Source organism: Lycium barbarum, chromosome 11 (genome assembly GCF_019175385.1).
Source record: "Lycium barbarum isolate Lr01 chromosome 11, ASM1917538v2, whole genome shotgun sequence".
In the NCBI taxonomy this organism is placed as follows: Eukaryota; Viridiplantae; Streptophyta; class Magnoliopsida; order Solanales; family Solanaceae; genus Lycium; species Lycium barbarum.
This window is the reverse complement of record NC_083347.1, coordinates 80,471,539-80,615,717: the sequence shown is the minus strand read 5'-3', so window position 1 is coordinate 80,615,717 and position 144,179 is coordinate 80,471,539. Positions and strand designations below refer to the sequence as shown.

General features: G+C 39.0%; 5 protein-coding genes and 1 long non-coding RNA gene across 7 annotated transcripts; 2 read left to right on the top strand and 4 right to left on the bottom strand.

Moving 5' to 3' along the window:
- Positions 1 to 16,116: 16,116 nt before the first annotated feature.
- On the top strand, positions 16,117 to 22,539 carry LOC132619191 (cyclin-dependent kinase C-2 C-like). The gene is made up of 9 exons (XM_060334149.1): positions 16,117 to 16,809; positions 18,163 to 18,447; positions 18,528 to 18,845; positions 19,231 to 19,458; positions 19,708 to 19,805; positions 20,080 to 20,188; positions 20,281 to 20,778; positions 21,618 to 21,735; positions 21,842 to 22,539. Exons 1-9 carry the CDS (start codon positions 16,396 to 16,398, stop codon positions 21,847 to 21,849), a joined length of 2,076 nt encoding a protein of 691 aa, XP_060190132.1. The 5' UTR covers positions 16,117 to 16,395; the 3' UTR covers positions 21,850 to 22,539.
- Positions 22,540 to 36,276: 13,737 nt separating this feature from the next.
- On the top strand, positions 36,277 to 39,256 carry LOC132618268 (uncharacterized). Its single transcript, XR_009574035.1, has 3 exons — positions 36,277 to 36,878; positions 37,723 to 37,788; positions 38,726 to 39,256. It is a non-coding gene; the product is annotated as an uncharacterized LOC132618268 (long non-coding RNA).
- A 1,359-nt stretch (positions 39,257 to 40,615) lies between these two features.
- LOC132617826 (uncharacterized) lies at positions 40,616 to 49,333 on the bottom strand. Its single transcript, XM_060332901.1, has 11 exons — positions 49,151 to 49,333; positions 46,245 to 46,382; positions 45,994 to 46,062; positions 45,557 to 45,885; positions 44,447 to 44,530; positions 43,805 to 44,281; positions 42,866 to 43,004; positions 42,468 to 42,759; positions 41,663 to 41,857; positions 41,253 to 41,375; positions 40,616 to 41,038 (listed from the first exon to the last, which is right to left on the bottom strand). The coding sequence occupies exons 4-11, from the start codon at positions 45,792 to 45,794 to the stop codon at positions 40,916 to 40,918; spliced, it is 1,671 nt and encodes a 556-aa protein (XP_060188884.1). The 5' UTR covers positions 45,795 to 45,885; positions 45,994 to 46,062; positions 46,245 to 46,382; positions 49,151 to 49,333; the 3' UTR covers positions 40,616 to 40,915.
- Positions 49,334 to 77,373: 28,040 nt separating this feature from the next.
- On the bottom strand, positions 77,374 to 128,160 carry LOC132618863 (transmembrane emp24 domain-containing protein p24delta7-like). Of its 2 annotated transcripts, XM_060333863.1 has the most exons (4): positions 127,788 to 128,160; positions 126,565 to 126,774; positions 79,813 to 79,885; positions 77,374 to 77,560 (listed from the first exon to the last, which is right to left on the bottom strand). In XM_060333863.1, exons 1-4 carry the CDS (start codon positions 128,025 to 128,027, stop codon positions 77,412 to 77,414), a joined length of 672 nt encoding a protein of 223 aa, XP_060189846.1. In that variant the 5' UTR covers positions 128,028 to 128,160; the 3' UTR covers positions 77,374 to 77,411. The 2 variants fall into 2 exon arrangements, with proteins under 2 accessions (XP_060189846.1, XP_060189847.1); XM_060333864.1 differs by lacking the exons at positions 77,374 to 77,560; positions 79,813 to 79,885 and adding an exon at positions 116,946 to 117,280.
- On the bottom strand, positions 95,997 to 101,811 carry LOC132617229 (uncharacterized). Its single transcript, XM_060332188.1, has 2 exons — positions 101,174 to 101,811; positions 95,997 to 98,880 (listed from the first exon to the last, which is right to left on the bottom strand). The coding sequence occupies exon 2, from the start codon at positions 98,428 to 98,430 to the stop codon at positions 96,325 to 96,327; it is 2,106 nt and encodes a 701-aa protein (XP_060188171.1). The 5' UTR covers positions 98,431 to 98,880; positions 101,174 to 101,811; the 3' UTR covers positions 95,997 to 96,324.
- A 5,214-nt stretch (positions 128,161 to 133,374) lies between the features above and the next one.
- Positions 133,375 to 139,076, bottom strand: LOC132620399 (cystathionine gamma-synthase 1, chloroplastic-like). The gene is made up of 11 exons (XM_060335058.1): positions 138,540 to 139,076; positions 137,870 to 137,973; positions 137,565 to 137,638; positions 137,302 to 137,470; positions 136,801 to 136,860; positions 136,505 to 136,708; positions 136,324 to 136,410; positions 135,779 to 135,886; positions 134,644 to 134,739; positions 134,425 to 134,543; positions 133,375 to 133,677 (listed from the first exon to the last, which is right to left on the bottom strand). Exons 1-11 carry the CDS (start codon positions 138,964 to 138,966, stop codon positions 133,554 to 133,556), a joined length of 1,572 nt encoding a protein of 523 aa, XP_060191041.1. The 5' UTR covers positions 138,967 to 139,076; the 3' UTR covers positions 133,375 to 133,553.
- Between the last annotated feature and the right edge of the window lie 5,103 nt (positions 139,077 to 144,179).

Genomic DNA, 144,179 nt, shown 5'->3' with positions numbered 1-144,179 from the left:
ATCGCAGCATTCTCATTTCCGCCACTTCATCTTCTGAACATGAGATTTCTTGACTGGCCAACACCCCATACAACATAGTTGGTCTAATGTCACGACCAATCGGAGGGCCATGATGGACACCCGGTGCTAACCCACCCGAGCACCTCTTATCGTACTCATATTCACATCTAAGTGAGCTACATGGCTTACTCATAATTTAAATACATCAATAGTGCTAATCTCGTTGGGCAACAACGCGTTTATATCATCATCAATAACAATGCCCATATCCATATACACAAGCCGACGGGGCTATCAAAATGATATACAAAATATGAGCCGACAAGGCTATAAGACATCTAACCATACACAACTATCTACAAGCCTCTAAGAAGAGTATGTCACATTATATAGGCGGGAAAGGGCCCCTCCATGCCCATATATATGTACACAAAAGAACAATACCAAAAAGTTGTAGCTCCAAATGAAATGGAGCTCCTATATGTAGTCCCTGAAAAGAAATCTATGGATCGAGCCTGTCTCCCTGTCCACCTGCGGGCATGACGCAGCGTCCACAAATAAAAGGATGTCAGTACGAATAATGTACTGAGTATGTAAAGCATAATCAACATCATAGCAGAAGCATAAGAGACAGCATAAGAAATAGCATAAGATATAGCATAAGATGGGAGAATCAGGAGGTGATAGAATCATTTGTACCTCTAGTGGCCTTCATCATATCTACTTACTTGTCTTTCATCGGGACCTTCCATTTTTAATGCTTACTCATGCAGATATACATACATACACATATTCGTATTCGTTTTTATACCCTTATTCGTATGTATATTGTCACGACCCGACTAAGGGGCCATGACGGGTACCCGGAGCTGACTACCGAGTACCACTCGTTATGCTAATGATCATACTCATCCTGAACCCATATAAACTCCAAGGAAATATATAGATATACATAGGCCCTCTCGGCTGCAAAAAAGATATACAAGAATGTATAGTGAAGTCATCATGGAGCATCTACTACCCACATATACGCATCTACGAGCCTCTACTAGAATACTGTGACATAATGACGGGATAGGACCCCGTCATGCCCGTATATATATATATATATATATATATATATATATACAAAAATAATGTATCAAAATGGCACCTCCGGAATAATGGAGTGCTCCTGTCACGACCCGACTCGGGGCCGCGACGAGCACCCGGTGCTAACCCACCCGAACACCCTCTTAGCTTACTCTTATACTTACATCTAGGTGAGCCACATAATTATACATGCATTTCCATTCATTCGTCAACTAGTCCCATTAGGACAACAACCCATTTATATCACCGTAGGCATTTATGCCACATCAATGTACATGGGCCCACGTGGCCGACAAAATGATATACAAAACATAGGCCAACAAGGCCAAACACATCTACCCACCCACACACATATCTACGAGCCTCTAAGAGTATAACATATCACATTAGCGGGACAGGACCCCGCTATGCCCATAATTATATACACAAAAGAATGAGTACCCAAAAGATATGGCTCCGAAGGAAATGGAGCTCTCTATGTAATCTCCAAATAGGCAGCTATGGATCAAGTCTGTCTCCCTATGCACCTGCGGGCATGACGCAGCGTCCACAAACAAAAGGACGTCAGTACGAAGAATGTACTGATTATGTAAAGCGTGATTAACATCAATATAGAAGCATCATAGACAATATATGAAGTGGCACAGGAGGGAAGACAATAATATCATCATCATGGCACTTACCTGCCTTTCATAGGAACTTTCCATTTCTCATGCGTATTTCGTAATAGTACTCGTACCCTACTTGGGCTCATATTCGCATACATGTCCTTATTCGTATTCGTATACATAGTATTTTCACATTCATATTCATATTATATACATAGCCATACACTTACATACATACATAGCGTGCCCGACCATAAGGTTCGGTGATTCATACGTACTTAGCCAACCAAGGCTCAATGTTATTTCTACCTGGCCCTACCAAGGCTTCAGGGTTATCCGTACCATCTGCAGAGGTGTGCGCGCGTTACGTAATCGTATACATACTTTATACATAATCATATACATATATCCTACCCAGCGTTATAAGCTCAGGGTATCATTATAGCCCTTCATAGGCACATATACGTATAATAGCCCGTAGGCACCTTTGGCATCCTTATTATTATTATCGTCATCACTATCTTCGTCATTATTGCTACATCCATATCTTAGGCTTACTCGTCATATGAGGGGCGTAGTACAATCGTAGTACATGTTAAGGATCGTGAGCTTATGAGCTCGGAGTGTCAATCACTTGAATACAACATACTCATATAGAGGAATTAGAAATTTGGCCAAGAACCATGCCTTATGAAAGAAAGGTTAGCCTTACATACCTTTTCGTCGGACTGTTCTACACTTGCACGTTCCCTTCCAATGCTAGCGTCTATACCTTCATTAGTATCATAACAATGGCCATTAGTCATTCACATCATCCACATTATCTAGATTTCTCAATTTGCTTCTAATTCTCCCATATTTATGGTCATGACCTCCAACTTCGTCCATTCGTCTAAAGTGTCGAGTTCATGATCTTAGTACCATTTATAAGACATTCATATCGTAACACAACAACATTCATAATTCAATTCAAACTACTCCTCAAAATGTCACTATTCACCATTCATGACCTAGTTGACCACATTTTCTACAATCCATGTATTTTAATTCTCCAATACCTTAAACATCATGTAAAAATCATGAATCTTACCTTAGAAGTTGTAGGAACAAGCTTTGATTGATAATACTCCTCTTTGAGCAAAACCATAGTTTTTCTCCATTTGGATTTCTTGACTTGGATGACCCTTGATGATTCCCTTATCCTTGATTCACTTGTCTTAATGTTATTGATGGCTTATAATCCTTGAAAACTCATATAATAAATGTAGAGAGAAGTTTTAGAGAGAAGTGGTGTAATGTTGTAATGAAATAAAACAAGTGTTGGTCCCTTTATTTAATGACTTGTGAAATCTGTGCTGAGATGAACAGTGGTCGTCCATCGTGGTTTATGGCCCGTATTCCACTATACGGCTCGTCCTCCATGGGCGTATTTAACCATTTCCAGAACCAGAAGCTGGACTGCCTTCATGGTGGTTTACGACCATGGTTTACGGGCCGTAAATCACTTTACGGTCCGTCCACCAGGTCGTATTTAACCATTTCCTCGGCTGGCAGAAAGTTGAAGCCTTGCATGGCAGTTTACGACTGCCAGTTTACGGACCGTATTGCACTTTACGGTCCGTATTTTGCAATTTACGACCACTGGGCAGTTGCAATTCTGCAACTTCCCATATTTCTTAGACTTCTCATTTGAATCACCCACGTCCATGCACAAGCATTGCTCACCTTGTATCTCATCTTTAACTTAGTCAACTTCCTCGTCTCACATCGGATACTTTCGAAATCTCTCCTAAGGTCATCAAACGTCGTTTCTTGATCATGAACATCATGCACTCATATTCATCACTAGTTCATTCTCTTGCGTTCCAATGAAAAATTTTCCGAGGTGTAACAGCTCCCGTAAATCTGCTAATAAACTCCTACGAATCTGGGCCACCTCCCTATCTACCTGTGGACATGAACACAACATCTAAAAAGAAAAGGGCATCAGTACGAACATTGTTTAGAGTATGTAAGGCATGAACAACGATAACATATCGACGAAACGAGGGAACATCAAGTAAGGAACAACCTGTAACTGAATGTCACTTAGACTGAATAATACATGCTAACTTACATCATAAACATCATCATATCATGTATGTATATATATATATATATATACCATATAGGTACGGTGTGATCATTATTAACCCGCTTCCAGGCCTCCCGTGTCCGGGGTAAACATCTCATGCCGCCCACTAGTGGTGTCTGCCCATGCCCTCTAGACATGGTGTATATGCCGCCTGCCTTAGCGGTGTCTGCCCGGCCATATATACGCGGTGTAATCTCATCATCATATAAATATCATAAAGCAAGCATAAGAAATCAAAGACAAGCTATAACTCTATCGGGGTAACGTAAGGTCGAGAACCCCCGATTTCTGTTATGGAGTAGTCATAATCATCCTGCCTCACTTTGAAGGAATTAGCATCATAAGGTGAGTATAACAACAATGAATATCATCAAGGAATCATTAACTTCATAAGAATATCATATCATTATCGTATTCATAACATGTCTCTTATCTTTATCACATGAGAAGCTCTTTATAACATAGACTTGTAGTTTCCGGAATGTAAGAAAGTCATGGGAAGACAAAGGGAGTCATGCATAGGGATCATGCCTTAGAAAAGAAGGGACTAGCCTCACATACCTTGATGACGCTCTAACTTATCAATTTAAGCGCTTTCCTCCAATGTTCGCAATTCTACCTTCAAGAGAATTCGTACTAGAATTAGATAGTCGAAAACATGCTTAAGCTTAAGCTAAAGCTAACGAAAATTGGGCAGCATTTCCTTTGTTTCTATAACTTTCTCCATATAATATAATAACTTCCAAGCGTCAACAACACACCCACAATATCATGATCAACAATCCTTATCAAACTATACCTTATTCAATTCTCCCAATTCCATTTCCAATCACCCATAACCAAAATTATCACACAACATCGTATTCGTTCTCATATTGTACTTCCTTAAAGTCATTTGTATCGTTTACAACAATATTTTACTCATAGTACATCAAGAGTCATGATTCATGTCAACTACTATTCAAGAATACCATTATTTTCACATTTGAGCTCCATATTTTATTTTTTTCCATAACCCAAGTCTTTCAACCCCTCAATATTCTAAATAACATGAAATGATCATAAAACTTACCTTTGATTATGTAGAAACGAGTTTTAGATGGAAATGGTTCACTTGAAGAAAACCCTAGCTTCCATTCCAAAGAGATTCCTTTCTTCCATCAACTTTAGCTAGCATTCTTGCACTTGATTCTACTACTTTTTGGTGTTTGATCTTTGATTTCACCTTAGATTTGTCTTGGTATACTTGGAGGAAGGTTCTAGGACTTTTGAGAGTGTGGAAGAAATGAGAAATGAGAAATAAGAAGAAGGGTCATGCATTTATGGAAAAAGAAAATCTGACCCTACCCGAAATCTACGGCCTATTATACGGACTGTATAAATTATATGGTCCGTATATTTCTTCCAGAATCTCATCCTCCTCTGGGAGGATTCTACGGACTGATATACGGGCCGTATAAAGTACCGTACAATCCACAATTTCTCGAAACTTGTCCTCATTGTTTCGTTTTGTCTCCGATCCTTATGGAACCTTATTGGCAGTTGTTTAACACTTCATTAACAATCTAAGGGGAGTTATAGCTCTTCTTTAAGACAACCTTAAGTCAACATTAACTCGGTACTTTTCAAATCCTTTCCGAAACACAACGTATACTTTGCCTTTCTTAACGAACCTTCTTCTCTTGCTTCAAACATCTTTGGAATCTTAATTAGAACCATTAAGTAACCTTGCTTACTCGTAGAAACATCATACACATCTTACCCCGCGTTAGTCTATTCATTGTGCAACGACATGAAATTTTTCGAGTTGTAACATTCTTCCCCCCTTTAAAAACATTCGTCCTCGAATGTTAAGTTCTCGGAAATTCTACAAAAATTTTGCCAGAGTTTCCCCTGTAATACGGCGCTACCATTCTGTCACAACAACCCACAATAATAATGCCTCACAGGGCTACAACACAATAGCAAGAAATTATGGCCACACACGACAAAAGGCATAGAAAGAAAGCATGCATACCTCATAATGTTGATGTCTCATCTTGGATCTCTTCCGGGGGTGAAAACAATTGCGGATATTTGGACTTCATGTTTTCTTCCGCTTCCCAAGTCATTTCCTCTCGGTTATTGTTTCTCCACAAGACCTTGACTAAAGCTACTTCTTTGTTTCTAAGTCTCCGTACTTGCCTATCTAGTATGGCAATGGGCACTTCCTCATAAGCTAACTTTTCCGTCACTTGAACATCATCTACCGGCACGATTTTAATGGGATCTCCAACACATTTTTAGAGCATTGATACGTGAAATACTGGGTGGACTGATTCATGTTCTGGAGGTAAGTCCAGCTCATAAGCTACTTGGCCTATCTTGCGGACAATCTTATAAGGTCCAATGTATCGAGGACTTAATTTTCCTTTCTTGCTAAATCTCATCACACCTTTCATCGGTGATACCTTCAAGAATACCCAATCATCAACTTGGAATTCTAGGTCCCACCGACGGTTGTCCGCAAAAGATTTCTGGTGACTTTGGGCTGTTAGCAATCGATCTCGGATAACCTTGATCTTTTCCACCGCTTGTTGAATCAACTCAGGGCCTATTAGTTGTACCTCTCCTACTTCAAACCACCCAATTGGGGATCTACACTTCCTTCCATTTAGAACTTCATACGGGGCCATCTGAATACTAGAATGATAATTGTTGTTGTATGCGAACTCAATAAGAGGTAAGTGGTCATCCCAACTACCACCAAAATCTAGCACACATGCCCATAACATATCTTCCAGGGTCTGAATAGTGCATTCGGCTTGCCCATCAGTTTGTGGATGAAACGCTATGCTAAGTCTTACCTGAGTACCTAAACCTTCTTGGAAAGATTTCCAGAATTTAGCTGTAAATTGTGCTCCTCTATCAGTAATAATGGACACCGCGACACCATGAAGCCACACAATCTCTTTAAGATACAACCTTGCATAATCTTCCGCCGAATATGTGGTTCTAACTGGAAGAAAATGAGTTGATTTCGTGAGTCTATCCATGATCACCCATATGGAGTCATATCTGCTTCGGGAACAAGGCAACCCTACAATAAAATCCATGTTGATCACTTCCCATTTTCAGGTTAGGACTTTCATGGCTTGTAACAATACTCCTGGTTTTTGATGTTCCATTTTCACTTGTTGGAAATTTGAACATTGAGCTACAAATTCTGCTATGTCTTTCTTCATTTCATCCCACCGATACATTAACTTGAGATCGTGATACATCTTGTTCTCTCCTGGGTGAATAGAATACCGAGAATAATGAGCTCCTTCTAGAATTCGACGACGTAGTCCTGCAACATTTGGAACACATAGCCTGTCTCGGTACCTAAGAAATCCATCTGCAGAAATCTCAAATGGCGACTTCTCTTTCTTAGGAAACATATCTATATAGTGACTCAACTGAGGGTCTTCATATTAGCGCTCTCTCACCTCCATATCTAAGGACGAAATAGTTGGGTTGTGACTACCAATTATTGCATCACCTGAATCAATTAGACGAACCCTAAGGCTGGCTAGCTGGTGGAGCTCACGGATTAACTCTTTCTTCTCCGAAGGGACCTCACATAGACTACCCATCGATTTGCTGCTAAGCGCATCAGCTACTACATTCGCCTTTCCGGGGTGGTATAGAATGCTCACATCATAATCCTTCAGTAGTTCCAACCACTGTCTCTGCCGAAGATTCAACTCCTTCTGTTTTAAAATATATTGGAGACTCGTGTGATCTGTATAAATATCAACATGAACGCCATACAAATATTGTCTTCACATCTTTAGTGCATGAATAACCGCGGCCAATTCAAGGTCATGGGTCGGATAGTTCTTTTCATGTTTCCGCAACTGCCTTGAAGCATAGGCAATGACTTTACCGTGTTGCATCAATACACAGCCTAATCCGACACCAGAGGCATCACAATACACAACATAACCATCTGGCCCTTCTGGGAGTGTCAGGACTGGGGCTAAGGTTAATCTATCCTTCAATTCCTAGAAACTGTGTTCACGAGCATCAGTCCACTGGAATTTTGCTGATTTCTGAGTTAACTTCATTAATGGCACTAAAATAGAAGAGAATCCTTCCACAAATCTTCTATAGTAACCTGCCAATACCAGAAAGCTACGGACTTTTGTAGGCATTGTAGGCCTTCGCCAAGTCTTCACAGCCTCGATTTTCTGAGTATCAACTCGAATGCCATCAGCTGAAATGATATGGCCCAGAAAAGTCACAAAATTTAGCCAAAACTCGCATTTCAAAAATTTTGCATACAACTCGCGAACCCGAAGAATTCCAGGGACAATGCGCAAATGGTCTGCATGCTCTGCTTCTGTCCGAGAATATACTAAGATTTCCTCGATGAATACGATCACAAATAAATCCAGAAAAAGGCCTGAATACATTATTCATCAAATTCATAAACACTGTCGAAGCATTGGTCAACCTAAATGACATCACCCGAAATTCATAGTGGCCATATCTCGTTCGGAAAGTTATTTTGGGAATATCTTCTTCTCTAACTCTCACTTGATGATACCTCGATCTCAGATCAATTTTGGAAAACCATTTAGCACGCTGTAATAGGTCAAACTAACCATCAATTCTAGGAAGCGGATATTTATCCTTTACCGTCACTTTGTTTAGCTGTCTATAGTCAATGTACATCCGTAGGGAACCATCTCTCTTTCTCACAAATAAGACGGGTGCTCCCCACAGTGATGAAATGGGTGTAATGAATCCCTTCTCGAGCAAATCTTTCAGTTGTGCCTTTAGTTCATTCAACTCTGCAGGAGCCATTCGGTAAGGAGGAATAGATATAGGCTTGGTGTCCGGCAACACATTGATAGCGAAGTCAATCTCTCTTTCCGGAGGAAGGCCTGGATGTTCATCTAGAAATACATCCGGAAATTCATTTACTACCGAGACAGATTGAAACGTCGGTGGCTTTGCTTCGGTGTCATGAACTCGGACTAGGTGATAAATATAGCCTTTAGCTATCATTTTCCTTGCCTTAAGCTAGGAAATAAACCTACCTCTTGGAGACGTTGTATTACCTTACCATTCAAGCATTGGTTCTCCCTGGAATCGGAATCGAACTATCTTCGTTCTACAATCCACATTAGCATAACAAGAGGCTAACCAATCCATACCCATAATAACATCAAAATCTAGCATTTCCAGCTCAATTAAATCGGCTTTAGTCTGACGATCACATACCACCATTACACAATTCTTGTATACTTGTCTAGCTATTACGGGATCACCAACCGGAGTGGATACCTCAAAAGGTTTAATTGGCTCGGGTTTCACCCCAATACGACCAGCAATATAGGGAGTAATATAGGACAACATAGAACCCGGATCAATCAATGCATAGACATCATGAGAAAATACAGATAGTATACCTATAACCACATCCGGGGAGGACTCCAGATCCTGTCGTCCAGCCAAAGAATAAATATGGGGCTGGGTGCCACCTGAACTGGATGGTCCCCCCTGCCCCTACCACGGCCTGCTGAAATCTAGGGAGTTTGCCCTATCGGATGCACAGACGAAGAAGAACCAGCTGTTGATCCTGTGGGCTGAGCCCCAACTCTACCACCCATCGACGGGCAATCTCGCATCATATGCCCAACCTGACCACAGGCATAGCAAGCATCTGAACCTCAGCGACACTGACCAGAGTGTAATCTACCGCACTGGCTACATGGCGGCACTGGTGGTCTCCACTACTAGAATCACCTCCAAACTGAGAACCCAAGACTCTCAAACTTTGACCTTGTCCAGAATAAATAGGGCGGTCAAATCTCCTGCCCGCAAATCCAGGAGGTGCACTCATCGCGGACTGACCCGAATATCTAGAATACTGTTGCCGCTGACCCCCTCTATACTCACCACTAGCAGATCTGGCCCTCTTACTCTGCCTGCTATCAATATCGCGCTCACTTCTTTGCAGATGTTATTGCTCTTCTAAGTTCTGAGCATGAGCCTGAATACGGGAAATATCCATCCCCTCTTGCAATGAAGCTGTCAAGCAATCTTTGAACAAATGTGGCCCCAAGCCACTCAAAAACCTATGCACTCTATCTCCCATGCCAGCCACCATAGTTGGAGCATACCTATCCAATGAATTAAAGTGAAGGCTATACTCCCGGGCACTCATATTCCCTTGCTTTAGATTTAGAAACCTGTCAGCTCGGGCCCTTCGAACCTCAGGTGGCAAATAGTGGCGGATGAAAGCATCTACGAATTCTTGCCAAAATGGGGGAGGTGCATTTTCCTTTCTTGAAGATATCCAGTTATTATACCATAGAACCGCCACATTTGGAGTCTATAAGATGCCAACTCCACAGATTCAGTATCAGTGGCATGGATAATTCTCAACGTTCTCAGCATCTCATCAATAAAACCTTGTGGGTCTTCATCCGGCTTTGACCCGAAAAATTTTGGAGGATTTAAACTCATGCAATCACGGGCTCTATCACTAGTCGCCCTATCACACGAACCCGTACTCTGTCGCTGAGCCTGAGCGGCAACTAGCTGTGTCAATAGCTGAATAGCTTCGGTCATTTGTTTGCCCGAAGCACCCGGTGGAGGAACTGGAGGCATAGGATCTGGAGCTGAAGCCCCCTCTTGTCCTTCTAGAATAGGTGGAGTGTGAGAGGTATTGGATGGAGCCTCATTATAAGATTCACCTTCTTCTATATTGGTTGGTGGCTCCCTTTCCATCCGCCTTTCTATTGTAGTCTTGCCCTTCTGGGCGGCTGTAACTTTTCTCTTTACCGGCATTGCTGAAATCATAACGCACAATTAGGGAGGAGAAAATCTTATAACATGGCTCTATTGCACGATCTATTAAGAAGAAGAATGGTCATTTTACCTAAATGCCCTGCAGCCTTTTGTTTATAAGTGTGGCGCGCTTCACACCAATAAACAAGACTCTACTAGACACAGCTCGTAGACACACCCTAGGACGGAACTGCTTTGATACAACTTTTGTCACGACCCGACTAAGGGGCCATAACGGGTACCCGGAGCTGACTACCGAGCACCACTCATTATTCCAATGATCATACTCATCTTGAACCTAATATATAGATATACATAGGCCCTCTCGGCTGCAAAAATGATATACAAGAATGTACAGTGAAGTCATCATGGAGCATCTACTACCCACATATACGCATCTACATCATCATATCACGTATGCATATATATACATATGCATATATATATATATATATATATATATATATATATATATATATATATATATATATATATATATATATATATATATATATATACATATGCATATGTATATATATAAAAATCACCCCACAAGGAGCTTTTAGATCTGAAAATCCACCATTGTTTAAACTGCATGGCCTTGCAAATATCAGTGATCAGCCTCATTCCTATTCCACCTTCTTCATAAGGATAACTAAGAGATTTCCAAGATGCCCAGTGATATTTTTTTCTCTCATTTTTCCATCCCCAGAAAAAATCAGCAGTTAAGTTTTGAATCTGCTTCATGATGGTTTTGGGAGGGGAGATTGCTGTAAGGAGGTGAATAGGAAGATATTGCAGAAAAGAAGGGACTAGCCTCACATACCTTGATGTCGCTCTAACTTATCAATTTAAGCGCTTTCCTCCAATGTTCGCAATTCTACCTTCAAGAGAATTCGTACTAGAATTAGATAGTCGAAAACATACTTAAGCTTAAGCTAAAGCTAACGAAAATTGGGCAGCATTTCCTTTGTTTCTATAACTTTCTCCATATAATATAATAACTTCCAAGCGTCAACAACACACCCACAATATCATGATCAACAATCCTTATCAAACTATACCTTATTCAATTCTCCCAATTCCATTTCAAATCACCCATAACCAAAATTATCACACAACATCGTATTCGTTCTCATATTGTACTTCCTTAACGTCATTTGTATCATTTACAACAAGATTTTAATCATAGTACATCAAGAGTCATGATTCATGTCAACTACTATTCAAGAATACCATTATTTTCACATTTGAGCTTCATATTTTATTTTCTTCCATAATCCAAGTCTTTCAACCCCTCAATATTCTAAATAACATGAAATGATCATAAAACTTACCTTTGATTATGTAGAAACGAGTTTTAGATGGAAATGGTTCACTTGAAGAAAACCCTAGCTTCCATTCCAAAGAGATTCCTTTCTTCCATCAACTTTAGCTAGCATTCTTGCACTTGATTCTACTACTTTTTGGTGTTTGATCTTTGATTTCACCTTATATTTGTCTTGGTATACTTGGAGGAAGGTTCTAGGACTTTTGAGAGTGTGGAAGAAGTGAGAAATGAGAAATAAGAAGAAGGGTCGTGCATATATGGAAAAAGAAAATCTGACCCTACCCGAAATCTACAGCCTATTATACGGTCTTTATAATTGGACCGTATATTTCTTCCAGAATCTCATCCTCCTCTGGGAGGATTCTACGGACTGATATACGGGCCGTATAAATTATACGGGTCATATAAAGTACCATACAATCCACAATTTCCCAAAACTTGTCCTCGTCGTTTCATTTTGTCTCCGATCCTTATGGAACCTTATTGGCAGTTATTAAACACTTCATTAACAATATAAGAGGCGTTATAGCTCTTCTTTAAGACATCCTTAAGTCAACATTAACTCAGTACTTTGCAAATTATTTCCGAAACACAACGTATACTTTGCCTTTCTTAACGAACCTTCTTCTCTTGCTCGTAGAAACATCATACACATCTTACCCCGCGTTAGTCTATTCACTGTGCAACGACATGAAATTTTCCAAGGTGTAACATATATCATACCCGACCATGAAGGTTCGGTAGTTCACATACCTGGCCATGACAAGGCTCGGTGATTATACATACCTGGCCCTACCAAGGCCCAGTGTTATCAGTACCCAACTGCAGTGGTGCGCGCGCGATAGATATCATACCCGACCATATAAGCTCGGTGTCACATAATAGTCATACATACTTAGACACATATACATCAAAATCCATAAGTATCATCAACATCATTGCTATCATCGTTTTCGTTACATCTATCCTTAGAGGATTGACTATCATATAAAGGAGGTTCTAGTATCGTGAAAGTATCGAGAAATCATAAGCTTTGGTAATCTTAGAGATGGAGTCATTTGGAAGACATTATGGAACTCATGAAAGGATATATAGCAAAAGAATCATGCCTTAATGAAAGAAGGGTTAGCCTTACATATCTCTTTGTCTTCTTAACTAAATAATGTTCACCATCGAAGCTTGAGCAATCAACATTTAGAAGGATTCATACCATGGTTAAGCTTTAATGACACTCTTAAATTCAAACTAGAATAATTCATGATCTAATGGAAATTTGGCAGCATTTCCCCTATTTCGTCAACTTCCACCATATTACAAAACAACTCCCAAACATCCACAATAACGTCCACAATATCATCATCAAGTAATGACATTCCATTAAGTCTTCACAATTCATCCTTATGTTCAACTTATACCAACAACCTCACACCCATTTTAGCACATTTTCATACAATGCTTCCTTATCACTATTACTACCTTCCATAACAACATTATACCCATATCATACTAAGAATCATGACTAAAGTTAGCTTACTACTCAAAAACATCATAAAAGTTACATTGAGCCCTCATTTTCCCCTTTCTTCTTCTACCTAAGTTCTTCAACAACCAAGCATCCATGATAACATGAAATAAGCATGAAAACTAACCTTTTATCTCATGGGAATGAGCTTTGGAGCAACTATCAACTTAGGCGAAAACCCTAGCTTCAATACCCAAGAATCTCTTGTAGTCTACTAACCCTAGGAAGCCTTCTAACACATGAACACTTTGATTCTTTCCTCTTGATCTTTGTTTTCTCTTGGATTGGGGTGGAATATGCTTGGAGAAGGGTTTTGAGCTCTCAAGACTTGTGGAAGATGAAAAATGAAATAAATGAACAAAGGTCTTCTATTTATACAAAAAGTAAAAATTCAGCCCGATGGACTTATACGGTCCGTATAAGTGGACCGTATAACACCACTATGGAAAAGTCCCTTTCTATAAAGGTCGAGTTATACGGACCCTCCCCCCCCCCCCCCCCCTTATACGGACCGTATAAGTGGTCGTATAACTCTCAGTTGTACGAAACTTTCTCTCGATGATTCGTTCGACTTCTAATCCTCGTGGAACCTTCTTGGTACTTACATAATACTTCATTAACCATATAATAGGCCCTATAGCAGCTCCTCAAGATATTCTAAATAAACATTAGCTCAATTATAGCGAAAACCTTTCTGAACACGACATATATTTCACTTCCTTCGACAAACTAAATTTCACATATTCGTACGATTTCAAAATCTTATGGTATGCACCTAAAGTTATCTAATACTTCCCTTAATCTCGTAAGAACTTCATGTTCATCTTAAACTCGCATTGGTCTATTTCCAAGGCAACAAACCCAAAATTTCCGAGGTGTAACATCTAACCACCACTTTGTAGAACTTGCCTTTAAGTTTTGGTGGCACCTTCTTGCCACACAACACTCTAGAGGCAAGCCTCCATTTCATCCACCCTGCACCAATACGGTGTGTGACGTCATCATCAATCTCCCCATTTCCTTATATAATAGACCCAAGATACTTGAAACTATCTTTCTTCTGTATGACCTGGGTGCCAAGCTTCACTTCCACGTCAGCCTCATGCACTATATCACTGAACTTGCACTCCAAGTACTCTATCTTGGTCCTACTCAACTTGAACCCTTTAGACTCCAGAGTTTGTCTCCAAACCTCCAGCTTAGCGCTAACTCCGTTGTGAGACTCGTCAATCAAGACTATGTCATCCGGAAATAACATACACCATGGCACCTCACCTTGAAGTTGCCGCGTCAATCCATCCATCACCAAGGAAAATAAAAATGGGCTAAGAGCTAATCCCTGGTGCAACCCCATCACCACTGGAAAGTGCTCTGAGTCTCCTCCTATAGTCCTTACCTTGGTCTTGGCCCCATCATACATGTCTTTGATCGTCCTAATGTATGCCACAGGTACACCTCTAGCCTCCAAGCATCTCCATAGAACCTCTCTCGGCACTTTGTCGTATGCCTTTTCTAGGTCGATGAATACTATGTGCAAGTCCCTCTTCCTCTCCCTATACTGCTCCACCAGTCTCCGTACAAGATGAATAGCTTCTGTAGTTGAGCGCCCCGGCATGAATCTGAACTGGTTCTCTGAGATAGACACGCCTCTCCTCACCCTCATCTCCACCACCCTTTCCCACACTTTCATAGTGTGGCTTAGCAACTTGATCCCTCTGTAGTTGTTGCAACTTTGAATGTCGCCCTTGTTCTTGTACAATGGAATCATTGTAATGCATCGCCATTCTTCGGGCATCTTAGCCGTCTTAAAGATGACATTAAATAACCGAGTCAACCACTCCAAACCTGCCCTGCTTGTCGTCTTCCAAAACTCCCCAGGAATCTCATCAGGTCCGGTCGCTCTTCCCCTACTCATCCTACGAACAGCACCCTTAACTTCCTCAACCTTTATACTCCTACAATATCCAAAATCACGACACCTCTCGGAGTACTCCAAATCTCCCAACACAATATCTATGTGAGAGAGAAAATCTTACTTATTTGTTAGTGTTTGGGAAATAAACAAAAAAAAAATATTCTAAAAACATTTATATGTGATATAGGGTGGGATGGTCAAGGGACGAGGTTGGGGGCATCGGGTGAGTAGAGACGAGATAATGAATTTGGAATGTCACTTATGAACTTGTTTTCCTTACTTTCACTAGGAAGTCATTATCCTCAATTTTAAGAAATTTGTTTTCCTAAAGAAAATATCTTCCAAAATATTTTGACCAATCAAACATAAAAAAATTAAAAAATATTTTTATTCATACCAAACGCACACAGAGTTTTCTGTTGGTTATTTTTGAGAATCTTGCGGAGTCCAAAAGCTAGTTGTACATATTTGCTTACTGGTTAAATAATTTTTTTTTTCTTTTCATTTTGACCAAAAAAAGTTTAAAATAAAGACAGGAAAAGAAAACGGATGACAAGGAATAACAAACTTTAACGGTTACAAGTCACCTATGGCGGCAATGACTTTCCCTCTCTCCACATAAAAAATCAAAAGTTCAGGCTATAAACTATGCTCTGTAAACAATAAAATATGACAAATTTTGGACCCACAAATACAACTGAAAATACCCTCTTCTTTCTTGTTCCTCTGCTTTCGGACTGCTCGACACGAACCCTTATTAATCTCAAAGAAAAGAGTTTGACCCTCCTAAACATGTTGCATAAAAATAGCTCAATTTTTGAGCTAACAAATTTTTTTCTTTCATTTTTTTGGAACAATGTTTTTACAACCAAGATTCAATAATGAGCTAATGTAGGGACTTCAATTTTGATCCTCATTTTTCTCTCTTCCCATCAGAGTTTTTATTCCATTGATGGGTTTGGGGGGGACATGGGTTGTGTCAGCTCCAAGCAGGCCCGGGCCCATTCCCCGCCACCACGACGAAACAATTCCTCTGTTGTAACAACAACAACAACAAATGCTGTTATTAATGGCGAAAGTACGGACCATCCCAATGTGCACCACAAAATCAAGAATGGATCATTTGCGCCTTTGGAGAAGATTAAAGAGGAGCCTGAGAAGGAGAAGAATGCGGAATCTTTAATTCGACGAAGCAACTCGAATTCGAGGGGTTCAAAGAAAGGGAGTTCTGAGAAGAAGGCTAATTTTAGTATCAAATTTGGAAGGCTAACAGAAGGAGAACATTTGGCTGCAGGTTGGCCTGTTTGGCTAACCGCGGTCACGTCTGAAGCTATTGAGGGATGGATGCCCCTTAGATCAGACGCGTTCCAGAGATTAGAAAAGGTAATCTTTGTCCCCTCAATCAGAGATGGATCCAGAATTTAAGTTGGCGATTGGACGTTAAAAAAATGTGAAATTTAAAAAAAAAAAATGTAGTATTTGGAAAAAGTTGATAAATGGTATCTAGAAATTGAAGTTGTGTTTGGACGTGAATACAATTTGGAAAAATGTTGAATTTTTGTGATTTATTTAGAGTGAAAAATGTGAAAACAGGTATTTGGAGTTTTTCAAATGCCAGAAAGTTGTAATAACTCTATGTCCATACATGATTCTAGAATACAATTCCGAAAAATTTGAAAATAAACCATTGCCAAATGGGCCCTAAATTTGATATGCTCAAACTTTAGGTTCTTACTGCTGAACCCATTGTACTTTGAAATAATGGGCTCGGAATTTATATTTGTTCAAAAATTTAGTAATTATATATCTATGCTCCGTAATCAAAAAATACTGAGTTAGTTGAACCCATTGATTATATACTCCATCTGCCTTTTCGGCCTCAATTAGATGGAATAATATTTTATTGGTTCGATTAGAAACGCAATTGGAATGAAATGTTTCAAATGGAAGATATGATGTTTCAAATAGTTGTTGATATTTGTTATTGTAATGAAAACATAATATCTTGTGACAGAGAAAACCATGAATCTTGCATTATCTAAGGTACAAGATTTTAGATCATCAAAATGTATACCATGTTTTGGCGATTACATATTTAATGTTATTACATACTGACACGATGAGCTATATAGGATTGACTTTATAATTATTATAATCTCAGGCTAACATGTTTTTGGTTGGTTTTACTGATTTATGCTTCATATTCTTATGGCTGCTTCTTTTATTATTTTGTGAATGTCCTGAATTCTCAAGGCTCTATTGGCCATCTCTTTTTGAAAGAAGAAGCACCATGAGCCTTTGAAATTTAAGTTAATTTGCAAATACCAGCTCCCGAAGGATACTTAGCGTTGGATGCAGTGACAATAATTTTGGATGATTTTTCATCGTTCCATTTATATTGATATGTTCATATATCCAACCTAGAGATGTTAATGTTTGCCATAGAGATGTTAATGTTTGCCCCTCACTAATTTAATGTGTTAACTTTTACTTATTCCTCCTAAAAGACAATAAAACTTAGAACAAGAGTTATTGTATCTAAAGCAAAACACAGTGCGAGATAAGAGCTCAATAAATTGTCAGATCGGTACAAGATTTAGGTGATTATGGTCTATCTTGAAAATTTTGACAGATAAATACAACGGATCACTGACATTAGGAAAGGTTATTTCAGTTGAATATCACCATCTTATGAATGCAAAAGACTTTTCTTCTTACAAATACTTTTGTCTGTAGATTGGACAAGGGACATACAGCAGTGTTTATCGTGCACGTGATGTTGAAACTGGTAAAATGGTTGCCCTGAAGAAGGTGAAATTTGACAATTTCCAGCCAGACAGCGTCAGATTTATGGCTCGAGAAGTAACAATTCTCCGCAAACTTGACCATCCAAATATCATGAAGCTAATCGGAATAGTCACTTCTCGGTTATCGTGTTGCATATACCTAGTTTTTGAATACATGGAACATGACCTCTCTGGACTCTTGTCATGTCCTGACATCAAGTTCACTGATTCACAGGTTTGTTAAGATCATTGTTTGAATCTTTTTACTACAAAAAGGAAAAGAACATCTCATATTTTTTTCTCTTATGGAAGTAGATTAAATGCTATATGCGGCAGCTGCTGAGTGGACTAGAGCATTGTCATTCCCGAGGTATAATGCACCGGGATATTAAAGCATCCAATGTTTTGGTAAACAATGAAGGAGTTCTAAAGATAGCAGATTTTGGTCTTGCAAATTTCCTTAGTGCTAGGCACAAGCAACCACTAACAAGCCGTGTGGTGACTTTATGGTATCGACCTCCTGAACTTCTCTTGGGATCAACAAGCTATGGGCTAACGGTGGATTTGTGGAGTGCTGGTTGTGTTTTTGCAGAACTTTTTTTTGGGAAACCTCTCCTGAAAGGGAGGACTGAGGTCAGTGGTTTTTAGAAGTTCGTTTTGGATTTGATAACATTTCGTTCGTAATTCTCATAATAACTTGCACATATGGGACAAGATAAATCTAGGGCTTTTTTCATTTTCAGCCTGTCGGCCAAAATTAATTAAGGGAGCGAGCCGAAATATACGAAACCTATACACTGATTATGTATATTTTATGTATATTCATACTCAACATACAAAACCTATTTGTTTACTGGTTATTTTGTAAATTACATCACCGAAAAGGCATTGGACTGTAGCTATCTCATAAATCTACACTACTAGAAGATTTATGAATAAAGTCTTGAATATAACGGCTTTGATTAGATGATACTGATTTTAGTCAATTGTGAAAAATTATGTCTTTTCTACTCTGCAGGTTGAACAATTGCATAAAATCTTCAAACTCTGTGGTTCACCATCTGATGATTTCTGGAAAAAGTCTAAACTTCCACTAGCAACTATTTTTAAACCCCAACATCCTTATGAGAGTGCACTTCGAGATAGATGTAAAGAATTACCAAAAACTGCTGTCAACCTTATAGAAACACTCCTTTCAATTGATCCTCTTAAACGTGGAACTGCTTCATCTGCTCTTGATTCTGAGGTAAGGCTATGTGCTGAAAACAGTGCATGTATCTTTTTTTCATTTCAAATTTCCATTTTTACTATTATCTTCTTTATTCTTTTCTGTTTGTTTTATTTCCTTGGTTCTACTGATGACTGATCCTTAAGCTATCTCTCGGTTCTTTGTTCTCTGTTTTAAAATTCAACTCTCAAGTTGGACAACAATTAAGACAAATTCTTTCAAAATGCTAATATTCTGGTTCAACATTTGTCATGTACGTTTTTTCAGTATTTCAATACAAAGCCTTACGCTTGTGACCCGTCAAGCTTGCCTAAATACCCACCAAACAAGGAAATTGATGCAAAGTTCCGAGAAGAAGCACGGAGGTGAATTCCTTTCTTCTTTGCCCTCCATTGAAAGGATGTTCTGCATGTAATGGTGGTTAAAAAAAGTAAAAGCCGGCAAACATAATCTATATCTGTAGGCACAAAAAGAAAGATGATTTGTCGCTGTTCCTTCACTAGTCTGAGTACTAGTTCAACATTATAGCTCAAACATATCTAGTTCATGCTATGCATTTCATCCATCTCCAACTGCTTAGTTTTAAGCAACTATACTACTATGATTTTGCACTTATCTTCCCCTCACTTACATTGTCAGAAAGAGGGCCAGTTCCACAGTGAGAGCATCTGGAGCTTCAAGAAATTCAAGAAAGGTGCAAAAACCTCATCAAGAATCGAGCAACTTCGGAATAGTGGTCTCAACAGAGGTCTTTGTTCAGTCTCTCATTCACATACAGATACACATACTTACATTACTTATTGATGGTATATTGACAATCTTCCTTTTTGTTTAATGAAGGAAGCTGAAGCCAATACTCATAATGGTCGTAGAAACAATGTTGGTAGTGGCCATATATCTAAAGGAAAAGGAGCTACCGTGGCACGCATATCGATGAAATCATCTAATTATGATACAGTGTCGGAGGCTTCTCAGACGACCGAAGAATCTCAAGGGGAAAGCATCCGATCTGTCCCTGCGCAAATGACAGCTTCAAGTGGCAATGCATGGGCCAAAAAGAGAAGGCAAGATTCTGCAGGAACAAGACCACCCCATCGGCAGGCTAAATCAAGAAGTCAAAAGTTGATTGCATTTGACCCTTCCAGTATACTGCAAGCTACCGATAACGTGGATTTAAACATGCCAGATAATAATGACTTTTCGAGCAGGATCAACACTGAAGCCAGAGGCCGCAACAATGATGCAAAGCATTGTATTGGCAGGCAACACACTCATCATCATGAGCAACGAGATTCTTTTGGCTCACCTGATATACACCAATCTCAGGAGTTGTCAGAGGTTAGTAACCTTGATCCACTAAACCCATTTGAAATTGATGGTGTAAAACTGTAACTTTTGTTTTCTGCTGTAATGCTACCATAGGAGCGTTTTGTTTAATTAATTCTTTTTTGGTTTTTGGAGAAATGGCCGGGATTTTATAAAAATTTGACCTCATAAGCTGTTCTATGCGTAATTGAAATATTCGCATCGTCTGAACGTTTAACCATCTCATCTAACAGCTTAAACTATCAGAGAGTAAATTTGTATTTACTTAATTATGTCTTCAACACATCCTGTCACGTGCGGGCTTGATTCTTTTCATTGGCCGAGATCATGGAATATTTTTAATAATAGGTGGCAGTAAGACTCGAACTCAGGATCTCTATTGCTCTGATACCAACAACATACTCAGTGTAATCCCATAAGTGGGGTCTGGGAAGGGTAGAGTGTACACAGACCTTACCCTGCCTTGGGAGGTGGAGAGGTTGTTTGCGATAGAACCTCGGCTCAGAATAAAGCAATAACAAAGCAGGTCAAATAGGAAAAAGGAAACGGTAACTACAACAAAATAATATGCTAAGCGAAGAACAAGAGACGGTAAATAATAACAGAAATCGAAGGACACTACAATAAAAATAGACCTTTAGCCTAACTAAAAACCAAAATCTAGCTCTAGAATTACTACGGTTATCTTTAGATACCATCAGTCCAACTATAACTGAAATAACTTAAATATCATGTCATACAATCTAAAGTTTTATTTCTTATCTGAAGCCATGTCACATGTGCAACTTAGTAATTGCAAAGGCCCAACGAGTGATATGACAGAATATCTAAGTATCTTTCTAAATGAACAGGACTACAATGGCCGACAAAGAAGGGTTGCGTTCTCAGGACCATTGATACATCAGAGGAGTGATGCAAAGCAGGATAACCAAACGTACCAAGATGGTCGCAGATCTCGGTTTTATAAAGGTAAAGACATTCAATATGTGGTGATTTCTATTTCTCACTGCAGAAATCCATAAACAACCATTGCTTTTTTATAGAAGCCTCAACCAAATTTGGTTTGTTTCTTTAGATTTATAATGAAAATGAGCTGGAAGTGCATCCTGCATCCCTCAGCCAGTGAAGTGACTCTCGAAAAACGATATCTTCTTGAGGATTTTTGTTGGTCGAGAAAAAATCAAAGTCGGTTAAGAAATGTGTCATTTTCAATTCATTTTTGCCCTGGCTACTCCACTTACGAAGGTCTTGGACTCTGTGAACTCTGATCCTTGCAAATCATTTGAGAATTAGTGAAAAAATCGTGCAGATGAAGATACTTACTGCTGCACGACATAGTTTTTTTTTACCGAAATATGATGGAATCGCCAGAATATTTGATGCTGAAATTCCAAAAGTGGTTGGCGGAATTGGAATTTGATAACATGCTGCAGAATTGGAATTTTATAACATGCTGCAGAATTGCAACATGTATCCCAAGTACCATTAGAAACATGACTTTTTTTTTTCTTCCATTTATTGATTAGTGTCTAGGCTTCCCTCAATTGTAAATGGAAAATATGTATACACACATATATACCTTTAGTTGACATGTTTATACTACAAATTTGACCATCCTTCGTGTCTTTGATCATTTATGTCTATATATGTATTCGGCTTCAATTGAAGATTGTTGAAAGAGGATAGGACAGAGATATAACATCTGCCGTCACAAACCAAATGGGCTACTTTGATCTACAAAGGTTACAACTTGGTAAAAGAATTTGCCATCACTTGCACCTGTATGCCACAGATGTTGAGTAGTTTCACTTGAAGTTGTTATATTCATTTACGTACTGACAAGTACATCACATGTTTAAACGTAACATGTAATTTATTGTTTAACGAGTTTAAGTTCTGTACACTTATGGTGTAAAAGTTATTTAAACAATTAGGTAATTTAAATGGTAATTGCAAGTAACTAATCATAACAAGTAAGTAGTAACTTAATGAAGATAAGTTGCTTCCTATAGCAAGTTAAATTACACCGACAGTGCAAAAATTATAGTACACTGTTAATGGATATTAATTAAATCCTTATGCACAACCAAGAGAGTAGAACTTTGGATGATGTTTCTCCCACATTCAAAAGTGCAGTGAAAACACGTCAGAGATGCTTTAAGGCTGTAGTGGAAGTAATGAAAACTTAACAGGTTCGACAAGCTTGGGTTTGCTAAGTTATGAGTTCGATTCGGGGTGTCAAATGGGCGGGTTGGCTGAAATTGGCCTAATCAGAATGGGCTGAGGTGATAAATGGGTTGAGCTAATATTGACTCAAAGTTACTTGGGCTGAAATGGGTTAGGCTGAAATGGGCTAAAAATGGGTTGGGTCATGACCCGCCCAACTTGACACAATTTTTTTGAAGGGTCTATTTTCTAGAAAAATATTTTCACGGATTTTTTGAAAATATTTTTGAAGAAAACATTTTCCGTGGTAAATATTTTCGAGCAAAACATTTTTTGCGAAAAATATTTCCCTTCATATCAAACACACTACAAACTTATAAGATACATGCTACAAGAAAAGTGTATACATAAAAAAAATAGAGTAAACTCAAGCAATAAACTCAAATTTAAGTAAATCTTAAAAACGGGCTAGTATTGAGCTAAGTTGGAGATCACTTTAAAATGTGTTATATTGGGTTGGGCTAAAATCAGCCCAATGTGAAATTATCTTGAGCCCAACCCATAAAATTTTGGGCGAGTTGGGCGGGCAATCATCTTTTGAGCCAAATTTGACACCCCTAATTCAAATCATCACTTTGAAGATTAAAAATTGATTTCTTGCCTTTTTTTTTCTTTTTCTTTTTTACATAACCCCTTGAGGTGGGTCCCTTTGCTGACCTTGCGTGAATGCGAGACGCTTCGAGCACCAGACTAGCTTTTTATTTATTTATAAATTATACATTGTGAAGAAACATTTGGTTGTTCTTCATGTTTCACTTATTATTTATAAAGTCATTTAGTATAAGCTATAAGTAATCTCATGTTTATATGATGCTTGGATAATGATTATTACTTATCTTTTGAAGCAATTGTTGTTGATAATAGCTACGAGGATGACTACAACTATTGCAATAGTAATTCACTTTGCTCTACTCGCCCTCATGACGTAGTAGTCAAATTCTTCTTGCTCTCATGGATGAACCTAATCTTTTTGTCAAAAATAGTTGTTTTGTTCTTTGATACCTATTGCATTTACCATCAGTGTTTCAATGTATTAGGTATGGCTTCCTCCTATAAGTAACCACTAGCACTCCACATGTACGCACTGGCGTACGCAGGGGCGGAGCCACATTGGCTCCAGGGGGTTCCGAACCCCCTCGACGAAAAATTACAGTGTATTTTCAAAGTTAAAATTATTTTGTTATGTATATATAGTAGATGTTGAACCCCCTGACTTCTTCGTGTATTTACCTTTTAGAATTTTTGAACCCCTGGATGAAAATCCTGGCTCCGCCACTGGGCGTACGATGGATTTTGTGCAAATGGTGTTGGTTTATTATCACAATCTGCTAATATATGTGCATTTGGGTCCAAAATTGTGGAGGTGTTCAGGCTTTACTTCCTTACATGCGTCAAAGGAGAAAGTCTTTGCAACTGAAGTGAGCCTAGTGACGTGCTAGTGCTGCTAATTGAGTGTCGACACCTTGTTGTACTGTCAGTAAGAAGGTAGCTGACACCTTTTGAAGCTTCTTTCCGTTCCAAATTGAGTTTTCCTTTTCATTAATTTCAAGCAGTGTCATGCACCTTGTATTTTTCCAAGAATACTATTCACACACAGGGGCGGATCCACCCTTTAGGGTGGGGGTGGCATGACACCCTCTCCATTAATAAATTTTTTATATACTTATGTTGTAATTTGCTTAAATTAGGTTAAATATTTGATCCCGTCACCCCCAATCATAAATTAGACAAAGGTGTCACGGCTGGTAGACACAAGTTTGAAACTATCTTGAACATTTTTCGGCTCCCATTTTTCGTTGCGCATTTTACTTCCTTTGTACCAAATTCCCTTTTCGGCCTTCCCAATCTTCTATTTATCTTTTTATTATTTATATTGCCTTTCCTTTTTTCTATTATTTTATCTGTGATCTCTAGCGAGAACACACAAATAGAAACTTCAAAATCTCTTAAATTAAGCATTTCTCTTAATCTCAAATCTGTGAATATTTAAATCGAAAAACTGGATCTCAATGAAAATTTTTGATTGAGATCAAAATTCAATTTCTTTTGTTTATTACTCCCTCCGTCCATGTTTACTTGTCTATATTTGACTTGGGACACTCTTAATAACCAATAAATAAAATGAGAAATGAATTGGAATAGCTTAATAATAAGCTAAAATAGGTATGAAATGGTAAATTATGCCTTGGTTTTTCAAACTATATAACTTACAAGTAAAAGTGGACATATATTTTTAATATAATGGACAAATACAAATGGACGGAGGGAGTGTATTATAAAAATTTATGCTATTCTATAATCGTTAAATTCGATTTAAATCACTTTAGTACTTAAATTGTGATGGAAATTTCGTAAGCACTGCTTAGAAAAAACATCAAATTTATGATTTATTTTTTAGAACTCGTAGTTTATCTAATTCTACATTTACTTATGGGATGTATTTATGTAACACCTCGTAGATTCGGGCGAAAGTTTGACTCATAAGATGATAATATAATGGAACCAATATGAGGGTTATAGGAAGTGTTTTGAAAACCAATTAAGTCATAACAAATGTCTTTGGGCAAAGAAAAGTTGGAAGCCACTCTACGGGGCATGTTTGCAAGTGAGTTTATAGAAGGTCTTACTTCCAACGTCCATAACCCCTCTATTAATTTGGAATTTGGGGAAACTTCCTTGATGAAAGTTGTAGCCCTTTGAAATAGCTTTCCAACCATAGTCGTGGGCCCTCACAGCATATCGAGATCAAAAGTTATGGCCATTATACGACAGACTATCCAAGCATAAAATTTCTACGGACCATTTGACGGTCCGTAGGAAATTTTGACGGCCATAAAACAATTTGACGGTCCGTCAAATTGACTCAGGCCAGCGTAAAATGGTCACAGAAACCCATATTTTGCTGGGCAGTTTTACGGGCCATTTTGACGGTCCGTCAAACAGTTTGACGGTCCGTAAAAACTGGCGTAGAATTGCCCGACGGGTCAGATTTTAAGATGTTAATAAGAGACCCAAGCTCATTTTTTTTCATTTCCATTTCTCCTCCACGACTCAAGAGTTCTCTAGAGCCTTCCAAACACTTCATATGCAAGAATCCAAGTGAAACTAAAGATCCACTTCATCAATCCATAAAACTAAGTGTGAGAAACACATCAAATCCATTCAAGTCAAGAAATTCCATGGAAGGTGGAACTAGGGTTTTGTTCAAGTGAAGCATTTCAACTCAAGGCTTATTCCTACAATAACTAAGGTAAGTTTTATAATGTTTCATGATGATTAAATTGTTGATAAGTTCTTGGGAGAATAGTAAATGGGTTTGATAAAGAGAATTATATGAACTATGCTAGGGTTTTTGGATTGTTGACTTGGGATTGTTGTATTCATATGGGTGATGAAGAATGATGTTAATTACATCTAATTAAGATTGTAGAATCACCTAGAAGTAATAGAATGGGAATTGGGTGAAGAAATCACCATTAATGAAGACTGTGGAGCTTCATGCCCACTAAGTGTTTGATAAAATTCTTAGATGACCAAAGCATGAATATTATTGCTAATATAGAATCCCTTTGACTTGTATTGATATGGATCAAAGTTGAAAGGGTTGACGAACATTGTATTACGCTCAAAGGCTGGAATTAAGGTATGTGAGGCTAACTATCTACGTTAGGGAATATTCATGATTCTCCCTACGCCTCATTCTTCATACTTGTCAGCAATTTGACTCAGAATATATGTTATAACCCATATTTCCATACATTGAGACGTTTTAAAATAAACGCGACAAGTTAAGACAAGATTATTTTAAGGTGCGAGGTAGAGACTTTTAATTCCCGATTTTGTTTCAATGCACAAGTTGCTTATAAATTTTATTGGTATAAAAATATTATTGGATATTAGGGGTAAATTAACCATGATTAGATTATTAAGTGGGATTAAAAAAAAAATTTGATCACTTCATTAATTAAGCCTAAAGGGCCATGTGGGCCCCACCCGAATTTATAAAAAAAAAAAAAAGTACCAAAAATCTGAAAAGTAACAAAACATAGTGCAATGTGAGTCACAAAAGAAGGGTGTACGTGTAACACCCTTGGAAAGAATATACAGGGAATAGGGCATAGTGCAAATGACATCTTTTAAGTCATTTATAAAAAAAAAAAAAATCAGCTACCAAGAACTAGTAAACACATCCATGGCTGTGCACGGCCAGGTTGATGATTAAAAAAAAAATCAGTTTGTTGCTAATAAATATTCTAAGGAGAAGACAAGGAGAATGAGGTGGAGAAGCAAGAATAAGCATAGGAATTTAAGACACAAATTGAAGCCAAGTATTCAAGTTAAGAATTGGTTATTTCTTTTACATTTAGAATGAGTTGGATGCATTGTGAATAGGTATAAAATGGTGCATGTTGGTATTGAATGTTGTTGTTGAAATTTAAAGTTAGCCGTGTGAAGGGCTTATGTGAAGTAATGTTTGAATTTCTTGTACATGTATTAAGGATGGTTTGAATGTTGTAGTGTGTTTGAAAGGAATGAAAATTTTGGAATTTTGTATATTTGGTATTGAAGCCGTGTAGGGGCTGATTTAGGAAAATTAGTGGACTGCTTTAATTGATGCTTTAGTTGTTGATTGTTATGGACATTGTGGTGTATTGTTTGCATTGTAAACATGTGGGTTTGATGTGTAAAGGAAATGCTATGTGTGATGAAGGAAAGCAGTCCAATTCGTGGACTGTTTTGGATTTGAATGTGTAAATAAGTTTCATATGTTGATGTTGGAACTGTGGGCTGTTTTGGAAAAAAAAATATTGTGGATTGTTGGAAATATTATGTGAATTGTTTAGAATGTTCGAATGTTGTTGGTATGGGTTTGGGTTAATAATCGAATGTACGAACGATATTGTGGTTTGAAAGTAAGCCATTGAGTTGAATAATTGGAAATTTGTCGAATGGTGTAAAAGAGAGCTACTAATGTTGTTTTGCCTTTAGGATTGATTATTAATGATACTAGGTTGGTTATTGTGGTTGTTGTTGTTGATTTTTGAGCGAGTTAAATTCTCGGGATGACCTATTTACAGGGGAAATGTTGCCGAATTTTTTGTAGAATTGAGAGTTAGTTTGGAATGAATAATTACTTAAGTGCCTATGGCTAACATTGGATATTCATGGGCATATTTGTAGACCTTGGGGAGCCCGAGTCGTAGATTTGGATTAGCGTTAGATTGGCTAGCTTGGAGTGCGTACAAGGTATGTAAAGCAACCTCCTTTCTTTTTGGCATGTCTTAGTTTTACAAAGGCTAGATTAGAGCCTTAAGGAAATTCCAAATCCGAAATCCGAGCATGTTATGATCCTTATATATTCCTTGGCACTCTTATGTATGATTTGATGAAATATGAACCATTATGCCTTTGAAATAATTGAATTCCAAACTTTGCATAAAAAGGTGTTTTAAAGAATTTCGAACTATAAACGTCATATCTTTCACGGCAAGGCTCGGATTACTTCCATATTTTTGTAGGAGCTTATATGGAATATGATGAGTATATTTTTCATAGGCGGGCCCGACTCGGGTCAATACCCGTCCGTGGGTCCCGCGACTTTCCTTTATGTAATTCGGACGACTTTTGAAAGAATTTGGTATGATTATCATTTCGAATTTCAAGTATGGTCATTTACTTATATTTGAGTCTATGATAATGATTTTATGCATATGGTTACTCATGACTCTGCTCGTGCATTCTGTTATATCTTTCGCCGGTTCTGTTATCGTGCGCACTTTGATATACTCCGGAGTTATGCTGTGTTTATGGTTCACCGAGCTACTCGCAAAAGAGGGTCGGGTTCCACATATATTTGGTGTTATGCTGTGTATGGCGTTATGTTGTGATATGTGACGGGGATACGGAGATTTGAAACATTCTGGTGTTATGCTGTGTTATGGCGCCATCGACGGGCGGGCGACCATATTCTTCTGTACCCTACGCATGACTTACATATTTTTTTTTAAAGTAAACAAATTTTGATATGTTGGATTTATACTTATGTTCTGTACTTCTACTTCGTTATGCCTCAGATTTGTTTTCTGTATTTTCTGCTTTGCATACTCAGTACATATTTCGTACTGACCCCCTTTCTTCGGGGGGCTGCGTTTCATGCCCGCAGGTACAGACGCACAGTTTGGTGATCCACCTGTTTAGGACACCCCTTCTGCTATTTGGAGTGCTCCTCTCATTCCGGAGCTTATACTTTTGGTATATATTTGTTAGTACATTTGTATATATTCGTTCATGGGTACGGCAGGGCCCTGTCCCGTCATGTGATTCTGTCGGTCTGTTTAGAGGTCTGTGGACATGTTTGTGGGTTAGGGTCTTTCTGTATGGATGTATGTACATGTCGTTTGGGCGATCCCATATGCCGAGGCGGCCGGTCCGCATATGTTGTTTGGGCGATCCTATACGCCGAGGCGGCCGGTCCGCATATGTTTATATATTGCTTAGTTAGCCCTGTGTGGCTTTTGTTGGTATTTTCTGCGTGCAGGTTATATTGGATAGTCTGTAAAACAAAGGAAACTCTGCCGAAATTTTTTTGGAAATTACCTAAATTTGAAATAAAGCCTTGTCGGCTTCCGCCATATACTAGAATGAGTTGATAGAATTTGAGATAATATTTGATAGATGTGTTTGGGTGCCCAGATCGGGCACTAGTCACGGCCTACGGTGTTGGGTCGTGACAGAAGTGGTATCAGAGCGCGGTTGTCCTCGGAGTGTCCACAGATCGTGTCTAGTAGAGTCTTGTTTATCGGTGTGTTGTGCACCACATCTATAAACAGGAGGCTACAGGACATTTAGGATGTTGTCTTTTCTTCTGATCTTAGATCGTGCGATAGAACTGTGCTATTAGGATGATTCTGTTTTGATCTGTTGTTGTTTTTCTTTCAGTGATGCCTCCGAAAAAGGCGACGGCCGCCCAGAAGAAAAAGGGCGTAGTAGGAGAGACCAGCCGGGCTCAGAAGGGTACTCGGACCCTTGCTCAGATGATGCGTGATATTACGTCCCGGCCAGCCGACTCTGCTACGTCTTCATCGTCAGAGGAGTCTGGAGCAGCTTCACCATTAGCTCTAGGGGCTTCAGCTCCCGCGCCTCCAGCTCCTCAGCCAGGGGCGGAGGACAGGACACTGAGAGAGGCTGTGCAGTTATTGACCACTCTGGTAGCGGGACAGGCTCGCAGACGCGGGCGGAGAGATGATGATGATGACGATAGGCGTGACAGCCTGAGGGTTCGAGAGTTTCTATTATGTGGCCCTCCCGAGTTTTACGGGTCTAAGCCCGACGAGGACCCCCATGACTTTATTCGGGGGATGCGGCGCTCACTAGATTTGGTCAGGGCTTCAGAGACTGAGTCTGTTGAGTTGGCTTCGCATAGACTACGGGATGTCGCTGCTCACTGGTATGAGTCCTGGGAGCTATCTAGGGGTGAGGGTGCTTCCCCAGCTACTTGGGACGAGTTCGTGGCTGCTTTTACCCGCCACTTTTTGCCCCTAGAGTTATGGCGGGCGCGGGTTGACCGATTTTTACATCTGCAGCAGAGGGGTCGGAGTGTTCGTGAGTATAATATGGAGTTTGATTCTCTGGCCCGGTACGCACCTACCATAGTAGCAGATATGGCCGATCGGATGCACAGATACGTGATGGGGTTAGACCGCTACTTGATTGATGGCTGTATGGCGGTGGCATTGCAGACAGACATGGATATTGCCCGGCTACAGGCTTATGCTCTGGGTATGGAGGACCGACATAGAGATGATTATTCCAGCAGAGATCGGGACAGGAGGCCGCCCAAAAGGGCCAGGTCCGCTGGGTATTCTGGGGAGCCTCAAGGCGGGCAGCCTCAACAGTATGTTAGACAGTCTTCTCAGCCAGCGCAGAGTGCGCCCCCGCAGTCTACCGGAGAGGGATTTGATAGTGCCAGATACTCAGGAGTAGGCCAGAGCTTCAGGGCTCCAGGTTCACAGGTGAGCCGAGGTTCCAGCCAGGCGAGGCCACCTATGCCTCGGTGTTCGTATTGTGGGAGATCTCACCCAGGGGAGTGCTACCGAGCTACGGGAGCCTGTTTTTCTTGCGACCGTCAGGGCCATATGATGCGTGATTGTCCGATGGCAAGTGGTTCTGGTAGTACAGTTCAGCCGATGGGATCAGCCGCGGGTTCATCTTCTACTCCCTCAGTTGTGCGCCCTGCAGGGCGGGGTATGCCGGCACCGGCGGGTCGTGGTCAAGGCCGTGGAGGTGTTTCAGGTTCTAGCGGTCCTTCGAACCGCATATATGCGTTGGCCAGCCGACAAGACCAGGAGGCGCCACCAGGTGTGGTTACAGGTGATTTGAATTTCTAAATTCGTTACATTGATTGGTGAGAAATTGATATATGCTACTCAAAAGGAACTCCCCCGAAATGTTTGTGAGACCCTATAAGGCTAATTTAACATTCGAGGACGAATGTTCTAAAGGGGGGGAGAATGTTATAACCCATATTTCCATACATTGAGACGTTTTAAAATAAACGCGACAAGTTAAGACAAGATTATTTTAAGGCGCGAGGTAGAGACTTTTAATTCCCGATTTTGTTTCAATGCACAAGTTGCTTATAAATTTTATTGGTATAAAAATATTATTAGAGATTAGGGGTAAATTAACCATGATTAGATTATTAAGTGGGATTAAAAAAAAAATTGATCACTTCATTAATTAAGCCTAAAGGGCCATGTGGGCCCCACCCGAATTTATAAAAAAAAAAAAGTACCAAAAATCTGAAAAGTAACAAAACATAGTGCAATGTGAGTCACAAAAGAAGGGTGTACGTGTAACGCCCTTGGAAATAATATATAGGGAATAGGGCATAGTGCAAATGACATCTTTTAAGTCATTTATAAAAAATAAAAAATCAGCTACCAAGAAATAGTAAACACATCCATGGCTGTGCACGGCCAGGTTGATGATTAAAAAAAAAAAATCAGTTTGTTGCTAATAAAAATTCTAAGGAGAAGACAAGGAGAATGAGGTGGAGAAGCAAGAATAAGCATAGGAATTTAAGACACAAATTGAAGCCAAGTATTCAAGGTAAGAATTGGTTATTTCTTTTACATTTAGAATGAGTTGGATGCATTGTGAATAGGTATAAAATGGTGCATGTTGGTATTGAATGTTGTTGTTGAAATTTAAAGTTAGCCGTGTGAAGGGCTTATGTGAAGTAATGTTTGAATTTCTTGTACATGTATTAAGGATGGTTTGAATGTTGTAGTGTGTTTGAAAGGAATGAAAATTTTGGAATTTTGTATATTTGGTATTGAAGCCGTGTAGGGGCTGATTTAGGAAAATTAGATGACTGATTTAATTGATGCTTTAGTTGTTGATTGTTATGGACATTGTGGTGTATTGTTTGCATTGTAAACATGTGGGTTTGATGTGTAAAGGAAATGCTATGTGTGATGAAGGAAAGCAGTCCAATTCGTGGACTGTTTTGGATTTGAATGTGTAAATAAGTTTCATATGTTGATGTTGGAACTGTGGGCTGTTTTGGAAAAAAACATATTGTGGATTGTTGGAAATATTATGTGAATTGTTTAGAATGTTCGAATGTTGTTGGTATGGGTTTGGGTTAATAATCGAATGTACGAACGATATTGTGGTTTGAAAGTAAGCCATTGAGTTGAATAATTGGAAATTTGTCGAATGGTGTAAAAGAGAGCTACTAATGTTGTTTTGCCTTTAGGATTGATTATTAATGATACTAGGTTGGTTATTGTGGTTGTTGTTGTTGATTTTTGAGCGAGTTAAATTCTCGGGATGACCTATTTACAAGGGAAATGTTGCCGAATTTTTTGTAGAATTGAGAGTTAGTTTGGAATGAATAATTACTTAAGTGCCTATGGCTAACATTGGATATTCATGGGCATATTTGTAGACCTTGGGGAGCCCGAGTCGTAGATTTGGATTAGCGTTAGATTGGCTAGCTTGGAGTGCGTACAAGGTATGTAAAGCAACCTCCTTTCTTTTTGGCATGTCTTAGTTTTACAAAGGCTAGATTAGAGCCTTAAGGAAATTCCAAATCCGAAATCCGAGCATGTTATGATCCTTATATATTCCTTGGCACTCTTATGTATGATTTGATGAAATATGAACCATTATGCCTTTGAAATAATTGAATTCCAAACTTTGCATAAAAAGGTGTTTTAAAGAATTTCGAACTATAAACGTCATATCTTTCACGGCAAGGCTCGGATTACTTCCATATTTTTGTAGGAGCTTATATGGAATATGATGAGTATATTTTTCATAGGCGGGCCCGACTCGGGTCAATACCCGTCCGTGGGTCCCGCGACTTTCCTTTATGTAATTCGGACGACTTTTGAAAGAATTTGGTATGATTATCATTTCGAATTTCAAGTATGGTCATTTACTTATATTTGAGTCTATGATAATGATTTTATGCATATGGTTACTCATGACTCTGCTCGTGCATTCTGTTATATCTTTCGCCGGTTCTGTTATCGTGCGCACTTTGATATACTCCGGAGTTATGCTGTGTTTATGGTTCACCGAGCTACTCGCAAAAGAAGGTCGGGTTCCACATATATTTGGTGTTATGCTGTGTATGGCGTTATGTTGTGATATGTGACGGGGATACGGAGATTTGAAACATTCTGGTGTTATGCTGTGTTATGGCGCCATCGACGGGCGGGCGACCATATTCTTCTGTACCCTACGCATGACTTACATATTTTTTTTTAAAGTAAACAAATTTTGATATGTTGGATTTATACTTATGTTCTGCACTTCTACTTCGTTATGCCTCAGATTTGTTTTCTGTATTTTCTGCTTTGCATACTCAGTACATATTTCGTACTGACCCCCTTTCTTCGGGGGGCTGCGTTTCATGCCCGCAGGTACAGACGCACAGTTTGGTGATCCACCTGTTTAGGACACCCCTTCTGCTATTTGGAGTGCTCCTCTCATTCCGGAGCTTATACTTTTGGTATATATTTGTTAGTACATTTGTATATATTCGTTCATGGGTACGGCAGGGCCCTGTCCCGTCATGTGATTCTGTCGGTCTGTTTAGAGGTCTGTGGACATGTTTGTGGGTTAGGGTCTTTCTGTATGGATGTATGTACATGTCGTTTGGGCGATCCCATATGCCGAGGCGGCCGGTCCGCATATGTTGTTTGGGCGATCCTATACGCCGAGGCGGCCGGTCCGCATATGTTTATATATTGCTTAGTTAGCCCTGTGTGGCTTTTGTTGGTATTTTCTGCGTGCAGGTTATATTGGATAGTCTGTAAAACAAAGGAAACTCTGCCGAAATTTTTTTGGAAATTACCTAAATTTGAAATAAAGCCTTGTCGGCTTCCGCCATATACTAGAATGAGTTGATAGAATTTGAGATAATATTTGATAGATGTGTTTGGGTGCCCAGATCGGGCACTAGTCACGGCCTACGGTGTTGGGTCGTGACAGAAGTGGTATCAGAGCGCGGTTGTCCTCGGAGTGTCCACAGATCGTGTCTAGTAGAGTCTTGTTTATCGGTGTGTTGTGCACCACATCTATAAACAGGAGGCTACAGGACATTTAGGATGTTGTCTTTTCTTCTGATCTTAGATCGTGCGATAGAACTGTGCTATTAGGATGATTCTGTTTTGATCTGTTGTTGTTTTTCTTTCAGTGATGCCTCCGAAAAAGGCGACGGCCGCCCAGAAGAAAAAGGGCGTAGTAGGAGAGACCAGCCGGGCTCAGAAGGGTACTCGGACCCTTGCTCAGATGATGCGTGATATTACGTCCCGGCCAGCCGACTCTGCTACGTCTTCATCGTCAGAGGAGTCTGGAGCAGCTTCACCATTAGCTCTAGGGGCTTCAGCTCCCGCGCCTCCAGCTCCTCAGCCAGGGGCGGAGGACAGGACACTGAGAGAGGCTGTGCAGTTATTGACCACTCTGGTAGCGGGACAGGCTCGCAGACGCGGGCGGAGAGATGATGATGATGACGATAGGCGTGACAGCCTGAGGGTTCGAGAGTTTCTATTATGTGGCCCTCCCGAGTTTTACGGGTCTAAGCCCGACGAGGACCCCCATGACTTTATTCGGGGGATGCGGCGCTCACTAGATTTGGTCAGGGCTTCAGAGACTGAGTCTGTTGAGTTGGCTTCGCATAGACTACGGGATGTCGCTGCTCACTGGTATGAGTCCTGGGAGCTATCTAGGGGTGAGGGTGCTTCCCCAGCTACTTGGGACGAGTTCGTGGCTGCTTTTACCCGCCACTTTTTGCCCCTAGAGTTATGGCGGGCGCGGGTTGACCGATTTTTACATCTGCAGCAGAGGGGTCGGAGTGTTCGTGAGTATAATATGGAGTTTGATTCTCTGGCCCGGTACGCACCTACCATAGTAGCAGATATGGCCGATCGGATGCACAGATACGTGATGGGGTTAGACCGCTACTTGATTGATGGCTGTATGGCGGTGGCATTGCAGACAGACATGGATATTGCCCGGCTACAGGCTTATGCTCTGGGTATGGAGGACCGACATAGAGATGATTATTCCAGCAGAGATCGGGACAGGAGGCCGCCCAAAAGGGCCAGGTCCGCTGGGTATTCTGGGGAGCCTCAAGGCGGGCAGCCTCAACAGTATGTTAGACAGTCTTCTCAGCCAGCGCAGAGTGCGCCCCCGCAGTCTACCGGAGAGGGATTTGATAGTGCCAGATACTCAGGAGTAGGCCAGAGCTTCAGGGCTCCAGGTTCACAGGTGAGCCGAGGTTCCAGCCAGGCGAGGCCACCTATGCCTCGGTGTTCGTATTGTGGGAGATCTCACCCAGGGGAGTGCTACCGAGCTACGGGAGCCTGTTTTTCTTGCGACCGTCAGGGCCATATGATGCGTGATTGTCCGATGGCAAGTGGTTCTGGTAGTACAGTTCAGCCGATGGGATCAGCCGCGGGTTCATCTTCTACTCCCTCAGTTGTGCGCCCTGCAGGGCGGGGTATGCCGGCACCGGCGGGTCGTGGTCGAGGCCGTGGAGGTGTTTCAGGTTCTAGCGGTCCTTCGAACCGCATATATGCGTTGGCCAGCCGACAAGACCAGGAGGCGCCACCAGGTGTGGTTACAGGTGATTTGAATTTCTAAATTCGTTACATTGATTGGTGAGAAATTGATATATGCTACTCAAAAGGAACTCCCCCGAAATGTTTGTGAGACCCTATAAGGCTAATTTAACATTCGAGGACGAATGTTCTAAAGGGGGGGGAGAATGTTATAACCCATATTTCCATACATTGAGACGTTTTAAAATAAACGCGACAAATTAAGACAAGATTATTTTAAGGCGCGAGGTAGAGACTTTTAATTCCCGATTTTGTTTCAATGCACAAGTTGCTTATAAATTTTATTGGTATAAAAATATTATTAGAGATTAGGGGTAAATTAACCATGATTAGATTATTAAGTGGGATTAAAAAAAAAAATTGATCACTTCATTAATTAAGCCTAAAGGGCCATGTGGGCCCCACCCGAATTTATAAAAAAAAAAAAGTACCAAAAATCTGAAAAGTAACAAAACATAGTGCAATGTGAGTCACAAAAGAAGGGTGTACGTGTAACGCCCTTGGAAAGAATATATAGGGAATAGGGCATAGTGCAAATGACATCTTTTAAGTCATTTATAAAAAATAAAAAATCAGCTACCAAGAAATAGTAAACACATCCATGGCTGTGCACGGCCAGGTTGATGATTAAAAAAAAAAATCAGTTTGTTGCTAATAAAAATTCTAAGGAGAAGACAAGGAGAATGAGGTGGAGAAGCAAGAATAAGCATAGGAATTTAAGACACAAATTGAAGCCAAGTATTCAAGGTAAGAATTGGTTATTTCTTTTACATTTAGAATGAGTTGGATGCATTGTGAATAGGTATAAAATGGTGCATGTTGGTATTGAATGTTGTTGTTGAAATTTAAAGTTAGCCGTGTGAAGGGCTTATGTGAAGTAATGTTTGAATTTCTTGTACATGTATTAAGGATGGTTTGAATGTTGTAGTGTGTTTGAAAGGAATGAAAATTTTGGAATTTTGTATATTTGGTATTGAAGCCGTGTAGGGGCTGATTTAGGAAAATTAGATGACTGATTTAATTGATGCTTTAGTTGTTGATTGTTATGGACATTGTGGTGTATTGTTTGCATTGTAAACATGTGGGTTTGATGTGTAAAGGAAATGCTATGTGTGATGAAGGAAAGCAGTCCAATTCGTGGACTGTTTTGGATTTGAATGTGTAAATAAGTTTCATATGTTGATGTTGGAACTGTGGGCTGTTTTGGAAAAAAAAATATTGTGGATTGTTGGAAATATTATGTGAATTGTTTAGAATGTTCGAATGTTGTTGGTATGGGTTTGGGTTAATAATCGAATGTACGAACGATATTGTGGTTTGAAAGTAAGCCATTGAGTTGAATAATTGGAAATTTGTCGAATGGTGTAAAAGAGAGCTACTAATGTTGTTTTGCCTTTAGGATTGATTATTAATGATACTAGGTTGGTTATTGTGGTTGTTGTTGTTGATTTTTTAGCGAGTTAAATTCTCGGGATGACCTATTTACAAGGGAAATGTTGCCGAATTTTTTGTAGAATTGAGAGTTAGTTTGGAATGAATAATTACTTAAGTGCCTATGGCTAACATTGGATATTCATGGGCATATTTGTAGACCTTGGGGAGCCCGAGTCGTAGATTTGGATTAGCGTTAGATTGGCTAGCTTGGAGTGCGTACAAGGTATGTAAAGCAACCTCCTTTCTTTTTGGCATGTCTTAGTTTTACAAAGGCTAGATTAGAGCCTTAAGGAAATTCCAAATCCGAAATCCGAGCATGTTATGATCCTTATATATTCCTTGGCACTCTTATGTATGATTTGATGAAATATGAACCATTATGCCTTTGAAATAATTGAATTCCAAACTTTGCATAAAAAGGTGTTTTAAAGAATTTCGAACTATAAACGTCATATCTTTCACGGCAAGGCTCGGATTACTTCCATATTTTTGTAGGAGCTTATATGGAATATGATGAGTATATTTTTCATAGGCGGGCCCGACTCGGGTCAATACCCGTCCGTGGGTCCCGCGACTTTCCTTTATGTAATTCGGACGACTTTTGAAAGAATTTGGTATGATTATCATTTCGAATTTCAAGTATGGTCATTTACTTATATTTGAGTCTATGATAATGATTTTATGCATATGGTTACTCATGACTCTGCTTGTGCGTTCTATTATATCTTTCGCCGGTTCTGTTATATCTTTCGTCGGTTCTGTTATTGTGCGCACTTTGATATGCTCCGGAGTTATGCTGTGTTTATGGTTCACCGAGCTACTCGCAAAAGAGGGTCGGGTTCCACATATATTTGGTGTTATACTGTGTATGGCGTTATGTTGTGGTATGTGACGGGGATACGGAGATTTGAAACATTTTGGTGTTATGCTGTGTTATGGCGCCATCGACGGGCGGGCGACCATATTATTCTGTACCCTACGCATGACTTACATATTTTTTTTTAAAGTAAACAAATTTTGATATGTTGGATTTATACTTATGTTCTGTACTTCTACTTCGTTATGCCTCAGATTTTTTTTCTGTATTTTCTGCTTTGCATACTCAGTACATATTTCGTACTAACCCCCTTTCTTCGGGGGGCTGCGTTTCATGCCCGCAGGTACAGACGCACAGTTTGGTGATCCACCTGTTTAGGACACCCCTTCTGCTATTTGGAGTGCTCCTCTCATTCCGGAGCTTATACTTTTGGTATATATTTGTTAGTACATTTGTATATATTCGTTCATGGGTACGGCAGGGCCCTGTCCCGTCATGTGATTCTGTCGGTCTGTTTAGAGGTCTGTGGACATGTTTGTGGGTTAGGGTCTTTCTGTATGGATGTATGTACATGTCGTTTGGGCGATCCCATATGCCGAGGCGGCCGGTCCGCATATGTTGTTTGGGCGATCCTATACGCCGAGGCGGCCGGTCCGCATATGTTTATATATTGCTTGGTTAGCCCTGTGTGGCTTTTGTTGGTATTTTCTGCGTGCAGGGTATATTGGATAGTCCGTAAAACAAAGGAAACTCTGCCGAAAATTTTCTGGAAATTACCTAAATTTGAAATAAAGCCTTGTCGGCTTCCGCCATATACTAGAATGAGTTGATAGAATTTGAGATAATATTTGATAGATGTGTTTGGGTGCCCAGATCGGGCACTAGTCACGGCCTACGGTGTTGGGTCGTGACAATATAGTTTAGCCCTAGTTTCATGATATGATATAGAACTGTTATCTTCTAGGGTTGCAGTTACAGAATTCGTTCATGGTTGTCACTTTGAACATCATGAACTCAGAATGTAATCTTTATAGACTTATGCATTGTTATCACATGAGTCTTAGTCAGTGTATAACCCGTTAATTGCATGAGTCCCATAATCAGAAACAGTTATCATGCTATCAGCTATAGCCAGTCTCAGTCTTGTAAATTGTTAATGTTGAACACCTGTATCTGTATTTTTGGGCCCTAGGCCACTGTTTATGCATACGTATTGCTTGGGCCTGAGACCACAGTTTTTGTGCACATTATTTGGGCCCTAGGCCACAGTTATATTTACAGTTTTACAGGTGATTCTTCATCCAGAACAGGGAGTACTTCAGCTTCTTGCTTTCCTATTTAGTTCAGTTTCAGTTTCAGTTCCAGTATTTTATTGCTTCAGTTGCTTTACATACCAGTACAATTCAAATGTATTGATGTCCCTTTTTATTGCTTGGGGGCCTGCATCTCGCGATGCAGGTAACGACATACAGGTTGACGATCCCGCTACTTAGGAGTGTTCGTATCAGATACTGTGGTGAGCCCCAGTTTCCTTCGGGGCGATATCAGTCATGCAGTCCTCACAGCTTTCTAGACAATTACCTTCTTGTATTCATTAGAGGCTTCATAGACACAGTTCAGACAGTCAGATATTTGTTATGTTGGCCTTGTAGATAGTTATACTCAGTCGTTCAGTTGTTTTGGTTTAGCCATGTTGGCTACTTTCAGATATGTTCAGATTGTCTAAGTATTTCCGCATTATGATACTTCAGTCAGACGTTTAGTTAATCAGCATGTGATAGTTTTATTTTATACATTAGTTATGTTTTGGTATCACATGTTGATTCAGCCAGCCAGTTGGTTCACTCGGTCACATGCAGTCAGGCACCGGGTGCCGTGTTACGGCCAGGCCCAGGTTCGGGGCGTGACAATTTACCTATTGAAGAGTTTTTCTATTATTTTTTTCTTATTTTGATTGGTGTAATTCCCTTATTGAAGATGTTATTTTACTTATGCAAATTCATTTTATAATATACATAAGAGATGCAAGTCCCTTGGTGAAAATGTGATTTTACTTCTGTTGTTAATGAGTGTGATTCCTTGTTTAAGATGCTAATTATGTTCATTTCTTGATTTTTGAGATGTAATTTTCATATTTGCAAATAAAAATAGCCTATTAAGTTGACCCGAATAAACTAAAAAGAGATGGACCCGATCCAAATACACGTTTCTAACAAGATGAACATTGAAGAAAATTGTGGCACCCGCCACCTTTAAATCCTAGATCCGCCTCTGTTCACACATGTTAACAAAAATGAAAAATACAAAATGACAGGCTCTCAAAAATAACCCTTATGTATTTATCTCATCAGCAAAAAAATTTGGATGTTACCAAATAGTTGTATTAACATGATAGTAGTCTGTCATCTATCAAAAACATATATTTGTCGGCTCTTATAAAATATGTCATTTATAGAAAACTGGAATTGCTTAATTACAAGGGGGACTATTTGAAGACTCCACTCCAAATGCTGGTGTCAGTTGTAATATCATATCAATCTGAAAATGAATCTTCAACACACATAAGTGTTGGTATTTTGCCATTATCGACAAAGTTAATCTTGTTCAATCTCATGCATCCAAGCACTTTCTCCGGTAGCTCCTCTGGCTTCTGCGCCTGCAGGATTTATCGAAGAATTTAAGTTTCATGCACTGACTGTATAAAATAATGTTTATACATTATTAAATGGTAACATGATAGATATTAAGTAAAATACACTATTGATGCAATCAATAAATATACCATTTGTCAAGCCAAAGGGTAAGCCAATTTCCTCAATCCTAATAAGTTCAATTCTTTCTGAAATATAGCAAGTAAAATAAAGAGAAACCTGAATTGTTATTCCAAGATCCAATATCCCAAATCCTAAACGCTCCCTAAAAGAGTCAAGTCCCTTTCTTGCAATGTAGCTGAAGCGATGAATGTCAAGATCCACCTCGAAGTAATTTGGCCCCTGCAATGAACAGAAAAGGAAGATAGACTTGATGTTCATGTCCAATAACATCGAAATAATGCAAAACTTGAGATAAGTTATATGCACCGATAATGTAGACTCTTTAGACGATCAATTTTGTTTAACCTAACATACCAGGGCAGTTATTATTTTTATCAGGTTAGCGATCAATGCTTATCATAGAGATTTCCTTGTAATTAGCTTCTATGTAACCTGATTGTGTAAATATCTTTCACAACATTAGTGCATAGAACCTTAACTTCAAATCAAAAGGATAGAGTATCCACCTGATAAAAGCTGTGTTGAGGGCGCGAAAGCACAGGCTTCTCGTTGTATGCATTCAAAAGCTTACTTTCAGTAGCAGTTGAAACAAGCTCATCCGGATTAACCACTCCAACCATAATCTTCAACCTCTCTCTAAAAGGAACAGATGATTCTCTTGCAAATCCTTTAACCTTTTCCATATCATCCTCAACTAATCTCTGTCATACAAATCAACAACATATAGATATGAAAATTTAATATGGAAGCAAGTCGTATTGAGAGTTCTCCAATCCCCTATTACCACTTTAGTGGACAGAGGTGGATGAAGCATATAATTTCTAGGTTCTACTGAACCAGCATTTTTGACACGTAATATAGATTTATATGAACACAATCACTAAAATTCCGACAAATGTTAAATGTTTAGCCCATAAGTTCAAAGTGTAATGGGTTAAGTAGTAAGAACCTAAAGGTTAAAGCAATTAAATTTAAATTCTCGATTCACCTCTTGCCATGGATAGATCTATATCATGTAATACGAACAACTTAAAGAGATTTAATAAAACGTAACACAAGCTAGTTTTTTATTCTTGTTAGTCTAACCAAGAATTAGACATTTTAACCAGACATTTTGGCCATTTCTTCCCAATAAATCAACATAGAGAAATATCACATTTCTAGAAAACTAAAGAACCCAGGCAAGCAAAAGACGTACCTACTACTACCTACTTGCAAGTGGAAATTCAGAAACCAAAATTTTGTTAATACAAATCACAAAGAAAATGGAGACGGCGTGTTTTGTGAACTATAAAATTGACATGAAAGTACCTTGATGCTGTCCTGAAACTGGGGAGAAATGTCTCTGTCAAAAGTTTCAGATATTTTGAAATATAATACAAGGCTCAAGCCTTCCCCGTCAGCATCACCAACGAACATCGAAGCGGGATAAGTGGGCAACTGAATATTGACAATAAGTAATGGAGGAAATTTTCCATCTCCTTTTACAGAGGGAAGCACAAGGTGTTGTGCAATGTGATTGATCTTTTTAGAACACACAAATAGATCAACCCCAATAGGAATATAAGGAGACACATTTGGAGCAGGGCATTTTCTCTTGTCCCTGCAAGATTAAATGACATAATCAAGCAAATGTATAGATACTAAATAATCATTTACAACCTATGTCACACTTGTTAATCGGAAAAGAATTCCGCTTAAGAGTGTACCTGAAATAACTATCACTACGTAGCTTAAAGTTTGAGGGATCAATCTTTGACCAACTTCCTGCAGTTAGCTTTTCTTCTGTACAACAAGGAATTTGCAGCCCGGCCCTGGGACGGTAAAGATATTTTTTTGTTGACGCACCTACAATCAGAGATGGATTCAGAATTTAACTTAATTGGTTAACGCTTCTAAGCTCGTTGAAAAATATGGTTCAAAACTTAATATTTTTACTAAGTTTAAGAGTTCTTCACACACATGCACATGCCAAAAATGATGGGTTCAAATGAACCACTCCTAACACTATAGGTCCGCCATTGCCTACAAGATGACCCCTATGGTTAATATATCATTCTAATACATTCCCAACAATAGGTTTGTTCACCTGTATTTCTATATTCTAGAACATGTGTAAAGATATGACACTTGGGCGTAACTCAACCGCAAAAGCTACTTCATGAGGGAGGATTCCCAAGTCCATATAAGCAGACCACCAGTCCACTCCCCAACCAGTGTCAGACTCTAACCCACTCTAATACCCTCCTTCACGCCATGCCCAACTAGAGCATGGAGAATACAACATGGAGCCCATATTGGGAAGGACATGACTCTGATACCATGTAATCGAGTGGAAGAACTGATATCTATATTCCTAAACATACAAGGTATTTATACAATTAAAAGGATTAAATCAAAATAAATAAAAGGAAATATTCTAGATTCGCTCCTATGATTTGGTACCATATTCTGTAACAACAGAAATATTAATTACAAAGTTATCATCATAACATGATCACAATAAGAATTAGATTACCAGTTAGATTCATAAATAATAAGGAGAATGCAGGGAACTTCATGGAAGGAATCCATAAAATGATCTTTGCGCAGTAGCTTGATTTAAGATGAAAGAACAATATCGAAATGGAAAGTGGCGAGGTACTTACAATATTTATCATCTTCTTTGCCATCGACAGATGTTCTCTTTAGAGAAAGCCTTATAGTTGATTGCTTTACTTGAGAAACTTGACCTGAATTTGATGCACTAATGATCTGTTCGTTGAAACTCAAGGAAGTGACCAACTTCGGTAAGACAGTCTTGAGCACATTCTCTTGAGTTTTCTCCAGCATACCGAGTTTATCCTCTTTAACGCCATTAAAACTTCCATATGCGCGGTCCAAATATTTCTTTCTTTGGGCGCCAAGGACTTCGTGCTTCCCGAGGGACGGAACTTCATAGCCCTGACCACCTATAAGTGCAAGTCCTTTTGGACTATGAACTCCATCTTTGAGCAAAAACTTATCTGATCTACTGCCATCTATCTTGAGATATCTTTCGTGGTACTCCTTGTACTTAAGGTTGTTATCCATAAAACACGATGAAGTTTCATATTGAAGCACTTGTCCAGTTTTTGGGAATAGATCTACAAAAGTCAAGAACATAAATAAGTAATGTCTAAATCAAAGCAATTGCTTATTTGTTACGAAGTAAGAGTTAACATTGCTTACAGAAAGGCTAATAGGAGTAAAGTATTGTGTTGGTCTGAAAAAATAGGAAAATTTAGAACAGAAAAATAGATGTTCATTACCTCCATGGACGCTACTGAAGTCATCATCTGAGTCGGAGTCAACATTGCTGCATGTGTCAAACCATGCTTCTTCTTGGCTAAGAACTGCAAGCATGTAAATTTTTTAATTACTTTGTAACTTTTAAAGCTAAATTTCTTTCAACATTCATTCCTTTTCCTTCTTCTTCTTCTTCTTTTTTTTTTTTTTTTTTTTTTGTTGGGGGGGGGGGGGGGGGGGGGGAACAAAATAGGCAAAAATAAGAGTAAAAGATGACAGTAGAACATACTCTTTTGGCATTCTTCTCTTCAACAAAATAGAATCTCAAGTATACTCCATATAGGTTTCTTTTTAGATTCAGATGGACAATATTATTTTTGTGGAGTATACCATAAAGGAGCAGGGTCGACCACCAGTACAAAGTAATCAATTCATGGATGATGCTACACAACACATAATATGTCAGGACATACTCTAGGCAGGAGTCAAGCCCAAATGTATCAAAATGGATAGTAAGGATTCATATAACCGACCGCAACTAGCTGGAATTGAAAGCATCATTATTGTTGTTCCCGCTGTTCGAGTATACTCAGGTTTAGTCTATCGCATTTACCTTTACATTCTTGATAACTTTTAGTCAGGTAGATTTCCATCAACCGTGGGCATTATTAATGTTAAAGTGCGTGGCCATTTCATCTAAAATCTTAAGTTTTTAGGGAGAGCACACTTTTATTTAGTTCTTTTTGATAATGAGTGGCGGTGAGATTTGATCTCATGACCTTTGTCTGCTCTGATACCATGTTGAAGTGTGTGACCATCTCATCCAAAATCTTAATTTGTTAAAGAGAACACACTTTTATTTACTTAATTATATTCTCATCATGTTCCCTCATGTGCGGGACTGATTCTTTTTTCATTGGCCAAGCACATGAGAATTCATTTTTGATAAAGGGTGGCGGTGAGATTCGATCCCATGACCTCTGGCTGCTCTAATACTATGTTAAAGAGTGTGATCATCTCATCTAAAAGATTATATGCGCACTTTTATTTACTTAGAGCTTATATGCGCACTTTTATTTACTTAGTTATATTCTCAACAAATACAACAGGCAAGGTTCAAACTAATCACGTACCAGTAGCATCTGTTTGAGTATGATGCCACTGCAACTGAGTAAGATGGTATTTGGAACTGGAGACCTCAGATCTTCTAACAAACTCACTAACAGCAATATGTGGTCCTACGTCACTGTTTCTTCTCCTGGTTCCTTCTGCAAGAGAGATCAAATTCTTTCCACGGAATTTTCTATGGCGACGACGGTGTCTCTTCTTTACTTTGATTGTATGGCCTGGAGTTGATACACAAGCGCCCATTTTTCTGACTCAGCTCACGAATTTCGCTGCTAATTTGTACTGTCCCATGCCAGATGCCAATTACAAGTGGAACAGAAGAAACAAAGACAACCTGGTAATTGAGCACAAGAAAATATAAATGTCTGATTGTTGTAGCTCCAACAGGAGAGGATCAATGTAACAAAGGTTTTTTAAACACGCATTTATACAAATTGTGTACCTATAATCACAAAGGAGTAGCGGATACAATGATACACTGGACTTGCTGGTATAAATCTTGAATCCTCCACTGTCCAATAAAATTTAGAAAGTTAACATGTGAAAACAGGAACTCATAATCAATCCTAGGTATACGTATAACAGTCTTTAAAAAAGAAAGCATGATCACATAATTACACAAATTAAATGGAGTGATAGTGACTTGAAGTTGGTTAAAACTGTTAACATTCTGAACTAAATAGAAACCCTTACCTTAAAGGAGTACTAATATCTTGCATTAACTGTACAGTCTACACAGGGCCAGTTTCAGAAGAGCGAAAATAGAAAAAGAAGGATAGTTCTTTAATTTTACATAAAGCTCCAAAAGTGTACTGCACACGTCAGCAGGACCTGCAAAGTAGCATTAAAGTAAATCAACTTGAATTAGTCTTGATTTAGTAGTTCCCAAATTTTCAACAGCATATTGAAACTCATAAAGATAGGGCAGAAACAGATATTTTCAGCTTTAATAGCGGAGAAACTCATACGATACATGTAGGATCAAACCAGTGTTGCTCAAACTCTTAAAAATACCGATGTGTGCGTGTTGGATCCTTCAAAAATAGTGCGTTTTTGGAGGACGTGACACGGGTGCGATAACATTTTTGGACAGTCTGTGCAACATTATATATATATATATATAAGCTTGCCACCACAAATATCAATCTATGAGCATATATATGACTATGAATATGAAACAGAGGAGGAAATTAAAGATAGTCACACTCACTGGAATCCGTAGATAGTCAAACAAATTCTTCTTTTGTTTTCCGTCCCTTTTGAGGTAGGGGTGTATGATATAGTAAAATATGACCAGTTGAATACATGCTAACTATTGGTAGAAAGTTGAAAATATTATGCAAAAGATTTTAGAGGATTGCAGATCTTTTATAGTGTAATGATCACACTTGGCGAAAGACGACTAAGCATAAGAGCTCTAGCAGCTAACCCTCAGGGGTTGGCCTGGTGGCAATTGGCTTGAGCCTTGGGGTGCTCCATTTCAAGGTCTCAAGTTCGAAACCCACTGGGTGCAAACAATTTCTGAGGGTCATCGGACTGGGTAAAACCCTGAATTACCCGTGGTGCACTTGCGGGAAACTCCTTGCCGAGGGCCTGTGCACCCCCGGGATTAGTCGGGGCTTAAGAGCCTCGGACACCCGGTGCTTAATCAAAAAAAAAATAAGAGCTCTAGCAGCTATGACATCATATTGTGTTGTGTGACCATCTCATCTAAAATTTAGGCACTAGAGAGGATACACTATTTTTTAATTTAAATTTTATATTCAAGGTCGATGATAGAAGTAGAAATATTAGGTTGTTCTTCGTTTTCAATTTGAACTTTAAACATGTAGTGAAATTTTATTAAAATAGTACTATATATATATATATATATATATATATATATATATATATATATATATATATATATATATATCAAGTGAGTACACAATTTACAAAGGGAACACACTTGAAACACACTAAGGTAAAAGCTTTAACCAAAAAAAATGTGATTGCAGATGAGAAAAGGCAAAAAATGGAGACAAGTGAAAATGTGGAAGCGGAGAAGCATGATCAGAGAGAGGACAAGATAAGCTGTTATTTTTTTGCTGAAGAACGTATTCGTGAGCGATTATGGATGAAATGCACGCAAACTAACAAAAACCTAAAACAAAATTTGTGTTAGAATATATGTTTTAAAAAAAAAAAAAAAATTGCAAACGAATGTGTCAAGTTATGGTAAACACTAAACCAAATAACCAGAGCACATCATAGCAACATTATGGCAACAAAATATGAATTAACTAACGGAAATCTGGGGAGGAAAATGCCAAAATTATCCAGAGATGATAAAGATTTTTAAAGACTTTTTACTTTGAATTAAATATCAACCATGTTATTCAAAAGGACTCATCTTTAAGCAGAAGGAAATACGAGCATCATCCTAAGGCTCCCCTAACCCTCCAAAACTTAAAGACAACAAAGGAGGAAAAACAAATGCAGTAGAAGTAAAAGTAGATAAAAAGAGCAAGCGTTAAAAGTTTTACTACATAATCCTTCAATTGTATGGATTATTTCATGTCTAATAAGTGTGATAAATGCGTGAATATTTGAAATGAATCTTTTAGATTACATGTTTGTCACCGAGGGGGTGGATGGAAGCAATTGCAGCACAAAATTTATCGAAAATGAAGCACTTTGTTTATAAGCATTGTAGAAAGGGTATAATATGAGCCTAATTGCTCTTCTGGAATGGCTATAGTACGATGGAATAGGGGTGTCAATTGGAGAAAATGCAACACGATAGAAGAGTTTATTTCACCGCATAAGATCCTTGAAACAACCACGACTCGCACTAACGGTTCATTTTCGTTCTCTTCCCTGGGAAGAGGGATCAATGGAAGGTAGCATGCTTCTCTATCTCTTAGACAGGTGGCAACTTATACAGTAGTCGGCCTTAAAACTTAATAAATAAGAAAATACTTCGTGCACTATTATGGTCACAGAGGCGGAGCCAGGACTTTTAGTTTATCCCAATTCTTTTTGTTAATTGGGTTCTGAATAGGTTATTTGTACATATTAAATGAATTTTTTCAAATGGTTTGAGCCAAAATTATTGGGTTCTGCCGAACCCATAACAATCATTCCGGCTCCACCTTGGTTAGGGAATACTTGCAAATACATATGCATAATACTTGCAAATACCTGAATACATATCCATAAGCATTCCACCGTAACATTCGTTAGGAGTATGATCCAAAATGCAGAATCGTGATGCAGATCATTTATACTGCTGGGCACCCCCAACACTAGCGGGTGGAGCCAGAAATTGTAACGAGGGAATTCAAGAAAATGCTAGAATGCCACATTTGAGAATCAAACTTGTCACCTAAAGAACTTTCAGAGTCACCTTTAAATCATTGTACTAGAAGTTAAAGGGAATTCAATTTTTATTATATATACATTCAAAATATTTTGTTACCAATCTGCATAATATAATTCTTCAATAAAGAAAATTTAATACGACCCTTTTAATTTGGACCATGTAACTTTAGCCCCTGCCACCACCCCTCAACATACATACATCACATTAGCTAAGAAACAAAAGGGTAAAAATTTACCTGTTAGTGTTACATTTAAGTAAAGAGGAATATTGATAAATGAATTATAGAAGCTTGGCTTGGTGTCTCCCTCTCTTTGGGAAAGAACTAATCAAGAACCAGAAAGAGAGGGAGAGAGCACAGCAATTCCAAATCTTCTCTTTCTTTTTTTTCAAACAGATCTATTTATATTTTGGATATTTTCCCCCTGTTTTATGTCAAAGGAATTTGACACACTGATTTTATATGGAAAGAGAGAGAAAAGGAATGAGAAAAGGAAGGGAAGAAGAAAAAACGAACGTTCTTTTAGCTGCATGTGTGTGTTTGCTTATTTTGTTACCCGTTAACTCCACTCCGTCCATTATATCCATGCAAGCCTTTATATCTATTATTCACCGCGCACTTATTAGTGATTCAAAGTTTTAATTCTATGAATTAGACTTTAAAGATTTTTGGCACTAAATGTATTATTTACTGAGTTTAGTGGAACCGCACTTTAAGAGCTATATTATGTGGGGTCCATCCCCAATGAAAGTAAAAAAACAAATAAAGGATGGAAAAACTTATTTTGGCTGTAACAACTTGCCTACTTGCAGGCACAGTTACGGCTTACGCAGTGCAAGTTACAATTTCAAATTGCAAATGGCCAATTCTGGTTGGTTGAAGCTGTGGCTTACTCCCCTGGAGCTCTTCAGCTTTTCTTTCATCAGATTTAACTCAGAGAGAAACATATCTGAGAGCATAGAGAGAAATGTGAGGTATTTATAGACAGTGTAGTTTGTGAGGAAAAATAGAGTGTATGTTACTGTAGTGAGATGGGAAATAAAAAAAAAGTTTATTTCTTTTGAGTGTGTAGTTCTTCGGAGTATTGTACTCGGGACCACCAATCTAAAATTCTTCATTATAGTGGATTTCTTTGGTCCTCCTAGGCCTGTGATTTTTTTCCCTTATTCAGAAGGATTTTCCGCGTAAAATTTGTGTTCCATGATCAACCTAGTCAAATCCCCCACTTGGAAAACACATATGCCACCCTTGATTCTCAAAACACCCTCATCATCGAGAATTGCCTCATTGGCCTTCCCCTCGAGTACCTTGTCCCTAATCTTACACAACTTTGCATCGTCAAACTGTTGAGCCCTCATCTGCTCCAACATTGAAGATTGTGCCTCCACACAAGCTAGAACCTATCCAGGTTCTGAAATATCAAGTCTCACTATACTATTTGCCGAGGACTGAATATCCATAGCCAAAGGTCGCTACCCTACCTGTAACCATGCTAGGCTACCCATACTCATCGTCTTTCGACCCAACGTCTTTCGACCCAAGGCATCCGCCATTACATTGGCCTTACCCAAATGATAAACAATAGTCATGTCATAATCCTTGAGCAACTCTAACCATATCTGTTGCATCAAACTGAGATCCCTCTGATTGAAAATGTGTTGAAGACTCTGATGATCAATAAACACCTCACAATGCACACCATTTAGGTAATACTTCCAAATCTGCAATGCAAAAACCACCGTTGCCGACATCAAATCATGAGTGGAATAGTTATCTCGTGCACCTTCAATTGCCTCGAAGCATAGGCTGTAACTTTCTCTGTCAGCATCAACACACATCCAAGGTCGATCCGTGAAGCATCACACTATACAGTAAAGCCCTGTCCCTCCACAGGAAGAGTCAAAATTAGGGTTGTAGTCAACAAAGTCTTAAGCTTTTGAAATCTTGCCTCGCACTCATCCGACTAGTGGAAATGTACATTCTTTTAAGTCAACTTGGTCAAGGAGATGTAATGGATGAGAATCCCTCTATAAAACACCTATAGTAACTAGCGAGGCCAATGAAACTCCAGATCTCGGTAACTAAAGTAGGTCTGACTGCCTCAATCTTCTTAGGGTCCACCATGATACCATCCTTGGACACTACATGTCCCAAAAATGCCACATAATTGAGCCAAAACTCACATTTCAAAAACTTAGCATCGAGTTGCTTCTCCTTTAGAATCCTAACCACGATCCTCATATGCTGCTCATGCTCTCCTATACTATGAGAGTGTATCAAAATATCAGCGATGAAGACGATCACAATAAAATCTAGGTACAGTCTGAAGACACCGTTCATCAAATCCATCAAGGTTGATGGGGCATTAGTTAGCGCAAAAGACATGACCAAGAACACATAATGACCATAACGGGTCCTGAAAGTTGTCTTAGGGATATCCCCCGCCCTAATCTTCAACTGGTGATAATCAGATCTCAAATCCATCTTAGAGAAGACCGATGCATCTTGAAGCTTATCAAATAAGTCATCAATATGAGTAATGAGATACTTGTTCTTGATTGTATCCTTGTTAAACTATCGATAGTCAATGCACATACTCATAGTCCCATCCTTCTTGTTCACAAATAGCACCAGAGCATCCCAAGGGGAAACACTAGGTCTAATAAACCACTTACTCAATATATCTTGTAACTGTTCCTTCAATTCCTTCAACTCCGCTGGCACCATCTGATACGGCAGAACAGAAATGGGCTTGGTGCCAGACTCTAAATCAATATCACAATCTGGTGGGACACCCGGTAGATATGTCAAAAACACCTTTGGAAACTCCCTCACTACTATCATTGACTCAAGCAGAGGAGTATCAACACTAGTATCCCAAACATATGCTAAATAGGCCAAACACTCCTTCTCAACCATCCAACGAGCCTTAACAAAAGATACCACCCTCTTCGGTGCATGATTAATAACACCCTTCCACTCTAACCTAGAAACTCCCGGCATAGCTAACGTAATTGTCTTGGTATGACATCATGTATGTATCCTCAAGTGTAATATACATGAGATACCATATGAAGAACGAATATGACTTGCACAACAATAAGCAACAAGGCTATATAATAAAAGGCTCAATCTTAGCTCTTTTCCACTTTTAAACAAGTATTAAGGAGCGATGAGAACACATAATCATAACTAAGATAGGCATAAAGCATAGAAGCAACAAATAGGAGATCTCATGTCTAAAATCACATAAAACAATGTAAGTTATCAGCAAATGCCTAAAGCGTGACATTCAGACCGAACTATACAAATCTATACTGCACAACTACCAATAACATTGCACTGGTACACGATACTAGTGTGCGTCACCTCACAAGTATCAGGACCCCCTTAGTTACCCCATTAGTTCCTCTTTGTTAGTCCATTTTAACTAAGCACAATGTTTTAAATAGAGTCAAGCAAGGTCTCAACTTGCCCGATTTGGAGTCCAACGATCACAATGAATCATTACCCTTCCGTAGAGCTTCCGAAAGATCCCAATCAATTCAGATTCGGATTATACATTAGCACACAATTCTGTAGACACCCATATTATCATATAATAGTTTCGGACCCAAAAAGTCACTGAAAACGGGATTCCACAGCCCCGAAGGGTAAAACTATAAACTCGCCCTAAAATTAATATACCCATGATTCATGGAGTCTAAATACCAAAATGGAACCAAATCTGACATCAAACCAATAATCAATTGAGGAAATCCTTATTTTTAACCTAGGGTTCCTAAGTCCCAACTTCTTATCTCAAATCATTATTTCCATGATAGAATTCTGTAATAATCGGAGGTAGAATAATAAAAAGAGGATTAGGAACTTACCTATGTGAAGAATCTTGCAAAGCCCTCCAATATAGCTCGAAACCGAAGTCCTAAGCTCAAAATATGAGATAAAAATGTCTAAGTTCGAAATAGGGAAGTGAGGGCTTTAATCTGCCCAGCAAAACGCAGGTGCAGTCCTACTCTCACATCTACGGGGTCACGTCCACGAGATTGTAACAGTACAACCCCTTAGCGATATTGTCCACTTTGGGCCTAGGCCCTCCGTCTTTAAAACATGTCTTATGGACTCAGTATCCTCGCTGAGGTATGTCTCACCGCATGAAATTTGTCTAGACTCAGTAGTGAGGTTTGTCCCACCTACTAGGGATTTGCCTACACTCAGTTAAACTCTGACCCACACCGACAGAACTGACACATGAGTGGCTCTGATATCAAGTTTGTCACGACCCATTTTTTTAAAAACGGTGATTGGCACCCTGTGCTTTAACTTGACCGAGTGAACTAGCTTGACTGTTCTAACCTGTACTTTCATATCACATTCCCACGTGTATATAGAATAAATGAATTAACTTTTACTTAAGACTCTAAGTCAATTAATTCTTAAATAATCCTAATAAACATCAAAATCTATAATACTGAAACGTAGTGAAAATGATACCAAGTAGGGTAATCAACCATAACCCGACTAAAACATGTCTATGAAGCCTCTACCAGAGTACTAAAGGAAATGCACAGTACATAGAGTTCCTGGCTAATCCCCAAAACATATAGTAAATGAATGAATAAATGAATAAACATCTACAAGCCCCCACCGAAAGCAAGAAGTGGAGCTACCAAAGCACTGGAAGCGGGGATCTCTAACCTTTAGTCTGCTTGCCTGCAAAACTAGCCCCTACGTTGTACCGCAAACCAACATAGGCTCCCAAAAGAAAACATCAGTACAATTCACGATACTCAGTGAGTTTCAACATTCTCCCCACTAAAATCCAAATAATATCTAGAATGAAACATGTGGATGATGTAGGTATAAGGAGGAAATAAGTCATAATTTATCATAAAGAATCATACAATAGTGAAGCAGAATAGGAAATCTCGGTTCATGAACTTTCCACTACTTTAGTATATTAAATCATCTGATCGTGGCTCAATATCTTCACCAAGATATCTATCTAACTCTAATTTACTACATAAACCTTCAATAACTTCTTTATACCTCTCAAATTGTTGTTTCGTTCTCATTGTTCCTTCTTTTTCAAAAGTTTCCATAATCACCCACGCTAGATGTACTCAATGAGTTGTCAGATGAAGTAGGTGCAGATGACATCTTTTCTTAACATAATAACCAAAGGCAAAATACATCAAAACACCCCTAAACTATACCCAAAATGTCGATATCACACTTAAACTATACAGACGACCCATTACACACCTAATATATTTTAAAGTGATATTTTTTGCTCCTTAAAAGCTGATGTGGCACAATATTTTAAAAAAAAAAAAAAAGAGGCGCGTTTTAATTATATATTATTTATTTTTCCTTTTTTTTTAATTGTAAAATTCAATTTCTTTTAACTCCCACCCCACCCCTCATTTTCCCCACCCACCCCTCATTTTCCCCACCCACCAAATTCATCTTCATTTTTTTTTTCCATCTCCATCTTCCTTCCCTCATCCATAGCAAAGACATAAACCAACATTTTAGATAAATTTGTTACTCCATGAAAACCTTTTGGTGGGCACAAGTTTATGAAGAAATTGCACGAACAGTCCTTCAAATGGACTGGAAGAATGGTGTGCACGAACAGTCCTTCAATTGTAGTCTCACTTCCACTCCCATTTCTTCTTCATTTTTCCGCCATTAATGGAGCTCCGACAAGCTCGTCTCCGGCGACAACACCTCTCTCCCCCCTCCCTCCCCATCTCCACGCCCCTCCCTCTCTTCATCTCACCGGAAAACACCATAGCCACCACCACCACTGCCATAAATTTCACCCATTTCTCTTCCTTTCTTGAAAAAAATATCAAAATACTACAAAAAAAGGTTCAGATTTTAGAGCCATTAAAACTTGGAATTTTGTGGCCATGAAACCTAGGTTACTACTAAATCTCTGCAAAATTCATTGGATTGTTGTTTTTTTTTTTTTAATAATGAAATTAGAAAGTATCAATTAATTGCCCAATTAAACAATGTGATGAGAAAAATGGAGGAAAGGGGCAGGGGGCGTGAAGATAAGGGAGGAGGAGGAGAAGGGGCGGAGGGAAGGCAGCAGTGGGGGTAGGGAATGAAGAAGAAATGGGGTGGGGGTGGGGATGGGATTAAAAAAATATGAATTTGGAGGATTGGTGGTGGTGAAATGTGAATATGAGTTGGTGGAATAGTAGCAGTAGTAGTAATAGAGTTGGTGGAATGGGGTGGAGGCGGGCTGGGGTAAAGATGAAGAAGAAGAAGGGTGGGGGGGGGGGGGGGGGGGGTTATTTATATTTTACAATAAAGGAAAAATAAATTAACTAAAAGAAAATAAAAATAATTTAAAATTTAAAAGAAATTGATTTGGCGCTGACGTGATGCTGACGTGGCAGGCGAGTGTATTACACTTTCCATTGTGCAAGTGGTCATCAGTTTGCAGGGGGTAAATAATTTTAGTTTTTAGATGTTAAGGTGTGTAATAGGTCGCTCGTATAGTTTAGGTGTGATATCGACTTTTCGGGTATAGGTCAAGGGCGTTTTGATGTATTTTGCCAATAACCAAATAAAAAATACATACATTTATTCACTTCACCAATTAGTTTCTTCCCGGGTTCTTCTCCAAACATTTAACGATAAAATACCCTTCTCGTAGTCTCTTTTATGTGTTTATGACTTGCGGGAATGGGTGGCACGGTTCCCGAGGCTATCGAACGAGTCTTGCTTGATTTCAAGGATTCTAGAGTTTTTAAGTTGAATAAGCAAAAAAGAGTTGACCAATAGTTGACTTTTGGATTATTTTTTCTGGAATCGAAACCCTATAGTTCTGTTAGGTTTGGAACATAATTTTTGACTTAATGGGGGTCCTTGGTTTGGGTCCCGACGCGTCCAGTAGCATTTTGGGTCATTTTGGAAGTTGGTTTTTGGTTGGAGTTGACTTGGGTCAACACCGGGTCAAAAAGACCTCTTTTGGGAAATTTGAGTGCCCTAGTGAGTTCTTAGCGTGATTTCTAATGAGTTAGCATGATATTGGTTTGTGTTCGGGAGGTCTCGGGTGAGTTTCAAGTGTTGGGTTAGAATTGGTGAAAACTAGATTTTCTGGTGTAACCGCACCTGCGGGTGTAGGGCGCACCGACAAGTCCGCCTCTGCGCATTTTCGACCCTTAAGTGAAGACCGTATCTGCAGCCTTTTATCTGCAGGTGCGGACGAGGAAAGGGTTCACAGAAGCGGAAAACACTGTTAATGGATATTTATTCCCCAATTCATGATTAGTTCATTTCATTCACAAATTGAGACCTAGAAAGTTCGGGTACGAGCGATTTTGTGATGTTTTTCAAGATTTTTCTAGTGGGTAAGCTTCTTATGCTGATTTTATGTTTATATCTCCTATTAGTTAGAGAATCCATGCTAGAATTCATGTTTTAGGATGAGGGTCTATGGGTTATGAACCCAAAGTAGAATTTTGAGTTTCTCTAAATCTTTCTTCTTTTGTTTTGAGCATCCTTCTAGGTTTTGACTATTTAATCATTGGGCGAGCCAATCCTAAGCTTGAATTTCTTATTTGAACTTAAGAATCTTGGTATGAAATTGAGGGTTTTCCATAATTGGGTTTTTTTGATATCTATGAAATTGGGGCCCAATTAGGGTTAGAATTCCATGAAAGTTAGGACTTGGACTAAGTAGACTATGGGTAACATGTTCCCAACTTAAAATTCAAGTTTTTCCTTTGTGGGCCCAAGATAACTTTTTAAGGTTGTTTTTTAGTTCAATTTAGAAGTGTAGCAATATGGGTATCCTTAGATTGTACTTATTTGATAGACTTCGATCGTTCAGAGGCTCTTCGCAAAGGGAAGGCTTTTGTTACACCTCGGAAAATTTTCCGTTGGTACGCAAGAGAATGAACTAATGATGAATATGAGTGCATGATGTCCATGAGCAAGAAACGACGTTTGACGACCTTAGGCGAGATTTCGAAAGTATCCGATGTGAGACGAGGAAGTTGGCTAAGTTAAAGATGAGATACAAGGTGAGCAATGCATGTGCATGAACGTGGGTGATTCAAATGAGAAGTCTAAGAAATATGGGAAGTTGCAGAATTGCAACTGCCCAGTGGTCGTAAATTGCAAAATACGGACCGTAAAGTGCAATACGGTCCGTAAACTGGCAGTCGTAAACTACCATGCAAGGCTTCAACTTTCTGCCAGCCGAGGAAATGGTTAAATACGACCTGGTGGACGGACCATAAAGTGATTTAAGGCCCGTAAACCATGGTCGTAAACCACCATGAAGACAGCCCAACTTCTGGTTCTGGAAATGGTTAAATACGCCCATGGAGGACGAGCCGTATAGTGGAATACGGGCCGTAAACCACGATGGACGACCACTGTTCACCCAGCACAGATTTTTCAATTCATTAAATATGAGGATCAAGACTTGTCTTATTTCATTTCCACATTACACCACTTCTCTCTAAATCATCTCTCTACATTTATTTCATAAGTTTTCAAGGATTATAAGTCCCCAACAACATAAACAAGTGAATCAAGTGTAAGCAAGCCATTAAATACCATTCAAGTCAAGAAATGCAAATGGAGAAAAACTAGGGTTTGGCTCCAAGTGGGGTATTATCAACCAAAGCTTGTTCCTACAACTTCTAAGGTAAGATTCATGATTTTTACATGATGTTTAAGCTATTGGAGAATTAAAATACATGGATTGTAGAAAATGTGGTCAACTAGGTCATGAATGGTGAATAGTGACATTTTAAGAAATAGTTTGAATTGAATTATGAATGTTGTTGTGTTACGATATGAATGTATTATAAATGGTACTAAGATCATGAACTCGACACTTTAGATGAATGGACGAAGTTGGAGGTCATGACCATAAATATGGGAGAATTAGAAGCAGATTGAGAAATCTAGATAATGTGGATGATGTGAATGACTAATGGCCATTGTTTTGATATTAATGAAGGTATAGACGCTAGCATTGGAAGGGAACATGCAAGTGTAGAATAGTCCGACGAAAAGGTATGTAAGGCTAACCCTTCTTTCATAAGGCATGGTTCTTGGCCAAATTTCTAATTCCTCTATATGAGTATGTTGTATTCAAGTGATTGACACTCCGAGCTCATAAGCTCACGATCCTTAACATGTACTACGATTGTACTACGCCCCTCATATGATGAGTAAGCCTAAGATATGGATGTAGCAATAATGACGAAGATAGTGATGACGATAATAATAATAATGATGCCAAAGGTGCCTACGGGCTATTATACTTATAAGTGCCTATGAAGGGCTATAATGATACCCCGAGCTTATAACGCCGGGTAGGATATATGTATATGATTATGTATAAAGTATGTATACGATTACGTAACGCGCGCACACCTCTAAAGATGGTACGGATAACCCTGAAGCCTTGGTAGGTCCAGGTAGAAATAACATTGAGCCTTGGTTGGCTAAGTACGTATGAAACACCGAACCTTATGGTCGGGCACGCTATGTCTGTATATAAGTGTATGGCTATGTATATAACATGAATATGAATGTGAAAAGACTATGTATACGAATACGAATAAGGACATGTATGCGAATATGAGCCCAAGTAGGGTACGAGCACTATTATGAAATACGCATGAGAAATGGAAAGTTCCTATGAAAGGCAGGTAAGTGCCATGATGATGATATTACCATCTTCCCTCCTGTGCCACTTCATATATTGTCTATGATGCTTCTATATTGATGTTAATCACGCTTTACATACTCAGTACATTCTTCGTACTGACGTCCTTTTGTTTGTGGACGCTGCGTCATGCCCGCAGGTGCACAGAGAGACAGACTTGATCCATAGCTGCCTATTTGGAGATCACATAGAGAGCTCCATTTCCTTCGGAGCCATATCTTTTGGGTACTCATTCTTTTGTGTATATAATTATGGGCATAGCGGGGTCCTGTCCCGCTAATGTGATATGTTATACTCTTAGAGGCTCGTAGATATGTGTGTGTGTGGGTAGATGTGTTTGGCCTTGTTGGCCTATGTTTTGTATATCATTTTGTTGGCCTCGTCGGCCTTGTACTTATGATGTGGCATAGATGCCTATGATATGTTAAATGATGATGGTCGTCTAATGGGATCAATATGATTAACGATAACAAAAGCACGAATTGACTTATGGTTCACCTAGATATTATGTTATGTACGATAAGGGGGTGCCTGGGTGGGGTAGCACCGGGTGCTCGTCGCGGCCCCCTAGCCGGGTCGTGATAGCTTTGGCTTGATTGTTTGTGGCTCCCGCTTGGCCGTTGAGGTAGGTTACGGCTTACCTTTGTTAGACTCCGATTAGAGAATCGTATGTAATGGTAGATATTTACAGGGAAGGCATGTTAGGCCTCCGAGCATGGTTGTGGTGATAAATCCACTGGTTTGGTATAGATGTTGTTATGTGGGCTTGTCGCCATGTTTGCTAATAAGTTGTGGTTGTTGATTTATCTATTCCTGTCAATTGATATATTACTTATGACATGGAAAAGGGGTGGATAATATTATCGAACCGAGTTGTGACTTGCATTCGTGACATGCATTTATTTACTTTATGATTTTCGTTGTTGTTTCAATTGATTCCATGCATGTCATGCATTCCTTTTCCATATATGACTGATGTGATGGTAAGAGAGTGATTGATATCCTCCGAGGTCTTTTTCGGAGAGTGAGTTGATTGATTGCCTCCAAGCTCTTTGCCGGAGAGCAGGTGGATTGATAGCTTCCGAGGTCTTTTCCGGAAAGCGAGTTTATTGATAGCCTCTGAGGTCTTTGCCAGAGAGCGAGAGATATTGATAGCTTCCGCGGGCATTGCCAAAGAGCGATATGGTAAATGGACTTCGCGAGTCCCCTATGGGTCACGACTTTGAGGCATAGCCCTTAGAATGCGTGTACGGATTGGAGAGGTGGCCTGGGGGCATTGCATTTACTTGCATTCATTTTCTCATTAACTGTCTTACTTGGCATTTTATACATTCTATCTGATCTTGTACCTGAACATGTTTCGTGACTGTGCTTGATTACTTATATGCTCTACTTGTTGATTTCTTCCTATTTAGATGAGTTATCTAATCATTGTCGGCCTATAATGCCTACGAGTACTAGTGTTGTACTTATACTAATGTTGGTGCACTTTTTGGTGAGTGCAGAGTTTGAGCTAGGATCCTGTTCGCGACCTCGAGAGTGAATTAAGGCCTTTCCTCCAAAGATTTCAAGGTGAGCCCCCTACCGCATCCTGCAGCCCCGAATTTCCCTCCATTGTTATCTGTCCTTTTGATTCACAGGCAGAATTTATTATGAATTTTTAGACTTGTATTCACTTTTTGGATGTTGTACTGTACTAATGCTCTTGTACGTGTCCAGACTAGGTTTTGCGATGGTAGTTGATGATATATATATATATATATATATGTGTGTGTGTGTGTGTGTGTGTGTGTGTGTGTGATTTTTTTGGTGACTTGGTATGATTTTTTCTTTCGTTCCGCATGTATTTCTCTAAATAATGTGATTAAGGGAAGAGTTCACCCACCAAGGGGGATAGTGTGGGTGCCCTCATGACTCATGATTTAGGTCTTGACAAGTTGGTACCAGACCCGTAGGTTCCCCGGTCTTACGAGTATAGGAGCAATGTCTAGTAGACTCTTGCGAATCGGTAAGATGAGCTTCGTATTTATATTTGGGAGGCTATAGGACATTTAGGAACCTTCCATTCTTTCACTCCCTTCATGCTACTTTATTCAAATTGGTATTTGGTTGGTTCAAATTAGTATCTGACTTCACTTCTATTCTCTCACAGACGGTGAGGACACGCGTGAGAGCCGCTAGGGATAAAGGTGCTAGCACAGGCTGCCAAGACCGTGGCACGAGGCTGAGGCCGAGGTAAGGCGAGGTAGGGTCTATGGGCAACACTGGCCAGGGGTAGAGCAACTGTGGCTGGACAGGGCCGAGCCAAATCATTATCACCCGAGCCAGAGTTGCAGCATAAGGATGAGCTCATGGAAGAGGAAGAGCTGGGACCAGCCCATGCTCAGCCAGAGGTTATTGCTACTCCAGTACTTCAGGATACTATGGTACGCACCATGAGCCTTCTCGAAGGACTAACCAAGGCAAGCGTCTTTCCAGCTACACCGGATGGGTATCAGACTAGAGTTGGGGTTCAGACTCCCAGGCAGTTCCTGACCCAGGAACACAGCTTGTTGCTGTTGTGGCTCCCCGTATTGAAGAGATTTTGGCACCTGATTTTTCTCCTAGACCCATTATAGGCCCAGTTATGACTCATGAAGAGCAGGATTTGTTTGGGAGGTTTACCAAGACGAAGCCTCCTAGTTTCTATGGTACTCCTGAGGAGGATGCGTATGAGTTCATAATTGACTGTTATAAAAGGCTTCACAAGTTGGGTGTGTTAGATTCGCATGGGGTCGATTATGTTGACTTGCTTGCAAAATTTGAAGTCAAACGGATGTCATTTGGTTCACTTTGGGTGAAGGTTTCACTTTGTTAATTCTGGAATTCAATTATTTAGATATATTGTGTATTGTGGGAAGACGTGCTCTAATTGGGTTGTATCGCGCTCAAATTCAATGTTTTCGACGTAGTTTCTTTGGTCATAAGGGGTACCATATTGAGCAAACGAACTTTGTTTTGTATTTCGATTGAACTATTTTATTTGTATCGTAATTACGAAGCCATTGCAAAAAAAAAAAAAACGAATTCGGACACCGTATGAGGGATTTATGCCAATTTTTAGTGTCAAAACAAGTTGTTGGTGCTGGTGCATCGCACCAAGAGGTGGGGTCCGCCCCTGCGACCCCACAGATGCGAAAAATGGTCTGCAAGTGTGGAAATGACAGGTGGCAGGCTGCAGCTGCGGGAATTTGGTCGCGGGTGCGTAAATCGCTGTGTATTAAAAATCAAACTGCGTTCATTTAGTATTTTGAGCATATCTTGAGTTCTAGAGCTCCGTTTGAGGTTATTTTCGTGGCATTGTTCTTGTCTCAACGAGGGGGTAAGTATTTAACCTTTATTTTGGCGTTTCCCTATGATTATTTTCATTGGTCATCTTTTATATCCGTGTTTGGATTGTAGAAATTGGGGTTTTGAACCCAAAAGTTGAAAAGTGGTAAATCATATATTTGAGGATCAAGATGATGAGTTTTTGAATGGATTTTATGGATTTAGACTTTTAAGCTATGGGCAAACTAATTTTGAAATAAAATTCTAGTTTTACCCTTGCGGGTTCAGGGTTACCTGTTTGGGTTCATTTTTGGGTTCCGAATCAAAGTATAGCAATATGGGTATCAATGGATTCGTTTTAACTTGTAGAGTATTATTTTGACTATATTAAACTCGATTTTTCAATAAAATTACAAATTTGACCTTTGGGGTTTGGAACGGGGTTTATTGGTTGACTTTCTAAAGTCAGATCATTTATAAAGCATTGTTGGTATCGTCTGACTCATATTCTTACATAGAATACTTATTTGAATAGATTGGAACCATTCAGAGGTGATACGAAAGGGCAAAGCTCTGTAATGTTTTTCAGACTTCTATTCCAGGCATGTTAAGACTGTAAACTCTAACTTAAGCGTCGTGGTTGATGAAACTGAACTAAATAAGAGGTGTAATGGGGATAATAAGGGGGTCCCAATACTTGTGAGGTGACGAGCACTTGTATCGGGTACCAGTGACATGTTTTGGGAACTTCTGCAATTTAAATTGTATGGTCGATCTGACTGTCATGCTTTGGGCACTAGCTGGTAGATAGTATAATCTTATGGATCTGTGATTGAGGTGTGAAGCCCGTACTTTCTGTATCCTTGATTATGTGTCTATCTTTTTTGATATGAGTGGCATTCATCACTCCTAATTACTCATTCAAAAATGGAAAAGAAGCTAAGATAATGACTTTATTGCGTAATTGGCTAAAGGTAGGACCTTTATGGCCTATAATGATTAAAGATGAGATCTTTACTATATTCATGGGCTTCTTGTTATTGGGCATGTCATAATCATGTTTTATATGGTATCTCATTCATTATATATATTTGAGGATACATAAGGGGAAATGTTTCTGGACGGAGTGATGATGATTGTTATATCCCGTAATTTTGAACATTCGGAAAAAATTTGAAATAATTTTGGCTTGTAAGAAATGAGGCCATATTTTGGTTGTAGCCAATATGTGTGTGTTACTCATGAAAGATATGGGTGCAGAAATACGGAGGAAGGCTAAGGGCAAATTTGGAATTTTGAAAATTAGTTTCGGGAATTACAAAATGTGATCCATGCGTCATTGGGCTCAAAATAAGTAATGAAAATTAAGGCCCAATTGGAGGGGGTGGCCGGCCTTATGGCCAAAGGCCCAAGTCCATGGAATTATTCCATGTGACAAATTAATTAAGAGGATAAATAAATAGATGATTATCCATAGAAGATTCAAGACAAAGTAAAACAAAAGAAGATAGAGAGGAGAAAGAGAAAGGCCTTCGGCCAAGAGGAGAAAAAGAAGAGAAGAGAAAAAATTTTGCCCCTCAATCTTTGATCCAAAAATCCTAATTTTCTTGTATTTCCATTAAGCTCAAAACCCTCTCCAACATGGTATAATTATTTTGGCAAGGGAACAACTTTAGTGTCAAGTGGAAATCTTGGGAAAAAGGTAAGAGTTTCATGTTCTTATCATGTTATGGGAGGTTATATATGTTATAGTATGTAGGAATGAATGAAAAGTATGAAAATTTTGTGTGTTGTGGATGTATGTGTGTTGGCCGTGAACATTAAGTGGAAGAGGATCATAAATTAAATTATTTAGTATGTTAATCATGTTGTTGTAGCCTTGTGATGAAAATGGAAGGCTAATGGTTTTAGTTGGCATGAGAAAATTGTTACTAAGTTGTTGTCGGAAAGTGTGTGATTTTATTATAGTCCATGTAACTAGGAAAATGAAGTTGGAAGATGCAAATTATGATGATTGATGGTGAAATTGGAAAATGAAAATGTGTTGTGAATGATTATGTGGAAGATTGGAAATTTTAGGTGAATTATGGTCTTAATGGAATTATGGTATATTTTGTGGAATAATATGAAATGCTCTCGGATTATATGTGAATGGCCCCGAATCGTATTTATATGGTCTTAAGTAAATTAATGAATATGGAAATGTTGATATTAGTTTGATATTGTGAAGTTGGAATGGAAGTTGTTGCATAATGTAGAAGAGAGACTATTCGTGCTATAATGTGTTTTGTGATGAGTGTTGATGTTGTTGTTGGTATGGTTGGGTGTTGTTGTTGGTGGTATGGCCGAGATAAATCTCGGGGATGTTGAATTTATAGGGGAAATGCTGCCGAAATTTCGGTAGACAGTATGAATTTAAGATTTAAATTCTAAAAGTATATGACTTACATTTGGCAACTATGACCAATTGTAGATTTTGGACGAAACGGGAATTGAGTTTGGACGAGCGTAAGAAGCAAATAAGGTATGTAAAGCCTAACCTTTCTTTCTTTTGGCATGTCCTAGACATAATAGGTTATGGTACAAGCCTCGGGGGAAACTCTATTCCTAGAAACCTGAGCCTAATTTTGACTCTTATTCATTCAGTGTAATTGAATTAGGCACCTTATGTTGTGATAGAAAAATAGTTTAAACGTTCGTAACTTTTTATACTGAACCGGATCGCCCCACAAACTTCATGGATGACTTCACAAAGCCTATTGTTCGAAATCTATGTACGCCACCTCGACTTGACCCGAGTTGGGCCCACAATCCTCGAAACCTTTTTCGTATTGTTCCAGTTGACTTATTTCTGTATAATAATTAAGGGAAACCTTTGGCTATTGTCCCGACCACCGAAGGATAGTGTTTTAACTACCTCATTAAGTTCTATAATACTTTTGTTGTGTAATAACGTCTCTAATATGATTATTGCTTCGGTCTTCCAAAAAGATAGCTTCTGAAACATGTGTTGAACGTTCTATACTTCAAACGCTCGTAACTTCCTCATATTAAACCGGATTGACTCGAAACTTGTTTCTAATCATTCGGGTCTCGATAAGCAAACGTGTCTATCGAGTCTTAACATCGATTTGCGTGCATATGGTCGTTAATATTCGTAAGCTAACTCGGATTAATTTGAGACGTGCTTGTAGTTCACTAATGATTTTAAAAGGAACTAGTTTTGTACAAACAAACATAAAAATTTATTTTCAAAACCACTCCGAAGGGGGTGCGAGATTTTACCATTCCATTTCACTTGCGATTTATGTTTACACTCCCTAGCGTTTCTTCCTTGTATTGACAGTTATGGATTAGGTTGAGTGACATCATCATTATTAAAAATGTCGCAAGTGGCATGCCCGAAGGGGCCAGGGTAGCCGTATGTCACGAGTGGCATGCCCGAAGGGGCCAGGACTATTATTATGTCGGGACCAGCATGCCCGAAAGGGCCAGGATAGCCGTATGTTGGGCCGGCATGCCGAAGGGGCCAGCACCATTATTATTACGCCGGACGCGGCATGCCCGAAGGGGCCATTATCATTATTATTTCGGGACCGGCATGCCCGAAGGGGCCAGGATAGACGTATGTCGGAACCGGTACGCCCGAAGGGGCTATTACTATTATCATTATTATTACTATCATTATTACTATCATTATTATTTTTACTATTAGGCCGGAAGCGGCCGTCCGAAGGGACTATTATGATACTAAATTCATATTGTATATTCTAATACTTGCGTATGTTGTATTTATATTGTCTATGCTAGAATTTGGACAAAGGTCACAGGTCTTGGTTCGAAATGCTGTATCCGGTTATTTACAGTTTGATTTCTAAACTCGTTTATTGTCGCACTTTCCTGATTTACGATTCACTGATGCTTTACATACTCAGTACATATTCCGTACTGACCCCATTTCTTCGGGGGGCTGCGTTTCATGCCCGCAGGTTCAGGGACGCGACCCAACTACTTAGGGGGAGTCAGCACTGGGAGTCAGACAGCTCCATTTGCTTCGGAGGCTGTCCCTGTTTTGGTATAATTTTTTGTATATACTTTGCAGGTCATACTCTTTAGAAGTCTGCGAACAGCATGGGTGTCATGATTTTTGTTTGGCCTTATCGGCCATTATTTTGTTGTACAGAAGTGGTGGTAGCCTCTTTGGCTCGCCTTGTCCTATGTCATGTGTATATGTTAAAAGAGTATGCATTTTCAGATAACGTTAGTTGGTAAGGAGTACATAGTTGATTGAAAGGTATTATGGTCTGTATAAAAACAGTGATCTCTACTTTGAAAAGTTTCATGTCACTCTTTTAAAAAAAAAAAAAAATTGAGATGACAGATTTTGATAAGAGATGTTGATAAGAGCGAATATCTTAGGGTTCGCTCGACTCTGAAGGGAGTCGGGTGCCCATCATGCCCTACCAAGGTTAGGGTGTGACAAATTGGTATCAGAGCAGGTCAGTCCTCGGCATGTTCGCAGACAGTGTCTAGTAGAGTCTTGTTTATCGGTGTGTTGTGCACTACATCTATAAACAGGAGGCTACGAGACATTAATAGGGTGTCCTTCTTTCTTTCATGGTAAAGATCGTGCGGATAGAGCTGTGTCGTAAGTGAAGCCCCTAATCTAATAACCTTGTGTGATTTCAGTGATGACTAAGAAGGGTAAAGCGACGGCAGCCCAGAAGGGCAAATCAGTTCTGGATGAGGCAGTTAGCCGAGCCCCCAGGTCCACCAGAGCTCAGACTTATACTGGGATACGTATTCGGTCCCAGAGTCCTCCTACTTCCCCATCTTCGGAGGAGCTCAGAGGGGCACCTGATCCAGCCCCAGCTCCAGCACCAGCATCAGTACCTCCAGTCCCTCAGCCGGATGCTCAGCGTCAGGAGATTAGAGAAATGAAAGATGCTATACATTTGTTGACTCAGATACTTGCTACCCAGGCTGGACGACAGGATAGGGGTCATGAGTATCCAGATAGGGCTGCTAGTGCCAGGGCTCGAGATTTTCTTACGTTAAATCCCCCAGAATTTAAGGGCACGTACCCTAATGCTGATCCTCAGGAGTTCATAAATGGTATGCAGCGTACTTTAAATGTGATGAAGGCGTCAGCCACGGAATCTGTTGAGTTAGCTGCTTACAGGCTGCAGGGCATAGCAATAAATTGGTATCAGTCATGGAGACTATCGAGGGGTAGTGACGCCCTTCCGCCGACTTGGCAAGAATTCTCAGATGCCTTTATGCGTCATTATATGCCACCCGAGTTGAGACGAGCAAGGGTCGATAGGTTCCTTAATTTGCGACAGGGTAACATGTCTGTTAGAGAGTATAGTGTGGAGTTTGATTCTCTGGCGAGATATGCCCCTTCTATAGTACAGGAAATGGAGGACAGAGTTCACCGATATGTGATGGGATTAGAGCCGGAGTTACAAGAGGCTTGTATGTCAGTAGCGATGCAGCCGGGTATGGACATAGCTCGTGTTCAGGCTTATGCTCAGGGGGTAGAGGATCGTAGGCGCCAGCGAGAGGCTATTTCGGAGCAGGGTGGTAGTCAGCCTAAGAGGGCCAGGTCAGAGGGTCGGAGTAGGGGTCCCACTAGAGAAAGCAGACCCCAGCATAGTGCACCTTGGCACTATCGTGGGCCTCAGCGGGGTAGGTTGACTTCCCCTCGACAGAGACAGAGTTCTTCTTATGCGTCGGGTCCTCAGCAGCAGGTGCGGTCAGGGCAAGAGGTGATGCCCCCTCCTCGATGTGCGACTTGCCGGAGACGTCATATAGGACGATGTCGACAGGGTGTGTGTTACACTTGTGGGGATCCGGGGCACTATGCTAGAGATTTCCCACAAAGGGTGGGTAGTACTATCCCTGGGGATTCGGTCGCAGCGTCGTCACCGTCAGTAAGAGCCCCCGAGACAGGACCCCCGACTTCTTCCGGCTGAGGTAGGGGCGGAGGTAGAGCACCTAGTTCCAGTGCGGGGCCACATCGTATTTATGCGTTAGGTGGGAAACCGGGTCCAGAGGCTTCACAGGATGCACCACCAGGTATACCCTTCTTCAAATAATCTATTAGTAGGTTCAAACTATATACGAACTGTCTCTTGTCACTATGACATGATACATCACGACATAAGTCGGAATATGAGCATAGTGGTTAACAGGGTGAATCGAGATAAAGAGTTTTATGAGACACTCAGTTAACACCTTAAGGGAAGAAATGCCCCATAACACAGCGAGACTATTGCTATAAATCCGAACTAAAGTAAGTAAATAAGAGATTACCTTTGATAGGATCTACGGGATCAATTCAACATTCAAGGACGAATGTTCTAAAGGGGGGGGGGGGGGGTGGGGGGAAGATGTTATATCCCGTAATTTTGAACATTCGGAAAAAATTCGAAATAATTTTGGCTTGTAAGAAATGAGGCCATATTTTGGTTGTAGCCAATATGTGTGTGTTACTCATGAAAGATATGGGTGCAGAAATACGGAGGAAGGCCAAGGGCAAATTTGGAATTTTGAAAATTAGTTTCGGCAATTACAAAATGTGATCCATACGTCATTGGGCTCAAAATAAGTAATGAAAATTAAGGCCCAATTGGAGGGGGTGGCCGGCCCTATGGCCAAAGGACCAAGTCCATGGAATTATTCCATGTGACAAATTAATTAAGAGGATAAATAAATAGATGATTATCCATAGAAGATTCAAGACAAAGTAAAACAAAAGAAGACAGAGAGGAGAAAGAGAAAAGCCTTCGGCCAAGAGGAGAAAAAGAAGAGAAGAGAAAAAATTTTGCCCCTCAATCTTTGATCCAAAAATCCTAATTTTCTTGTATTTCCATTAAGCTCAAAACCCTCTCCAACATGGTATAATTATTTTGGCAAGGGAACAACTTTAGTGGCAAGTGGAAATCTTGGGAAAAAGGTAAGAGTTTCATGTTCTTATCATGTTATGGGAGGTTATATATGTTATAGTATGTAGGAATGAATGAAAAGTATGAAAATTTTGTGTGTTGTGGTTGTATGTGTGTTGGCCGTGAACATTAAGTGGAAGAGGATCATAAATTAAATTATTTAGTATGTTAATCATGTTGTTGTAGCCTTGTGATGAAAATGGAAGGCTAATGGTTTTAGTTGGCATGAGAAAATTGTTACTAAGTTGTTGTCGGAAAGTGTGTGATTTTATTATAGTCCATGTAACTATGAAAATGAAGTTGGAAGATGCAAATTATGATGATTGATGGTGAAATTGGAAAATGAAAATGTGTTGTGAATGATTATGTGGAAGATTGGAAGTTTTAGGTGAATTATGGTCTTAATGGAATTATGGTATATTTTGTGGAATAATATGAAATGCTCTCGGATTATATGTGAATGGCCCCGAATCGTATTTATATGGTCTTAAGTAAATTAATGAATATGGAAATGTTGATATTAGTTTGAAATTGTGAAGTTGGAATGGAAGTTGTTGCATAATGTAGAAGAGAGACTATTTGTGCTATAATGTGTTTTGTGATGAGTGTTGATGTTGTTGTTGGTATAGTTGGGTGTTGTTGTTGGTGGTATGGCCGAGATAAATCTCGGGGATGTTGAATTTATAGGGGAAATGCTGCCGAAATTTCGGTAGACAGTATGAATTTAAGATTTAAATTCTAAAAGTATATGACTTACATTTGGCAACTATGACCAATTGTAGATTTTGGACGAAACGGGAATTGAGTTTGGACGAGCGTAAGAAGCAAATAAGGTATGTAAAGCCTAACCTTTCTTTCTTTTGGCATGTCCTAGACATAATAGGTTATGGTACAAGCCTCGGGGGAAACTCTATTCCTAGAAACCTGAGCCTAATTTTGACTCTTATTCATTCAGTGTAATTGAATTAGGCACCTTATGTTGTGATAGAAAAATAGTTTAAACGTTCGTAACTTTTTATACTGAACCGGATCGCCCCACAAACTTTCATGGATGACTTCACAAAGCCTATTGTTCGAAATCTATGTACGCCACCTCGACTTGACCCGAGTTGGGCCCACAATCCTCGAAACCTTTTTCGTATTGTTCCAGTTGACTTATTTCTGTATAATAATTAAGGGAAACCTTTGGCTATTGTCCCGACCACCGAAGGATAGTGTTTTAACTACCTCATTAAGTTCTATAATACTTTTGTTGTGTAATAACGTCTCTAATATGATTATTGCTTCGGTCTTCCAAAAAGATAGCTTCTGAAACATGTGTTGAACGTTCTATACTTCAAACGCTCGTAACTTTCTCATATTAAACCGGATTGACTCGAAACTTGTTTCTAATCATTCGGGTCTCGATAAGCAAACGTGTCTATCGAGTCTTAACATCGATTTGCGTGCATATGGTCGTTAATATTCGTAAGCTAACTCGGATTAATTTGAGACGTGCTTGTAGTTCACTAATGATTTTAAAAGGAACTAGTTTTGTACAAACAAACATAAAAATTTATTTTCAAAACCACTCCGAAGGGGGTGCGAGATTTTACCATTCCATTTCACTTGCGATTTATGTTTACACTCCCTAGCGTTTCTTCCTTGTATTGACAGTTATGGATTAGGTTGAGTGACATCATCATTATTAAAAATGTCGCAAGTGGCATGCCCGAAGGGGCCAGGGTAGCCGTATGTCACGAGTGGCATGCCCGAAGGGGCCAGGACTATTATTATGTCGGGACCAGCATGCCCGAAGGGGCCAGGATAGCCGTATGTTGGGCCGGCATGCCGAAGGGGCCAGCACCATTATTATTACGCCGGACGCGGCATGCCCGAAGGGGCCATTATCATTATTATTTCGGGACCGGCATGCCCGAAGGGGCCAGGATAGACGTATGTCGGAACCGGTACGCCCGAAGGGGCTATTACTATTATCATTATTATTATTATTATTATCATTATTACTATCATTATTATTTTTACTATTAGGCCGGAAGCGGCCGTCCGAAGGGACTATTATGATACTAAATTCATATTGTATATTCTAATACTTGCGTATGTTGTATTTATATTGTCTATGCTAGAATTTGGACAAAGGTCACAGGTCTTGGTTCGAAATGCTGTATCCGGTTATTTACAGTTTGATTTCTAAACTCGTTTATTGTCGCACTTTCCTGATTTACGATTCACTGATGCTTTACATACTCAGTACATATTCCGTACTGACCCCCTTTCTTCGGGGGGCTGCGTTTCATGCCCGCAGGTTCAGGGACGCGACCCGGCGACCCAGCTACTTAGGGGGAGTCAGCACTGGGAGTCAGACAGCTCCATTTTCTTCGGAGGTCGTCCCTGTTTTGGTATAATTTTGTGTATATACTTTGCAGGTCATACTCTTTAGAAGTCTGTGAACAGCATGGGTGTCATGATTTTTGTTTGGCCTTATCGGCCATTATTTTGTTGTACAGAAGTGGTGGTAGCCTCTTTGGCTCGCCTTGTCCTATGTCATGTGTATATGTTAAAAGAGTATGCATTTTCAGATAACGTTAGTTGGTAAGGAGTACATAGTTGATTGAAAGGTATTATGGTCTGTATAAAAACAGTGATCTCTACTTTGAAAAGTTTCATGTCACTCTTTTAAAAAAAAATAAAAATTGAGATGACAGATTTTGATAAGAGATGTTGATAAGAGCGAATATCTTAGGGTTCGCTCGACTCTGAAGGGAGTCGGGTGCCCATCATGCCCTACCAAGGTTAGGGTGTGACAATGATATCTTAAGGCAGAACTTTATTGTGCATAAGAAGCTAAAGGTGGAACATTTGTGATTATGAGAACTTGAAAAGGAATCTTATGTGTATTCCTGCTTCTTATTGTGATGCATGTCATATTCATGCTTATTATATATCTCCTGCATACTTATTATGACTAAAGATAAGGTTCGTACTGTATGCATTGATTTCTTGTTGTTGAGCATGTCAGATACATATTTATCATGGTATCTCATATGCATTGATGGTACTGATGAAAGGTCCGAAGGGAAATGATTCCGGACAAAGTGATGATGATTATGAGCCAATGGGCTAATAGACATGATTTATACGAGCCTAAGGGGATGAGACTTGATATGTGAAAACCCGAGGGGATCTTAAAGATCAGTGATGTCGGGTGGTATATGGAGCTCGCGAGTCCCTCATGGGTGACGATTCGTTCATGTTTGAACGTATGTATACCGGTTGATGGAAAGGCCTTGCTTTGCATTACATGACATTACATACATTTGCATATCATACATTTTGTTGGATTCCGTGTTGTATGACTTGTTGAATTGTGATTTGGATTGCCTTTTTCGGCCTTTGGATTTCTTGACAGATTAAGGACTTAGATGCTTATTTGATTACCTGATGTGCTTATGAATAGGAGTTTCACATAGGCTTAAACTAAGATTACTAGTATAGTTTGATACATTATTGTTATTGTGGACTAATAGTGGCTAACTGTGGAAGTAGTAATCGTAGGCCATCCCACATCTCCGTTTTTGTTAGGGTCGGTTGACGATGCTGCTGAGTATGCGTTATTTCCCATACTCACGCTACACTTGCTACACTCTTTTTGTGTGCAGATTCGTTTCCTGGTGCGAGTAGACCTCGAGGCGTGTCGGCCGTTGAGATGGTTATCTAGACGATTCGGGGTGAGCCATATACTGATCCATGGCACCGGATCTTCCTCAGTCATATTTATTTGTCCTTATTCCGGACAACTTATGTATTTTCGGAATGTATTCTCAGACTTATGCTTCATTTAGTCATTCTTGTACTAGTGACACCAGATTTGGGGATGGGTGTACTTTTATTTCCATATTTTATGATATTAACGATGATTAATACTTGAAATAACGTGAATGATTCTTTTTCCGCTTTAATTCTCCTATTAAGTTGTTTTAACAGGTTGTGGATGGCTTACTAACTTGGTGGGAGTTAATGCCTTCACGACTTATGAAATTGGGTCGTGACACATAGAGGTGATTGATATGTAAAGGTGTGAAAAAGTTGAAGGGATGATATCCTCTCCTTCTGATACAGATTTTTTCGCTTATTTTTCCACTTTCGAAATTATGCTTTGGAAATCTTAATTTGACATCCATTTACTTTATATATGAATTTTTATATCGAAAGAATAGAATAGATCTCTTTTGATTTTCTAAAGTATACAAATAAAAAGAAAAAGAAAAAATTGAAGTGGTATTAGAGCTTTGGTTGTTTTGATGGTATTAGAGCTTTGGTTGTTTGGGTTTCCCCAAATCAATTTTGCAACAGAAAACCAAGGTTCCTGGAGTTGACAGATGACGTTATTCCAGCACAACAGTCACACCCTTAGTTCACCACCTTCAGTTTTCGAGTTCAAACCCATGCATGCATGTCTAACAAATATTTGTCTTTAATCATATATGATATTGCATATAAAAGAATTGGAGTTGTGGAAATGGACGGATGATGCTATTCCAACATATTGTCACGTCCATTGATTAGAATATTTAGATCTTGAGTTCGAATCTACGTACACCCGTTAGAAAAATATATATATTTTTTAGATTTTTGTTACTCAGATAATCACGCAACTTATACAAATGATCTACCAAAAGTCATTTTTTATTTGGATTTTTGTTACTCAGATAATCACGCAACTTATACAAATGATCTACCAAAAGTCATTTTTTATTTGTTTGGGAAACAAAGTCACTAAGTGTTGCTGTTTCATTAAGAAATTATTTTGCGTTCAAGTTCAGATTAAAAAATATATATATAAACTAATTTAATCCATGCCCCTTACATTTATTTAACCCACCTAACAAAGAAAAGATTTATAAGACTAACAAGAAATGACTAAATCCATTAATATTAAATATGACTGTGGATGAACCACCCTCCGACATATATAATTTCATTTCATTTTACATGAAGTAGTGTATAACTAGTATAAAAGAATTGAAGTTGTGGAAATGAGGAGATGATGCTATTCCAGCAAATTGGTCACGCTCTTAGTTTAAAATCTTGAAGTCCTGAGTTCAAGTTTAGGTACGTGTGTTTTAAAAATAAAAATAAATATTTTCTATTACTCAGATGGTCACTCAACTTATACAAATGTTATACCAAAGTCATTTTTATTTTGTTTGGGGAAACAAAGCTGCTAAGTTTTGTAAATACAAAAAATACTTATATTTTGAATGCTCATACTAAATACTCATTTTTTTTAAGATAACACGTTAATGATTTAAACCAATTTAATATTTAAGTAACTATGAACTAAAATGAGTTATAACCTTATAAATAACATATTAATGAACATTAATCTAGACACCAAGAAAAATCATTCATAACAAAGCAAGTACGTCTATAAAGTTCGGACTTTTACATCCAATCCGAATAAAAGTTCAATAGATAAAAATCAAAACAAATACGCCACCGGTCATTACATACCATGAATATCGCTATATTCGTTTTTTCCGATATGCCCACCACCCCTTCAATCATTAAGAGTATTCCTCTACGTCATTCATCAAGACATGTTCACCTTGTCCACGACCTCGAGTTTGACCTCGATCTCGACCTCGACCACTTGCGTCGCTAAGACCTTCCCTGCTACAATATTGAGTATCGAGCATCTACACTAGTCCCGCCACCTCCATGACTCCTTTTGTGGCTAGACCCTCACCTTTTTTTTTTACCCACCTTTTTCTTTGCTTTTTCAATTATAGTCTTATGATGATTCAATTTTTGTCTTCCTCATCATCGAGCAAGCAGAGGATCGAGGATGGGAGACAACTCACGAACATTAGGAAAAACATTACGTACTTTTTCATCCAGTTTGTCGTACCAATTTAGCAAGTCCTTCTCCAATTTCAATAGCTTCAACTTGATGTAATTCATCTTATCCTTCACGTCCATACCAATATCAGTTAAGTGCTCAACGTAGCCACCTCTCCTTGTATTGTTAATACTCCTCAGACATTTATGGTTAACCAGTGGTGAAAAACTTCTCCAAATGAGTTCTATTAACATCCTTCCGCCATCTTCTTAAAATGTACATCGCAGGCTCTTTTTTCATTCACATGTGGGCTATTTCATTATGTGACAACAAATAATGCCACGTGACTCAAAGGACATGCAGTTGCAATTAAGGTAATCACCTTGAGGCACATGTTCGATTGTGAATACAAATTCATTCCCATAAAAGTCATTCATAATCAAAGCATCACTAATACTGTTTTTTCCACCCCGAGACTTGCGTCGCCATCAACTGAAGTAGACAAATTACAGTGCACTATTCAAGCGATTTTCACTTGAACCATCTTAAATATAGTTCATGTTAGCATATCGTGCAGTTGGACTTCCCACAAAAAGCAGGATTTGCACCTAATCTTAGTGTATTTGGGCTTGTGCATGGCTTTCAACTCTTCTCATCCGTATCCTATAGTGCAACCTCATACTACACAAAAATTTCCAGTAAGCTCCTGCCATTTACATAGCTGTCAAAGTACGCAGGCATTGTCTCGCTCCTCTGCATTGATTTCATTCCAGCCCAAAAGTAATCTCTCAAGTAAACTGGAACCCAACTTTGCCTTTCTTGATACATCTTTATCCAACATTCATTCCTGTCCATTCCATACCTTGTTTGAAATCTTTCCATCTCCCTTCAAATTTCTCTCTAGTTAAGTTGTCCAACACGATAGACGTGAACTCATCCTTTGCATCATCGTACAGATTTTCAAGACCCTTCAATTTCTTAGATATCTTTGCAAAGATATGCCATATGCACAAACCCCAGATAGTGTCAGGCACGACTTGACTGATTGCTGCCCTGATACTTTCACATTGATCAGTCAATATACACATAGCCCATAGGTTTAACACCCCCATGGCATCAATAAATGGTTCGAACAGCCAATTAAATGTCTCTATAGTCTCGTGTGATATAATGCACAATCGATAAGAACCGATTGACAATGGTGGTTGACACCCATGAATGAAGCAAAAGGCATCCCACGTTTGTTCACAAGATATGTAGTATCAAAGCTAACTACATCATGAAATTCTTGGTAAGAGGCCTTACATTGAGGATGAATCCAGATTACATCCTCAATCGCCCATCGAACCATGAAAGAAGCCCCTGGCCTTTATGTGCATTGCACATAAGAACTTTTTGATTGACTGAGCATCATTTCATCCATCCTCAATCTCCTGGTATTATGAATATAATTTCTGCAGTCCTCCAATACCCCCCTCCACCCCCTTTCCCCGCTTGAGCTTGGTGTGCTCTAATATTCTTAGCAACTTTAACACCTGCTCTATCATTAGCTTCCAGTGACCTCTTCAAACCACTAGACACAATCCTATGTCCAGCCATAATTCTAGATATTTCAGGATTCAATTCGTGTGAATGACATAAAACAACCCTGGTTATATGCCAAATCCATCAGATTCAATTTAGTGTTAACTCTAGCTGGACAACTGGTCCTCTTGCTCATCTTGGAGTCTCTAGACTTTCCAGTTGTATCACATATGTAAAGCACGTACTTCGGAGAATTTCTAATCAAGTCGTTACGCACTGATATCCTGATTATACTAAACCCCTTCAAGCTAGCATGCTCCTTATAAAATCATACAATCATCTAGGGTTACGAATTGCATACCTGCCACGGGGTCTTTTTCATGATCATATGCATGTTCAGCAAGTTTCATACCATCCCCAATGCATAACTCCATTCTAACATCCTCTGATTCTGTACTAGATGAATTTTATTGTCCGTCACTATTTAACACACTATCGTTGTCACTGAACCCAAACAATCCAACCATGATGTTCTTTACATTATTGGAATTACAAGATGCTTCACCAGAGGAACTAGGATATCCTTCACTGCTTTCTCTTTCCATTTTCTTTCGACATAATGAAAATTAAAGAAAATTTGGAAGATAAGGTGAAAGAGCAAATAGAAGATGAAATTGTGTTGTAGATGAAGAGTATAATGGAAGATGAAATTTTGGGAGGAAAAATCTTAACAGATCGCACGCCTAATTAGGATCTGCTGAAAAGTTTTTTACACGTTAATCAATACATGGTGATGGAGGGGTGATTTAGTTTTGGAGGGAATAGTTTGGGTTTGGAGGGAAAGGTTTAGTGGGTAAGCTACACGTAAGCCCGTCGTGTGAGAAGGGCAGTGTAGTACTTTTATTTTGTTTGGACGTTTTTTGGACAAAGATTGTTTCTCTAAATTTAATATTATATATATATAATACCTAACAAATATTTGGTCATAATTTCAAAAGTATTATGTGCTTACCAGAAAGAAAACCTAAGGTTAAATCTATCAAATTTAAATTGTAAACTCGTCTCTAACTTCAACCGTAAACACTTGCAAGCAAAGTGGAAATTAAGGACGAAGGTTCTCAAAGGTAAATAGACAAATTATGAAAAGTGTTGAGATTACAATTAGATCAGCTTCTTGTTTTCGAAAAATGACTTCAAATGCCAAACTTGGAGACCAGCCACGGACAAGCAAATAAGTAAAGATAATACAGTAAAAGTGGCCATCTTGGAATTAGTTGCTCTATTTAATTCTTGCATTTCTTCCTCCCTGTACAACTCAGACAATAAAGTTAGAATGTAATTATATATAATTATATATACAGTACTTAAATTATGACTAAACCTTCCTCCCTATCTAACTATTTTTATTTTTGTAAGTTTCATATTTAAATTGTGTCTTATTTTCATTATTTCCCTAAATTATAACTTTCAAGAGTTAAAATTCCCGAACTTGACAGGTTACAAAGTGTTTGTTAAAACTTTCTTAGAGGCGGATTGGGCGTAAAATAAGTCATTTTTGTGACTTCATAACGGCTAATTAAGCTCAAAATCAGATTATTATTTTTTATTTCTTTATCTTTATCTTTAGTTGTCCTCTCTTTTCTATAAATGAGAGGACTCATCCTCATCTTCAATTTCTCTACCGATTTGAGTATGTAGAAGTGAGTTTTTATCTGATTTTTGTTGTCTCTTTCTTATATATTCTTCTTCCATAAAACCCCTAATTCTTTTCGTAAAAGTCAAATTTTGGAAAGACAAAAACATTTTCTTAATTCCGTCGAATGCTTTTTGAAATCCATATATTCTCGAGGATAAGAAAATGGCTCTCCACCAAATGGGAGCAAAAATGACTTCCCTTTTAGTTTTATCCTTTTTATCTTCTTACAGTATTTATTTTTTACTATTTAATTAAAATTAAAACGAACTAGTAAAAAAATATTTAAATGAAACGTCCAGTCAGTTGACACTTTTTTTTAGTGATTTAGGAGTGTGAATTATGCGCACCAATAAATATTGAGTTCACAGAATTTAATCAAGAAAAGACATAATTAAACTTATTCTTAAACTTGCGCCGAAAACTCACTTAACAATTAAACACTAGTCTCACAATATGAGGTGTAATACACGCGCGTCACGTCATTAACATGTCAGCACCGTGTCAAAGACACATCAGCGCCACGTAAATTTTATCTAAATTTTATTTTTTCATTCTTCTTCATCTCTTTTATTATTTCATGATTTTCTTCTTTTACTTTATTATATTTGTTTATACTAATTAATTCCTAAAATCATCATAATTGAGAGGGGGACAAAAGAGGCCTGAGGCACCATTTCTTTCTTCTTCTTTCCTCAATTCGCTGGAAAATATTGAATAGGGCCGATGACCGGTTCGGATGGGTCCAAATATGAAACAACACGGTAACTACCGTTAAGTTCAGTTGACGTCATGAAAGTTCCAGTAAAAAGATGTTTTTTTTTAACTTTAGAAACATCGAAAAATGTCGGAAAACTTTTTCCGTCAAGGAAAACGATGACATTTGGGTTGGAAGAAATAGGAGGTCCTGGTGGCATGTTGGTGCGAAATATAGTGGATTTGTATTTTTGGATTCTTGATTTGAAGTAATTGAATCGGTCTTCTAATGGGACGATTACTGGTAGCCCATAGTCGCCGGAAATTTTGCGGATCGGTGATTTTGTGAGTTGCGTTATGTTTTTTTCTGATGAAGAAAGAGTAATTGGATGGACTGTTAAGTAATTTTCTTATGGAAATTGTTGGTGAAGAGAATGGACAGGAAGAGAATGATCATGCTTTGTTGCTGCCATTGTTGTGAAAAAAGTTTGATTCTTGATTGAAAAAAAAAGTGAAATTGTTCAGCTCCATAATCATCTTTTCCGGCGTGACATATCTGAGAGAGGGATACAACGGGTAAGGGGATCGAGAGATGGACCTCGCCGGAGATGGTGAAGACGAAGAGAGAGAGGGAGCTCGCCAGAGTTAGCCTGAACGGGGAGAGAGAGAGAGAGCCCATGCTCTGGGGAAGAAGATGGGAGAAAAAGAAACTTTTTTTTTTTCGTATAATACACATATCACAGTGGGCTCACCTTTTTAAAAACAAATTATGGACTTTTATTTCTTTTTTATCACATCAGCATTCAGGGTCGTATTTATTTCATTTCAAATAAATATAGAGAGGTAAATAGTTGTATGTAAAGGAGGGAATTTATGTCTTTTCTCAATTTAATCCTCAAAAGCTATGGTTAAAGAATTAGAGAAAACAATATATAGTTTAAAGAGGAAACTTACACAACGTGACAGTTTAGGTGCATTTTTAATGATTATCTCAAGAATTTTGATGACACGTGGCTTGGCGGCTGCTTTATTTTCAAATAACTAGTTCCTTGCAACATTTATCTTTGTAAAATAACTTGATTGTTAAAAGTTTTTTATAGTCGATATATAGAGTAGGCAATGACATGTATATGATCTTACCGTTCCCGAAGATAAAACATCTCATCATGAATGGCCGAAGATAAAACATCTCATCATGAATGGAAGTGATTATATCGAACAGTTTCTGCAGCTCAATTTCCATCACCTACAGGGAAAGGTTGTTTATTTGAAGAAAATATAATAAAAATGAAGACAAATTTGGGAAATTTTCTGCTTCCTTTCTTCATTCATCTATATCTGTATATATACAAGTATGTAGAGTATGCCCCAACAATGTAAGAATATGAAAACCAATTATGAACTTACACTTGTCCACTATCTATTTGTTGTCCACTATCTATTTTGTTCCCTAATGTAACAAACTATACAGCTGTACACTTATTTCTAATCACTGCTATGTCATGAAATTTGGAGGAAATTTTATCTCTCCAGCTGGCAGATCTGAAAATGATTTCTGGAACTGTTTATTTTCATTTGGGCTTTGCAGTTGGATATCTGAATATTCATTTATTGGGCCTGTATGATGAGGCCCAAGACTGATAGAACAGTTAGGCCCAAAACTAGTGCAGGACAACTTTGTTTGTTCCGCCTCTTTCCCTTTGTTCATTTGGATTAATCGAGCAGCTTGTTTTTCATCTTCTCTAAATAACAATGGTGCATCTATTTTTGTAAATCCAACATCCCCCCTCAAGTTGGAGGGGAGAGAATCAACCCCCAACTTGCGAAGAATGGTATTGTGAGCTGGTCTTGATAAAGGCTTTGTGAAGATATCTGCAACTTGAGATGCAGATGGAACAAAATTTAGAGAAATGAGACCTGCGGTGAACTGTTGGCGCACAAAGTGGCAGTCAAGTTTGACGTGCTTTGTGCGTTCATGAAACACGGGGTTTCTAGCAATGTGGAGTGCCGATTGACTATCAGAATGGACCGGGATTGGTAGCTTAGGCGGAGCTGATAGATCTCGAAGAAGACGATTCAACCATGTGACTTCAGCAACAACTCGTCGCATTGATCTATATTCTGCTTCCGCAGATGAAAGTGATACTCAAATTTGTTTCTTGGATTTCCAAGAAATCGGAGAGCCACCCATGCTTATAAAATACCCGCTGACAGATCTTCTCGTATCCACACACGAGGCCCAATCGGCATCGCAGAAAGCAAGAATGGAAAAAGAAGGATTGCTACTGAAGAACAATCCTTGACCTAGAGATTTTCGAAGATATCGAAGAACACGAATTGCAGCATCGTAATGAGGTAACCTTGGGGACTGCATATACTGTGACAAATGCTGAACCGCAAAGGCTAAATCTGGACGAGTGTGAGTTAAATAGTTGAGTTTTCCAATCAATTTTCGATAGGAAAAAGGATCTGTGAATGGTGTTGTCACGACCCAGCTAGGGGCCGCGACGGGTACCCGGAGCAATTATCGAGCACCGCTTACTCTACTGCTTGTCTTGCTCATTTGATACTCTTTTATCAATTTTACATACCAATTGTAGGAAAATCATATTTAATTAAAACATAAATACTTTATATACATTTGCCTCTTGGCCATCAAAATAATACACATACATATGAAAACATCTTGTGAGACCATCTAACCCACACTGCGTATCTACGAGCCTCTACTAACATAATGAATACATAGACGGAACAAAACTCCGTCATGCCCAAAATATGCATGTATGAATGTACATCAAAAGAATAGCCATAAGCACCTCCGAACAATGGAGTGCTATCTATCTCTGACAGCTACTGAGGACCTGGGCCAAGCTTTCCTCCCTGTCTACCTGTGGGCATGAACACAGCGTCCGAAGAAAGGACGTCAGTACGAATATTGTACCGAGTATGAGAGGCATACATAATGAAAGGAAACATCAATAATATGAGGATAACATCAACATGAGACATCTGGATCTGACTGATAATCATAAATGAAGTAATGCATGCTATCTTACTCATACTCATCATCATAATATGTATGCATCATATGCAAGCTGCCCGTCCATGTCGGAACGGTGTGATAATCAATAATATTAGCCCGCGTCCAGGCCTCCCGCGTCCGGGGTACCATCTCATGCCGCCCACTAGTGGTGTCTGCCCACGCCCGTAGGTCGTGGTGTATCCGTATCACCGCCCGCCGAAGCGGTGTCTGCCCGGCCAACTAGGCCCGGTGTGAATGCAATCATGACATGCTTAATGTAAATACTCATAGTAATATGCTTATCATAAAATACTTATCTTATCATAATGCGTATATATGACTCATGATTAACTTTACTCTATCGGGGTGACGCAAGGTCGTGATCCCCCGATTACATTATGGAACCATCATGGACATTCTGCCTCACCTTGAAAGGACTAGTACATAAGGTGAGTGTAGGCAAGGAATAACATCATCATCATTCTAGTGTCATCATACCGTATAACTTATCTCATATAGACATTCATAGGCATAAACTTTTAACTTCTTAGAATGTAAGAATTCATGAAAGGAATTGGGATTCAAACTAAAAGATTCATGCCATTAGAAAGAAGGACTAGCCTCACATACCTTGGTCGTTTAGCTAAGATATCGCTCACTTGTTCTCCGTCGATATCACGTCATTAACTTCATAAGAGAATTCGTATCAACATTAGTAAACTAACTATAAGAACAAGTCGCTAATTCTAGGAGAAGTCGGACAACGCTTCCTTCGCTCTTACCACTTTTCCCACGTTCTATATCAACTCCCAATATTCATAGTATTATTCGCAATATCATAATCGACAATCGTCATTTACGTACATTTGGCAAAATCCACCATTTTCCTCCAAATTTTCCCTTATTTCTACTTCCAGCTCATCCTTGCGTTTTCATGCATTTAATGCTTGTTTCATGATATAAACATCATTTATAACGTATTAGTACTGACAACTCTTCAATATTCATAGTTCAATTCCACTATCATTCATTTATGTCACGATTCACTCAATAATGACCCATTTCTATGTTCTTCTACATTTCAAGTGTCTAAGCTTTCCAATACTTCAAACAATATGGAATAATCATGAAACTTACCTTGGATGATGGTTGAACAATCCTTAAGTTGAAATACTTCAATTAGCCAAAACCCTAGTTCCACCCTTTGTGGGATTTCTTGACTTAGATGATCCTTTGTTGTGTTCTTACACTTGATTTCATGAATTTGGTGTTGTTGGTCTTGATGTTCTTTTGATTCTTTGGGATTTCTATAGATGAAGTATGTGGAGAGGTCTAGAAGTTTCTTGAGTTGTCTTGATGAAAAATGAAATGAAATGAGCTTAAGTCCCCTTTAAAAATTACAAAATCTGGTCTTTAATGAATTATCATCGGGATGAACAGTGGTCGTAAACCACCATATACGGACCGTATTTTGATTTACGGTCCGTCCTCTATGGCCGTATTTAATCATTTCAAAGACAGAAAGTTTGGCTGAGGATTATGGCAATTTACGACTGAGGTTTACGGTCCGTAAACCAGTTTACAGGCCGTCCTCCAAGTCGTATTTAACCATTTTCACAATTTACAGAAAGTTGAGATTTTTGACAAGCTGGAGGACGATTGCACTATACGGTCCGTAAATCACTTTACGGGTCGTATAGTGCCATATACGACCACTGGGCTGAAAAATTTTCCGCGACTTTCTTATTTCCAAAAATTCATAATTAGCCATTCCCGACTTAACAAAACATCATACACTCAAACTCTTCCTCATTCCACTCATCATACAAGTACGGAGAAATTCCCGAGGTATAACATTCTTCCCCCCTTTTGGAACATTCGTCCTCGAATGTTCGACACTTGGGAATTCTAGAAAAAGTTTGCCAGAGTTTCCCTTGTAATTTGGACACTACTTTTCCATTACAACAACCCACAATATCTTCGCCTCACAGGGCTATATCACAATATCAACACATTTATGGCCACACACGACCAAAAACATAAAATTAAAACATACATACCTTACACCATCGACGTCTCATCTTGAATCTCTTCTGGGGATTGGAACAAATGGGGGTACATAGATTTCATCTTCTCCTCCGCTTCCCAAGTCATTTCTTCCCGATTATTGTTCCGCCATAGAACTTTGACTGAAGCAACCTCTTTATTCCGAAGCCTTCGTACTTGTCTATCCAAAATGGCAATAGGCATTTCCTCGTATGTTAGCTTCTCTGTTACTTGCACATCATCAACCGGAACTATTCTTGTTGGGTCTCCAATACACTTGCGGAGCATCGAAACATGGAACACTGGATGCACGGATTCGAGCTCTGAAGGTAGGTCCAATTTATAGGCTACTCAACTCACCTTGCGAATGATTTGGTAGGGTCCGATATATCTGGGACTTAGCTTTCCCTTCTTGCCAAATCTTATCACTCCTTTCATCGGCGATACCTTCAGGAACAACCAATCGCCCACTTGAAATTCCAAGTCTCGTCGGCGATTATCTGCATAAGACTTTTGGCGACTTTGAGCTGTTAACAGTCGGTCTCGAATCACTTTAACCTTTTCAACTGCTTGTTGGATCAAGTCGGTGCCTATCAATTGTACTTCTCCGGTTTCAAACCATCCAATTGGAGATCTGCATTTTCTTCCATATAAGGCCTCGTATGGAGCCATTTGAATACTGGAATGATAGCTGTTGTTATAGGAAAATTCGATAAGAGGCAAGTGCTCGTCCCAACTACCACCAAAGTCCAGCACATATGCTCGTAGCATATCTTCCAAGGTCTGAATAGTACGCTCGGCTTGTCCGTCGGTCTACGGATGGAACGCCGTGCTGAGCTTAACTTGAGTACCTAGACCTTCTTGAAAGGACTTCCAGAACTTGGCTGTGAACTGTGCCCCTCTGTCTGTGATAATGGCCAATGGAATACCGTGAAGTCGTACAATCTCCTTGAGATACAATTTAGCATAATCTTTCGCTGAATATGTGGTTCTAACGGGGAGAAAATGAGCTGATTTTATGAGTCTATCCACGATCACCCATATAGAATCATACTTCCCTCGTGAACGGGGTAATCCTACCACAAAATCCATGTTAATTTCTTCCCATTTCCACGTAGGAATCTCAATTGCTTGCAATAAGCCTCCTGGCTTTTGATGCTCGGCCTTCACTTGCTGGCAATTTGGGCACTGTGCTACAAATTCTGCTATGTCTCGCTTCATGCCATCCTACCAATATATCTATTTAAGATCATGGTACATCTTAGTTGCACCTGGATGAACGGAATACCGGGAATAATGTGCTTCCTCTAAAATCCGTCGGCGCAAGTTTGCCACATTCGGTACACATAGCCGGCCTCGATATCTAAGAACCCCTTCTACGGAAACTTCGAATGGAGACTTTTCCTTTTCCTGAGATAGATCTCGATAGTGGCTTAACTGAGGATCTTCATATTGTCGTTCCTTCACTTCTAGATTCAATGATGAAACTGTGGGGTCATTGATGCTAATACTTGCATCTCCTGAATCAATTGGCCATACACCGAGACTTGCTAACCGATGGACTTCATGAACCATTTCTCGCTTTTTCGAAGGAACTCCACATAAACTACCCATCGATTGGCGGCTAAGTGCATCTGCTACTACATTCGCCTTCCCTGGATGATATAGAATGTTCACATCATAATCCTTCAGTAATTCTAACCATCTCCTTTGCCGCAGGTTCAACTCCTTCTGTTTGAAAATATATTGAAGGCTTTTGTGATCCGTATAGATGTCCACGTGCACACCATATAAGTAGTGTCTCCACATTTTCAATGCATGAATGACCGCAGCTAGCTCAAGATCATGAGTGGGATAATTCTGTTCATGTTTTCGCAACTGTCTCGAAGCATATGCAATAACTTTCCCATTCTGCATCAACACACGTCCTAATCCCACACCGGAGGCGTCACAATATACTACATAGCCATCTGATCCTTCTGAAAGTGTTAGCACTGGCGCTGAGGTCAACCTGTTTTTCAACTCTTGGAAGCTACGCTCACAGGCATCACTCCACTAGAATTTAGCCGACTTCTGGGTTAACTTTGTCAATGGGGCTGAAATAGATGAGAAGCCCTCTACAAATCTTCTATAATATCCTGCTAACCCAAGGAAACTACAAACTTCTGTAGGCGTCGTAGGTCTTGGCCAAGTCTTCACAGCTTCTATTTTCTGAGTGTCGACTCGGATACCATCATCTGAAATAACATGGCCTAGAAATGCCACCGAGTTTAGCCAAAACTCGCACTTCAAAAACTTTGCATACAATTCCCGATCTCGAAGAACGCCAAGAACAATTCTTAGATGATCTGCATGTTCTGACTCTGTGCGAGAGTACACCAAAATATCATCGATGAACACTATCACAAAAAGGTCCAAGAACGGCCTGAACACATTATTCATTAGATTCATGAACACTGCCAGGGCATTCGTCAACCCGAACGACATTACTCGAAACTCGTAGTGACCATATCTTGTCCTGAAGGCAGTCTTGGGAATATCTGCTTCCCTAATTCTCACCTGATGATAACCCGATCTCAGATCTATCTTGGAGAACCATTTAGCACCTTGCAATTGATCGAACAAGTCGTCAATTCTAGGAAGGGGATATCTGTTTTTCACCGTCACTTTGTTCAGCTGTCTGCAATCAATACACATTCGTAACGAACCGTCTTTCTTCCTTACGAACAAGGCTGGTGCTCCCCATGGCGAGGAACTAGGCCTTATAAACCCCTTCTCAAGTAAATCTTTTAGCTGTGCTTTAAGCTCTTTCAGTTCTGCTGGAGCCATTCGATACAGAGGAATAGAAATAGGCTCGGTGTTTGGTAGTACATCAATAGCAAAGTCGATCTCCCTTTCTGGAGGAAGGCCTGGTAACTCGTCGGGGAACACATCTGGGAATTCATTCACTACCGGGACAGACTGGAAAGTCGGCACTTCCGCTTCCGTGTCATGAACCCGAACTAGATGACAAATATAACCTTTGGCTATCATCTTTCTCGCCTTAAGGTAGGAAATAAACCTACCTTTTAGGGAAGCTGTATTACCCTTCCACTCGAGTATGGGCTCTCCCGGAAATTGGAATCGAACTACCTTTGTCCGGCAATAAACATTAGCATAGCATGATGCCAACCAGTCCATACCCATAATTACGTCAAAATCTATCATCTCAAGTTCAATCAAATCAGCCCTTGTCTGACGATCACATATAATGACTACACAGTTCTTATATACTTGTCTCGCTATTACGGGATCACCAACCGGAGTGAATACCTCGAAAGGTTTAATTGGCTCAGGTCTCACCCCAACACAATCAGCGATATACGGAGTAATATATGAGAAGGTAGAACCCGGATCAATCAGAGCATATACGTCACGGGAAAATATAGTCAGGGTACCTGTAACGATGTCTGGGGAAGACTCAAGATCCTGTCGCCCAGCTAAGGCATATACACGGGGCTGAACAGCTCCTGAAGTGGATGCTCCCCCTCTACCTCTGCCTCTGCCTGCTGTAGTCTGAGGAGTCTGTGCTGTCGAGCGCACTGGAGAAGACCCCGCTGCTGAACCTGTGGGCTGAGTCCCCGCTCTATCTCTCGCTGAAGGGCAATCTCTCATCATATGACCAACCTGCCCGCAAGCATAACAAGTATCCGAACCCTGACGACACTGTCCGAAATGTAATTTGCCACACTGGCTACACCGCGGTACTGAAGGTATCCTCTGGCTAAAGTCTTCCCTAGACTGCGAATCTGAGGCCCTCGAACTCTGCCCCTGGCCTGACTGAAAAGAACGGTCAAATCTCCTATCCGAGAATCTGGGAGGTGCACTGGTCGCTGACTGACCTGAGTGCCTAGAATGCGTCTGTCTCGGTCCCCCTCGGTACTCACTGCTCTCTCCCCCATAGATCTAGCCCTCTTACCTTGTCTTCTGTCACCCTCACGATCACTTCTCTGCTGTCGTTGTCGTTCCTTGAGGTTCTGAGCATGGGCCTGTATCCGGGAAATATCCATCCCGTCTTGCAAAGAGGCTGTCAGGAAATCTCTAAACAAGTGTGGTCCTAAACCACTCACTAATCTATAGACTCGGTCTCCCATGTCAGCCACCATAGTCGGAGCATACCGGGCCAATGAGTTGAATTGCATACTATACTCTCGGACACTCATGCTTCCCTGTTTCAAATTCAAGAACTTGTCCGCTCTAGCTCGGCGGACTTCAGGTGGCAAGTAGTGACGAATAAAGGCATCTACAAACTCTTGCCACACGGGAGGTGGTGCATTCTCCCCTCTTGTTATCACCCAATTCTTATACCATAGTACCGCCACGTCGCGAAGTCTATATGAGGCCAACTCCACGGATTCGGTCTCAGAAGCATGCATAAGTTTCAGCGTCCGCAACATCTCATCGATAAAACCTTGTGGGTCCTCATCCGACTTCGACCCGAAAAATTCTGGAGGGTTTAGAGTAAGGAAATCACGGGCTCTCGTACTAGCTGAACGATCACTTGGGCCCGCATTCTGTCGTTGTGCCTGAGCGGCAACCAACTGTGTTAATAAATGTATGGCCTCGGACACATGTTGACCCGAAGCACCCGGTGGAGGAATCGGAGCTGAGGCTCCTCCCTGCTCTTCTACATTGGGCGCGGCCTCACTTTGCGATTCACTTTCCTCTACCTCCGCCGGAGGCTCCCTTTCTGCCCGCTTCTTCGTCGTAGCTTTTCCTTTCTGGGCATCTGTATCTTTTCCTTTCGGCGACATTTTTCTGAAACCATAACGCACTTTTAGGAAGAACATAATCCTAGACACGATCTCATGAGAAGAAAGATGGTTATTTTCCTAAATGCCCTGTAGCCTCTTGTTTATTAGCGTGGCGCGCAGCACACCATAAACAAGACTCTACTAGACACGGCCCGTAGACACTTCCTAGGACGATCTGCTCTGATACCACTTCTGTCACGACCCAGCTAGGGGCCGCGACGGGTACCCGGAGCAATTACCGAGCACCGCTTACTCTACTGCTTGTCTTGCTCATTTGATACTCTTTTATCAATTTTACATACCAATTGTAGGAAAATTATATTTAATTAAAACATAAATACTTTATATACATTTGCCTCTTGGCCATCAAAATAATACATACATATGAAAACATCTTGTGAGACCATCTAACCCACACTGCGTATCTACGAGCCTCTACTAACATAATGAATACATAGACGGAACAAGACTCCGTCATGCCCAAAATATGCATGTATGAATGTTCATCAAAAGAATAGCCATAAGCACCTCCGAACAATAGAGTGCTATCTATCTCTGACAGCTACTGAGGACCTAGGGCAAGCTCTCCTCCCTGTCTACCTATGGGCATGAACACAGGAGTCCGGAGCCAAAATGGGTTATTTTTACAGCAAAGAGCCCAAAATGGGCTGCTCTTTTTTTTTTATATACCACAATGGGTATTTCGTTGGTTATCCAACGAAATACCCAACATTTACTGTTCATGGCCGGAATAATTTCAACCAATTTTTTTTTTTGGTATTTCGTGATTCTACTAACGAAATAGCATTAAATTTTTTTTTTAATTTCGTTTTTGTATAAACGAAATAATTTTTTTTTATTTCGTTTATACAAAAACGAAATAGGAAAATATAATTTTATTTTTTTTGGTATTTCGTTTATATAAAAACGAAATAGGAAAATAATATTTTTTTTAATTTCTTTTATTGTATAAACGAAATAATTTTTTTTTAATTTCGTTTATACAAAAACGAAATAGGAAAATATATTTATTTTTTTTGTATTTCGTGATACTACTAACGAAATAGCATTAATGTTTTTTTTTTTTATTTGGTTCATAAAAAAAACGAAATAAAAAAAAATTGTCCTATTTCGTTGGTTTTTTTATCCTATTTCGTTGCCAACGAAATAGGAATTTTTTTTTATTTTTTTTAATTTCGTTTTTTGTATAAACGAAATAATTTTTTTTTATTTCGTTTATACAAAAACGAAATAGGAAAATATAATTTTTTTTTTTGTATTTCGTTTATATAAAAACGAAATAGGAATTTTTTATTTTTTTTTTGCATTTCGTTTATATTCATCGTATTCGATTATCTAAATCTCAAACTAACTAACTTCATTAATGTCTAAAAAACCTTTTTTCAGCGGATGGTTTTAAAAAAAAAACATAAAGGAGAGGGGAGTTGGACTACGACACTGTGAACTGTGGGGCTTGAACTACGACGCTCTCGGATGGGAGGGGGGAAATCGCTCACTCGATAATGAAGATGGACGAGATGGAGAGGAAGATGAGGATGAAGATGAATACGATAGCATTAGCGTCATTCCTGAGACTGACGAAGATTAGAATATTTACATTAATAAGATATCGTTTATATGTTTATATTTATAAGAACCTAAGTGGTCCCCAGCGGAGTCGCCAAGCTGTCATACCCCATTTTAACCGGAGTCAAAATAGTTTACAACATCCCGGTAATTCCGGGGTTAATTAAAGTTAAGGAGTCGTCACCTAATTATTTATGGTGAATTAGGACACCTAAAGTTCGTTAAAGTTATTATCTAAAGTTAACCTGTTTTAAAGTCTACGAAACCAAAATCTAGGTAAGGGTTCAACTAACTTAAAGGGAAGGTATTAGGCACCCTTTAGGATCCATTAACAATGGTTAACCGACCGGACTTACAATTAATTAGGCTAAGTATAAATATAATATTATAGAAAAGAAAATAGCTTTGTAAGTATTATCAGGATTTCAAAATGGAAAATATAAGGCTACTATTTAAATTAGAATAAGATAGTAGTTTATAAAAAATAAAAATAAAATAGAAGACTTTAGCCATATTAAAAAAAATGTGCTGGATTAATCAATACCTTAATAGGAATTCAATGATCGATTATTAACTCATCTTTTAACTGCTTAGCATGTTAAGTAACAAATAATATCAAGAAGACAATAAATATATTAATTTCCTATTATTATGTGAAACGTTATCTAAAAATATAACTACCTCTTTTATGAAAATTGAGCCTTGTTTGGAAAAATAAAGATATGCATTAAGCTTGGAAAAAGATTCATCACTATTAGAAATGGTCATTTATTGCCTTTAAACAGAATAAACCATAAAACTAAAAAAGGGTTTATAAAATAATGCTAGGACTCTGATTTGAGGTATGTGAATGGTTTTGAAATCGGACTCAATTCTTAGCAAGCATGATTGGTTTAATCCTAAATCTACAAGTTAGACGCATGCTAATCTTAAACCCATTATATCATATACCAAGAATATCAAACACACACCAAACGAAATCATTCAAAACACACATTCAAACAAAATAATAAACGGAGTAAAGAGTTGAAAATTTAAAAAAAGAAAAGGGAATCGCCATGGGCGAGCCTCAAGCGAATTTCATTATTTTCTTGCTGTGGGATGAAATTAAGGAATAAGGAACGTGTCGACTCCATGCACGGGTAATGTATTAATGTCGAGTCTCAATTTGAAACTCCATTTTGGGCGAGTCCCGAATTAAGACTCCATTTGCTCCAATGTGTACATGTAAAAGGAAAATATAATAAGGATTAGAGTCGTACGTAACTGTTAAATAAGGCAAAAAAAAAAACATATATGATGTTAAATTTCCAAATACACATGTTGATAGTAGGCATAAAGAAAGTCGCAGCAAATCTTGAAAATCAGTTGGACACCTCATTTTATGTTAAAGTTTAAAATCTATAAGATCCAATAGCATTTTTTGCTTTGTAAAAGGATTAGCGTATTGCCAGCAAAACTTGGACTCAATTATTAAAGATAGACAGTCAACAAACCCAACATAAAGATAAAAGTAGTGCTAGACATTTAGAGATCAAAAAGTTTGCATTAGTAATATATATGCTTCATCGGTATTACACTGATTGATGTTTTAACTATTCTTCTTAATTAATACTCCAAGTAGCAAAGTATCAATTTTTCTTTTTTATGATTCCTGAAATAACAAAACTAATAGTACGCCTAAAGAACATATCAAAGCATGGATTCATCCAGATTCCAAAAGATAAGAAGGAAGTGAACAAAAGAAAAAAAAACAAAAGTCACTGACCTTTTGGTGGTACAGTGAACGGGACGTCAGGGTCTCAGATCTACTCTCCTTAAGCAAAATAGAAATGGACAGAGATTGAAAAATATCAAAATGTTAGAATTTTCTTTGAGCAAAAGCAGAAAATAGCTCAAATGAGAGGGTTTTCCGTCCTTCCCTCCTTTTTGGCTGAAGAGTTAAAGATGTATTTATAGGAGTAGAAAACTAGAATTTGTGATTTTGGGCCGAATTTGAATCTTCGTTTTTTTCAAAATGAACCGTTGAAATCGAGCAATGTGCACGTGATTTGAAAAAAGAAATGGAGCATTTTCAACCTGTCATTGTTGAAGAAAAATGGAGTTTTGTTCACAAGAGAAAGAGATGAGAGAGAGAGAGAGAGTGCGACTGAAGGAGAAAAGAGCGAGAAAGAGAAGTGCAAAGCTGTTCTTATGACCAACACATGAGCAAAAGCCGGCCTAGTCCCTATACAAACTACTCCGTAATCAACAAAATAACCCTGTTATATTACTCTTTCATCAAAAACATAATACCCCACGGTCTACCCAACTTTTCTCCCTTAATCTTACGTGAGGGTCCATCTTCCACCTCACTAATCAATTCAATTATATCAAGATATCAAAGTTACGTAATCTCCAATCTCCAATGTTTTCCCATCAAGTTGCCTTGTTCATCTTGGAATCTTCACTAGTTCTTTATACCAAACAAATCTAATTAGATAAGTACAAAATCCTCGTTTTTGGGGTAGATAGCATTATCAAGAATTTTCCCCTTGTAAAATAATATTTCGACGAAATAAAAATTATAACACGTCGTTTTAAAATACGAGCTTCAAAATGAGTCCAATATTGATATGCTTCCGAACAATATTTAAAAATATGAAAAAGAAATGCGGTCAAAATGAGGCATAATTCATACGTCATTTTAATTAATAATTGTTCCGAGTTAGACGGGGCGGGATACGTATCTTCTTTCCGAATCACGTTTGTAAAAGTAAATAACTCGTAATTTCTTGTAATTGTTAATTAATTTTGAAAAATAATAATTAAACATCAATTTTTCCAATTTTCTCATGATTTTAATTTATTTATTTATTAAGGGCATCCTTACTCCGTCTTGACTCGAAAAATTTAAAAAAAAAATAAAAGACGCGGTTTATGAGGTGAAAATTGGGTGTCAACAGATGCCCCTTTGTAGTTCGAGGAAGGCAGGGCCATTCTCGAGCTGCGAATTTGACAAACCTAATTTTCACCGAATAAAAGAAATTACGGCCTTCTTTTATGCAAAATTTCAAATGTATGTAGTTCAAAAGAAGCGGATTGCTACCGGCGCTACACGTTTTGCCCCAGTGTCGAATTATGGTGATATCGGATATAGAACGGGATATAAGATTGTGAAAAGAGTTGATTGAGTAGAGTTTTAGCGGTGGATATGAAGGAAAAATTTGGGATAACATACGTATCACATGTTTGTGGACATAGGCGCAGTTAAGTTCTAGAGTAGATCCGTGACCGTTGCTTGTGAGTTTGATATTCCTCTTCAGCATGTTTGCCCCAGTTCACTGCGTGAGATAAAGTTCCACGTTGCGCTGCATCTATGTATGTACATTGTACTTTCTGTCAAAACTGAAATTCATGTCAAAATCAGTAATAAAGTCTGGGATAAAGTTGAAAGTGCAAAACTTGTAAAAATGATAATAAACATGAGTGTGAGGATGAAGCCGTGCGGCTTATAATGAGGCAGTGTGGCCAAATGTTGTCTCTGGTTGTCTTCAGGGACTTGAATGAATGTGTGATGTGTATGCCGAGGATGTAATGATATCTCCAGGTGTATTTGGAGATTTTAATGATAGTAATAAGGCCTCCGGCTGTCTTCCAGGACTTGATGATAAATGATGTCTGTGGAATTTAAGGTAAAGTCGTTAAAGTAGGTAAAGTGGATGATAAAGTAAAGTAATAAAATAGAGAGTAAAGTAAAAGTATAGTCGTTTGGTTTATGAAAATGAGGTTGTATAGCCATATAATGTGTCCAGTTGCTTTCCGGGACTTGATGAAGATTCCCGTAAAGTCCGGGGTAAAGTCGTAAAGTAGGATGATGTCTCCGGTTGTCTTCGGAGGCTTTGATGCAGATTCCCGTAACGTCCGGGGTAAAGTCGTAAAGTAGGATGATGTCTCCTATTGTCTTCGGAGGCTTTGATGCAGATTCCCGTAAAGTTCGGGGTAAGGTCGTAAAGTGGATGATGTCTCCGGTTGTCTTCGGAGGCTTAATGATAATTCCTGAAAGTTCAGGGTAAAGTCGTTAAAGTTGGTAAAGTGAATGATAAAGTAGAGAGTAAAGTCATAGTGTAGCCGTCTGGCTTATGCATATGAGGTTGTATAGCCGAATGATGCCCCCGGTTGTCTTCGGAGACTTGATGAAGATTCCCGTAAAGTCCAGGGTAAAGTCGTAAAGTGGATGATGTCTCCGGTTGTCTTCGGAGACTTAATGATAATTCCTGTAAAGTTCAGGATAAATTCGTTAAAGTTGGTAAAGTAAATGATAAAGTAATTGGTAAAGTAACGTGATGGTGTAGCCATTTGGCTAATGCGGAAGAGGCTGAATAGCCAAATGATGCCTCCGGTTGTCTTCGGAGACTTAATGTTGATTCCTGTAAAGTTCAGGGTAAAGTCGTTAAAGTAGGTAAAGTGAATGATAAAAATAATTGATAAAGTATGGCGTGAAGTGATAGCATAGCCGTTTGGCTGATGATGTTGACGGTGTCGTGACAGCCAAATTTATGACGTCTTTGGTGTAATCCTGATTTAATTCGCCTTCAGTCTCGACAACCTACAAAATAGGTATACTTGTCAATAAAGTCATAAAGTTATTGTGATAAAAATAAAATTAGAGATAAAGTTGGAAATAAAGCCATTTGGCTTTTAAGGCGAGGCCATAATGGGCCAAATGATGCCTTTTCGGCTGTGATTGATAGACTTGATTGTTGATCTCGCGATTTTAGGTGCCTGCACTCAAAGAAAGATTCTTAGTTTGGGAGGGGGAAGTTGATTCGTGTTGACTCGAAGCTTGACGTTGTTGGCGCTCCATTCGTCTTGTTTGTTTGGATCTTGTGAGCTCCGTTCAGGCCTCGGTAGATGAACAGTATTGAAATAATTGAAAGAAAGTATTTCATTTGAAAGGTAGGTATGTAAGTATATGTATAAGGAAATGTAATTATATGTATATAAGTTATGAAATATATATATATATATATATATATATATATATATATATATATATATATGTAAATGTATGTATGTAAGGAAAGATATATGTAAATATATGTATGTAAGTTGTAAAATATTTCTGCCAACTTCAGATTGTGACACTTCTGAAACAATTGAAAAGTCATTTGTCTATACTATTTCCTGTCTGATAGCCTTAACCTTGTCGATGTCCAATCGTTTTCTCGTCTATATCTTTCAAAATATGCCCCAGTTTAGGCTCAGAAGGGTATACTAGACTTATGTTGTGGTGTGACCGAACCTTATATAGGTTGCCTACGTATCCCTCCAAGGGAATCAGGTCAGAACGTAGTTCGTAAGACACATAGAAATGTTTTGAATTTCCTGATAAAGGAACCGAACCCGATGTGGATTGCCTACGTATCCCACCAAGGGAACCAGGTCAGCGTAGTTCTGTTTTGTAAATGGGAAAAGGTTTGTTGGATTTCTAACTAAATACGACTGTCCGTATGTTGATAGTCTACGAATCCCGCCGAGGGAATCAGGCCATGTATAGTTCCCCTTGTATAAGGGTTTTTGGATTTTCTGTTATAATACAACCGAACCCTATGTGGGCTGTCTACGTATCCCACCACGGGAATCAAGTCAGCGTAGTTCATACGGATTGTTAAAGGAAAGGTTGCAAACTAGGCTGTCTAACCTAATGTCGTCCTTGATTTCTTCTTGACTGATAGCTTTCATGCTTGTGTTATTGTCTATCGGCTATTTCAATTTCTTCTGAGTGGGATCTTGTCTTGTCCTCTTGTTTTTCTTTGTTACTCTCTCAGGATGTATGTTTCCTTCATCTTATGTCACAATCATAGAGTTGGCAGATTTGATAAATAAAGTAAAAAAAAACAGCAATAATAGACGTTTAAGGAAAATCAGAAATACATTCATAGATTTCGCAATTAAGCTTCCAAAAGATGAAGCAAAGCAACAAAGGTTTTGCGCGTGATTCAAGCCGCAATTTAAAAAACAAGTCTACTACATGTTCAAACTACCAAGACTCCCGGCGAATCAGGGACGGAGTACAAGTCCAATTCTTCAGAGTCTCTCCTAGTTCGGTACCCTGTATGGTCGATGTCTCGGTATTGTGAGTAGGTGTAGCAGTAATCTTCATGTGCGTTTGTCTTTGGATTGTTCCCACGGGAGCGACAAAAGTTGATGACATGCCCCTTTCCACCTTTCCAATCGACGCACTAGCTTCTTTCAAATCTTGGCATCTTCGTGAGCAGGTAAAGGATTGTTGTCCACATTGGGCCGAGCTCCAGTGAGCTGGATTGCTCCTTCCTTAATCAAGGCTTCGATTTTGTTTTTAAGCCCATAGCAATCTTCAGTGTCGTGCTCAGCAACTCCAGAATGATATGCACAACGCTTGGAGCCATCAAACCATCTTGGAATAGGATCGGGAATTTTCCCTTCGATCGGTTGTATCACGCCTGCTGCTTTCATTCTTTCAAACAATTGAGCCAAGGGTTCAGCGAACCGAGTGTAATTACGGGTGTTTTTGGTGTCAGGGTTTGGACGAGCTTTAGGTGTGGCATGTGGTCGATTTTGGTAAGTTGGAGCTTGGACGGGTTGATATGGACGTGGGTTTTGATGTGGAGGTGCTCGGGGTAGATAGTAATTTTCTTGGGCGTTGTAGACAGGGTAAGGAGACAGTGGAGCTTGGTAGGGTTCAGTGTAGTGGTAAGGGTAGAAAGGTTGTTGTGGATGGTTAAAGTATGTAATGGCTTGGCTCGGCTTATGCCCTTGGATGTTCATGACTGCAGCGACATCTTCCTTCTTCTTTTTAACCCCGCTGATAGAACCAGATTGAATAGCTTTGTTTACTGCTTGCAAAGCAGTAAGATCCTGAATTTTTCCTGATTTGATTCCTTCTTCTAAGGCTTCTCCCATTCGGACAACTTCTGTGAATTTTTGTCCCATCATACCTATCATTTTCTCATAAAATACGCCAACCTGGCATTCAATGAAGGTAGCAGTCATTTCTCTATCATTCATCGGAGGTTGAACCCTGGCTGCTTCTGACCTCCAACGCAGTTCATATTCACGGAATGACTCAGTTGACTTTTTAGTTAACTTAGTAGTCATGTAGACTCTATCTGGTGTGATATCAGTGTTGAAACTGAATCGATCCATGAAGTTTTGTGCCATATCGCTACAACCACGCCATTTATGGACGTCTTGTTGTGTATACCAAGTAAGAGCCTCACCAGATAAGCTTCTTATGAAGAGCTTCATCCTTATGTTCTGGTCTCTACCCACTCCAACCAGTTTGTCACAATAAGCCCTTAAGTGTGTATGAGGGTCGCCTGTTCCATTAAATGTATCGAATTTTGGAGGTTTGTAGCCTACGGGCAAATCAACGTTAGGCTGGACACACAGATCTTCGTATTCTACACTCTTGCTTCCCCTAGCAACTTGAAGGTTTCTCATTGCTTCTTTGAGACTGTGAATTTCTTTTAGCAACATATCGCCTGCCCTTGCTTTTGCTTCTTTTTCCATTTCCTCGTATTGATCCACCTCGGGTTGGAACCTCACCGTTACTGGGTTGGTAAAGGCTTGTGTTTCTGCGGCATATACCGGAGGAACATATTGTGCATTAGGAGTGACAAAATGTCCCCCTTGTATATGCTGGGTTGGATAAGTTTGGATGGTGGGAGTGTTTTGGACTGGAGGTGGTGTGTTATAGGTGGTGTTCGTAGGTGGTTGGGTTGGTGGGTTTAGAGGAGTAGTTGTAGGTGGCAGATTAGTGTTGGTGGGAAAAGGAATGTAAGGAGTATGAATTTGTGATTGATTTGGTGGATTGACGGATGGTGGATTTGGAGTAGCATAGGTAGTGTAAGTGTGTGGTTGACTTTGTGGAGGAGTATAGACGGATGAGGGATTTGGTGGATTTGCGAGGGTGATTGGAGGGAAGTTGTTGTTGGTAGGTGCATTATTTTGTGGGGGAAAATGTTCAGGAACTGGAGATTCAAGTGATGGAAAACGAGGTGAATTTGGTGCGACAGTTCTGGGTTCAGGAGGCGAACTTTGGAGTGTGATGGATAAATTGGTCAAGTCCCTAACCCGATTCAGTTCTCCACGTAGATCCTCAATTTCTTGAGTCAGGCGGGCGATATGTTCATCACGTTGAATAGTAGTTCCGTGTTCAGAAGTCTCGGGGGGATCACTAGGAATCACGATGTTTTCCAAACCAGTTGAAATAGATGCGGCCAGATTAGACATAATAACTTTATTTCCTTGAACAGCCCAACTACGTTCAGGTAACGATGACGTCTTTGACCTTGTGAGGTAAGGATGGTCGGCCATCGAGTGTCAACACGAATCAACTCTTTGGGAATAAAAAGAAACATAAAGTGCAAATGATGTCAGTCGTATTAACATATCTAGGTAAAGTCATGATCACGTAAAGTCATAAAGTTAAACAAGTTGTCAAACAAATGTACACGAGTATATCAAACAATAGCGCGTCCTAATATGCATGTGACCTCTTTGTGCCGGAGGTAGGCCTAACGTTTGTTTGAAGGGTAAAGTGTGTCATAATACGTCATCCCATTGCTTTTGATTAATTAAACAGATTCTATTTCCCCAAAATAAAGTACAAAAGTAGTGTAATATTTATTACATGTCAAATGATTACAACATAAAGTGTTTCCTAATCTAAGTAAAGTAAATACAAGTTCCTATGTCTAAATTTCAACTCCGTTTTGTGATGTCAATGATCTTCGTCATTCATTGTACTCCAATGCAAATCCATACCTGTCATAGAAACGTTAGTCATTCCCTCCCTCCTAAAGTTTAATTAATTAGGGAAAATAGTCAATATTTAGGCACAATTATCCTTCAAACATGCACATAAAGTATGATTAGTGTCACTCGGGGTCGTGAACCCGCTTGGACGTTTAGGTAAAGTCATCTAATGGGCTTAATACACCAAGGGTATTAAACCTCCTAAGTCATGAAATGTATGCTCCTAATGAAGGGTGTTGGTTTAGCTCTATCTTAGGCTGACTAAGAGTTGGCTTCTTATGACACAAGGTTCCCCCAAACGGACAACTTGGGAGTGGAAAGTCCGTGGCTGTCGACTGCACCGCCGATCGACTAAATCCACAAGATCAATCCAACTAAGGGTGATTAAGTAGTGTACGGCCGCGACGCGAAACTGCTTTAAGTGTGTGAATTTGTGTGAATTTTCCAGGAGTGGAGGAAGTATAAACGGAATGACAATTTATCAAAGCAGTAACTTAAACAGTTTATATCAAACAAACAATTAATAGCATGTAAGCAGTTTATAACCAATAAAGTAATTAAAACAAGCACACAAAGCCTAATTAAAACTAAGTCCGTTATGGTTAGAACCTAAGTGGTCCCCAGCGGAGTCGCCAAGCTGTCATACCCCATTTTAACCGGAGTCAAAATAGTTTACAACATCCCGGTAATTCCGGGGTTAATTAAAGTTAAGGAGTCGCCACCTAATTATTTATGGTGAATTAGGACACCTAAAGTTCGTTAAAGTTATTATCTAAAGTTAACTCTGTTTTAAAGTCTACGAAACCAAAATCTAGGTAAGGGTTCAACTAACTTAAAGGGAAGGTATTAGGCACCCTTTAGGATCCATTAACAATGGTTAACCGACCGGACTTACAATTAATTAGGCTAAGTATAAATATAATATTATAGAAAAGAAAATAGCTTTGTAAGTATTATCAGGATTTCAAAATGGAAAATATAAGGCTACTATTTAAATTAGAATAAGATATTAGTTTATAAAAAATAAAAATAAAATAGAAGACTTTAGCCATATCAAAAAAATGTGCTGGATTAATCAATACCTTAATAGGAATTCAATGATCGATTATTAACTCATCTTTTAACTGCTTAGCTTGTTAAGTAACAAATAATATCAAGAAGACAATAAATATATTAATTTCCTATTATTATGTAAAAAGTTATCTAAAAATATAACTACCTCTTTTATGAAAATTGAGCCTTGTTTGGAAAAATAAAGATATGCATTAAGCTTGGAAAAAGATTCATCACTAGTAGAAATGGTCATTTATTGCCTTTAAACAGAATAAACCATAAAACTAAAAAAGGGTTTATAAAATAATGCTAGGACTCTGATTTGAGGTATGTGAATGGTTTTGAAATCGGACTCAATTCTTAGCAAGCATGATCGGTTTAATCCTAAATCTACAAGTTAGACGCATGCTAATCCTAAACCCATTATATCATATACCAAGAATATCAAACACACACCAAACGAAATCATTCAAAACACACATTCAAACAAAATAATAAACGGAGTAAAGAGTTGAAAATTTAAAAAAAGAAAAGGGAATCGCCATGGGCGAGCCTCAAGCGAATTTCATTGTTTTCTTGCTGTGGGATGAAATTAAGGAATAAGGAACGTGTCGACTCCATGCACGGGTAATGTATTAATGTCGAGTCTCAATTTGAAACTCCGTTTTGGGCGAGTCCCGAATTAAGACTCCATTTGCTCCAATGTGTACATGTAAAAGGAAAATATAATAAGGATTAGAGTCGTACATAACTGTTAAATAAGGCAAAAAAACATATATGATGTTAAATTTCCAAATACACATGTTGATAGTAGGCATAAAGAAAGTAGCAGCAAATCTTGAAAATCAGTCGGACACCTCATTTTATGTTAAAGTTTAAAATCTATAAGATCCAATAGCATTTTTTGCTTTGTAAAAGGCGTAGCTTATTGCCAGCAAAACTTGGACTCAATTATTAAAGATAGACAGTCAACAAACCCAACATAAAGATAAAAGTAGTGCTAGACATTTAGAGATCAAAAAGTTTGCATTAGTAATATATATGCTTCATCGGTATTACAGTGATTGATGTTTTAACTATTCTTCTTAATTAATACTCCAAGTAGCAAAGTATCAATTTTTCTTTTTTATGATTCCTGAAATAACAAAACTAATAGTACGCCTAAAGAACATATCAAAGCATGGATTCATCCAGATTCCAAAAGATAAGAAGGAAGTGAACAAAAGAAAAAAAAACAAAAGTCACTGACCTTTTGGTGATACAGTGAACGGGATGTCAGGGTCTCAGATCTACTCTCCTTAAGCAAAATAGAAATGGACAGAGATTGAAAAATATCAAAATGTTAGAGTTTTCTTTGAGCAAAAGCAGAAAATAGCTCAAATGAGAGGGTTTTCCGTCCTTCCCTCCTTTTTGGCTGAAGAGTTAAAGATGTATTTATAGGAGTAGAAAACTAGAATTTGTGATTTTGGGCCAGATTTGAATCTTCGTTTTTTTCAAAATGAACCGTTGAAATCGAGCAATGTTCACGTGATTTGAAAAAAGAAATGGAGCATTTTCAACCTGCCGTTGTTGAAGAAAAATGGAGTTTTGTTCACAAGAGAAATAGATGAGAGAGAGAGAGAGAGAGTGCGGCTGAAGGAGAAAAGAGCGAGAAAGAGAAGTGCAAAGCTGTTCTTATGACCAACACATGAGCAAAAGCCAGCCTAGTCCCTATACAAACTACTTCGTAACCAACAAAATAACCCTGTTATATTACCCTTTCATCAAAAACATAATACCCCACGGTCTACCCAACTTTTCTCCCTTATTCTTACGAAGGGTCCATCTTCCACCTGACTAATCAATTCAATTATATCAAGATATCAAAGTTACGTAATCTCCAATGTTTTCCCATCAAGTTGCCTTGTTCAACTTGGAATCTTCACTAGTTCTTTATACCAAACAAATCTAATTAGATAAGTACAAAATCCTTGTTTTTGGGGTAGATATCATTATCAAGAATTTTCCCCTTGTAAAATAATATTTCGACGAAATAAAAATTATAACACGTCGTTTTAAAATACGAGCTTCAAAATGAGTCCAATATTAATATGCTTCCGAACAATATTTAAAAATATGAAAAAGAAATGCGGTCAAAATGAGGCATAATTCATACGTCATTTTAATTAATAATTTTTTCGAGTTAGACGGGGCGGGATACGTATCTTCTTTCCGAATCACGTTTGTAAAAGTAAATAACTCGTAATTTCTTGTAATTGTTAATTAATTTTGAAAAATAATAATTAAACATCAATTTTTTCAATTTTCTCATGATTTTAATTTTTAAATTTTTTTTTAAGGGAATCCTTACTCCGTCTTGACTCGAAAAATTTTAAAAAAATAAAAGACGCGGTTTATGAGGTGAAAATTGGGTGTCAACACCCCTAATTTTGCATACCATTGTCTTGAGGCTTGTCTCAATCCATACAATGATTTGTTTAGTTAGCAAACTAAGTTAGGATTAGAAGATCCATACCCGGAGGAAATTTCATAGACACCTCTTCTTGCAATTCACCATGCAAGAAGGCATTATTGACATCTAGTTGAGATATATTCCAACCTTTCTTGACTGCTACTGCAAGTAAGAATCTTATTGTTGTCATTTTGACAACAGGAGAATACGTTTCATTGAAGTCGATGCCTTCTCTTTGGATGTCTCCCCTTACCACCAATCTTGCCTTTAATCTCTCTATAGACCCATTTGCTTTGTGTTTTACCTTGTAAACCCATTTCCAGGGTAAATCTTTCTTATTTGGAGGTAGACTCACAATTTCCCAAGTGTTGTTGGAATTTAATGCCTCAAATTCAGAGTCCATAGCTTTTATCCAACCAGGATCCATAGCTACCTGGGAATAATTCTTTGGTTCGCTTATACTTGAAATTGCATTCAAGACCTGCTGATTAGAGACAGATAATACAGCAAAGGAGAAAATAGGAGGATCAATGGGATCAGTAAAACATGAAGTGGAAATATCAGTGAGATAAACTGAGTTGCAAACATACTCATCTAGATAGACAGGCCTTTTAGGAACCCTCTCTGATCTTCTTTCGGGTGCAACAGAGATGGGATCCACATCATGAGTTGGAGGACTATTAGATGAGGAAGATAGACTTGGGGAAGGTGGAGGAACATCAATAGATGAACTAGATGAAGGAAGTGAGCTAGAATCACTAGGAATGGACCCGAAGGAATCAGATTCATCAGGGGTAGAAACCAATGGAGACAGGGTATACAACAACAACAACCCAGTGAAATCCCACATCGTGGGGTCTGGGGAGGGTAGAGTGTACGCAGACCTTACTCCTACCAAGATAGGACGGCTGTTTCCGAAAGACCCTCGGCTTAGTAAAAGCATAAAAAGAAGTCAGATAAGGTTAAGTGATTGAAAGCGATATGAAATGAAATAATGCAAGCGACACAGATAACACAGGATAATCAAAGCACAGGAAATAACAGATAATAGCAAAAATCTGAGCACAAGAAATTATATTGCGCTAATGCGACTACTAATAAGAACGGAAAACGAGACTATCTACTAGCTTTCTACCTTAATTTGGGTCCTCCAAACCCTCCTATCTAAGGTCATGTCCTCGGTAAGCTGTAATTGCGCCATGTCGTGTCTAATTACTTCTTCCCAATACTTCTTCGGCCTACCCCTACCTCGTCTGAAACCATCCTTGGCCAACCTCTCACACCTCCGCACTGGAGCATCTGTGTCTCTCCTCTTCACATGCCCAAACCATCGCAATCTCGCTTCTCGCATCTTGTCTTCCACCGAGGCCACCCCCACTGTTATATCCCGCATTTTGCACATTCGGATAATTTGAGATAATTGTGACTGGTAAGAGATAAGACAATATTTTTTATCTTATTTAATACATAAGTTGTTCATGAAAATATTGATGCGGAAATATTGAGGAAGGCTAAGGTCAAAATTGGAAATTTGGAAAATAGTTTCATGAATTACAAAAATTAGTCATGAAATAATTGGGCTTGGAAAAAAAAAAGCCCAAGGTGGCCGGCCAAAGGGGGCATGGGCCAAGGCCCATGTGAAGGATAAATTAAGTAATAAAAGGAGATGACCCATTATTATTTGGTCATCTCAATTCAAGAACATTCAAGAAAAGAAAACTTGAGAGAGAGAGAGAGAGACAAAGGCCATTCGGCCAAGAGCAAAGGAAAAGAAAAAAAATTTGAGCCTTCAATCTTGATTCAAAAAATATATTTTTCTAGTATTCCTACTAATTCAAAGGTCCTCTTTAACGAGGTATAATTGTTGAAGCAAGAAAGCTACTCTTTGTTGCAAGTCCAAAATTCTAGTCAAGTGGAAAGTTAAGGAAAAAGGTAAGAATTAATCCTCTTTTATATGTTATGCAAGGTTTATGTATGTTGTAGTATATAGAAATGAATGAAAATCATGAAAATAATGTGTGTTGTGTGTGGCCGTGTGGATGTGTGTGTAGAATTGTGGCCGTGTGGTTGTTGTATGGCGGAGAAGAGATGAATTAATTTTACTTAGTATGTTAGTTGTGTTGTTGTGGACTTTATGATGCAAATGAAGGTTTAATGGTTCAAGTTGGCATTGTAATTGGTTGTGAGTTGTTGTGGGTTGTTGTAGGAATTAATGTGATTCTAATATGATTTTATGTAGTTATGAGAACGAAATTGCTAAAGTGTGAATTGTTGTTGTAGTTTATGAATTTGAAAGAAGGAAATGTGTTGTTGTGGCTTTTGTCGCTTTTGGAAGGTTTCGGATGGAATGGCATATTGGTTGGATTATTGTGAATATTGTGCGGATTGTTTGAAGCATTCTTAATATTATGTGAATGGTTGCGGATTAGAACTTGAATATGTATGCAATTATGAATTGAACGTAAATGGAAAGTCGTCAAAGTTTGTAGAAAGAAGTTGCTAATGTTAGTATGCGTTTTGAATTGATTGTGGATTGCTAGAGTAATTGTTGGTATTGTTGTTGATAATATAGCCGAGTTGGATTCTCGGGGATGGTAGTATTTACAGGGGAAATGCTGCCGAAATTTCTGTAGATTAAGTGTTGGTTTAGAAATGGGACTCTTAAGTGTTTATGACTAATGTTTGGTATGTGTGAATATTGTTGTAGATCTTGCGAAGCCAAAGACTTAAGTTCGGATTAACATAGAAAGCGGGCAAGGTATGTAAGGCTTACCTTTCTTTCTTTCGGCATGATCTTATGAAATGAACAAATGACGTATATGTATTATTTCAAAGAAAGTCCCATTCTTAGAGCCACTAGGATGGCTAGTATCCTTGGTTTCCATAAGCTGTTTCATATGATTTTGATCCGTATCTATGATGTTCGAAAATCTATTTGATATGTTGCCAAAATAGCATTCGAGAGATAAGTGATATGATTAATGTCTTGATTTGCAAATAATAGTCCGTCCGATTATTCCGTTAAGTCTTGATATATTACGATATGTACATATGACTCCAAAAAGCTATATTTGATTTGATCCATAACAATATCCGGAAGATACTTGACATGATTATGGCTTTGATTCTCCAAAAATGGCTTCTGAAACGCTTATAGAACGTTTTGTACTTCAAACGCTCATAACTTTCTCATGCTAAGTCGGATTGACCCGAAACTCGTTTCTAAGACTTCAGAGGTCGGTAAGTATACTTATCCATCGAGTCTTGATTTATGTGCATTTAGTTTCTCACTACTCTGCTCGTGCATGTGTCATTACTTCTTTCGCCGAGTCTCGGGCCGGTATGTATCGTGCGTATGGTTCGCCGAGTCCCTTGCTTAAGGGCCGGGTTCCATATATATATTCCGGAGTATGATGTGTCCGGTTCCGGGGTACCGTGTATATGTGTCCGGTCCCCGGTTACCGTGCATATGTTATGGAGTATGATGTGTCCGGTTCCCGGGTTCTCGTGTATATATGTCCGGTTCCCGGGTACCGTGTATATGTTATGATGTGTTATGTGTGACGGAGATTACGGAGCAAATCTTCTGGAGTATGATGTGTGTGGCGCCAAAGTTAGGGTGGCTTCACGTTCCCCGGGTCCCGCAAGGGACCGGATACCGTTCTTGGCATGCATGGTTTGTGTTTCCAGTAAGTTGTTTTTATTAATTTACATATCGTGCTTACTTTCTGTATTAATCTTCTGTACTATTTATTCCGCTTGTGATTCTGATCATATTACTCTATGCTTTACATGCTCAGTACATATTTCGTACTGACCCCCTTTCCTTCGGGGGCTGCGTTTCATGCCCGCAGGTACAGACGTCCACGTGAGTGACCCGACAGCTTAGGCCATCCATCCTGTCGTTTTGGAGTGCTCCCTTGTTCTGGAGCCCACATTTTGGTACAGACTCTTCTGTTGTATATCTTTATGTTTATATTCAGGGGTACGGCGGGGCCCTATCCTGTCATATGATTCTGTTGTCTTTGTTAGAGGCCTGTAGACATATATGTGGGTCATGGGTCGTTATTTTTCAGCTACGTCTGTACGATTTGCGTCTTAAGCGGTTCCATTTTCTATGACGGCCGAAACGGCCTGTATGTCCGTGTATACATATGTATATACCTTTAGGCGATGTGTTTGATGACAGCCTTACCGGCTTTTGTGTGATACGTTTGCTATATGTGACCGCTTAAGGCGACCTCTGCTCTTCGCGTCTGTATAAATCAATGTATGATAAATATGGGTAAGTCATTTGTATGCTGATTTGGTAAGCAAGTGTGTATGAGTGTCCAACTCGGGCACTAGTTACGGCCCACGGGGTTGGGTCGTGACACCCACCTTATCCCGAATATGCTCATTCCTAATCCTGTCACTCCTGGTGTGGCCACACATCCATCTCAACATTTTCATCTCAGCAACTTTCATCTTTTGAACGTGAGAGATCTTAACTGGCCAACACTCCGCCCCATACAACATAGTCGGTCTAACCACCACTTTGTAGAACTTGCCCTTAAGTTTTGGTGGCACCTTCTTGTCACATAGCACTCCGGAAGCAAGCCTCCATTTCATCCACCCTGCCCCAATCCGATGTGTGACATCATCGTCAATCTCCCCGCTGTCTTGCACAATAGACCCAAGGTACTTGAAACTACTTTTCTTCTGGATGGCCTGGGTACCAAGCCTCACTTCCAAGCCAGCCTCTTGAGGTGCTTCACTGAACTTACACTCCAAGTACTCTGTCTTGGTCCTACTCAGCTTAAACCCTTTAGACTCCAGAGTATGTCTCCAACCCTCCAGCTTAGCGTTAACTCCGCTACGAGTCTCGTCGATCAAGACTATGTCGTCTGCAAAAAGCATACACCATGGCACCTCACCTTGAATTTGCCGTGTCAATCCATCCATCACCAAGGCAAATAGAAACGGACTAAGAGCTGATCCTTGATGCAACCCCATCACAACTGGGAAGTGCTCTGAGTCTCCTCCTACTGTCCTTACCCTGGTTTTGGCTCCCTCATACATGTCCTTAATCACCCTAATGTACGCCACAGGTACACTTTTAGCCTCCAAGCATTTCCATAGGATCTGTCTTGGGACTTTGTCATAAGCCTTTTCTAGGTCGATGAATACTATGTGTAAGTCCTTCTTTCTCTCCCTATACTGCTCCACCAATCTTCTCACAAGATGGATGGCTTCTGTAGTTGAGCGTCCCGGCATGAATCCGAAGTGGTTCTCTGAAATAGACACACCTCTCCTCACCCTCATCTCCACCACCCTTTCCCACACTTTCATAGTATGGCTTAGCAGCTTGATACCTCTATAGTTGTTACAAATCTGGATATCTCCCTTATTCTTGTATAGAGGGATCATTACACTCGCTCTCCATTCTTCGGGCATCAATGCCGTCTTAAAGATGACATTAAACAACCTAGTCACCCACTCCAAACCTGCCGGGCCCGCGCTCTTCCAAAATTCCCCAGGAATCTCGTCAGGTCCGGTCGCTCTTCCCCTGCGCATCCTACGAAGAGCACCCATAACCTCGTCAACCTTAATACTCCTGCAATACCCAAAATCGTGACGCCTTCCTGTATGTTCTAAATCTCCCAACACAATGTCTCTGTCCCCTTCTTCATTCAAGAGTTTGTAGAAGTATGACTTCCATCTCCGTCTAATGTGAGTCTCCTCTACCAATACTTTGCCATTCTCGTCCTTGATGCACTTTACTTGATCCACATCACGTGCCTTTCTCTCCCTCGCCTTGGCTAGCCTGAACAATTTCTGTTCCCCTCCTTTCTCTTCTAGTTCAGCATACATGCGTTCAAAAGCTGCCGTTTTTGCCGTCGAAACTGCCAACTTCACCTCCTTCCTCGCCATCTTATAAAGTTCTATATTCGTCCACTTCTCCTGTCACGACCCAACCCCGTAGACCGTGACTCGTGCCCGAATTGGACACTCATATTATATGTTAACTATAGTCATTTACAATTAGCATGTCATGATCTCATTTGTATATAAAAAGATAGGGAGTTATTTTAAATTCGTCAAGTTTTGTATGTCTTAGTCACCTGTCTCCCGAGGAATTGCACTTTTCAAACAACAACATATATATATATATATATATAATCCTAAGCAAGCCGACAAGGCTGCCACGATATACAAAATACCAAACATACACACATATGCAAGCTGACAAGGCTGCCATTACGAATGGGTACGCCCCAAACTTAAGTCAAAAACATAAAACGCATCAACAACTGTAAACAGACCCACACAGATGTCCACAGACCTCTAAGAGTAATGACCGTATTATGTGGCGGGACAGGGCCCCGCCGTACCCAAACAAACACATACGAGCACAACATAAGGAGATTATACCACAAGCTAGCTCCGGAACAAAGGAGCAGTCCAAAATAGTTGAATGATGACCTAAGTTGGCGGATCTCCGAAACGAGCGTCTGTACCTGCGGGCATGAACGCAGCCCCCCGAAGAAAGGGGGTCAGTACGGAATATGTACTGAATATGTAAAGCTTGAAACATAGTAATAGACTTATATTGAGACAAGGTGTATAGGATTCAATGCAACAACCAGACTTTCATAAAATTTGCCTTTGAATATATTTCATCTGTATCGTTCTCATATCAATGTCATTATATAGTTTCGTAATCAAAGCTGCATAGTCATTCTGTATATAACATATATAACGTGTCCCGGCCCTTTTTATGAGGGACTCGGTATTTATAATCATGGCATCATAAACATAAACATGTATGTGTCCCGGCCCTTTAATGAGGGACTCGGTAATAAGGAATATATATATGCCCTCCTGGCCACCATCTCCACATCATCATATTATCATATCGTCATATCATCATCATATCATTATGTCATTATATCATCATCATACCATCATATATATATATATAACGTGTCCCGGCCCTTTAATGAGGGACTCGGTGAATAATATAGTAAACATGCGCATGAAAACGTATCCTGGCCCGGGACTCAGTGAAGGATATAGCGGTAAGCACGAGCAGAATAATAGGCAACCACATATATGCAATTCATATTTTTTTTGAGACTCAATGGATAAGCAACTAACCAGCTCTAAAGTGTCAAAATAATATTCATATTCAGTTCATTTTAAGTCTCATAACAAACTATTCAAGAAACATTTCAGATTTCATGTACATGTATCACTTTAACAAGGTATAGCTTTTGAAAGTCAAGTATGTCTCTAGTTGTGCAATTCTTTAAGTATAGGAACTTTCATGCATTATTCATTAGTCAATCATATTGTAGGCACATGACAATAACCTTAATGAAATATAGAATCATAAGTCATACATGGAACTAGAGAATAGAATTTACCCCAAGGTTCATATCGTTTCATTCTTACGTCTAGGACATGCCAAAAGAAAGAAGGAATAGGCTTTACATACCTTTTGCGTTTAGTTGTATTCTAACTTGTACTTGCTGCCCAAAAACACTTATCCTATATCAAGATGTGAAGAACTACAATTAGTCTACAAGGGCATTCAATACGTCTTGTGACATTCACACTTCCTTTCTAACAATTAAACGACGTTTCGTTCGCATTCGAACCAACTAGCGTTACAAGCTACCATTGCTAATCGTTCTTTCATATATTGATCAAAACTTGTTTAAGCATGACTTAGGGAACTTGGGCAGTCCATACACCATCCAAAACAGTTTCATACACACGGCTAATCAACACACATCGCATTTCCATTCTTACTTAGCAAATTTCCAGTTTTAACTTGCAACAACACAACACTTTTAATGACTTTACTTTCACGAATCTTGGAACTGTTTTAGCATCATTTTCATTCTTACAACATCCCACAATCATTTCAGTTTTAACTTGAATCATGGCATTTTACATTCGCTAAACGTTTGCAACAAGAATCAACATTCAACACACACAATTTTTTACTTCTAACTTCCAAAAACTGTCCACGGTTTTGGACTGCCTTTACACCTCAATATAATTCATTTCTTTAACACCCCAATTCACATATTCAACATGCATACAATACACCACAATGTCCATAACAACAACAATCGAAATGTGACCCAAAACAGTCCCTAATTCTCCCTAAAACAGTCCCTACTACACGGCTACAACACCCTTCCACCATTTCATGATTTTCATCCGTTTATCCAACTACAATGCATTCAATCCATTTCCAATACATGTTCAACAAGATTAAGCATGACTTCATTAGAATCTTCAACACATGATTCATTTTAAATTCGAGCAAAAACAGTCCAATATCCAACATGCAACATCACAACCAAACTCCTACAATCTTTGTTCATTTACATATGTTGATACATATTCAATTCACCAACAATACATGCACAATGAAATCAGTCATGAACTAACCTCACACACGGCTCACTCCCTACTTCAACTACAACCACAATCCAACAACAACTTGCATGAACTATACATTCAAATCATCATGCAACACAAGAAACAACAAACATTCTTACCTTTCAATCTTGTGCTTCACTTGGCCGAAACTTCAATCTATTTGGGTGCTTCACTTTCTTGTTTCTCTTCAACAACTAACACACCTTCTTATACACTAGATGAGGAGTAAATTTGATGGAGAAAAACTGGAATTTTTGGGCACAATTTCACCTCACTCTCTCGGCTAGCTCTTAGCCGAGAGCACCTCTCTCTACACTCTTCTTTGTCTAACTTTGGGTGTTGAAATGAATTGCTAAAGTGGAGTGAATCAAAATTTTGTGTCTATATGTCCCCCCTCCTTGACTTGGACATGTGGATCACACTAAATTGAGTCAAGATTCCTTGACCACAACCTTGAAAGGCACGGCCAAACATGGTCCAAAAGTGGACTGATATTTGGTCTTTCCAATCCCACTTATTAATCCAATTATGGTTAGTTTAATCCCAATTTTCCATTAATAGTTTAATGCCACACGAAAATTGTGGATAAATTGTGACTCGACACGAAACCGGAAGTTAAAATCTCTACTTCATATCTTAAGATAGTCTTGCCTTTAACTTGTCGCGCTTATTTTAAAACGTCCCGACGTATGAAAATACGGGACATAACATCCTCCCCCCTTTAGAACATTCGTCCTCGAATGTCGATTTTGTTTTCCCCGTTAGGTTCTATAAGGGTTTTGGGAAGGGTTTTCCTTATTGCTAACATATAAATTGAGCAGACAATTTAACACAATCAAGTAAAGGAGTTTAAATTACCTGTAGATGTGGAAGACAAGTGAGGATATTTCTTTTTCATCTCCTCTTCAGCCTCCCAAGTCATCTCCTCCCTATTATTGTTCTGCCACAACACTTTAACTGACGCCACATCTTTTGTTCGTAACCTCCTGATTTGTCAATCAAGTATGGCAATAGGTTGCTCTTCATATGATAGCTCATCTGTTACCTGAATATCACCTGTAGGGAACACCCTGGAAGGATCGCCTATATACTTATGAAGCATTGACACATGGAAGACCGGATGTACAGCTGCTAAGTCCGCTGGTAGGTCTAACTCGTAAGCAACTTGGCCTACTTTACGGATGACCTGATAAGGTCCAATGTACCTTGGGCTCAACTTCCCTTTCTTGTCGAATCTCATAACGCCCTTCATGGGTGACACTCTCAAGAACACCCAATCGCCAACCTGAAATTCCAAGTGTCGACGTCGATTATCCGCATACGCCTTCTGCCGACTCTGAGCTGCCAGTAATCTTTCCTGAATAAGTTTCACCTTATCGACAGCCTGCTGAACCATATCTGGGCCTATCAGCTTAGCCTCGCCAACATCAAACCAGCCTATAGGGGATCTGCATTTCCTGCCATACAGGGCTTCGTACGGCGCCATCTGAATGCTAGAGTGGTAACTGTTATTGTAAGCAAACTCGATAAGCGGCAAGTGATCCTCCCAGCTGCCTTTAAAGTCAATAACACAGGCTCTCAACATATCTTGTAGCGTCTGGATGGTGTGCTCAGCCTGCCCGTCAGTCTGAGGATGAAATACGGTGCTGAGACTCACCTGTGTCCCTAATCCCTCCTGGAAAGATCACCAGAAGTTAGCTGTAAACTGGGCCCCTCTATCTGAGATAATAGTTGTGGGAACTCCATGAAGTCTCACTATCTCCTTAAGATATAATCGGGCATAATCCTCAGCTGAGTACGAAGTCCTGACTGGAAGAAAGTGGGCTGATTTTGTCAGTCTATCAACAATAACCCAGACAGAGTCATTTTTCCGTGGAGTGCGAGGGAAACCTGTGACGAAGTCCATATTAATTACCTCCCATTTGCAGGTTGGAATTTTCATCTCCTGCAATAGCCCTCCAGGCTTCTGGTGCTCTATCTTAACCTGCTGACAATTTGGGCACTGGGCCACAAATTCGGCTATGTCCTTTTTCATACCATCCCACCAGTACAAACACCTAAGATCATGATACATTTTTGTCGATCCCGGGTGAATAGAATAACGAGCACAGTGTGCTTCCCCCATTACCTGCTGCCGCAACCCTGCAACCTCAGGTACACATAATCTGTCTCTGTATCGTAGTACTCCATCGGCTGACATCTTAAATGGGGTCTCGTCCTTCTGAAGTGTTGTATCTCTAAAATGTACCAGAACAGGATCCTCATATTGCCGCCTCTTTACCTCTTCTACAATAGAGGACTCAGCAACACCTCTTACAATAATGCTACCATTATCAGAATCAGCCAAACGAACTCCAAGACTAGCTAGCTGATGAATCTCACGGACTATCTCTTTCTTTTCTGGTTGTACGCCTGCTAAACAAGCCATAGATTTACGGCTGAGTGCATCTGCTACCACATTAGCCTTTCCTGGGTGATATAGAATATCGACATCATAATCTTTCATCAACTCTAACCATCTCCTCTGTCGCAAATTCAGCTCCTTCTGCTTAAAGATATACTGGAGACTTTTATGATCTGTATAAATATCAACATGCACGCCATACAGATAATGTCTCCATATCTTCAAAGCATGTATCACTGCTGCCAACTCCAGGTCATGTGTAGGATAATTTCTCTCATGTTTCCTAAGTTGTCGGGAGGCATAGGCTATAACTCTGCCGTGCTGCATCAACACGCAACCCAACCCAACACCGGAAGCATCACAATAGACAACATAGCCCTCTGGCCCTTCAGGAAGAGTTAGAACAGGAGCTGTAGTCAACTTATCTTTCAATAATTGAAAACTCTGTTCACAAGCATCGGTCCACTGGAATTTAGCTGCCTTCTGTGTTAGCCTTGTTAAAGGCGCTGAAATAGAGGCAAACTTTTCTACAAATCTCCTGTAATACCCTGCAAGCCCCAGAAAACTACGTACCTCAGTAGGCGTCGTAGGTCTAGGCCAGGTTTTGACCGCTTCGATTTTCTGTGAGTCTACCCGAATACCATCTGCTCCAACAATATGCCCCAGAAATGCTACAGAAGTCAACCAGAATCCACATTTAGAGAACTTAGCATATAACTTCTGGAGCTGGAGTACCCTGAGTACTGTCCTCAAGTGCTCTGCATGCTCTTCTTCCGATCGTGAATAGACCAGAATATCATCAATGAATACAATCACGAACAAGTCAAGGAATGGCTTAAACACCCTGTTCATCAAGTCCATGAACACTGCTGGAGAATTGGTCAGCCCAAAAGACATCACTCTAAACTCGTAATGTCCATATCGGGTCCTGAATGCAGTCTTCGGAATATCTGTCTCCCTTACCCGCACCTGGTGATAACCGGACCGCAGGTCTATCTTTGAGAAGCATTTAGCACCCTGCAACTGATCAAATAAATCATCAATCCTGGGGAGGGGATAGCTGTTCTTTATTGTGACTTTGTTCAGCTGCCTATAGTCAATGCACATCCGCAGTGACCCATCTTTCTTTCGTACAAATAATACTGGTGCTCCCCAAGGTGATATACTGGGCCTGATAAAACCCTTTTCCAGCAAATCTCTCAGTTGCTCCTTCAATTCTTTCAATTCTGCAGGTGCCATTCTGTAAGGAGGAATAGATATAGGTCGAGTGTCTGGCAATACATCTATAGTGAACTCTATCTCACGTTCAGGAGGAAGGCCTGGAAGTTCATCTGGGAATACACCTGGAAATTCATTAACCACCGGGACAGATTGTAGAGTCGGTGTTTCTGCTTTCAAGTCATGCACACGAACCAGGTGATAAATATAGCCCTTTTTAACCATCTTCCTTGCCTTGAGGTATGAAATAAACTTACCCCTCGGCGATGCTGTATTCCCTCTCCACTCTATAATTGGTTCCCTTGGGAACTGAAACCGAACTACTTTGCCTCGGTAATCAACGTTAGCATAGCAGGAAGCTAACCAATCCATCCCCATAATAACATCGAACTCAGTCATGGTTAACTCTATCAAATCTGCTTTGGTACAGCGATTACATATGACTACCGAACAATCTTTATATACTAGCTCTGCTAAGACAAAGTCCCCTACTGGTGTAGCTACCTCAAATGGTTCTATAGATTCAGATTTTATCCCAATTTTACTAGCAACAAAAGGGGGAATATATGATAATGTGGAGCCTGGGTCTATCAATGCATATACATCTCGGGAGAAAATCAATAATATACCTGTGACCACATTTGGCGACGCTTCCTGATCCTGTCTGCTGGCTAAAGCATATAAGCGGTTGGAAGGACCGCCAGAACCAGAAGCCCCTCCACGGCCTCTGCCACGGCCTGCTGGTGTCTGAATACCTTGCCCTATAGGGCGCATAGCAACTGAAGAAGAAGAACCCGCAACTGATCCCGTAGGCTGAGCTGGGCCACCTGCACCACCCCCAAATCGACATTCCCTCATAGTATGGCCCTGACGGCCGCAAGTGAAACAAGCACCAGTCATGAAACGGCACTCCCCCAGATGGCGTCTGCCACATCGAGGACACGGGGGTATAGGTGGTCTCATCTGGCCCGAATTCCTGTGCATCTGGAATCCTGAAGTCATGGAGCTTTGACCAGCTCCCGAGTACCCCGTGCTATCAAACCTCCTACCAGTAAATCGTGAAGGTGCACTCTGTGCCGGCTAGGAAGGATATCGACTATACTGCTGTTGGGGCTGTCCGCCCCGAAAGTCACCAGAATGATACCCAGCTGATCTAGCTCTCTTATGTTGACCCCTGTCCTGCTCCCTATCAAATCGACGCCCTCTCTGTCGACCCTCAACTCCATGTGCATATGCCTGCACTCGAGCGATATTTATACTGGGCTGAGAAACCATTGCCATGCAGCTATCAATCAAATAATTATCCAACCCCATTACATAACGATGCACCCTATCTGCCATGTCAGCTACCATAGCGGGCGCGTACCTAGCCAGCGAATCAAACTCGATGCTATAGTCTCGAACACTTCTACCATTCTGCCTCAGGTGTATAAATCTGTCAACTCTGGCTCGCCTCATCTCTGGAGGCAGAAAATGACCCAGAAAAGCCTCTACGAACTCGTCCCATTCTGCTGGTGGAGCATCTTCACCCCTGGACAACTCCCAGGACTCATACCAATTAACTGCCACATCCCGCAACCGATATGAAGCAAACTTGAGCGACTCAGTCTCGGAGGATTTTGTCACCCGCAACGTACGCAGCATCTGTCGAATAAACTCTTGTGGATCCTCTGCGGGTTTTGACCCATAGAACTCTGGGGGGTTACAAGTCAGAAAATCGCGGACCCTCAAACTGTCGCGTCTATCCGCATAATCACCTCCTAACCCACGTCTCCGAGCCTGTCCCGATACCAACCTAGTCAATAACTGTACTGCTTCACGCATAGCCCTATCCTCGGCCCCTGGCTGGGGAGCTGGAGGCTTGGGTGCTGGAGCCGCAGGAGCTGGTGGTAAATCTGTCTCCTGACCTGCAGCTGTTGCTGCCCTAGGCTCCTCTGATAGTGATGGTGTAGCGGAGCTCGCTGACTGAATCCTAGTCCCAGGCACATATTGGGAATAAGCTCTAGTGACCTCCGGGTCCCACTGGTCTCCCCAACTACCGCTTTGCCCTTCTGGGCGGCTGTTGCCTTCTTTGGAGGCATCGCCGTAAACATAACAATCTGTTAGGGAAAGATTTATCCTGATAATACAGCTCTATCGCACGATCTAGAATGAGAAGAAAAGATGACATCCTAAATGTCCTGTAGCTTCCTGTTTATAAACGTGGTGCACAACACATCGATAAACAAGATTCTACTAGACACAGTCTGTGGACACTCCGAGGATTTGACCGCTCTGATACCACTTTTGTCACGACCCAACCCCGTAGGCCGTGACTCGTGCCCGAATTGGACACTCATATTATATGTTAACTATAGTCATTTACAATTAGCATGTCATGATCTCATTTGTATATAAAAAGATAGGGAGTTATTTTAAATTCGTCAAGTTTTGTATGTCTTAGTCACCTGTCTCCCGAGGAATTGCACTTTTCAAACAACAACATATATATATATATATATATAATCCTAAGCAAGCCGACAAGGCTGCCACGATATACAAAATACCAAACATACACACATATGCAAGCTGACAAGGCTGCCATTACGAATGGGTACGCCCCAAACTTAAGTCAAAAACATAAAACGCATCAACAACTGTAAACAGACCCACACAGATGTCCACAGACCTCTAAGAGTAATGACCGTATTATGTGGCGGGACAGGGCCCCGCCGTACCCAAACAAACACATACGATCACAACATAAGGAGATTATACCACAAGCTAGCTCCGGAACAAAGGAGCAGTCCAAAATAGCTGAATGATGACCTAAGTTGGCGGATCTCCGAACCGAGCGTCTGTACCTGCGGGCATGAACGCAGCCCCCCAAAGAAAGGGGGTCAGTATGGAATATGTACTGAATATGTAAAGCTTGAAACATAGTAATAGACTTATATTGAGACAAGGTGTATAGGATTCAATGCAACAACCAGACTTTCATAAAATTTGCCTTTGAATATATTTCATATGTATCGTTCTCATATCAATGTCATTATATAGTTTCGTAATCAAAGCTGCATAGTCATTCTGTATATAACATATATAACGTGTCCCGACCCTTTTTATGAGGGACTCGGTATTTATAATCATGGGATCATAAACATAAACATGTACGTGTCTCGGCCCTTTAATGAGGGACTCGGTAATAAGGAATATATATATGCCCTCCTGGCCACCATCTCCACATCATCATATTATCATATCATCATATCATCATCATATCATTATGTCATTATATCATCATCATACCATCATATATATATATATAACGTGTCCCGGCCCTTTAATGAGGGACTCGGTGAATAATATAGTAAACATGCGCATGAAAACGTATCCTGGCCCGGGACTCAGTGAAGGATATAGCGGTAAGCACGAGCAGAATAATAGGCAACCACATATATGCAATTCATCTTTTTTTTTTTAGACTCAATGGATAAGAAACTAACCAGCTCTAAAGTGTCAAAATAATATTCATATTCAGTTCATTTTAAGTCTCATAACAAACTATTCAAGAAACATTTCAGATTTCATGTACATGTATCACTTTAACAAGGTATAGCTTTTAAAAGTCAAGTATGTCTCTAGTTGTGCAATTCTTTAAGTATAGGAACTTTCATGCATTATTCATTAGTCAATCATATTGTAGGCACATGACAATAACCTTAATGAAATATAGAATCATAAGTCATACATGGAACTGGAGAATAGAATTTACCCCAAGGTTCATATCGTTTCATTCTTACGTCTAGGACATGCCAAAAGAAAGAAGGAATAGGCTTTACATACCTTTTGCGTTTAGTTGTATTCTAACTTGTACTTGCTGCCCAAAAACACTTATCCTATATCAAGATGTGAAGAACTACAATTAGTCTACAAGGGCATTCAATACGTCTTGTGACATTCACACTTCCTTTCTAACAATTAAACGACGTTTCGTTCGCATTCGAACCAACTAGCGTTACACACATCGCATTTCCATTCTTACTTAGCAAATTTCCAGTTTTAACTTGCAACAACACAACACTTTTAATGACTTTACTTTCACGAATCTTGGAACTGTTTTAGCATCATTTTCATTCTTACAACAGCCCACAATCATTTCAGTTTTAACTTGAATCATGGCATTTTACATTCGCTAAACGTTTGCAACAAGAATCAACATTCAACACACACAATTTTTTACTTCTAACTTCCAAAAACTGTCCACGGTTTTGGACTTCCTTTACACCTCAATATAATTCATTTCTTTAACACCCCAATTCACATATTCAACATGCATACAACACACCACAATGTCCATAACAACAACAATCGAAATGTGACCCAAAACAGTCCCTAATTCTCCCTAAAACAGTCCCTACTACACGGCTACAACACCCTTCCACCATTTCATGATTTTCATCCATTTATCCAACTACAATGCATTCAATCCATTTCCAATACATGTTCAACAAGATTAAGCATGACTTCATTAGAATCTTCAACACATGATTCATTTTAAATTCGAGCAAAAACAGTCCAATATCCAACATGCAACATCACAACCAAACTCCTACAATCTTTGTTCATTTACATATGTTGATACATATTCAATTCACCAACAATACATGCACAATGAAATCAGTCATGAACTCACCTCACACACGGCTCACTCCCTACTTCAACTACAACCACAATCCAACAACAACTTGTATGAACTATACGTTCAAATCATCATGCAACACAAGAAACAACAAACATTCTTACCTTTCAATCTTATGCTTCACTTGGCCGAAACTTCAATCTATTTGGGTGCTTCACTTTCTTGTTTCTCTTCAACAACTAACACACCTTCTTATACACTAGATGAGGAGTAAATTTGATGGAGAAAAACTGGAATTTTTTGGCACAATTTCACCTCACTCTCTCGGCTAGCTCTTAGCCGAGAGCACCTCTCTCTACACTCTTCTTTCTCTAACTTTGGGTGTTGAAATGAATTGCTAAAGTGGAGTGAATCAGAATTTTGTGTGTATATGTCCCCCCTCCTTTACTTGGACATGTGGATCACACTAAATTGAGTCAAGATTCCTTGACCACAACCTTGAAAGGCACGGCCAAACATGGTCCAAAAGTGGACTGATTTTTGGTCTTTCCAATCCCACTTATTAATCCAATTATGGTTAGTTTAATCCCAATTTTCCATTAATAGTTTAATGCCACACGAAAATTGTGGATAAATTGTGACTCGACACGAAACCGGAAGTTAAAATCTCTACTTCATATCTTAAGATAGTCTTGCCTTTAACTTGTCGCGCTTATTTTAAAACGTCCCGACGTATGAAAATATGGGACATAACATCTCCACCTCATCCTTGCTTTCTATCAACTTCGCATACGCCACCCTCTATGCTTCCACCTTCCCTTGAACTTCTCCATTCCACCACCAGTCCCCTCGATGCTGACCACGACTACCTGTCGAGACCCCCAACACTTCCCTTGCTACCACCCTAATGCAACTAGCCGTCTTATCCCACATACTGGTCGCCTCCCCACTACTATCCCAGGCCCCCATATCCTTCAATTTCTCTCCCATCTCCAGAGCACTAATCGTGGTCAAACTCCCCAATCTGATCCTAGGTCGGTCCTCCACGACCCTCTTCTTCCTCGTCATCTTGATCGCTAAATCCAACACCAAGAGCTTATGTCGGAAGCAAAAAATATCAAAATGTTAGAGTTTTCTTTGAGAAAAAGTAGAAAATAGCTCAAATGAGAGGGTTTTCCGTCCTTCCCTCCTTTTTGGCTGAAGAGTTAAAGATGTATTTATAGGAGTAGAAAACTAGAATTTGTGATTTTGGGCCGGATTTGAATCTTCGTTTTTTTTCAAAATGAACCGTTGAAATCGAGCAATGTTCACGTGATTTGAAAAAAGAAATGGAGCATTTTCAACCTGCCATTGTTGAAGAAAAATGGAGTTTTGTTCACAAGAGAAAGAGATGAGAGAGAGAGAGAGAGTGCGGCTGAAGGAGAAAAGAGTGAGAAAGAGAAGTGCAAAGCTGTTCATATGACCAACACATGAGCAAAAGCCAGCCTAGTCCCTATACAAACTACTCCGTAATCAACAAAATAACCCTGTTATATTACCCTTTCATCAAAAACATAATACCCCACGGTCTACCCAACTTTTCTCCCTTAATCTTACGTGAGGGTCCATCTTCCACCTGACTAATCAATTCAATTATATCAAGATATCAAAGTTACGTAATCTCCAATGTTTTCCCATCAAGTTGCCTTGTTCAACTTGGAATCTTCACTAGTTCTTTATACCAAACAAATCTAATTAGATAAGTACAAAATCCTCGTTTTTGGGGTAGATAGCATTATCAAGAATTTTTCCCTTGTAAAATAATATTTCGACGAAATAAAAATTATAACACGTCGTTTTAAAATACGAGCTTCAAAATGAGTCCAATATTCATATGCTTCCGAACAATATTTAAAAATATGAAAAATAAATGCGGTCAAAATGAGGCATAATTCATACGTCATTTTAATTAATAATTTTTCCGAGTTAGACGGGGCGGGATACGTATCTTCTTTTCAAATCACGTTTGTAAAAGTAAATAACTCTTAATTTCTTGTAATTTTAATTAATTTTGAAAAATAATAATTAAACATCAATTTTTTCAATTTTCTCATGATTTTAATTTTTTAATTTTTTTTAAGGGCATCCTTACTCCGTCTTGACTCGAAAAAAATTTAAAAAATAAAAGACGCGGTTTATGAGGTGAAAATTGGGTGTCAACACCCCTAATTTTGCATACCATTGTCTTGAGGCTTGTCTCAATCCATACAATGATTTGTTTAGTTTGCAAACTAAGTTAGGATTAGAAGATTCCATAGCCGGAGGAAATTTCATAGACACCTCTTCTTGCAATTCACCATGCAAGAAGGCATTATTGACATCTAGTTGAGATATATTCCAACCTTTCTTGACTGCTACTGCAAGTAAGCATCTTATTGTTGTCATTTTGACAACAGGAGAATACGTTTCATTGAAGTCGATGCCTTCTCTTTGGATGTCTCTCCTTACCACCAATCTTGCCTTTAATATCTCTATAGACCCATCTGTTTTGTGCTTTACCTTGTAAACCCATTTGCAGGGTAAAGCTTTCTTATTTGGAGGTAGACTCACAATTTCCCAAGTGTTGTTGGAATTTAATGCCTCAAATTCAGAGTCCATAGCTTTTAACCAACCAGGATCCATAGCTGCCTGGGAATAATTCTTTGGTTCACTTATACTTGAAATTGCATTCAAGACTTGCTGATTAGAGACAGATAATGCAGCAAAGGAGAAAATAGGAGGATCAATGGGATCAGTAAAACATGAAGTGGAAAGATCAGTGAGATAAACTGAGTTGCAAACATACTCATCTAGATAGACAGGCCTTTTAGGAACCCTCTCTGATCTTCTTTCAGGTGCAACAGAGATGGGATCCACATCATGAGTTGGAGGACTATTAGATGAGGAAGATAGACTTGGGGAAGGTGGAGGAACATCAATAGATGAACTAGATGAAGAAAGTGAGCTAGAATCACTAGGAATGGACCTAAGGAATCAGATTCATCAGGGGTAGAAACCAATGGAGACAGGGTATGAGAAGAAGAAATAAATGGTCCTGAATCAGCTGTGGTTGTAGTGAAAATAGGAGGAGAAGGAGTTTGAGTGTGAAAAGGAAATGTAGTTTCATGAAAAACTACATCCCTTGAAACGATGATTTCCTTAGAATTCAGTTCCATGACTTTATACCCTTTCTTCCCTGCAGGATATCCAAGAAATATACAAGGGACTGCCCTAGGAGCAAATTTGGGTCTGTTATGTGAAGGGGTTGAAACAAAACACAAACATCCAAAACTTCTCAAAAACATGTATGAAGGAGAAGTTCCAAAAATCAATTCAAAAGGTGTTTTTCCTTTGAGCACAGATGATGGAAACCTATTTATTAGAAAAGTTGCGGTCAATAAACAATCACCCCAGTAGCAAATAGGCACTTTAGATTGGTGTAATAAAGCTCTAGAAGTCTCCAAAAGGTGTCTGTGTTTCCTTTCCACAACTCCATTCTGTTGTGGAGAGGCAGTGCAAGAAGTTTGGTGGATGATTCCTTTTGAGAGAAAATATTCTGAAAGAATCACTCCACTGCCTAACTCAAGAGCATTATTTGACCTTATCATTTTTATCTTAGCCCCAAATTGTCTTTCAATGTAAGCCAGGTAGTTCTTTAGTGTAGGGAAATCATTGCTTTTAGTACTCAAGAGGTAAGTCCAAGTTGCTCTACTAAAATCATCTACAATAGTAAGAAAATACTTGTATCCATCGTAGGTAGATGATTTATAGGGTCCCCAAGTGTCCACATGGATTAACTCAAAAATTGCCTTAGTTTTGATGCAACTAGAAGGGAATGGCAGTTTAGTTTGTCTAGCAACAGGGCATATATCACATTTGTGATAAAAATGAGAAAAGGAAGAAGAGGAACTGATGTTTTTTATTGAATCAAAAGGCATGTGGCCCAATCTAATGTGCCATAATTTTACATCATCCCTATTGTTTACTAGAATAGAAAAAGAACTAGGAAAAGAACTACAACTGGAGAGTAAAACATTAGATTTAGAACTAGACTTGACAGGACTTTGTAGACGTGAAGTAGTGTTCATGATATAGATCCCATCCTTTGCTTCACCAATAACCAGAGGGGTCCTCATTGAATGGCCCTGCATAACACAACAAATGGAAGAAAAATTTAGTGTGCAATTGAATTGTTTGCAGAATTGATGAACCGATATCAAATTGATTTTAAAATAAGGGAAAAGCAAAACATTCTTTAGTAGTTATGAGGGAGAGTGACAGTTCCTCCATGTGTCACCCTTACCCTGAAAGAATTTGGGAGCTTGACATAAATAGGAGAAGACAGAAGTGTAAGAGTAGTAAAGAAAGCAGGGTCAAAAGATATATGATCAGAAGCTCCTGAATCTAATATCTAGCAGCTAGAGTTAGCATGAGTTTGATATAGTCTTGGATCACTGAAAGTGTTACCAGAAAAACAGTGCACCATGTTAGCTGAAACCTCATTTCCTACAAATGGCACATCTCCAATCTGTGCATTCTGAAACTCTTCTTCCAAACGGCCATAGTTCTCCTGAGCAACAGATCCATTTGCTTGTTTCCCATTTGTTGTGTAACCTGAGTATCCAACTGTTGTCACTGCATTAGCCATAGAGTTCCCTTTGTTGTTTGGTTGTGATTTTGACCCCTTGGTGAACTTAAAATCGGGTGGATAACCTATTATTCTATAGCATTTTGCAATTGAGTGCCCTGATTTCTTACAATTTGTGCAAAACAGATTGTTGTTGTAGTTATTGTTGTTGTTCTTTCTTGCTCTAAAATCAGTATTGTTATATCTCTGACCTGAGAAATTCTGATGTGTTGCAAGAAATGAAGATGTGTCACCTGGAAAGTTAGGATTAACATATGCCTCTCTCTGTTTCTCATCTTGAATGAGGAGAGAGTAGGCATGATTCACATTAGGGAGAGGTGACATCATGAGTATATTGCTTCTTACTGCTGCATAAACATCATTAAGTCCTATTAGAAATTGGATCAATCTTTCGTCCTGCTTGGATTTGATTACTTTCTTCTTTCCTCCACATGTGCAGTTGCAAGAACATATTTCTCCGCTGGAGAGAGCATCCAACTCATCCCAAATCCTCTTGATTCTTGTGAAATATCCTGCTACATCAGCTGTTCCTTGCATCAGATCTGTGAGGCATTTTTTGAAGGTGATAGAGTTGAGCTCCATTAGACTAACCAAACCTGTCATGAAGGTCAGTCCAGAGATCTTTAGCAGATTTTGAGTATATCACACTCCCTGCAATTTCTTTTGAAAGGGAGTTAAGCAACCAAGAAATCACTATGTTATTGCACCTAGTCCAAAGCTTGAACTCAGGTGTATCAGCAGATGGTATTTCGGCAGAACCATTAATAAAACTCATCTTGTTCTTAGCTGATAGAGAAATAATGATGGACCTTCTCCACGCAGCAAAACCAGTTCCATCAAAAACGAAATTCACAAGATTCATTCCTGGGGAATCTGAGGGATGAAGATAATATGGACTGCTAGAATCCATAACTGCAGATGAAGAAGAGTTTCCCTCAGATGATTGTGATGTATTTTCCATTTGGATTGAAGGGAGAAAATAAAGAAAAGATTTGGATCTTACTGTTGCTCTGATACCATGAAGAAAATATAATAAAAATGAAGACAGATTTGGGAAATTTTCTGCTTGCTTTCTTCATTCATCTATATCTGTATATATACAAGTATGTAGAGTATGTTCCAACAATGTAAGAATATGAAAACCAATTATGAACCTACATTTGTCCACTATCTATTTGTTGTCCACTATCTATTTTGTTCCCTAATATAACAAACTATACAGCTGTACACTTATTTCTGATCACTGCTATGTCATGAAATTTGGAGGAAATTTTATCTCTCCAGCTGGCAGATCTGAAAATGATTTCTGGAACTGTTTATTTTCATTTGGGCTTTGCAGTTGGATATCTGAATATTCATTTATTGGGCTTGTATGATGAGACCCAAGACTGATAGAACAGTTAGCTCCAAAACTAGTGCAAGGCCCAAAACTAGTGCAGGACAACTTTGTTTGTTCCGCCTCTTTCCCTTTGTTCATTTGGATTAATCGAGCAGCTTGTTCTTCATCTTCTCTAAATAACAATGGTGCATCTATATTTGTAAATCCAACATTATTGCCAGATAATTATACTTTCATGTGTCTATATATCATTATCGAAATACACTTATTCAGACTGCGAAAGAAGGTATCCATGAAAAATCGAACCCCTTTTTAAAGAAATAACAAGATGAAAATCAATGAAATTTGCCTATAGTAGCTTAACTTAAGGTAGGTCACTGATTCAATACGTGAAAAATAGCATCACAAACGCTAGGAGAAAGATGGATGTCATATAGGCTCACTTCCCTTTACCTCTGGTACTAGCCAAAAAGAACTTGGGCTATGTGGCCATAAATAATATTTCTTCATCTCTTCCAATTTATAAGTCACTTTTCATTTTTCGAGATTCAAACTATATAAAGTTTTATTTATATTTTAAAATGTATTTTTTCATCATATTAACAAGAGGATAATTGCAACTTATAGTACTTTTCGTATATTTTTTGAATATCTAAATTTTAATCTTAAACTATTGAGTTGATCTAATACAATTTAGCTTCAAAGATTAGTCGAATCTCGAAAAGCAAAAGATATCATATAAATTGGGACTGAGTACCTCAGTAAATTTGCAAATGCAGATACTAAACTTTAATACTTCCTCCGGATCAAAAAGAGTGTCTACTTAGCCTTTTTTTCTTGAATCAAAAAGAGTGTCCACTCATCAAATCAAGAAAGAATTAACTTTATTTTTTCATATTTGCTCATGTGATCAAATTCCAATACCTGTTTAATTATGGGCAATTTAGTCAAATTAACTATTTTTCTCTAGAAGTTAGTATTTTCTTAAAGGGTGTGCAAACGACTAAGTAGACACTCTTTTTTATCCGGATGGAGTACCATATTTGCAAATACAGACAAAGTATTAACATTTTGCTTAAGGAGTATTTCCAAAGAAATAATGATTTTCAATAAAAATTTATCAATCTTTTTTGTCAAGTGAAATTAATGTCCAAATACAATTTCCAACTTCCAAATATTTTTTTTGACCATCAATTACAAATCACCCTTTTCTCAACATCAACCAACTTTTGTCAAAAACCTGCTTGGTTCATGGGTTAGCTAATTTTTTCGAGAAACATCCCTAACAACAACAAACAGCATACCTAGTATAATTTTACAAGTGGGGTTTGGGATAGAATATACGTAAGTCTTACCTCTATCTTTATGGGGTAAAAAGGTTGTTTCTGTTAAGACACTCGGCACAAAAGAAAAATTTTCGAAGCCAGATTGCAAGAAAAATATAACAACAAAATAGCAAGAGCGAGAAAGTAAAGTGACTTCAAAAGGTTAAAATGCTTACGTGTATCTGGCCTCTTTTGGCAATATTAGACCAATCTTTAGCAGCAACACCAGATTTCCACTCAAAGTCGATTGACAAGTTTAGGGGTGGCCTCTGATCGACAGCCCATAAACAAGTCATATAGTCACCTCCCTCAGATGCTGTAAAGGCAAAAGTACCAGATTCCACATGATTCATATAGTGATAATTGTTTCCATACGGAGAGGTTACCTACATATGAGTTCATATAGTAAGCGTAATTACAACCCAAACTTTTTGGGGTTGTTTCGTTGTCGGTTAGGAACTAGGTTATTCATGTATTAAATTCTGCATAAATAATAATATGCTTGGTAGCATTCTTTTGCTATGTATGAAATTCAACACACCAAATAACGAAATCCGCATAACTAATACATGAATAAGTTATGAGGGAACCTATGTGTTATTTTATGTCGGACAAAAGATTAAATAACTAATACATGAATAATTAAACCCTGCATAATTAATTCCTGCATAAAATAATACGTAGATTTTCTCTTAACTAATCCCTCCATAAAATAATTAAAGATTCTCTAATCCTTGTTTTACTACTTGCTGCGTAACTCTAACCAGCTATGTACCAAACATGGCCATGGGTGCTCAACTTTCTTTAACGGGTGAAATAATTGATGCTCTTCAATTTTATATGTAACTTATTTATAATTTTCCTCTATAAATATGTATTCCCTCCGATCCATAATAATTGTCCCTTGACCTTTGACACATGACCCTTTAAAAAAAATGATATTTTGACTAACTTACTCCACCATTACTGTCAATGCAACCACTCCTGCCGCACCGCCATCGCTACCATCCACCAACTTCAACCATCACCTTACAACCTAATATTAATTTTGTGAATATAGTATTTAAATATTTTCATTTGAATTTTATATAAATTAACTTTTTGAATAAAGATAAATTATAAAGATCCATATTTTGAGAAATAAATAGTCTAATCATTAAACATTCGAATTTGAATAGAATAGCTTAACATTCAGATGTCTTAATTTAAAAACAAAAGAAAAAAAAAAAAAAAAAATACGTGCTTCCTTAATCTGTTATAGCATGCTAGTCATCATTTTTATAGGATCGCTTATTATAGAGATTTATCTAAACCTGATATGTGACCTAGCTCTGTAAATATTTTTGACGCTAACAGTTTATAAAAGTAAAACTCAAATTAGAAAGGGAAGGGAGTTTACCCGGACAGTGATCCTGTGATTGTCGGGCAAGGGGTAACCTTCGTTAGGATTGACGACCGAGTACTTGCCGACGGTCATGGCATCGTGCATTATTTCTTCTGTTATACATTTTGTCGTTCCAGATATCAGGTCGAATCGAATTGCATCTACCAACGATGATAATAATACTATGATCACGCAAATCAAAAGATATAGGATCTTGATTAATCTCCACATCTCGTTTCTCAAAATCATCACCATTAACAAATTAAGACAGAGACTAAATTGGGTTTAGTGGGGTGAAGAGAATGTGAGAAGGGATAAGGAGGTGTGAATTTGAGCATTGGATCTCAACTATGTCCTTACATTGGTCCTTCATTTTTTATTTTTTTAATATTCGTATCGATCGGGTGTATTATGTGTGGGAATTTCATAGGAATACTTTAAGAATATTAAAAATAGAAAAAATACTACACGAGCTATATTAAGTACGTACACACGTTTGTATAGAATGCATGCAACAAATGGTTAAATGACTCAACGAAACGTGTTTCATTTTATATGACTTTTCTTTAGTTTTAGAAGTTATTTAGTTTTGATGTTCTCCGGTCCTTCTATTTCACTTTGTATGATATTTGAACATAGTATTGGCTGAAGTCATCGACAACCCTCGAACTTGTCCATGAAATCCATTTAAACTCCCCAACTAAGACTCCTACCATCTGAATCCTCCAATACGTTTAATGTGCCACTTGGACACAATTGTTGAGTGACGAGTGCAAAACATAGCATAAATTAAGCGCTTCGCTAGTCAAAGATAATATAGTTTAAGATCGTCTCCACAGGGATTGGTACAAATAATTACTCAAACGGAACCTTGGTCAGTATTCTTCAGGAAATAAAAAAAACTTGAGTTTGTTGTGGTTATAAACCACGATTATCGACTATAACGTAATTAAGGACAATCGAAAATGAAAGCAAAGATTACTATTAATATGAGAAGTAAGGGTAGTAGACAAGACAGATGCAAGATTTTAGCAATTAGCTTCAATTCGTTTTATCATTCTCTTCTAAATTTTATTGAGTCTCTCGAATTCAATAAGTAATTAGTTTACTTCCGATTATTTATACAGATTTCACAAATTAAACTAATGCAAGCCCTGAGAATGTTCAAAAATTATGGATAGAAATAGATCTTCAGACAACTTCTAACGAATATCGTCAGCTTATAACCCAAGAAAATTATTCAAGAGTCTCTTCTGATTACTCTAAAAATCATTCAATCATGAGCTAAATCAGATTTATATTAAGATAATTCATAAAACACTTTCTCTTCCGATTAAAGCATCCAAAAATATCTCAACAATCAAATAAAACTACTATCCATGAGTTCAAGACTGATGAAAAGCCTGTGAACAAATGAAAGAAAACACTAAGGGTTTAGGCTCAAGGAAAACGTCTCTCGAATATTTTCCTCTCTTGGTTCAACCAATAATTCAAGAAGCTCTTTCGATTACTTAGAATAATCACCAATTAAACCAAACAAAATAATGTAAAGATATTCACTAAACTATTTCTCTTTCGATTAAATAAAATAGTAAATAACTCTGCAATTCAATTCAAAACCCTGCTAACGAATTCAAGCAATAAAACAAGAATCTAATCTAAAAACGTCAATCAATACATCATGTCTTGTCAAAACCCTATAAGAAAACTACTCCATAATAGAATAAAAAAACATATAAGAAATAGAAGTAGAAAACATTATAACCGACGATTAATCCAACCTTCCGTATTGAATCGAATCGTGACGGAAAGTAATGAATTCGGCCGTTAAATTCTCTTCAACGCACCTCCAATGCCCCCTGGGTCAAAAGTCTCCTCAAAAACGTGTTTTCCGTGTATTTAAATAATACCCTGAAGTGTCCGGACGAAATTACCCTTAAGCCAACGAACTGAAAAAAATATCAGATCAGCCTGAGTTGCGCGTCGCGCGTCGCGCCAAGGCAAATGTGCAGCAACTCGTTTTTTTTTTCAGCAGTTAGATAACGCTGCTGCTCACCATTCCCAGTGCAACTAATTTCATACAAATTAGCCTTCAATTGCTTTGTAATCACATAGTGCTTTTTGCCTAACATTTTCTTTTCAGGTACTTGCTTCCATTCAAGTGAGGTACATATCACATAATTTCTTATTTTGTTTTCTTCTTTTGCACAATTTGAATGTCTTCCTCTCTTTCTTTAATCATTGCAGGATTATATCTCGTCTCCCATTATTATAACATAATTTGTACTGATCATCTCTTTATATTGCTCCATCCAAATTAATTTGATCCCAAATTTCATCTCCAATATACCACTTTAGTCTTCTACTCAGACTTCGAAGTTCCAAAATATTCATTTTAGCTCTAAAATGTTTCTTAGTTCGGAATCAAGTCCTACACAAGAAAACACATCGTAATAGTATAAAATATTACATTATAGCTCAAACACGATTAAAATGTAGTCAATGAAGATGTGAAATATAGCTAAAAATTCATGTTTCTGGCCTATCATTGAGGTGGCAAAGTGCGTGCATTACACTGCTCCAAAAGGGCTAAGATGCCAATTTTTCCTTTTAATTTTTTTTTCCTTTATTTTTCTTCTACTCTCTTGTCCACAACCCTTCTTCTCCGACGAACTCACCAGAGCTTCGGCAACCACAATTTTAAAAAACAAAACCCAGAAATCATAAGACGGGGAAAATGATTCTAAAGAAGAGATTATAGAGAGGTATTCACGTTTTGAGAAGAAAAAAGGCACGTACAATTTTGGGTTGAAATCTTTGGATAAAATTGAATCTTTCTTTTTCCTTTTCATGCTTGTTGAAGAAGGAAGGGTGGATTGGGTGGGATGGAGTTGCGGCTGCGGACGTGCGGCGGCGATTATGTTAGAAAGAATCACCGCCGGCCATTGAAATGGTGGTGGCCTGGTGGGTCTACGTGATGTTGCCATTGGAAAAGAAGTTTGTTGATGAGTGAATGGGAGGAGAATTTTGGATTTTTCAGTGAGAGGGTTGCGGCGGCCATCACTGGCCGGTGGGATGGGGAAAAAGAAAGGTGGGGGGGGAATGGGGGTGGGGTGTGAGAAAATAGGATTTTACTTCTTTTTTTCTGAAATAATTTTTTATTAGTTAAATAAGGTTTATATTAGTTTTCTTTTTCTTAATTCAAAATTTATTAATTATTTTGGGCCCACATGTCAGTGTTTCATTTGTCCTTCTGTCACATCATTCGCTAGTGAGTTACACGCCTTTTATTTTTTGGATGGGTTATTATTTTGTGTTAAATTGGTACACACTTGTTAGTTCTGGAGGGTTCAGATGGCAGAAATCAGTTGGGGAATCTAAATGGATTTCACGAACAAGTTCAAGAGTCTGTCGATGACGCCAGTATTTCAAGAACTTAAATCTTTTCCATTTATAATATTTGAAAATTTACGTTAGTATTTTGAAGATGTAAATAAAAGAATATTTGAAGTCGAGAAATTTGAAGAAATTATGTATATCAATTAACAAAGCTGATGTTTTTTTTTTTTTTGGGGGTCAAAAATATAATTCTCATTCAGCTAAATCGAAGTTTTAACATTACAAGGAACAATGTCTCTGCAATTGTACTCAGTGGAGGAGTTAGTATTGCAAAAAGATGTGCGGCTTGTGGGACAACTATGAAGTGAATTACTTTCGCGATTAGATTTGATTTATCGGTAAAGGTGATACTCTCATTTATGTTTATGCTTCTTTGAGTCGTTTTTCTTGTCAAAGTAATTGCTATTACGGGCTGTCCAGATTAACCAAAGATAAATGGAATTAATATAGTAGTCAGGGCGGTTGTGAGGTCTGAGCTCTGAGCAGGTCGAATAAGTTGTTGAACTTCAATTATTTGGTTGTTTTAGGAGAGAACTCGCTTGACATTTAGAATTTTCAATGAAGGATTCAAATGGAAGAATTTCTAACTAAAAAAAACATTTGCATAACATTTTCCCCTTAAAATGGGTTGGTCTTTATTTTTTGCCCTTTAGCAAGTGAACCTATGTCTAGTGGGCATAAGTTCTTTAAAAACTTAAATAATTAGAGAATAACTTGTGAATACTATGATACGAAAATATAAATTTATGTCATGCGAGATATTTTTTAAACAAGGGACATAAATTAAAGACCAACAGAAAATCCTTTTTTTTTTTTTTTTTTGAGTGGATTGTCCTTCATATGGATTGGTCTTTAATTTTTGCCCCTCAAATTGATGGTCTTTAATCTTTGCCCGTACTACTCATTTAATGAAAATTTGTAGGCCAAAGTATCCTTATTCGCTGATCTACAAAACCAGAGATTCTGGGTTCGAATCCTAGCAGAGTAAAAAAGAGTAATTTCACAAAGTAAGGTTTCATAGTGATTATGTCTTGCGACATAGTTCGGATAGCTTAATTTTTACAGAACTATGCCGGACAAGACAAGACATAGTTTCTACATAACTTTGCTCGAATAGGTATAGTTTCTATGAAACCTTGCCTTTCGAAATTAGGTCATAGATCCAAATTTCTTTTTTTATTTTTTCAATGTCAGAGATATTTTTGACCACTTTTTGTATTACTTAAAGTGCCAAAGGCCAAAAATCAAGGACCTACGATTTGAGGGACAAAAATTAAAGACCATCCCAAGATAGGCCAATCCTGCGAATTTAGGACAAAAGTGCAAATGACCCAAGCGTTTGTGGACTGGGGTCAATTGATTTTTGTGGTCCATGACAACATTTTTATTCATTTTTTTATGTCAAATCTTAATTAATCTTCCAAGAGATCTTGATTTTTAAAGGCGAAAGATGTGAAAATAAAATACAACATCTTTCCAGGATCTTATTATTCTATTCAAATCGTTGAACCATTTCCTATGTGGAGTGCAACAATTTCTTGACCACCAAACTCAACCCCCTTATTTGCTTTAAATTTCAATTGAAAAAGGCTCAAATATGTCATCGAACTATCGGAAATGATTCACTTATGCCTCTCGTCAATAGTTTGACTCATTTATGCCATCGAACTATCGAAAATGGTTCATTTATGTCATTCATCAATAGTTTGACTCATTTATATCATCGTCCATTACCAAAATAACTCATTCATGCCTCATTAACACCGATTATATAATATCATATATGACACGTGACCTCCAATTAGAGGTCTACGTCGTTTAATTAAACCAGTCCAATTTTAAATCCCAAATTAATAAAAAGTTCAACCCATACACCCTACCTACCCGCAACCATAATATAATTGGAGGCTACATGTCATATTTGATATTGTAAAACCGGCGTTTATAAAAAATGACATGGATTAATCATTTTGATAACGAGTGATGACATAAATGAATCAAACTATTGATGAGTGGCATAAATGAGCTAAACTATTAACGAGTGACATAAATGAGTTATTTCTGATAATTCGATGGCATATTTGAGCCTCTCCGAATTCCAATTCCGCCAATGATTTTTCATTCACTTAGTCAAGTACCCAAAATATGCATTTCCTTCTTGCTGCTACTAGAGTCAAACTCATTTAAAGAACATAAGAAAACAGAAACAACAATGACATTACACTCTCACATTAGATTGCATCATCTGCTCAATGATCCTTTCAATACATTCTGACAACTAGGGAAGTGAATACTCCAACAATTAGAGATGAAAAAGTAGTTCAAAGCTAGGGGAAAGAAAAGGTTCATATAAAAAAGAAATTAGGTTGCAGGTAAGACATCCTATATGGACTCCAGCGCCTGAAGAATATCAGCTTTCAAGTCTTCAAAGTCTTCTACTCCAAAGCTGAATCGAATCAAATTGTCCAAGATACCATACTTCGCTCTATCTGACTGGCTAAGATCCCTGTTTTCAAAGAGCATGTTATCCGCATTTCATACAGGTTGAGTCTGAATCGTTTTGGTTCCTAATTTAAAATAAGACACAGCAGAACAAACATATTTGTGTAGGTAATATCAATTAGTTGGGATTAAATATTAGACATGTTAGTATGCTTACTTTAGGTCAAATGTAGTCTCTGAGTCTTCTAGTCATGTCAGAAATTCATGGGTCAATTGGTCGTGTAGCCCTTTACAAAATTGTTTCTGGATGTCTTTTTTACAAGATATCTTTATCTTTATACATAAGAAATCAGAAAAAACACACACAAGATCTTTGCAAGGTCATATTCTATTCAGATTGTAAAGGGCTATACTCACCCACTTCCTCGAAATTCATAGGCTAGTTGGTAAGTATAGAGAATTTCTAGTTTCTTTAATTCTCATTTTATAAGATAATGGACTGAGATGAGCTTATATAGAGCGAAATGAATAGTGAAGATTCACATAGCCGACCCCAACTTGCTTGGGGTTGAGGGTTAGTTGTTGTTGTTAGCTTGTCTGTCCCAAGAGTCATAGGATCTTACATGGTAGATATGTTGTAACATCCACCAAATACAACCACATTACCATTACCACTTTCAAGTTATCATTCCTTGACTCTACATTTATTGGATATCAAGAGTCTTAATAAACATGCTCAAAGTCGGTCAAGGCCGGAAAAGGGCCAAATAATAAAAGAAGCACTGCACCATACGTAAAAAATTCAACATACCAGTAAGACATAATTGCTGGTTGGTCCACAATGCTCTCGCAACCTCCAAATGATGGAGCAATATAAGGAATTTTTAGAGCATCAACAAATTTTGCAGTAGTCAGCAGATCCCCATCAACCTAATTAATGACATAACTATCCATCAGCCATCAACCAGAATATAGGATCTAACAAGCATACACTTGGAAGTCCAAAGGTAATAGACTGCAAATTACAGACCTCAAAGCTGACCACACCACCAAAACCAGTCATTTGTCTCTTGGCAAGATCATACTCAGGATGACTTGGCAAGCCTGGATAATAGACACATCTCACCTGCAATTCATTTTTCTTAGCTATGATAGCAGTTGCGACATGGAACAAAAAACCATGAAGCAAAGAAAATACTAGCTACTGAACTCAACTGAACTGTCCAAAGAAAAGCTAAAGATACAGCGGGTTAGCAAAAAAAGAAAAATGAGTTTTAAGGAAAGTCTGGCAAGATTGCAAGAGGAGATCCATTACCAACACTGACCGGTTGTCGTTTAATTTTATTTCTCTGTTCTTTTTGTTATTGTTTATGTGTTTTTCCATCGAATGGAACTGTCAAATTGTATTCACCATGCAAGAGCATTATCTTGGTTAACAAAAGAAGTAAACAAGTAAAACAGAATCACCCCATTCCCGCAAAAGAAATGCAGGTCTGTGACATTGACAGCATGATCTTAAGCTGCAAAGAAGTGGCATGACTCCAGCTTATCCGGTTTGTTACAATTAACAATTAGGGGAAGAAAAAAAGGAGACTGAACTTCTTCACAGGCCACTTTTCATATCTTGATTTTGGTCCACACTATAATGTCTAAAATAAGCGTATTACCTATAAGTAGACTCTGCTGCATGTAATAGGCTCCCCATAATGCAAATTATCACTCCTCCGTCCATTTTTACTTGTCCTGTATACTAAAAATAATTGTCCATTTCTACTTGTCCAGTTTGGAAAACCAAGAGATAATTTACCATTTCATACCTATTTTACCGTCAATATTAATTGTTGGGTTGTAAAATTCAAGAAATTCTTAGTGGTTGTACAACTTTTAAAGTATGTTTTATTGATTTCAATCATTAGGTTACTTAGCAATAATTAGGGGTGATATGATAAATTTGTCATTCTATTTTTGGCTCCTTAATAGGCGTGCCAAGTCAATACATGACGAGTAAAAATGGACGGAGGGAGTATTTCAATATACATTAAATTGAACCTCCTTTATTTTGTCAAAGATACAGAGTCTCTTGAAAATAAGTTTAGGCAGTTATGCCTTGCTACAATGTGCAATCCAAACCATGCCCAACTGAAGACATTGAGAGCTTAGAATACCTTTGGATGAGCCTCTAAAATTTCGGCTATCCTTTGTGCAGTTGAGTTCTGCTGCTGTACACGAAGATGCAATGTCTTCATGCCTCTGATGATCAAATACGCAGCATTCTGATACACAGGAAAATGAATCATGCTTCAATAAAATACAAGCTAAAACTAAGCTAATACATATGTTCATCCTTTACACTTGCTCAAATACCATGACTACTTTCCCAAGTCCATTTTAAATAAAAAATGCAATTTCCCTTCCCCAAGTTTAAGCTACACTATGGTGAGTTAATTCTTCTTCTTTCGATTAGGTTGATACTTATGCGATGTAAATACCAGCACTCTCTTGATGCTGTTTTTACTCAATAAAATTACATTATCTATCAAAAATAGTGAGGATTTCAGAATGAATAATAATGGGTTATCCAATCAGGAGGCACATGGAATTGAGGATTACCCCTGATGACTCTTTTGGGGCTTATCCTGTATAACAAGCAGGCACATAGAGCATAAAATGTCGAGAAAAATATCAAGAGAGATCAATCAAGGCGACTCACAGGATTGATAGCACCACCCAGAATATGATGCAAGGTGCGAACTGCTGAAACTAACTTATCAGGACCACTAATGCAACCTCCAAGAACCTGCAAGAAACGGAATTGTCTAGCAGTCAGTCTGATTAGTTTTAGAGGTGCATAGTCATTAGGATTGCTAAAACATCATTTGACGCCACCATACATCATTGTGGCCACCAAGGTATTTTGTTGCAGAGTGCACAACGAGGTCAGCCCCTAGAGCAAGGGCCTTTTGGTTAAGTGGAGTTGCAAACGTCCCATCTATGCAAACTAATGCTCCTTTTGCATGGCAAAGCTTTGAAACAAGCTCAATGTCAACACATCTCAGGAATGGATTTGTTGGAGACTCTGTAAAGAAAACAGCCACCTGTATGGAAAAAGGTTCAAGTCATTGGGGATGTCTTCAGTTATTCTATAGATAAAATTCAAAACAGTTGATCCAACAAGCAGCCTACTGACTTTCTTCTCATTTAGCACCGACTCTAGAGCTCCAATATCAGCTGGGTCAATGACTGTCGCCTGCAATGGATAAAGGAAACGAGATTATATAACAATACAACAACAACATACCCAGTGTAATCCCACAAGTGCGGTCTAGGGAGGGTAGAGCGTAAGCAGACCTTACCCCTACCTTGGGAGGTAGAGAGGTTGTTTCCGATAGACCCTCGGCTCAATCCAGAGCATCAAGCATGAATGATTGCGGAACTTTGTCTTAGACTTGGATATATAAATTATTTATTAAGAAAAAAAAGGAAATAAAAATTTATGGCCCAATTATTCAATAAACAGCAGTTTCTAGAGAGAACTCCTGGAAATTTGAGCTCATTTCTACCATTTACTTTCATGAGTAAAGCAAACCAACTTCTCAGTTCTGTATCCAGTTTTCTTCTTGTGTCAAGAAAAACTGAAATATCCAACTAGAAGCGTCAAGTATCATAAACATTTGGAATAAGTAAATACCGTGATTCCCATTTTAGGCAGTATTGTCTCAATAAATATCCGGGTCTTCCTATAGCAGTCTGTTGTTGTTACAATATGCCCACCAGCAGGAACCAATGCCATCAACAATACAGTACTAGCACACATTCCAGATGCCACTAACAAGGTTGATTCAGCACCCTCCAGTGCACTGTTGCAGCAGAAGAAGTAATGTGTTACCTCTTAACCAACAATCACATAAAAACATTCGAGAAGGGAAAGGAAAATCCCCTTAACTAACTCACCTTATCTTCTCCTCTGCAACAACAGTAGTGGGGTTCCCATATCGCCCATATTCAAAACTTGCACTTCTTTTCTCCTACCAAATATCATAAATAGAAACCAAACCAAAAAGACAAATTTAGCTAAACCAAAAAAAATACTTCTTGGCATTCTCTCTTACCAACACAAGGATACACTACTAAATAAACCAAGCACATCACTTGCTTTCCACTAACTGATATACCTCACGTTTTTCTGGTGTAAACTCTTCACTAGAATTAGCTAGTGAACCTATTTTAAAGGTCATAAACCACAAGAAAGCAAATACCTTGAAGTCAATGACGTCAGAAGTCTTCTTGAAGTGATAAGCAGATGTGTTAACCACTGGGGTAGTTATTCCATCAGTAACAATACCACGTCCTAACCGTTCACCTGGAAAAAACAAATCAATCAATCAGTCAACTACGCCTTAACCCGATCAGCTAAAAGAATCCTCTATATATACTACACTCTATTCCGGTCAATTTCATCCTAATAAATCCCACACTCCTATCAAGTATATATTAGTCTGTTTAGGCAAGCTTCTAAGATCCTATTTGGATGAGCTTATAACTTATGGCTTATAAGCATGAGTCATTAGTTAGGAATTTTGGCTTAAAACAAGTGCTAAACACACCAAAAGTGTTTAAAAGCTACTTTGACTTAAAAACATCTAAAATAAGCCAATTCAAACATGCTCTAAAATCAGCTTATATTTTGAAAAGAACTTTTGGTGAGAAGCGGCTAATCAATTTGAAAAATCAATTAGTTGGCCAAGCTTTCAAAAAGTATTTTCTCAAAAGTGGTTTTCTAAAGACGGGCTCTGCTCCCCAAAAAGCACTTATTCTCTCATAAAGTTTGGCCGAACAAGCTAATGTGTATTATTTGGAATAAATCCATAAACCACGGCATAATAACAGACACAAAGACGTAAGCTAAAAGGCATTGGAAGCACATACCGGCATGAATAGCGATGCTTCCATCAGAACTCAAAAACGACGAATATCCTCCACGTGTCAACTCCTCAATCTGTACATCACAAGCCTCCGCCACCACCTCCTCGTCAACAAGAGGAGCAATAAAGGCGGCAGCATCGACAGCCTTAGCCGCCGCCGGAGTAAAGTCGCGGTTGTTGTTCGACCAGGAAGCAGCTGCAACTTGTGCAACACCGATGTTGCTGCAGTTTCTACGAGCTTTAACGCTCAGTTGCCTCACGAAGTTAGGCGGAAACCTAAGGATCAGAGAAGAGGACGGACCACCGCGAACCGATAACGGCGATCCGTAACGGCGAACGTTAGGGATGTCGTTATGACGTGGAACGCCGTCGGGATCGGAACGGCATTGGAATGACGGAAATGTCCTTGCACAGCTTGATGAAACGGCCATTTTGAGGGTTAAAAAGGGAAATCTATCACCGGCTATGAAAGAGAAATGAGATATTAGCTGAGAGGATTTTGTGTTATCGGAACCTAAGAAGTATTGAGAGGGCTGGGGTTGAAATCTGTGCTCTTCTTATACTAGGAAAAGGCCTACAAACATGACTCGACAGTCAATGGTCAAAATACAAATCATTGTACATTGCCATTTGCCTAGTTGCATTCTCACTCAAGGGTAGATATTGTTTTTTATTCGAAATTGTATGCATAATTTTATATTTAAGAAAATCAAATTATATGTACTACTTTTTTATAACTGAATTTATTTGTTGTGAAAAATAACAACGCAGTGCTACAAATAATATATCTTAGATCTTCTAAATAAGATTTTAGTTGAGACAATTATGTGTTTCCTAGTTATCACACACCAAAAGTCAAAAAGGTATGAGAGCACTGGGTTGAAATTTGTCCTCGTATACCACAATTTTATTTTTTTTTAATAAACTTGTTTGGTTGGTTGTTACCCATTTGTATTGGTGGATTAAATATAATGTTTGTTTTGATAGTTAAACTTTATTGAATGGTCTTATTAAATTCATCAATATATAATGACAAAACGTTTCATTTTATGTAACATCAATTTGGTGTGATCAATTTGTCATCTTCTTTTTTCTTCTCTTTGCTTATTATCCAATTGTATACGGAAAAACCGAGGACATGGATATCCTCGGTCTCCTGACATAGAAGCTAAGTTCGGTTGGAGCGTCACCGAGTCCCGGGTTCTCGAGCTCGGATTTGAACGAGATGACGGGGCACCATAAGAAGACAGTTAACCACCATAAAGGGGAAACCGAAATATTCGCCACCAGCCAGATATTTCGGCACAGATCTCGCCGCCAGTCACGAGGGATTTTGTGTCTTATTTAGACTTGTACTAGGGTTAAGACTCCTCTACGATATAAAGAGGAGGTCCCCCTTTATTTTTCCACAGTTTTTTGACTCTTGCACACGCACGTTATATATGGAGCAGGCTATATAATTATCAGGATTGACTCATTTTTCTAAGTTTTTTCACCATTATTCACTGTTCAATATCCAGTCACAGGGGATTGACCTCGGTTCTTAGTACCCGAGGTCGATCAGCACTCATCGCGATCAGATCTATATATTTCATTTTACTTCTTTGTTTGTCATATAATCCAACGCCGTGTTAAATTAAACCACATATCCTTAGCACCACGTACAAATTTAATTGTTATCCATTTTAAGGGTAAACAGTTTGGTGCCCACCGTGGGGCCTTGGATAATAGTGGTGGTTTAATACGAATTCTGATAACACTCGATATTTTTACACTTGTTCTTTGGAGTTTGATTTCAGGTTTATCTGACATGTCAGACTCTCATTCGGTCAATTTTCACGCTGAATCAAGCCACCACGAGGAAAACGACAATGGGGTACCTCATAACAACGTGCCCCTAAACGATCCTGACTAGATCGGGTCATTAGTAGGCGACGTGCCAGTAGGTGGGGATAATGGAGCCACGGTGCGTAAGCTCCGGAACCAGTTAGATATGGCTATAGCCCAATTGCAAGCCCAGCAGGCGGTTATAGCATAATTGCAAAATCAAAATCGAGCACTCGATGCTGCTCCATCTGAACAGACTGAGGAAACTGAAGAAAGACACATGCTGGGGACAACGGGAACATTTTCGAACAAAATGTCAAACTAATAAGAATGCTTGAAGAACTGACGAAACGTGCAGAATCCGGGGAAAATAAGATAGAGGCGAACGACAAGAAGGTGAAGAACTATAACGCTAGGGTCGATCAAATTCCCGGAGCACCCTCGGTATTAAAAGGACCGGATTTGAAAAAGTTTGTTCAGATGCCTTTCCTACATAGCGCTGCACCAAAACCGATCCGAAAAGGTTCCGCATGCCCGATATCCCGAAGTATAATGGGACCACTGATCCAAACGAGCATGTGACCGCATATACATGCGCCATTAAAGGCAACGACCTCGCAGATGACGAGAGGGAGTCGGTGCTACTAAAGAAGTTCAGGGAAACCCTATCCAAGGGAGCAATGATATGGTATCACAATTTGCCTGAACATTCAATTGACTCGTTTGCTATGCTTGCAGATGCCTTCGTCAAAGCTCATGCTGGGGCCATCAAAGTTGAAACGAGGAAGTTGGACTTTTTCAACGTCAAACAATGGGATGACGAAACCCTTCGAGAATTTGTAGCCCGGTTTCAGATGGAACATATGGATCTGCCATTAGTGCAAAATGATTGGGTCGTTCAAGCCTTTACCTAGGGGCTCAATCTGAGAAGCTCGATCACATCTTTGGAACTAAAACAGAACCTAGTAGAATACCCGGCAATCGCCTGGGCCGATGTGCACAACAGATACCAATCAAAGATCCGAGTTGAGGATGATAAGATTTTAAGAACTGCATCAGGATCGTGGCATTCCAGCAAAGGAAACGATCGATCGAGAAAAATGACGGATCGAGAATCAAGATCTGCACATGACAGCTATCATCCTTATCCACCCGACCGATGGGTAATATGCGTAACGGTGACTCCGTCAAAAGCGACAGAAGAAATGATCATGGTCCGAGTCATCGAGAGTTAATAAACAGGAATGTGACCGATAGATCATCGAGAAACAAAGAAGCACCGAGACTGTCCGAGTATAAATAGCAGCAGCTGTCATCCATGACAGGGAAACACGGCACCCGCGGCCCATCCAATCTGACCCAAACAAATGAGATAAGAACCTGATTTGCAAGTACCACCACACTCACGGCATCGAACCGAAGACTGCCGACAATTGAGGGAAGAGGTAGCTCGTCTATTTAATTTAGGCCACCTTCGAGAATTCCTAAGTGAACGAGCCAAAACGCATTTCAAGAACGTGGACGCCAACAAGCAAGATAGACCGGAAGAGCCTCAGCAGGTGATCTACATGATCATGGGGGCAGCGGACATTCCCCAAGGGCCGGTAATGAAGCGCACCAAAGTTTCCATAACAAGAAAAAAACGTATTCGGAATTACGACCCCGACGGTCCTGTCTCGTTCAATGACGAGGACATGGAAGGCATCGTTCAGCCTCACAACGATGCACTGGTAATGTCTGTCCTAGTTAATAAATTTAGAATTAAATGTGTGTTGATTGATCCAGGTAGCTAGGCTACTATCATCCGATGGAGAGTCATCGAGTAGCTGGGACTACTAGACCAGATTGTGCTAGCAGTTCGAGTCCTCAACGGGTTCAACATGGCCTGCGAAACGACGAAGGGTGAGATCACCTTACCGATCAACACAGCCAAAACTACGCAGCAGAGAAAATTTTATGTGATAGAGGGAGACATGGGATTCAATGCATTATTGAGAAGACCATGGATTCACCACATGAGAGCAGTTCCCTCAACCCTGCACCAAGCGTTGAAGTTTCCGACCCTAGAACAAATCAAAACCGTTCATGGTGAACAACAGGCCGCAAAGGAAATATTCGCGGTCGAAGAAGCGGTTACGACTGTCAAGGTTCCGGTATTGAACAACGGAAAGCCAAATAAAGAGGAAGGCGCCAAATAGCAATCACAAATTTCGATCCCGGAGTCCTCGAAAGATCGGGATAGGAACACGCCAGATGAAGAGATCGACTTCGGAGTCCCGAGGTCCTTCGTGGTACCCGATGATTCAGATGCTACCAAATCCACAGTCGAAGAACTCGAGCAAGTTATACTGTTTGTTCATCTACCGGACAGGAAGGTATACTTGGGCATAGGGTTAACCCTCGAGCTCATGAATTTTTTTATTGAATTTCTTAAAAATAACTCCAATTGCTTTGCCTGATCCCATTTTGACATGACAGGTATCCCACCGGAGGTGACAGCACACAAGTTGAGTCTGGACCCAAGTTTCCCTCCAATCAAACAAAAGCGAAGGCCGCAACCCGAGGTCAAGCATGCGTTCATCAAAGATGAGGTATCTAAACTCCTTAAAATAGGATCCATTTGGGAGGTTAAATACCTGGACTGGTTAGCTAATGTTGTATTAGTGCCTAAAAAGGGAAACAAATTTAGAATGTGTATAGACTATAAAGATTTAAATAAGGCTTGCCCGAAGGATTCATTCCCTTTGCCCAGCATCGATCGTATGATCGACGCTACAGCGGGTCACGACACACTGAGTTTTCTCGATGCCTACTCCGGGTACAATCAAATACAGATAGACCCGGAGGATCGAGAAAAAAACCTCTTTTATGACTAGGTTTGGCACATATTGCTATAATGTAATGCCATTCGGTTTGAAAAATCCCGGTGCTACCTATCAGCGGCTAGTCAACCGCATGTTCGAACACCAAATAGGAAAATCAATGGAAGTTTATATAGATGACATGGTTGTTAAGTCCCTGTGAGCAGAGGACCATTTAAAGTATTTGGAGGAAACTTTCGACATATTAATTTATGGTATCGAATCGAGGGATTGAGATCAACCCGGATAAGATAAAGGCAATTGAAGATATCACCGTGATAAACGACATCAAAGAGGTGCAAAGGTTGATCGGGCGAATAGCCGCCCTGAGCTGGTTCATCTCCAGATCCTCGGACAAGAGCCTTCGGTTCTTCACATTGCTTCGCCTGGACCCCCGATTGCCAGAAGGCCTTAGCGGAACTCAAGAAGTACTTATCAAGCCCACCTTTGCTACACACACCAAAGGCGAATGAGCGGTTGTATCTATACTTGGCGTATCTGAGATAGCGGTAAGTGGTGTCCTGGTTCGAAAGGAAGAAGGTATGCAATACCCAATTTATTATGTGAGCAGGACCCTAGGTGATGCTGAAACCTGATACCCGCACTTAGAAAAACTTGCATTAGCTTTATTGAGTGCATCTATAAAGTTAAAGCCTTATTTCAATGCCATCCTATATGTGTTGTAACATCATACCCATTGAAGAACGTCATGCATAAACCCGAACTCTCGGGCCGGTTAGCAAAATGGGCTGTCGAGATTAGCGGGTATGATATTGAATATAAACTCCGAACTACTATTAAATCACAAATACTAGCGGACTTCGTGGCCAACTTCACGCCAGTCATGATCCCCGAAGTCCATAAAGAACTACTCCTCACTTCGGGGACTAATTCGGGACTCTGGACCTTATACACGGACGGTGCTTCCAATATGTAAGGGTCCGGGTTGGGAATCG

Bases quoted from the DNA above. Each gene is read 5' to 3' on its own strand.
- LOC132619191 (XM_060334149.1), top strand. From the start codon at position 16,396: ATGGGTTGTGTCAGCTCCAAGCAGGCCCGGGCCCATTCCCCGCCACCA. The intron at 18,448-18,527 runs GTTTGTTAAGAT...TTATGGAAGTAG, and splicing joins TCAAGTTCACTGATTCACAG to ATTAAATGCTATATGCGGCA. The intron at 19,459-19,707 runs GTAAGGCTATGT...ACGTTTTTTCAG, and splicing joins CATCTGCTCTTGATTCTGAG to TATTTCAATACAAAGCCTTA.
- LOC132618863 (XM_060333863.1), bottom strand. From the start codon at position 128,027: ATGGTGATGATTTTGAGAAACGAGATGTGGAGATTAATCAAGATCCTA. The intron at 79,886-126,564 runs GTAAGCATTTTA...CTTTCCCTGTAG, and splicing joins CCAAAAGAGGCCAGATACAC to GTGATGGAAATTGAGCTGCA. The intron at 77,561-79,812 runs CATTCATGATGA...TGTCTGAGTTGT, and splicing joins TGAGATGTTTTATCTTCGGC to ACAGGGAGGAAGAAATGCAA.
- LOC132617826 (XM_060332901.1), bottom strand. From the start codon at position 45,794: ATGGGCGCTTGTGTATCAACTCCAGGCCATACAATCAAAGTAAAGAAG. The intron at 43,005-43,804 runs GTAAGTACCTCG...CTCTGATTGTAG, and splicing joins CAAAGAAGATGATAAATATT to GTGCGTCAACAAAAAAATAT. The intron at 42,760-42,865 runs GTACACTCTTAA...TTAATCTTGCAG, and splicing joins CGTAGTGATAGTTATTTCAG to GGACAAGAGAAAATGCCCTG.
- LOC132617229 (XM_060332188.1), bottom strand. From the start codon at position 98,430: ATGGCCGACCATCCTTACCTCACAAGGTCAAAGACGTCATCGTTACCT.
- LOC132620399 (XM_060335058.1), bottom strand. From the start codon at position 138,966: ATGGCCGTTTCATCAAGCTGTGCAAGGACATTTCCGTCATTCCAATGC. The intron at 137,974-138,539 runs GTATGTGCTTCC...TGTTTTTTCCAG, and splicing joins AAGCATCGCTATTCATGCCG to GTGAACGGTTAGGACGTGGT. The intron at 133,678-134,424 runs GTATGTTGAATT...CTTTGAAAACAG, and splicing joins CCAGCAATTATGTCTTACTG to GGATCTTAGCCAGTCAGATA.